This window comes from Phasianus colchicus, chromosome 19 (genome assembly GCF_987193195.1).
Source record: "Phasianus colchicus chromosome 19, bPhaCol1.hap1.1, whole genome shotgun sequence".
In the NCBI taxonomy this organism is placed as follows: domain Eukaryota; kingdom Metazoa; phylum Chordata; class Aves; order Galliformes; family Phasianidae; genus Phasianus; species Phasianus colchicus.
The window spans coordinates 12259517-12403695 of record NC_143454.1 but is presented as its reverse complement, the minus strand read 5'-3'; the positions used below and the strand labels follow the sequence as shown (position 1 = coordinate 12403695).

The 144179-nt window shown below is 44.0% G+C and overlaps 1 protein-coding gene, 2 long non-coding RNA genes and 1 pseudogene across 4 annotated transcripts; 1 reads left to right on the top strand and 3 right to left on the bottom strand.

The window, feature by feature from the left end:
• Nucleotides 1–16271: 16271 nt before the first annotated feature.
• Nucleotides 16272–21846, bottom strand: LOC149915476 (uncharacterized). 2 transcript variants are annotated; one of them, XR_016458844.1, is made up of 4 exons: nucleotides 21781–21846; nucleotides 17055–17982; nucleotides 16837–16902; nucleotides 16272–16746 (listed from the first exon to the last, which is right to left on the bottom strand). It is a non-coding gene; the product is annotated as an uncharacterized LOC149915476 (long non-coding RNA). The 2 variants fall into 2 exon arrangements; XR_016458843.1 differs by having other exon boundaries at nucleotides 16837–17982.
• A 16171-nt stretch (nucleotides 21847–38017) lies between these two features.
• Nucleotides 38018–134779, bottom strand: LMX1B (LIM homeobox transcription factor 1 beta). The gene is made up of 8 exons (XM_090121340.1): nucleotides 134385–134779; nucleotides 133978–134164; nucleotides 46056–46288; nucleotides 42957–43135; nucleotides 41975–42052; nucleotides 41537–41603; nucleotides 40461–40622; nucleotides 38018–38722 (listed from the first exon to the last, which is right to left on the bottom strand). Exons 1-8 carry the CDS (start codon nucleotides 134521–134523, stop codon nucleotides 38565–38567), a joined length of 1203 nt encoding a protein of 400 aa, XP_089977466.1. The 5' UTR covers nucleotides 134524–134779; the 3' UTR covers nucleotides 38018–38564.
• On the bottom strand, nucleotides 111158–114377 carry LOC149915475 (uncharacterized). Its single transcript, XR_016458842.1, has 3 exons — nucleotides 113558–114377; nucleotides 112603–112731; nucleotides 111158–111655 (listed from the first exon to the last, which is right to left on the bottom strand). It is a non-coding gene; the product is annotated as an uncharacterized LOC149915475 (long non-coding RNA).
• A 5272-nt stretch (nucleotides 134780–140051) lies between the features above and the next one.
• Nucleotides 140052–141008, top strand: LOC116234438 (uncharacterized; annotated as a pseudogene).
• Nucleotides 141009–144179: the final 3171 nt, after the last annotated feature.

The following is a 144179-nucleotide window of genomic DNA, read 5'->3' as shown; positions in this document are numbered from 1 at the left end:
ACCATTGCTAGATCTGTTTTTAAAGCTCTAGTCTGAAATGACCAGAAAAAGCCTAGTTTACCCAATAGCTGAAAGCTGTCTTGTCTGGAAATTCTTTTATAAGAGAACAATTGGCAATGATTAATATTGTGATAATCTGATTGATTGCTTAATGAAAGAGGAATACAGGATGAAACATTTCTACCACTTTTTAAAGCAGAACTTAGATCTGTGACTCAGATTTTACTGCTCCCTCTTTGACAGTCTTTCCTTTCTATTTCTGTAACTCATAGACAGAAACAATGTAGGTGCTGGCAAGGCTTAATATAGCATTCAAAACCCATGCCTCTGTGCACCTAGATAGATTTGCGCTGATGGTTTACACTGACACACTGCATCCAGACACAATGCCCGAATCAGATCCCTTAAGAGGACAGCTTTACTGTTGCAACAGCTCAGCTGCTGCGACCCTTTATCACACACTGTGATACCCAAATCTCACCTAATGCACAGACGGAAAGGTGCCAAATTCACTTAATATCTTTTAATGTCATTTCACAGTGTATTTCCATGTATGAATTACTACACAACTATTCTCAACTATTGACTATAGAGATTAATTTTATTCTAAGTGTGAGTGTGTGTGTGTGTGTGGTATTCTAACCATGGTACCACAACAACTACCATTGAAGTGCATGTCTAAATAATCACTGAGACAACTGCACAGAAGTGTTTCCTATTGCTGTTGTATTCAGGCAACATTTGAACATTTGTGGGAAACGGCCTGAAAGGAAGCAAAATGTGTCAGACTTTATATCAGACGATATTCTCTTTAATCTCGTGCAAACTTCACCTTTTCTTTCCTTATATCCCTGCATGAAACTATGCATTTGTGGTTTGTTGTGTAATTAGTTTTGGTGCTGAGAGAGGACAAGAGAACTTCTTGTTAGATGGATTAAAAGGATCTGTGCTCTACAGCATTTGAGTGACAAGAGCCATGTCAGACCAGCCTGTTGTCAAGCTGAGAAAAAGTGACAGAGCAGTCTGTGCTGTCAGAGTGAGACAAGTTCTCTCACTTACTGAGTGGCAACAGGCAGGCAGAAACTAGCCCCTTCATAGAGCAACCACAGGTGGCTGGGTCAAACAGCTGGGGCAGAGCCAATAGAAGTCAGTCCTGTAAGCAAACAGCATTATTCCTCTCTGCCTTACCGGAAACTCTCCTGCTGAATCTTGTACCTACCCATCAGGAGCATCAGAAAATGTTTTCAGATCTAAATGGGAGAAGGGGAGAAGGCAGGTACCAGCTTTGATCAAGTATTTCCTATTTTGTAGGCACTCATTTGGAGTAATGTTTACATTACTACATTCACTAACAGTATTCTTGTATAGTAAAAGAGGATGGAAATTAAAATACGATGAGAAAAACAGAACCCCCCTTGCCTTTGTTATTTAAAACAATGGATTATTTTCTTCCAACTTTTATCCATTGCAGTGTTTGGGACAGGGGGTAAAGGCAAATGATCTGCAGCCTTGCACCTCCTCTGCCTGCTATTCAGTCATAAATTCATGCTTCATTTCAGTGCTATGTTTTCCATGTCAAACACGAACAAATCTACAGTGAGTCCATATACAAGCAGAGAAGATCCAGACACGATCTAGTAGGTGCTGCAGGGTTACAATTAGTAAAGAAAAGAACGGCTACTGCGTCTTCTCCACTCCACCCAGCCACCAGCACGTGGTAGTGCAGAGTGGATCTGGGGCTGCACATGGGTACATGTGAGCTTCCCCCTTCATCCCATGAAGCACGGGCATTTCATCTCCCCCATGGTTTGAGGACTGTACGCAGCTCTCTGTGGGGCAACTGCATTCTCTCCCTATGTACATATGCAATTACAGGCACAGACTACTATGTCAAATATGCGTCTGTAGCTATAAAAGTATCGACAGTACTTAAGCTGCAGATGTGCTGTGACTACATCTGACAAAGCAGGCTGGTATAATCTCATTGTTACCTTATGTTCTACAGGTCTCTTTCCCATCTCTACCTATTGTGAATCTTCTTATACCTTCAGCTTTTCATGGTAGATAATAATGACAGCAGTATCGGTAAAGCTGCAGTTTAGATGGATTAATGTGTGGTAGAAAGATGTTCGTTAAAGCAATGGTGAGACTGCTGTGAAATGTATATGGAGTAATAGGGCAAGCAGGGCAAAGTAAGTGATTTAAATGCTCTAAAGAGGAATGAACAGCTGTGTAATACTGATGTGGGAGATGAAGAAATAAATCATTTGGTGATGATCAGCAAAATGATGGCATGAAAATAACCAGCAGGGTGACCGCAAAACCAGACATGTGCAAAGGATGAGGCTCAACATAGTAGCATCACAGCCATTCAATTTATAGTAAGAGTGTTGAAGTTAGAAATTGCATGCAAAGCTGTTAGGGCACATATAAGCCATAAAATCTGCAGTTTCTGGTTACAAAGTGACAATTGTCTTTGTTGGTGTTTTTTTTTTTGTTTGTTTGTTTGTTTTTGTGTTTTTACTCCTTACTATATGACTCTGAAATGTGGACAAGTTAGTACAAGAACATCAGAGGAACAAGAAATCATTAATCAACAATACCTCCAAGCTATTATGCTTATAAGTGTCAAGACAAAACTCATGAGTAATGATTTTCTGCAACACATTTTCATAAATGGTTTTTAAAAAATATGAGCTTTCTAGACCACAATTTTTACCTAGCTGAAAGACATGAACTTGTTAAAGCACAATATTATTTTAAAGGACAAAATGCAAAATGCAATAAAGAAATGGAAGATCTGGGAAGAAGGTCTTGTCTATAGTGAATTGGAGCTTAGCAGCAAGAAATCCTCAGATTCAGTTGGCTAATTGGGAATGACTTTCACGTGCAGGTTACAAACTGTAGAAAAGGGTTTCTGCACTCACCTGACCTGTTGTGGAATAGCCAAAACTCAATCTGGCTTTTTACTATTATCTTCCAACTCACAGGAGCCTTTGGTTAACTTAAATAACAACTCACCTAAATCTTCAACATTGTCACAGATTCCTACTGCATTGAGTTGTCTTTAATTTAAGACCACATTCCAGTTTTCTGGCTAAGAGCTCTAACAGATGGCAGGTAGGCATCTGATATTTTCCTGTCACTGACTATCTGCAAAAAGCCAAATGAACATTAAATGCTTGAATACATTCTACTTTCACTTCCCCCTTTTTATCACTTGAAAACAAAATTTATCATTGAAATTTTCCACATTAGGAATTTCTTCATTTTATCTGAGATAAACAAACCCTTCATGAGATGCTGTATCATAATTAAGGGTTGAAGTGGTTGTTCTTTAAGACGTTAAAAAAATGAGAACCAAATGTTCAAAACTCTAATAACTAGAAAATCCTCAGCCTTATTTAATTAAACATTCTTACATTATCAGCTACTTGCTTTCTGTAAATTTTAAAGTTTGCATTTTATACTCTTAAAACATTGCAGAGGGAAGGAAAAGGACTATTTAAGAAGCTGTGCCTGGATACTGCCCTTGGTTAAGACCTTACTGCATACGCACATTTGGAGTCGGGGCAGTGGCTGCATGTTGCACTTAGCAATGCTGGGTGCAGGAACTGCTGCTGTGCCACAGACTGTGCCACAGCATCTGAACCCGAACTGACAGTAGCAGTCAGATGTGCTAGTGACAGTGGTGCATAGGAACACCCTTAGAAGCAGATGTGATTTTTTTCTCGGACCAAGAGGCATGTGACACAGCCCTGCCTGTCAGGTAGTGTGAATTCCAACACACAGCAAAGCCACCACCTGTACTGTGACCTAACAGCTCCTTTGGAGCATTTTGCTTTGTGAAATGTCACTCCTTCATGCCCTGCTGCAGTCAAGGATCCTATGTCCTTATCTTGACATTAAAGGAATGGATTTAATTGTCAGTCCTCTTAAACAAGCGTTTAATTCCATTCTGTGGGGAATAAAGACACTCTTAAATAATTGAGCAGCTAAGAGATTGGTTATTTCTGTTTTCATTGCCCATATTGATTTAAGTGTAGTTAATCCTTTCAAATACCCATGTCACACAGGGCCTGATGGCTCTCTTTAGGGCAATATTGTTCCTCTGGCTAGATTATTTGACATCAAGCATTGTAATGTCACAATAAATCCTTCATGTGTGCTGTTCTTTTCAAAGAGAAGTACCAGATGGGGACTTTGCTTCTTACATTAAACTCTTGGTTTTACTAGTCAGAAGTTGGGCTTGTGAATAATTTTCATTAGATTTTGTGCCTCATAAAACTACCTCTGCAACAGTGACATTAAATAATTAGAAACCCAGTTAAACAGGCATGTGGACATAAAACAAATCAAGGTGTTCCCCTCACTACAAATAAAATATAGTTGTGTGTGCAAAATAATTTCATTTGGGATATTGCCAAATGTAGACCTTTGGAATAAATTTTACAGACAGAAGTGGGTATAGAAGAAGCCAAGAACTAACAGACATGTTTTACAAGTCACTGCAACTTTTCTCACTTTTAGCTCAGACCTGCATCTGTCTGTCTACATTGTGTTCAGACCATTTAGTTGAGGGATATCCCACTTGTCACTTACAAATGGATCTGAATGGACCCAATAAACATGTTTTCTTAAACTTGCTTTGTAGATATTGCAGTTTTACCATCGAGTTCACAATGTGTTTTACATGTATGATACTGTGTTTCTGAACAGCAGGTTGCTGGGTGGGTGCTCTTGTAACTGTGTGATGAATGAGATCTAAGGCTGCTTGGTTTCAGACAGCTCAGCCTGCAGGAGTAGCTCTAGGTTTGCCAGCAGGGGCTTTCTGCACGGTGATCAGGTGGCAGGCACACCGTATTCCACCAGGACCTCCTCTCCACTCCCTCTATCTGAAAAGGAAAGCTCTAGTCTGTATGACACCTCTGTTTACACTTGGCTCTTCATAACTTGTTTTTAATGCACTGGCAAATTCTTGCCCTTTACATCAGGAATGTTCAAGACATGGGTGTACCCACCTGCCCCAAATGCTACCACTCTGTGCTGTTCCCACAGATCACAAGCACAGTCTTACACTGCTCAATTGAATGGCTGGTGCCATGCAGGGATGCACTCTGGAAGTGCAGGATCACAACCTGACTTCATGATAGTGCTGTGCAGTGGGAGACAGAGCTAAGAGCAGGATTAACCGGCAATAGTTCTCATCTCACTGACATCAGAGCACAGGCTCATGCCATTTTCATCTGCATGTATTTTCTCAAAATGTCAGATGGCATTTCTATGGAAGTTCTTGATAATCAGCCAATGATTCTAAAGCCCTGACTGGGACATTGCTCTCTCCTCTGCTATTTTAAGCTTTATCATGGCATTGCCTTGGAAGTAGCAATAGCAGGTCCAGGGTTCATGGTATCCATTTCAGTTCTCACTTCACTCTGGGGATTGGGTCACTCTAATATGAAGCATCTTGCTAAGGCATAATGTACTGCCTTCTGCTTGTTCTGTCCCATAAGAAGTACCCTAGGGATTCCCTCCAAGAGAAGCTCCCAGGATATACACATTGTCATAACTATTATCCTTTTTTTCTATGTTAATAAATAGTTCTATCTCAAGCCACAAGTTCTACTTTGTTTTTTTTTTGATTCTCACCCCCATCCCACTGGGAAGGGGGAGGAGTGAGCAAATGACTGTGTGCTGCTGAGCCTCATGCTGGTTTGAACCACAACAGTACTACTGGCAGCAGCTCATTTGTACTAACCTAGGAAAAAAAATATATTTCAATTTATTAATAATGTATTAATAAGAAATTCTGCTTTTATGAATGCACTTTTATTTTTCTTTTAGTAAGCAGGTGTGTTTTTGAATTTCCTGATTTTTACGTGTCGTCTGGATGAAGCATCTGGATTGAGCTCACTGTGTAGCATTTACTGACACAAAATATTTTGGATTGGCTGCTAAAAGGAATCACAGAGAATTAGCTGGTAGCATTCAGCGAGCCTTTTAGTGACTTCACTGGGCTGAGCAGAAGCAGAGGGGAGCAGGAAGCTACTCAAATACTGGGCTTGCTTTCTGACCCCAGACCAAGCAGAGTACTGTTCTCCTACATCCATGTGAGCAGTGAATTCTCACACGGACTCACCCAGGAGACAGAATTTTTTTTCTATATATGGAACTGAAAACCTATTCTCTACTTCAGCTAAGAAAATGAATCTGTCACTGATGAGACCTGGAAGAACGACAAACCCACATTTCAATGGACACCTACCAAAGCAAAACTTTTCTTTTTTCCCCCCAGAGGAGAAAAAGGAATTTTCACAGAAGCAATGCAGCTGCACAGTATTTATAGGTGTGGATGGTTATTCTTTCCCCTTTACCTCACAAGAGTGTGTATCAACCAAAAGGAAAACTGTTACAGAGCTTATTTATTTCCTTGTTTTGGTGTATACGAATCTGTCATCAATGTAAACACTCTGTGGAAAATATCACCTCCTGTTCAGCCATTTGAATGATGTTTCTCTTCAGGGGTATTCTTATCTAAAAAGTCAAACTGTGTGTTCTGTGTGGTGTAGTGTACAATAATGCTGTGAACTCCTCCCCTCAAGCAAGCTGAACAATCCCCACAGACCAGCACAGGCATAACAAACTCATTCTCAATATTCCAGAAGTGACTTTTACAGATGAACTGGTTGCATGGTATGTGATAGCATTCTTCACATGAGAGAAGAATCCACTGCTGAGTGGTCCAACAGCATATGTAGATGAAGTCATAAGTGCTGGTGGAGCACATCATCCTGACTGGACTGTGATGAATTTCCTAGTATCAGAAAACGTATGGAAAAGAGCTGCTAGGTTTGCTCAGTGCCATAAACTAATGCACTGAACTAGGCAATGACAAGAGGCACATCCTGAAGATGATGCAATGGTGTTTTTTGTGGCGAAGATGGACAGTTAGAAGCTCCACCTTGTTGAGAAAACAACACAGATAGTTTCTACAGATTCATCACAACAGATTTCTACATTTTTTCCACCACATTACTAATGCTTGTATGTTTTACCGAATCTAGAGCATAACATGGATAATTCTTTTAGCCCACTGTAGCAGAAATGCTAAGTTGTGGCTCGAAGCAGTAGTTGAGCATCTGGTGGGAAGGCAGGGCCCAGGGGAGCTCAGGTGCATGCAATGTACATGAATGACCAGAAGGGTGGAGCCAGGATCCACCCCTGCCCAGACCTCATTAAAGGGTTGGCAGTGGAGGTGAGGGTGTCTTGCTGGTGATCTTGGTGTCCTTCTGAAGGTAATTAGAAATTTTCTTTGTTTCTGTGTCTGCAGCTGCTGCATTTGAGTACATCCCCACTTGCAGCCTAGGACTTTGCTACTCCCTATTGTTACTGTGATTTCTGTTGTGTTACTGTGTTACACCACCATTTGATTTTTCTTCTCATTTGTACAGGATGGATATGGTTTCTTCTGCAAGCAGGATTAAGCTAGATGATATTTCAGAAGTATACAATTATTTCTAGTGGCATAAGGAGGTCTTCAGGGAACTTGGGATGTGGGAAAGGGAGGCTGCTTCATATAATACTAAGCAATATCTTTTCACTGATTGATTAGAAAATTTGTCTAGCTATTTCACAGCTAAATACTCTTTCATTACATTAAGTCTTCTGCATGGACAGTGGGTATGTGGTCTGAATATGCAGTATGCTACAACTCCAAGTTTTCTAACCTAAACTCAGTGATGAATACATAGAATTATGTTAAAAATAGAAAGGTATAAATTCTTGACACCTATATCAGTACTCAAGTTGGACTGCTAACCTTGGTACTGCCCACTGCTTTGTTCATATGATCCTTTTCCAAGTTACTCCTCTTCAGTTCTCCCTTTCTTATTGCAGCACAGAATGCTGGTTACATTTGCAGGTTGTTCTCAAGCTACCAACTACTTCTCATTCAGAATAGAAGCATCATCATCTTCAGCAGAAGCAGCTTCCACCAGTTAAATAAGGTTAAAATCTGTTCCCTGTAGATCATTTCATGTCTATCATGGCTACTCTTCATTCTAAGTAGAGAGATGATGTTCACGATAAGAAATCTGCTAGAAAACCAGGCAGACAAGGAAGCTCTGTAAACCCAAGTAAATGGATATTTTAGACTGTATGTACAAGGGTGCAGGCATTCACTATACCTGTGGGTTGTAGAAAATCATTTTTGTATCTGTTGAATGAAGAGGTTGCAAAAAGAATTGATGTCTATTACTTGTCTGATCAGCCTATTCACATCACAGTAGCATGCACGACACTTTATCTATTGATTGCTGTTCTTCAATTACTTCATCACAGAGCTGCCCTAATCATCTTCTGGGTGGTCATAACAGACTTAGAATCTGCAATGAGGCACAGGTAAATGTTCAGTTCAGACTATTCTTTCAAATGTATTTCTTAAAGGTAACTGGGAAAAAAAACGTGATTGAATAGACATGTTAGTGTCAAATCCTGCCTTTATTAAGTAAGAGTTTATATATTTGATGCATTTTTAAATGACATTTTAAAGAAGTTTTCTTAAGATTATAATGGAGACAGTCTGTCAAGAATGCAGCGAGCAAAAGCAAAGGGGAACATTCCAATGGCATTACCAAGGCCCTCTGCAACCACACACCCAGCATGCAGGCTTTGCTTCATTACGCCTAGAGGTGTAAGAATAGCTGTGAACAGCTAATAAGAATCAATGCTATTGGAGACATCTGTTTCAGTTTTCATTTTTCAGTGTTATTAGTGCTTATTGGTACAAGGCTCAGGAATGTATCCAATCCCTTTGAAGTTAAGTGTATTGTAAGGCTAGAGGCATTGTAAGCCTTGTTGATGACCCTCTGCGTAACCTTTCAATTAAACATCTACAATGCAAGGAATGAGAAAAGACATCCTTAAAAGAGAAGATTGGTATACTGAAATCATACTGGCCTTTCAATACTCATTTGAGATTTTATAAAGCTACCTCCAAGCAAATACTATGCTGTTTGATTCCTCAAAATGCTTCTTAAAGAATCTGCGACTCTGATCAAGTAAATATGCCAACATTGTTTTTGTTACTGATGTATAATAAAAATCTGTAGTCTGAGCACAGTATAAGTAACCAGAGAAAAGATGCCTGTTTTCTCTGAAACTAGAAAATAAAACAGATACCAGCTGGAGTTGAAGTCACTCTCAATTATGTCCTGTCTTCCTCAAAAGAAATCATTCTTGATCACGTGCACTTAAAAGAAAAGTTGGGATCAGGAGAGTAACCTGAAGTATCTATGAAGTAATCTGCATAACCTTCACAGATTAAAGGAAGGTTGTCTGAGAGAGTCATTCTACTGACCACAAGGAAGTCAGTGCAGCCTTGGGAAACTAAGACCTGTCCTGTTACAGCTCAGGAATGGTTGCACAGTGTTGCCTAATGTCCCTGTGCATACAGTACTCTTCAGAGGCATCTCTCAGTGGAGAAAACTGAGGATCAATATCTTTAACCCCAAAGACAATGGTGATCTGATCTGGAGAATATTGAGAGAGGTGAACTAAGCAGAACAATCATTGTTTTTACTGAGAACCACCATATACAGGAAACCTTTTCAAACTCTTACAGTCTGATAAATCAGTTCTCAACTCTGTGCAGTAACCCTTATGACAGATATTTTTATCAAGACAAAGAGAAAAGTATTATCTGAAATGTGTTTTATTCTGGGGGGACAGCTGGCTGCTGTTCATTTATGGGGAACAGTGCAAAGGTTTGGTGGCTCTCCGTACAGCTCCACCACGAAATGATGCGAGTCCTCCTTTCTGTCTCAGAGAAAACAAGTGGTAGTGTCTGTGGACTTGTCTTGAATTGTGTCTCTGGCCCTTGAAGGAAGCTGAAGTTTAAATGGCATGATGTATAACCCTGGTTACTGGTATGTTTTACTTAATGACACCTGGTGCTGACCCAATGCAATATTGAAAAGTGTAGACAAACAAGTGGAAACGCAGCCTGATGACATAACAAACAGCAGTATGATAGGTGAACAGTGGCAGTAGCACTTTTATCACTGCCCATTGCTTCTCTTTAGTGGTAGAGAGAACCAGTTTGATTTTTCTTGTAATTAGTGTGAAGTTTGACCTCATTAATTTGATTTTTTTTTTTTTTCCATAGTGCAATGTATATAATTATTTAATTATACTTAAGAGGAAAGAGCTAAAATATTAGCAAGGAACAAAGCATAATAAAAATGGGGCGAGAGAGATGAGAAAAGTTACGGAAGATAGTTGGTCTTAGAGAAGATACGTTACAGCTCACAAGTAAGTGGGAGTTATTTAAAATCATGTAAGCAGGAATAATTGGAAGAGTGAATAATGGGAAACCTTGAGCTGGCAATGAACTCTGCAGGGCTGTGAGAAAGTGTCATAAGAGTGGAGTATATCACTAAGGACAGTTGAATCAACTAGATAATGTACAGTATGAAATGTCTTCTGAAAAAAACACCTATCTTACCTCATTAGATAAAGGAGGTTATAGGGGCCTTAAGTTCAACCTGTGCATTAGAACAGGCCACCAGCTTTGCTCTTGAGACGTGCCTTGGCCTTCAGCTTTAGAAATAGCAAAAGAAGTAGCTGCAGCTATCAAATGTTCCGAGGGCATAGTCCTGACAAAGCCTCATCCTGAAGCTTCCTATGGGACTGCAAAGTTCTCCTGTGGTGTAGCTGTACAGTTGTGTGTAGAGGGGTATCACCAAGGTGTAAATATCATATGGCCTTCTCTAAATAAGGCCTTCAGAGAAAAAATTACTGAAGACAGTAGATGACTTCAGTGGTAGCTAAGAAGAAGTACCAGCTGGATCTGACTGTGGTACTCAAAATTTAGCATCTTCAGGTATGTTGCCTGTGGGTGCAGTAATTCATTTTAATCTTCTGTAATGTCTGCCTGCTGTGAGAGCATGTGAGCAGGGCCAGATCTATTTGCTACCCTTAAATTTACCCAAGAAACTTGTATTTTTTGACACCTGATGACATGGCACAATTCCACATCCATTGACTGCCTGCTTAAGTAAGAGTAACACCTGCATTATGCTTCACTCATGTTACTGAAGATGGAGATGGGTGCTGCTATTGTGCTAAATGCCATTTACTGTTTTACCATTATGTGAACAGCCTCCTTCTGAGGTCTCTCTCTTAGTCCCGGTTCCTCTTCTCTCTTTTCTCCTCATCACTCCTGTGTTCTTTCTAATCAGCTGTGGCTTATATTTTGATATTATTTTTCTGTGCTTACTGAGATAGGAATGGAGTGAGTAGCTGGTGATTATTCTACACTGAATGGATAAAACAGCATACAGATTTGGTTAGAGCTATACAACAGCACAGAAAGCATTTCTATTATGCTGCAGAAATACAGATTTATTTAAAAGTTGTCCCCATTCAATACATGTTTCCAGGAATCCTCGAGTTGCAACAATAGCAACAAATCAAGTAAAGCTAACAGGAATTATTCTTCATATTGAAAAGTCACAGATTATTTTATTTTATTTTATTTTACCTTTTAGACATCACTGAATGGCTGTTTCCCAGTACAGATAGCATAGGTATGTTTTAAGTCAGAAACATCTTTTCTTTGATATCCATATAGGAATGCATTTACATTTTTTTTTTCCACTCGACAACTAGTTAAAAAGAAACAAGATGGCACACTGGGATAGTGGATAGAAATGTGGAACAAAGAAAAGTAGCCCACCGTGAAAGTGGAAGTTAAGAGAACTGCACATTCCTATGCCTAGGGCTTCTTCACACCTCAGTATCCTTAATTATGTTCCAGGGTATTTTGGCGTTCCTACTATTTGCATTTAGATCTTTCATCAGGAAGATAATGTTCTCAGAGCAAGTAATATCTCCAACCCCATAAATCCTAATGTTTAATACGTTAACGATATAGAGATAAGTATTTAATTTTACTTTATGCATGACAGAGAAGCCAATGACAAATAGCACCGAGTAGTATTTATGAGTTCCATGCCTGGAGGAATTATAAGCACCTTAAATTACTGTAAATTCTGACAAGACACAAACGTTGAAGACTTTATAAAACTTTATACTTTATGCATGTAAGTACAGAACAGTTCTTCTCCCTGCCACTGTTCAGCTCCTGATTTTTTTGAGCAGATGCAATCACAAAGTGGTATCTTCCCAGGCTGCAATAAACTGTAAGAATGTCTCTTTGTACCCACAGTGCTGAATCAGATGCCCTTGCCAGCTGCCTGAACTGCTCACAGGAGTACCCAGGATGGGTCCCATACCTGCTGTTAGGAAACTCCAGTTTGTTGTTGTTGTTGTTGTTTGTTGTTGTTGTTGTTGTTTTGGTTTTGTGTGTGTGGTTTTTTTTGTTTGTTTGTTTAGGGATTGGAAGGGTCCTCTAGAGATCATTGGGTGTAACTCCCCTGCCAAAGCAAGCTCCCCTACAGCAGGCTGCACAGGTAGGTGTCCAGATGGGTCTTGAATGTCTCCAGAGAAGGAGACTCCCTTCTATGAAGATAATCAAACAAAAACCCAGTAGAGCATTCATGTGCATCTGCTAACTTTCTTGAGTGTCTAAGGTATAACTGCAGTCAGCTGTGGTACTTTGAATGGGACAAAGGTGCTAGTGAATATTTCAGAAGCTCAGAGTGGTTGCTAGCTGAATAACAGCTGGAGGAAGAAAGTTATATGTCTGTAAACACAGCAGCATCTTCTGTGAGTGTCTTAGAACAATTTGGCAATGCAGAATGAGGAGCTACAAGAACAGACGGCTGATGATAACAAGGGAAATTTATAGGAAAGTACTTTAATTATCTGGATTTTCAAGTGAGCCTTGTGGCTGAGTTCAAAAAGGTAGTTGCAAATGTACATAGAAGTACCTGTGCTTCTTAAGTACTGCATTTGGTGGTGGTGGCAAACTGAAACTGCCTTGAAAGACAAGAAAAATATTTACAGGTAAAGAGATGGAGAATAAGAACCTTGTATAAAATGATGGTCACCATCTGCTATTGCTTACAAAGGTCACCCTGCAAGGTGTGCAACTCAGTGTTAACAGAGATTTGACTATTTTACCTCCAACAGCATTCTATTTAAGACATGTTGAGAAAAGAATCAGAGTTTGGATTTAAAAATGTCCATGGCTGTGCGACCAGGATTCATGACATCATGTAGCTAAGCATAATAAAATGAAGGGAAAAGAGGAGGTGGGAATTTTCTTGTCCAGAATTGTGTTAAGCTAAGGAAGAGGTAGTTCCTCCATTCTGGATTAAAGTCACACCACCCATCCTTTTGTACTGCTGCACCGCGTCTCTGTGAATCCTCTGCAACCATGGACTCTGCATGGCAAGATGGACAAGATGCATGCACTGCAACATTCATTTTTGATTTCAGAAAAGCAACGCTGGCAGGAACCTGTGTCACAGACCTGCTTCACAGGGCCTCCTCTTGTCCCTCATAATAAAAACTAATTGTTAAAAAGAGTAGAAGTAACAGCAACAAACAAAACAAAAATAGTTTCTAAATAAGAGTGCTTTTCCCTCTTTTCCTTAAGGGCAAGTTACACAACCTATACCTTGGATGGGACCAATTCCAACAGAAGCCAATAGCTTTGTTTTCACTTTGTTAACCAGGTGTGGCAGGAAACTGTTACCAGTTATGCACAATGCATCTAGTTTCTTCTCTGTTCCAAATGTGCTTGGATTTATTAAAGTGCAGAAGACTTTGAAAAATATAATGTTATGGGCTTGCCAAAATAAACCACCAGCAATAATGAAGCATGTATTTAACAAAATGACATGGAAAAGACTAGCTTCAAAATCTATTTGCTGTGCTGTTATCTGCTTTATTCTCTGCAGCTGCAGGAATCAGAATCCTGTGTATTTTCTGAGTACTGCACACACACAGAAATGCCATGTGAATTTACCCAACTTCATATGCTTCACTCAGATCCTGATCTTGGTCATAATTTTAATTCTGTTATAAATTGTTAAAAATATGTTGGATTGAGAAGTCTCCAGTCACTTCTATCCTTTGATGACAGCAACAAATGATTATTGTCAATACATTTAAAAGAAACTTTGAAGCAATATATGGTCACAGGAAGAAAAAAACAACTTCTTTCAGCTCTCGTTTAGGCACTGGGACATGACTAGACTGTCAGAAGGAGAATCTCTAGCATAGAATAGCAATGTTCCATCCCCACAGGTACAACATTAAGGGCTGACACAGTGATGGATGCTGTAACTGTTTACTGTTAAAGGACAAGAGACAGTGGGCACAAACCAGAACTTCATAACATCAGAAAGCTCTACTTTTTACTGGGCAAGTGACAGAGCACTGGCACAGGTTTCCCAGGCAGACTGTGGAGTCTCCTCTTTGGACTGGTCATGGTGCTGAGCACGATGCTCTGGGTGCTGCTGCTTGAGGAAGGGTTGGGCCAGGTGGACACAGAGATCTCTTCACACCTCAAGCAATCTGTGATTCTGTGATGTGAAAAGGGATCGTTCAATGCTGCAGTGTGTACTGTGGTCAGTGCCACAGCAGCACACCTGGCCTCTCCTCTTTGCTTGCTACTTTGCTCCTGCACTTGACATCTTTCCTTTTGAGACTGGTTCTCTAAACATCAGATATAGATACATTCAACTGCTTTTATTAACATATTTTTGCACCAAGCAGAACAAATTGGCTGTCTCTTTCCAGCTCTTACTCTGCTTTGCATTTTGGGTGAGAAACATGCGTAGTAGGCTTTAAATAAATAGTAGCATTCTGTTGCTCTGAGCACCCATCTGTAGCTCATTTTCAGCTCATTCTAAGGCTTGAACTAATGAATATGCTGTGGACACAAAAAAATAAAACAAAATTCAGAACGTGTGCAAAGTGCTGTTTCCCTTGACAGCAGGAAGATGCACACTGCCTGGCAAACTTGGGAATCTGCCCCCAGCCTCACGGACAGGTGTCAGTGGGTGAGCATGGAGTACACTTCTGCAAACCTGGGAACGCAGAGCCACTCAGAGCAGAAGCTCGATGCTGGAAAACTGAGCACTGGAACAGGCTGCCCAGGGAGGTTGTGGAGTCTCCTTCTCTGGAGATATTCAAGACCCGCCTGGACGCCTACCTGTGCGACCTGGTGTAGGGATCCTGCTTTGGCAGGGGGGTTGGACTCAATGATCTCTGGAGGTCCCTTCCAACCCCTACGATTCTGTGATTCTGCGATTCTGTGAAAACAGCCCCTCAGCTGCCAGCTGGGCAGCAGACTGCCACCCACGTGCCATACAGCTGTGGTGACATGTTGCCCCTGCGCTCCATTTCCTACCTTGTTGGGACAATTATTGTTTTATAATTCATTATTTTGATTATATATTATATATATAATAAGGTATAAATAATACAGATAGCAACAGTAAGTTCTTAAATTTAACAGCTAAACTCTTTACATCAACACGAGGCTCTAATACAGAAACAAAAGCAAATATGAAATGCAATAATTCAATTAGCAATAACAACTCTGAGCTGCTGCAGGAGGATAGCAGAACCACTACTCACAGTGCTGATTTGAAGGGCACCTATGAGGTGAAGAAAAGTTGAATTACAAAAAGTCTCAAAGCATCAGGAGCTCTGAATCTGAATTGCTACTTACTTCTTCATTCTCCACTTCTTTCAAAGCCTATTTTAAAGTTTTGTCTTTTCCTGACAGCCTCAAAAAGTGCCTTACTGAAATTAGGGGCTGACCCAAGCATGCAGGTGTTGAAAGGAAGTCTGGCTTGTCTTGAGCTTGTGAGGTCAGAACCGTGACTGTAATCATCCAAATTGCTCTAAAAATAAGCTCAACTCCTTGCAGCTTCCCCTTCCTCCCCCTTCATCTGCTCCTGTTACTTTCAGTGCTGCTTCTACCCATTATGTGCAAGACAGCAAGTTCAACAGGCAATGAGGATCAGAAATAGGAATAGAGGGAAATCCTGAAGCATCTCACAGGAAACTGGGCTAAGATAGTGTTTAATTGCGAAAAAAAAAAAAAAAAAAGAAAAAAAAAAGAAAAGAAAAGCAGCAGCAGCTGTCTATGCTTAATGAGGAGAAGGGAGAGAAGCCAAGAAAATAAGCTCTGAAAAATACACTCAATACACTCAAATGCAGGATACTTGGGAATTCAACTGAGCTGCAATTAACTTCTATTTTTTTCTAAGGAAAAAAAGTGATAATTTCTTTTGTGGTAGAAACTTTCTTAGCCTCACACTGCTTGCTTTGCTTGCATAATTATTCTGTGTTTATTTTATAGTTAACACTGGCCGGTGCTATTTTGAGTCATTCCTCTGCCGTTCTCCACCTCTCTCTCACTCGGCCAAGCTAGGTTGAGACTCAGGATGCCACCCCCAGGAGAGTCCAGAACAGACACAGGAATTACTTCCAGAAACACAAAATTTACCCTCTATATGATTTGTTCAAAGTCTTTTAAGGAGTTTTGAAAGCATATTTCAAAGCTTTTCTCAATAAAGATGCATGGCTCTCTTACCTTTCTTCACAGCTGTAAGAGGATGAAATGAGGATGATGACTCACTCCAGCCTATGTTTGAGTGACTGAGTTACCTGGGCGTGGAGGGGGTATTTTGAGTGCCTGAAGCAGGGGCAGGTTGGTACCCAAACAGGATTTAAATCTTGCAAGGTTTTACTTCTCTACTCTCCAAACTAGTGAAAACATTTATTTTGTAGAAGAATTTTCCTGCACTCCCAAACAAAGTGCTGCAAAAGAATATTTAAAACATCGCTGTCAGTGCCTTCTAGCACTAAACCTAATTAAGTTGCTTTCATATCTTGGAGGACTGCACATACTTGTTTACAAGAGGATGGCAAAGCATCGGCCCTGCCAGGAGATCCATGTCAATGTGTGAGGTATCTCTGCAGTAAAAAGTAAATGACAGTTAGAAATTGGTAGCTGGTACTTGTAATATAGACCCAAGAAGCTAAGATTGACATTTTCTGGCAGAAGGTTTGTTGTGGTTAAAGATCTTTTTTCGTTAGCCAAGGAAAAACACTCACACAAAAATTACCTGATCCACAGCAGAACAGGATTAGCATCAGGAAAGGGTGTCTGGTAGCAGGCCTCCCCAGTACAAACCTCTGTCCCTGAATGGGATTCATTCTTTCCCAGCTGAGCTGGTGGGAAGTTCTTGCTCTTACAGGAAAGTGCACAGACTGCTGCAGTTGTGTTGTTTTTACTTTCTCCCTTCTACAGGGGTCAAGTGTTCTTCCAGAAAACTCACTCCAGGCTGTAGGTCCTCACATAAGTAGGCCACATTGCTCATTCTCCCCAAAGGGATTTTATAGATGGGGTGTTAGAGGCCTCATAAGCTGCTTGTCAGCCCAGCACTGTTTGCTTATTCCAGGTTCACTGGAAGGAGATCTCGCTTCAATCTTCAGCCTGTCGTGGCCATTTCTTTCACACGTTTTCTCTATCTTTGTTTTCCACAGCCATCTCTCAGTGAGATCTCTCCAGCACTGCCAACCAGTTCTTCCAGGCCACGAAGTCTGGCACAGGGAGAGAGACAAAGAGAGACTGACTCATTTACAAAAACAAGGCGCCGCCCATTATTTTAGCACACTGGAGTGGACTACTGCTGGGAGATCTCGACTGCCAAAAAATAAATGAATCCTCTCCGGTTAATCGTCACCCCTGCCAATGAGATGGAGGTTTGTGCTTTTGCAATAAAGGACAAAGGTCTTTTCTTCTGCTCTTTGTTGCCTGTAACAAAGCTGGTTGGATGCAGCTGGGATCAGGCCCACAGCTGATCCTCCTCTCCCCCGCCCCTGGGCCATTCCACTCAGCTCAGCTGGTGTCACCGGGACAATAGGAAAGCTGTGTTTGTTGCATCTCAGGATGTTAGGTCTATAGTTTGGTCTATAGACAGCCCAAGAATATGCATGCATCCTCTTCATTGATGTTCAGGGGCTTGATACTTCTTTGTTCGGTTTGCTTCACTGAAAGGTAAAACGGAAGAAGGCATAATGCCTCTGCTTAGAAATATAGATGCACGGTGGGATAAAAGGGAGGAGAAAGAAATATTTCAGACATAAGACCTGAATCCACACTCTTGATGAAGTGGGGGGAGCTGGTTATTGTACCAGCTGCGCTGCCCCACAAGATTTCCTCAGGCAGGATCCTTTTCACAGAGTAAAGTCCTGCTCCCTGTTCAGATGACAGATTGCCCTGGTGCAAGACAGCAAGTTCTGCTACCAGTTCCACCTGGCCTCTGGCAGGTAGCTCTCCATGCAAGAGCTAACAAGTAGGACTGACTCAGCAGCAGATGGACAAGCCATCAGAAAATGACGATCAGAAATTAGCTCCCTGTTTTATATTGCTGGAATATTTTTTTCTGACATATTTGATGTAGATACATTGGAAGTAAAGGATATTTTTTCATCACTGTTTTTATATCTTTTTTCCCAGCCTGGGAGAAAATAAGCAGATCCGAGCATGTCCACTTTCTTCCCACTTGTGTCATAGCAAGAGATAGACCATGCAGAAGTATGCATGCTTCATTACAACCTAACCTTCTTGCCTGTTCCCCCACAAACTGCTCAACTGGGCAAATCACTGCATAGCAGCCTTATTTCCATAATGCATACCACTACCAAGAGCTTCCCAACACCTGGCTACCTTTCATGCAGTCTATCATAGGTGTTGGCTAAACTTCATTTATTTTGCATGTAAATTTAAGAAACTGTCCATCTTACCATCTGCACTGAATACCTAAGGTACAGTGCCAACGCTATGGCTAACATAAAAATAAGCTCTTTTACAGACTGCACCGAAGGAACTAGAGAAGGTCCAAGTCGCGGTGTTCTTCCCCCTTCTTTTTGCTGCTGAATAACTGTTTTCATGCCTTCATTGTACAGGTTGATAAACATCTTTAAAGAGCTCATTTGAGTTGTGTTTACCTATACACATAAATAAAACTTGAGATAAGTGTTTTTCTTACCTTACCCAGCACTGGCAATCTCAAATTCTCTTGTGTCTAATGTTAAAGGTATGAATGACTCTTACTCCATTTCCTATTTTGGAATAGCATATTTCCTGATTCTTTTAATGTCATTGGATTATTGATAGTTAGTGTGTTCTATCTGCATATGAATGCTTGTACTCTTGCAAAAGATAGTCACCTAGAAACCTGTGGAGATTGAATACATATTCAGAACTCAACAGTTCTTGCCTTATATATTCTAACATAGCAGCAGAATTTCATCACCTACCTCACCATCAAATTTTTTTCAGATCTTATCTTTTCCAGTCATAAGCTGAAAAAGATGCATGATACAATATCCTACCAGTGCTGCAGGGGATGTGACTCCATAGGTAATTTGTGAGATAGATGTTGGGAGTGTCCCAAACTAAAATTGTTTGAGGATAAAATTACTGAGCACAGTGCTGAAATGGTGGATCACCCACTGGCCTTGTCTAGGATTTCCAGAGGGCTTCTATGTGCCAAAATACTACTGAACATCAATTAAAATAGTGTCTAATTAATTTCACTGAAACTCACAGCTCATCCTTCCCGTAACATTCCTTTCAGTGATTACATTAGCAATCTGATAGACTTCGATGGTAACAGACAACATTTTTATAGCAACCAAAGTGTGAAACACTAAGAGCTGGGCTGACTGGACAGAATGAAACATTCACTGGCATTTCTGATGAACATTGCAGAGGAAAGTCCTGTGCCTCTCTGCTTAATCAGCTCACACTGCGTGAAGGCTCAGGTAAAGAAGAGAAAAAGAACTCAGACCATAATTCAACCTTTTCCTCTTAGGAGTTTTCTGTTATGGTTCTGCTCTGAGAATTCTGTGAAAGAGGTGAAGGGAGGTTTTGTGCTGAAGAATCATAGAATGGCTTGGGTTGGAAGGAACTTCAAGGATCAAGTTTCAGCCCCTAGTAATGTGGTGTGTAATCCCAGTTTTCCATCAAACACTGAGTATGTAATTATTTCAAAAACAAATTCCTTAGTAGTGTGCATTCTCTCACCATCTAAACAGTGCCATCTCTCCCTAGCCTGTGAGTTCACAGATAAGCAGTACTGAAAGTGAAAATCATTGTTTCACCTGAATCCATGGAAGAAAGTTATTTCATAACAGTACTAGAAAAGAAAAGCTTTTCCTGTAGAGGAGTAAAAGTCTGTAGTAGGTTTCATAATGTAATCTAGTAAATTATATATTTTTAAAATGTTTTTTTAAACTTTTTTCAGATTCAATGGAATATTATACTTTTTTAAAATAGAGATGTTCCTGTTGTTTATCTCTTTACCTATCTGTTGTCTCCTCTTTGTCTGCCAGCCACACAGCAAGTGTTTCTTGGTTTCTCGCTTAGTTTCAGCATAAGATCTCACACAAAAGAATGATATGTAATAAATACAGTGATACTGTTCCTTGTTAAAATTCCATACACATGGAAAAAATTCACAGTGATTGATTACTTAGTATATTTCTTTGATTTTTTTTTTGTTGTTGCAACTTAAGTTTTTTCAAAAGACACTTCTGAAATTGAAAAAGATTTCAAATATTGTCTATGCCATCATCTACCAACACTTTTCTACTAGCCTGATACTTAAAATTGAAGTATTGAGGTCACAGGAGGACACTATTGGTAATGTGCAAGACTCAAAGTTCCCAGGCGGTAACAAAGGTAGCATGTGGGAGGTCTGGTACATTCTTGAAAATAGCAATAGATTAAAGTGAGGTATCAACTTATCCAGCTCCATGGAACACCCTGCTCTGTGTGACTGGGAGCACAGTCTCCTTCTGGCCTGAGGGTGCAGGTCCTAAGTGCTTTCCAAAGCACACAGGACTCCTGAGAATCACAGAAATACATAAGTGGGATCTTTGTATAATGAATATGGATACTTAGAAATGGGCCTCCCCCTGAGTTTTACTTGCAGGAGCTAGGTAGAAATACTGAATTCTGCTCATGGTTCTGAGTGATTCAAGAAGTTCAAAGTGAGTAAAATATCCTCCACATGATTAAGTAACAACTGTTTTCATCTGAACTTCCATTCTGTTGAACAAAGCCCAGCCCTCCATTAGTGCTGGCAGGGATGGACCAAAGGGTCATTGAAGACACTGCACTTATCAACAGAGCAAGATTATCCTTTCAGTAGCCACAGCATTTGCACAATAAAGACATGCACAGCTACCTAGGAAAAAAAGAATATTTGTAGTTCATATTTGAGAAATTGTTCAAATCATGAAATGTTTGCTCTAAAATGCATCTAAGAACAGTTGTTTTGGGTAGTAGTCAACTATACAGAGGGCTGCTGGTTGGCAGAATACGTTCTGGGGGTCTTAGTAGATACTAAGCTGAACATGGGGCAAATGTGACCTTGACACTAAAAAGTGTAATAGTATCTTTGGCTGTATTGAGTTAAGTATCACCAACAGGTCAAAGGTGGTGATCCAAGGGATCTTCCCCCTCTACTCAGCATTGATAAAGCAGAACCTGAAGTAATATGTCCAGTTCTGGGACAGACACAGCAGATTCTGCTGCCAATGCTGCCTGATCCCTCAATATGCCAGCCCCTCCTCTATGTTGTGGTTTACCCCAGCAGGTAGCTGAGCACAAGAGAGCTATTCTCTCACTTCCCTCTGTAACACTATAATGTGATGGAAAATACAGCAGTAATAGCAGGGTGACAAAGACTTTGGCTGTAGCATATGAGGAAAAGCCAAAACACAGCAACTGTGAACATAGAAATGAAGGAGGGGAAAAAAAAAAAAAGAACTACTTACCTTTTTAAGACCTCAGATATTCAAGGATCTCCAGCAAAAAGCCCACACCTCCACTGCCAACCCTTAAATGAGGTCTGGGCAGGAGTGGATCCTGGCTCCAGCCCTTTTGGTCATTCAGGTACATTGCACACACCTGAGCTCCCCTGGGTTGGCCCTGCCTTCCCACCAGGTGCTCAATCACTGTTTCAGACCATGACTTAGCATTTCCTCTACACCCTTCCTTTCCAGTGGGATGGGGGAGGGAATTAAAAAAAAAAAAAAAAAAAAAAAAAAAAAGCAGCAAAGTAGAACTCATGGGTTGAGATAGAACTATTTACTAAGACAGAGAAAAGGAAAAGGATAATAATTATGACAAACATGTATGTGTGTATATACATATATATATGAATGTTTATAACAAATGAAGCACAAACAATTGCTCACCACCCCCAAATGATGCCCAGCTAGCCCTCTGAGCAGCAAAAGAGAGCAAGACGAACTCCCACCTCCTTCAAAACTCCTTCTGCATGATATCATATGGTATGAAATATCCCTTTGGCTGGCTTAAGTCAGCTGTCCTGATTCTGTTCCCTCCCAGCTCCTTGGGCCTGTCACTGAGAATGGCCTTGGCTCCAAACAGCACTGCTTAGCAGCAGTGCAATGACATTGTTTTCCTCCTTGAACCAAAACATGGCATTACAGCAGACACTGAAGAAAACAGCTCTGCCCCAGCTGAAACTAAGATGCTCTACCACAGGCATTTTCTTGTGCATACTGAATTAACTGTGGAAATGCTGATTTCATGACATCCTACAGGTGGAGCACATGGGGCACTTTTATCAGTTGTGTCTTACCTGAAAAATGCTTTCCCACTGTATGTCTGTGTGTATACGCCATGCATCTCTTTTATCTCAGGTGAGGTATATCACTCATCTTTTCATTGATCACAGGATGTATCCTAGATTCATAATCAACTGTATTCTCCATCATTCAAAGCCAGGTTCTTCTAAGCTTGCTGTTGTCAGATGGTGTGCTAGTGAACTCTGCACACTCAGCGCCCACTGGCAGTACAGGTGTAACTGCCTAAAAATGCCTACATCTGCATGCCTGGGCCCAAGGGAAAGCCCAAGTATAACTGCCTCCTCGAGATTGTTTCAGGAGCCATCACTGCTGAATCTGGATGTTACTAGCAGGCCCTGAGTACCCAAATGAATAAGGAAAAGCTGCCATTCGCCATTCAGCGAGAAATGATATTTTATTGCTGGCCTCCATTCTGGATCTTGGTCAGATTTTGGTATTGCAGAATAAAAGTTGGGTATCTTTTACTTAGGGGGAAATAAAGTGCACAAAATCCTCAAGCTGTCAGGGCGAAGCAAGAAGACTGTTTTTATATGGCTGTGAGGAAGGAAAGAGACACAAAAGTCAGGACAGGTTTATAGGAGATGCTGTAGCCTTGCAATAATATTTTGGGAAAAAAAAAAAGACCTTACTCAGACGTTCTTGATTTTACTTCAGAAAATAAATAAATAAATAAATAAATTCCAGGTAAATATTTAATTAATTTCAAATTATATGAAAATATTCATTTTGGGAAGGGGTTTGGGATGTATCAAACACAGTGCAGGTCAGCAATTGAGGCGATCCCCCTGCTAGGCTTAGCACTGAGGCAGCCTCACTTGGAATGCTGTGTGCAGTTCTGGGTTCCGCAGTATAGAACCGGTGCCCCACACCTGTCAGTGGTCAGAGACATTTGGCCAGTGCCTTCAATAATAACAGTGCTTTGACTTTCGGTTAGCCTTGAGCAGGTCAGGCAGTGGGACTCAATGAACTATTGTTCATGTTGTCGTATTTCATTAATAAAAGCTTTACTACTCATTTATACAGTTGGTTTGAAAACTAACACTTAGAATTTTTTAGTTATTTTCCACCTCTGTGTAGATGGCTTTTCATTCTAGTTTGCCAGATTTTTCACTGAATTAAAAATTCATTTTTTTCTCCAGTGTTATAAGGAAAAGTTTGGCAAAGCAAATTAATGATGATGGATAAAATATTATTCCATTAATCTGATGAAAACTATTCATTTTTATCTACTTAGTCTGTGGAGTTTTGTTTTTTGTTCTGTGGTGTAACTGTTGATTTTGGTACTGAAATATGAATATTCCAGACTAGAAGATACCAGCTCCAGCTTTTGGAAATTGCTATCTGAAAGGTAATCGAGGCTTCACTGGCATTGCTACTAGGAGCAGCACAGTCTTCCTTACCCCTTTGGTTTCTTTTAGAGTGTGCAGTCTCATTGGTGTTAGTAAAGTAACATGAGGTAGAACAGGGACTAGAGAATCTGGATGGACTTGCCAGAAGGCATAACAACTCTACACAGTTAAGCTCTGGACATCTGGATGTAAGCTTTGATGGCCTGGCTCTCCAGTGTGCCCTTTAAGCACCTGAACACTACTGTGTGTTTTGGGAAGATTAAAAAGAAAAAAGTACACCATTCTGTAATGGCAAGTGAAAAGCAAAAACATCTTTAGTGTGCAAGTTTGAATAATATATGGAACATGGCAGTTAATGTCCAGAAAATTACTACGATGCCCTTGGGTCACATCTTTGAAGTAGCTCTATGTAGAGATAATCAAGGTATTATGAGAATGAAAGTGCTTTCTGTACCTACAGTAATTTGGGCTAATTGGTGCAGGCTCAGCATCAATCTGGTGTAGAGCAGAAAGCTGTACAGAAATTCAAAGCAACTAAGCTATCAACTTCAGTAAGTTCTTCATCCAAAAGTTTCACTTAAAATTGGGTATATAAAGAAGATACTTACACAGACAGGCCATTCTGAAAGGATCTATAGCTATGCATAGCTATAAAAAAATATTTCAGTTTTGAAGAAAGTGAGATTTTTAGAACTTTTCAAGACTCCCTAATGATGCTTGTAGGGTACCCACGCTTCCAATGAGCCCAGAAGCAGAACTGCTATGCAGTGAACTACCCAGAGCCTCAGGAACCCCACTGATGGCAGCCCTGGCTCTGTGGAGGCCAGAGGGAAACTGAGTTCACTTCCGTCTGTTCTGCCTGGCACCCAAACCCGTCAGTGCTTGGCCATGTTTCCAGCAGTACCTAAAAGATTAAAGACTAAGATCTGCTCCTAGTTACAACACTTTCCTCAACCCATCCCAGCACACACATAGGTAATGCCCCCTGAGGCTGCCTGAATCATCACTGTAGCATCAGTATCTGACACTTTGCTTTGCAAAGCGTTTGCTGTTTAATGCCTGTCTCTACTCCAGTTCCCACTTTGTTGAAATGACGAAATGCTGCACAATGTCAGCCTGACACAATTCCCTTCTCCTGGAAAGGAGTCATTTATTGCACTGGCAGAGCTGCCAGGTATGTGGAAGGGGAAGGGCTGTGCTCACATGCTCCAAAGGTGGTTGAGAAATCTGAAAACATCAGATTCACAATCAGATGTAAACAAACAAGTTCTGCATATTCTCCTTTCCCAAATATTCAGAAGTCTTAAAAGAATTGGGTGTGTAATTGAAAGTAGCCAAAGGCAGCTTTATCCTGTGCTACCAGCATTCATGTAGCTGATCACCCAAAGTTTCACTTGGCAGGTTGACAGGGGTTATGCATTTTCACATGGGTGAAACTCTTCAACAAAGTTTTGCAGCCTGAGCAGCACAATAAATAAATAAAAACAAGAATAATGGGAAAAAAAAAAACACCACAAAACAAAACAAAACAAAAAAAACCACATCCTCTTGTTCCAGTGATTTTATTTCAAAAGGCTGAAAAAGAAATGTTCATTCTCTCTTCACCTCAGCTAAGCCCTTTGTCCAATATTGCAGCTTTACAGCACCAGAATCCTGTTTTCTTTTGCCTCTGGAATCTCACCTCCATTTCCTTTGAGAAGCACAAGGAATGATTTTTCCTATATAAAATCCCCGGCGTCCCATGTCCTCTGTAGGCACTTTTGAGGACATTGTTCCTGATGTGACAGAATCCCACTATCTGAAAGTGATCCTGAAGCAGGATTTTGGAAGGCTTTGTCAGAAAACTGTGCACTTGAAGGTGATGCAACGGTTCTGAGAAATGAAGAGTGTTTCCCTGAAAACAAAAGCACTCTCAGAGTGGGCACTCCAGGGAACTACGCTGGCATTAATGCCAGAACATCACATCTGTTTGCTTGCATCTAAATCTGCACTTTTTTCTATTATAGGCCAGAGGAGAAAATAATTGTATGAAAAGAACACTTCACAGACAACTGAACATTACTGAACAAACCACTGAAGAAGAAGGGAATATGAGGTTTTTGTTGCTCTGCACTTGAAGGAATGGGGAAACTTGAAAATCTACTATCTGAGTAGTGATTATGATAGTGATTTTCCCATCTTTTGAGAAAATGGTCACCTCTACCGACTTTGTTCCATGCAAAATGAAAATAATTGAAATACAACATGGTAAACAGAAAAGGATACAACAGAAACTGTATAATGCTAAAACCTGCCACTTTTTTTCCATCGCTGCCACAATTTTAATTCATGTGTATATTGATTCCATCCTACTCTACAGAACATAGAAGTACAAGAAAATAGAAGAGTGAGTGGGCCAACATTCTGAGAGCTCCATCGCAGAGGAGCCATGTGAGGTGCTGAGCTTAGGGAAAAACTCTCCCCACCGTCATTATAACAAACTCTCACCACCAGAGAGAGCCAGGGGGAGGGGAGGGCTGAGAAAAAAAGTTTTTCACGCTTTTTTCAATCATCGCTCTTGTGAGACAGAAAAGTCCACCTACAATACAAACCATATCATTTACCAAAATCACAAGTGAATGCATTTCTGGTTCCTTCTGTGGCAAGTTTTGACGTCCAGTGGCATTCCCAGCATGGAGATAAATTTATTTATTCATTAATTTAATATATTCAATAAACCAACCAGCACATAGACTTATTCTTTACAAGTAATTAGAATGTATTACAAGCATACAAATGTGCCTAAGATTGAGAACTCAGGTTATAATCTAATGAAAATATTGTCGCTGAATTAATTTCCTATGTGGTGCCAGAGCTGTGGAATAAAAAGTACATTGAAAGTCTTCAGAGACCTACTGTCAACAGCCTAGCACTACCTCTACTTCAAGCTGGAGAAGATTAGATTTCAAAAGCCTGTTCTATTTCACGCCTTTTCTTAGTTGTCTTGCAGGAATCTTCCATGCTTTAAAGGTCTCTCCAAAGTTTCAGAGACTAAGAAAGTGAAGAAACAGACAATTTCTGCTACAAGTGTCACTAAAATGCATTAGTCTCACTGAAACATAGATCAAACACAGATTTACTGAAGTTAAGGCCATTGGTCATCTGAGCAAAGCTGTAGTCCATTCTATTCTGCAGATTGCATCACCACAGCAATAGAAAATTATACTGTCTGGCTGCTCTTGGCTGTAGATGCAGTTTCTTTTTATCAGAACTGCAGCAATAGTGTACCATCAGTACATGGAAGGTCACTGCTGCTTCAGTCCTACAAGCAATCGGATTTCATACCTGTCTAGTGTTTTTCACACTCTAAGCATTTTGCAAGCTAACTGATACTGTACCAAGAACAGGAATATCTTTTAAGAATGCCACCTTTGTTTCTCTCAACCTACTGTAGAGATCCCAGGGCTTCTCGCTCATTATACTAATGAAAAGAGGCGATTAGGTTATCCAGGTCTTTGTGGTTAATTCTGCTCCATCACACGTATTTTGCCAGCTTCAGTAAGCAGCAGACAGGCAGTGCTGTGTCCTGCATGAGCACTGTTGCCATCAGGAGTATAATTACTCAGTGCTAAAGCAAAAAGTTTTTGCATTGCACTAAGGTGTGGAGAAAGATAAAAAACTGTACGGGCTTCATAGGGAGCACTTCCGTGTGGGGCTTATCTGGATCCTTACTGATGTTAATCTGACAGCTCAGGTGTGAAGGAACCCACAGCTGATACAGACCAGCTGATGGGCAGTAACTCACTATGCTTTGCTGGACACCAGTTAACTTGTTACAAGTTGAACAAAGAAACAAATTAAGAAAGCATAATTAAGTAGTGTTGGTAATGAGGGAGGGATGGTGGGGAGCTTAGGAGAGAGCTGCCTGTCTTTGCTGTCTGTTGGTGTGGGTAATAACCATTACACAACATCCAAAACACGCTTCCTCCTGCAGAGGTCATGGTAATTAAGGAATGAGTGTGCAAAAAAAAAAAAAAAAAAAAAGAGCATTTCATATCCCGTGTTCCTCATTTTAATAACATAGGCTTCTGTGTTGTGAAACATCCTCCTTAGAAAAGCATTAAACGCGGTGGCACGTCCTCAGCTGCAGCAGCCTGCACTGTGTGTCTGTGGGATGGTCCCCCGCCTGTGAGCAGCTTAGGGAAATTCGTGCCTAGAAGTGTCACAGCTTCTCTCTACAGCTTCCAAAACAATGTTTTTGAATACCGAAATGAAGCAGCAAAAAAGCTAAAAGTATTTTTAGAAAAAGTTGTCTCAAGGCTGCCATAGTCCTGATACTCCCAGAAGGAAGTTGACTTCTTATGCAGGAAATAATATTTCAAGCAGAAAACTATAAAAAAGACTTCAGCCCTTTTTACACTACCCCATATTAAAAAATGGCTCAACTCCACCAAAACTATGAGAATACTGAATAAGTCATTTAAGAAGTAAAATATAACAGGATACAGAGCAATTTTTTTTTGAAAGAGGGAAGGACAGAAAAGCAAGAGATAATGAGGAAAATCTGTGTGTCCCTGACTGAAGACATTCAATTGAGTGCTGGAGTCAGGCTTCTGGGCTCTGTTCACAGCTCCATCGTGTCAGTCTTTGTGTTGCAATTATCTGCCAGTCGTTTGAAGACTTTTTCCTTTGGATATTACTTGACTACGTCAGGGTCTGAGCAAACTCTCACTGTCTCTGCTTCCAAGAATGGATGTGGTATTCACCACCAGTGACTCAGCGACCAGCTGGCACAGCTGGTGGGCAGGCCTGCTTCGCAGTGAGCAGGTCTCTCCTTAGCCCCCCGCATGCTTCCTTGCAGACACACCATCCCAACAGCATAAAAAAAGTATCATCACTCTATTTTCTCTTTTTGACTAACAAAGAGAGAATATGATGCCCTGCTGTTAGCTAAAGGTTAAAAGAATACCTGTGAATGAAAGTCCAGAGGGTAGAGAAGAGCAAAAGGGAAATAAATACTCTATCAGGAGCTAGTGAAGAATGCATGCTCTGGTTTACGTTGTGTTTTATGTCACTCTCCACTCAGTATTACTCTCCTTCCTTTCCAGCTTGGGGTGAAGCTCTGGTCATCAACAGTAAGCAACATGTCTCACTCGTAATGTGATCTGCATAAGCTGTGATGCTGAAATGTTTGGGTGCAGCACGATGCAGTGATGTGTTGACCAGGATGATCCAATCTCAGCTACCACCAGAGGGGACAGCCACATCCCAGTGGAGTCATGGACCATGGAGACGGCTACAAAGGGTCTTTTCTGAACTTAACTTCTTCTACAGCTACAACCAAAGGCAAGCTTTTTCTTCATTCAAGAAATCTATGTTTAATTCTCAAAGTACGAGAAAAAAATATTTTGAGAATGCAAATGGCAGATGTTGCTTTGATAAACATTACAAGTCAAATTCATTAGTGGTCTTTCAAAGAGAATTACTCTGTTTTCCTGTCATAAGCAAACAAAGAAATACCATTCTCTGTCACCTCTCTCATTTTAGAATATGCATTAATGTTCTAGTGCTAATAACCACATTCCTTTGACAGAAAATAGATCCACAGTATCTTAATTGCAAAATATGGTTTTCAGGAAAGAATGGTTTTCTGAGAATACAAAAATATATTTTATTCTTATTGAGTAATTGGTTTATATTTGTATACAAATAAGGGAGAAGCAAGTTTACTATGTATTTAATAGCATTTAATGCATGATCATTTCATACAGTGGGGTCATATTCACAATGTTTCTTTTATGTTATTAAAATATTGATAAAACACAAAACATTCATTAGTTACACCAATTCCAAGTGCACAGAAGGATGAACAAATGTGTTTTCATTATGAGAGGTAATAATAATTAAGAGTGACAGCACCTTATCCTCAGGATCTGCCTCCCAGCAGCAGTTTGGCTGATAAAAAAACAGAAGTTAAGATAAGGCAGCAATTATTAAGACAGATCTTTTGAAGGGCTGTTTGAACTCCTGTGTCCAGCAGATAATCTGATTTTACAAGGTGCTCCAAGGCGGGGTAGGCTGCGGGAAGCAGTACCCAGGTGCAGGCCTTCAGCCCTTTGCACCGGCATTTTTACCTCTAGCCATTTCCACGGTCTCTTCTTCTTTTGTTTGCTACAGCTGTGGCATATAAATCAGTCTTCATTCCGTCTCACTGACACCAAAGAGAAACACAACACAAACAATGCAGAACAGCAAGTCCCAAATGTATTAATCTTTTTTCCTTTTTTTTTCCTTTCTTTTTTTTTTTTTTTTCTGATTCCTTTCACCTGTATTTTTGGGGAGATTCAGAATGGCTGTGAGCAACTCAGTAATTCTTTCTTCATAAATATTACATGCATGCAGAGCATGAATATCTGAGTAGCTAACTCTGACTTAGGTGAAACCAATAGCTAATGGCAAATCATTTTTCCTCAGTGCCATTCCACCAATAACAAGCACAAGGGGGACAAGATGATGCAATTTGGAGGTGGACAGCAAAAGGGAAAGAAGGTTTAGACTGGGAACAAAGACAATTATTGATCAATCCTTTCAGTTGCGTTCTGAGGTGGGAGTTTTAGCAGAAAGACACCTGTGTTCAGCAGTTATGTGGGTATTCTTAGAAATTAGCAAACACTGAAAAAAAAAAATTGATTACTTATGGCCAATTTTTATTATGTCATTGAGCTACTACATCTTGGTGTGCTATGCCCTGTGCAATGATGTACAGTCCATGTGCAAAATGGTAGTAAAGACCAGGCAGCTCTCTAACACCCTTGGGGTGCACCATATCCCCAGTGGTAAAACCGTGGCTCACTGAAGGAAAGGACAGTGTGGTTTCCCTCTGCCCAGTCCTATTTCCCCCATGCATTTCTTTTCTCTCATTGGCTTTTGCAGCCATGTGTTCACAACTCAAGGTGGATTACGCCGCTGTTGCAGTGGAAACCACTTTCATTTTGGTCCTTCGTGGGATCTTTTCAACCCAAACGAACTCACATTGCTGCACATGGGCTGCAGAGGATATGCTGAAAGACTGTGCCTGCAGTCAGTGAGGATGGGTTCAACGCTGCCCCTTTTGGTGACTTCAGGTCAAGTGTAAAAATGTGTCTGCTGACTTTTAATAATGAATAAAAGTTGTGGCTTTATGCTTGAGGCATAAAAAAGAGATGTAGTGTCTCCAGACAACAGGAATAGCAACTGGCAATCAAACTTCAGCTGAATTTTACTGCTTACATTGTCCCAAAGACATCAGCATATACTGGTCTCAGATTTGCCTTTATTGGGTGAATACTTTATAATTCATTGGTAATAGTTATGTACACTTGTCTATTTTAGAATATCTCTCCTCTCACATCTGTTTTGCCTCAAGAAACAATCTTCGCTTTGAAACCACTGCAGTGCACACACTGCATTGCCAGGGCTTCTGCCCTGCCAGCCCAATCCTGGGCACTGCTGCAGCTGCCTGGCTCAGGACCCCTGAGATGGGCTGTGCTCTGCAGATGGTGCCCTCAGAGCTCTGGGGCAGGCCCGGCCATACACAGCATGTGTGTGGCGCTCACAATCCTTGCTCAGCCAAACAAGCAGACAAACTTTCACCTTTGGGATAGGGTCAGCTTCTCATTCCAGATAAATCTGCAGTTATTCACTCACTGAAAATACCAAGTCCCACATTCGCAGGAGACTGTGAAGCAGGTGAAGAGGGAATCACTTCTGAGGAGTTCAAATGCAAATTGTACATCTTTGGACAGTTACGCTGAGCCTCTCCAGGGCCATTGGCTGTGCTTCTGCCATTCTTCCCAATCAATCTCACAGATCACACAGATCTGCTGACTGCGAAGGGCAACCTGGAGCCACCTGGGAGGCTCAGGGACCCACAGGTAGGTGGTATTGGACAGGGCTGTAGTAGTGATTTGGTCCCTGTGTGCTGCCTGCACATACCAGGAACAACTAGCAGCTGAGAGGGCTTTCTGAGTCCAAACATCACGGATACTAACACTCTGTTTTCCAATATGAGCGCTCTGTGGCAGGGACCAACAGAGCAGCACATTTCCTCTGCCAAGGAAGGACAGGAAAATGTTGTTTGAGTTGGCTTTATTTCCCCATGCTCAGCAAGCTTGAGGAGCAGAACCTGCTCAGGAGACAGTCCAAGAATACTGGGCAACAGTGAGCTGTCAGTTGGGTTTTCCTCATTCCCCTGAAGCTCTGTGCATTACTGCCTGTCCAAGTCAGCAGTACTGCTTACTTTTCACTTAAGGATAAATGGCATTGCTTAAGATAGTAAAAAATAACCACATGGCCATTTCTGTGACACATAAGCAGAGCAAAAGAGGTTAAAAAACTTTGGCCCAGGCTCTCCAGCTGGGAGTTCTGGAGCTGATTCACTTTCCATACCTGTGTTTGCTCCACTTCGCTTTACTTCAAAGAATACATCTTTCAGAAAATGTTCTTTTCTCATAGTTTCTGATGAAAATCTAGCAGGTTTGGCCATAAATTTTCAACTTGAGATGTTTTACTTTTATCTCTGGAAAACTGAGCATATTCTTTCTGTAGGTGAGAAACAGCATTTAGTTGGAAACTGTAATTCTCAGCTTAAAAATAGTTTCAACATAAATCTTTGAAGGAAGTCTATTAACAGTGTCTAAGTTGCCTTACAACACAACCAGGCAGACAAGATCGTACGTATCACAGCTCTTTGGGTGATAATCCCATTTCTGGCTGTTGTCAGCAGGGAATATGCTGTGTCAGGTCACAGGCACAGTGGGGTTCTCTGAGTAATCCTTCCCTTGATGGACCTCCAGCACCAGGAAGCAGCAGGACAGCTAGAGGCTGCACCCAGGGCACTGTTAGCAGCACCAAATAGCTCTTACCTCCACAAGCTTATCTGAGTCCTGGACATCCACTCAGACTGCTGGTCTCCCCAGCTGGCAGCAGCAAGAACTAAAGCAGTGTTTCCCTGCAGCGGATCACACAACATCAGAAACTGACAATCCTCTACACCTCTGCTACTCAGTGGATCAAGCAGATGGCTCCACATCACTGAGAAAAAACCAATGCAGTGCCCGGCTGCAATGATCCCCTGGTTTTCTGGCCTGAGAGAACAGCGGTGCCATCCCCCAGGATACATAGAACACTTTCAGTCTGCAAAAGCAAAGAAAGAACTGCACTCTGAAAGAAAATCCTGTTTTGTTTACAGGTTGCTTTTATTTACAAATATACTGAGGTGTAATCTCTCTCTTTTTTTCTTTTTCTGTTTTTGCTTCAGTGTCTTTGTGTGGGTGGGTGTGTGCACATGTTTGAGAAACTCATGTATCGTGGCTGCCAGGCCATGGTGGCAGAAAATAAAATCAGCAAAATGAAATTTAAAAACACTAATAAATAATTTAACAATGACAAGTAATTAAATAATAAAGAAAACAACAACGATCTACATACATTATGGTGGCTTTTTACCGACACAGAAGGAAAGAAGGGGGAAGCTACTGCGAAAGGCAGATGGTTACGTATGAAAGAGCATATTCATATTTTTACAAGTTAAACAAATTTTAACAGACAGCTACAAAATACTACATTTTGATAACATAAATACAGAATATATAAATATACAAGTAATACAGCCAAACACAGCTAAAAAATAGGGTGTTCACTTAAAAAGAGAGTTCCCAATGCAAAATATCTGGCAGTCCCTTCACAGTCACTGCTGAACAGAACAATGGTGGCAGAACCAAGAGGACGTGGGCTGTGTCCTTTAGGAAGGCAAATGACCGCCACTTTATTGGGGAAGGCCTCAAGTGAGTGAGGCTGTGCCTAAGTCCCCCCAAAGCCAACACCTTCCATACTTGCCCAAAGGTAAACACGTGCCTAAGGAGCCCCCTAGTGAGACAGATTGAAACCTGAAGCCATGGCACACTGAAGTGGGTGCAGCTGCTGTCTGCCGAGTGCCACCAGGTGAGAAGGCTGGCACCTAGAGATGGACCAGCACATGCAGGAGCCCCTGCTCTCCATGGATGTGGGAAGTGCTTTGAGCATTGGATTGTGTGCAGCGCTGCCCTGAGCACTTCAGACTTGGAGCACTGTGGCTCCAGATTCTGCAGCTTTGTTGTGCTTTAGTATACTCTCTTTCCTTTCACTTTTGCGACAAAATCTGGGACCTGTAAGAGCTCTTTCCTTCCTCTTTGCTTTTGCTGTTAAATTTTAGCAACTTTTTGGGGTGGCCAGGATTACCGATTTGAAGAAGGCGCTCTCACAAACCCCAGCTCGAAGCACCCTGGCAGCATGGTGGAGAGCTGGGTTCCTGGGGCACCTGGGAGGCTTTGGATGTACCTCTGATCGCTAAGGAAGGGAGTCCTGAGCAGAGTGAGAAGAGGTAAGTGGGTTCACACCATCCCTGGAAGGTATGCCAGCATGAAGACCCTTCCCCATGCAATGATGGCACGGTGAAATGGCTGCCAACAGAAGAGCACTGACCTCCTTTAAGGACATGGGAGTATTCATCAGACACGGGCAGGGTGGGTCTGAAGATGCCACTCAGCAGCCATCGTGAGACTTGAGCGAATCATGCATGAGCATGGTTAGCAGTGACTGAGCCAAGTGGTCCGGATGTTTTTAACGACAGATTTTAAAGAAGAAAATGAGATCAAAATTCTTGGGATGCTGTTTCAATCTCATTGAGTTTAACCACTGTATTTTAATTACAACTATAGTTCATGTTGTGACTGTGAAACATATCTACCACCAGACCCTAAGCGCTTAGAACCCAGGCTTTATTCCATAGTGCCTTGGAAAATAGGGCTGAGAAGAGCACTACATGGTAGGAATTGTTCCCTTGACATTCAGCCATGCAATGAAGCACACTGCCACCCAGCTGAGAGCCACTTGTGTTTGGTGACTGCGCTGCTCAGAAACCATTTATGAATGCAGGAAAATCTGTGTGCTATCACTGCTTTTATAAACAGATCCAGTAATTGCACAATGAAGACCTCTGAGGAAGATGTAATGTAGTGTATTCACTCTGATCTCACTGAGATCCTTTTTAAACATTATTGAGCAAACACTGAAACCTAATTAATCATCTTTTACTTAATTGCATCTTGTCACCACTTTACCTTAACGTCTATTCCTTGCTTAGCCAAAACAACATGATTGAAGCACTGTGAAGAGCTCACTTGATGCATTTATATTAGAGAGAGGTTAATTTCCTAGGGAAAATGATCACTGTAAGGTGCATGTAATAAACTGCTGTCGTGACCTCTAGCCTCCAAGCTCCCATATGTGCAATCATTGTTTGTGGTTTCCGTGGAAGTGCCAGATGCTAAGAATTTTTGGCAAGGGTTTATCAGCTTGATTCAGTATAAGGTATTACTGTGATATGGCCCATTAAACATTTTACTTTTACCTGATCGGTGACATTTCCCTTGCCAATAGAAGAGTAAAAGAAAAATCAAAAAGGTCAGAGGTTGCTATATAATCTTTTACTGCAGGTCCCAGGTTAAAACCACAATGATCACACTCCAGTAGGATAATTCATTCCACAAAAAAAAAAAAAAAAAAAAAAAGTGACATTTATTTTGTTTTAATGAACTTTGGCCTTTGCCAGATATAATGGGTTTGCTGGAAACCTTCGGCTATGCATTCCTTCTCTTGACCAGCAGCACAAAGTGGCAAGAGAAGCATTATGCATGCCAGACGGTATAACTGTGTAGTGCCTGTGACACCATAGGTAGAAGAATAGGGGGAGCAAACAGCTATGACACCATCATACAACACACTGATGGAAAAGAGATGGTAGACACAGGTACACTGCAGTGAAAGAGAAAGAAAGGGTGGCAAACAGCCATCTATAGAACAGCAAAGGATTATGGCTATTTTAGCTATCAAATGGGATATCTAATCCTTTTCTTGGAAATGGATTGTATTTTTAACATCCAGGACAGAAGCAGAGGTAGAGTTGGGACAAAGCAGTTCTGCAGGTCACATTATAGCTCTCATACAAGTCTCTGTTTACATTAAAAATATCATTTCGATTCTGCCAATAATGTGGGACAAAGCAAGATTTACGTCTAGTTTATAAACCCAGTACGTCTGACATGATCAAGATGCTTTTCTATGACTCTAAAGAAGCACAGGAGGAGGATGGGGAAGAAAACATAATGAATCCATTGAGATTGGTGGTTACAAATGTTTATAATGTGCCATACAAAAAGTGCTTGCCTTCTGCCCTGCAAGCAGTACAGCTCACCTGAGTTCTTTATAAATATTTATTACCATGCAGAGAGAAAGGAAATTCTTTATTTTAATACACAAGGAAAGGGAAGGATGGATAAGAAAAGAAAATTCTTCCAATTTCAAAACACATCAGGGCGTTCACACCCTTCAACTAAAAAGCCCTATCAGAAAGTGAGAGAATGGTCACTAACAAAAGCATAGGGGTAAAGGCCCCAACTCCTCAGAGAGACGAGATGAGCAGCTGCAGGGAGGGGAGCATCCTCCAGTACCTGTGTGGGGCCATGGGATCCCTTGGGCACCAGGAATCATGTGGAAAGCAGGTACGGGTTTGGCTGCCGTGCAGCAGCAGAAGGGGTCTATCTCCAGGTCTGTGCTTCACTGCTGTACTGTATGCACGAAGTCTTCTCCCCCAGTGCTTGCCTCACCTCCATAGAGTGAAGCTGCGTTAACTTATCTCAGAGATAAAAGTTTGCTTACTTAATAAACCCCTAACACATGGTCCACATTTCCATTCCGGAGAGAACCGTGAATGTATTTCTTTCCTCAGACCTGGCACCTGATCCTTGCCACCCACCCCTCCCGGGCGCACGGAGAACTGTTCTGCACCAGGAAGAGGTGAGCGGCCGTGGCGGAGCTGCCGGCAGGACGGCGGTGGGCGCAGTGGGCGCTCCCTGCAGGGCATGCTGCCCCTCAGCCAGGGGCCCAGGAGCGACTGTGCTCTTGTGACCATGGTGACCCATGCAGGCTGCAGCTCTGCCACACTGCCAGTCCTTGGCCCAATGTCATCCAGTACTCTGGACTTGGTTTTGGCTGTTATGGTCAATACAGTAAAGGTATTTGTTTCAGAAAGTTCTATCCTGCCAATCTTTCCCCATGAGCTCTATTTTGAACACACCCTGTAATTACTGATATTACCCTGGCAAATTTTCCCCATGAAGTTTTCTCCACTAAGAACCATGACTGTACTTGTCTGCCTCTCCACATTATAATTATCACCAGGCAATATTCATAACTATGCTATTATTATTTATGATATTTTATGCCCTACGAAAACCTATATGACATATGCTCAGACTTCAGAGTCTGAGATGATCAGACTTCAGCTGGGACATTCCCTTCAGCTCAAGCACTTCTTGCTCCTCCATTTGCACTACTGCAAGGTTAGTTGGAGTATTTATTATAAATACAGGAGTCCCATCAGTGTGAAACCTGCAGGCATTCGATTTGACTCCAGTTCAATACATCCAAACCTCCCATTGTGATCTCTTTCCTACTATTTTTTCCCAGTTGGTGCACGTTTCAGGACTTCTGATGGCTCAGGCTAGAATTGTATACCATAGATTCTTGCTGAGGCAAGACAATTAACTAAAGGAGTGCTTAATTATTCCAGATGGACAATGGAGTATAGCACATTTATGCCTCATGCAAAACATAAATAAACAGAACAGAATGAACAACACATCTGCCAATCGTAATCTAGACTTAAAATTTGGCACTGAAATACTTACAAACAAAAGTGTTTTATTCTCACACTTCAGAAAAATTAAATAAAACTCTGTCTTGTAAGCACCTTTAGTTTTAATTATTTAAGATCAATACTAATCTAAACGCCTCTGTCCCTAACATGCATCTCATCTCCAGGGTCATAGACCTTTCTTATTACAAAATCACTGGCTTTCTCCACAAATATTACTGTTAACCAGTTTCCTCAGTACCATATGTATAAGGGCTATAAACTAATGAGCAGATCTAGGTTATGTAGAAAAAGTGTAGAAAGGAAACAAATGTTGAACGTCACATTTACATTAACTTCTCACAGTTCAAATGGCAATTTATCCACAACATAGTATGAATCATGCAGTAAGAAAAGGGAGGAACCTCCAGTTTCTTTGATTTATTTGTCATATGGTTGACTGATGTCAGTATCAGTGGCTTAAAAAAATTTAAACATCCAAAAGAAAGGAAGAGAGAAAAGAGGAAAAGGTCTAGCTTTCCGCAAAATCCATTTCCTTTACAACGAAGAGCTCAAACCAAACCAAAACAAAGGCTGCTGAAGAGCAGAATCTTCTGTTCCTTTCATGCTTCTCTCTTGGTCTGGTGCAAGCTGAGAATCAAGGGTATGTGACTGGTAGATGTGTTTTGTTTATATATGTATGTATGTAGGTAGGTAGGTACAGATATATGCACGTACATACATACATATATGCACACAAATATAGTCTTCCTAAAAATGCTCTTTGCAGTCCAGAGGCAGCAGGAGTCACTGTGAAGGAAGAGCTGGGCAACATATGGCTGTAGAGTCTGCACTGGAAAAAGTCACTGGCTAAATACACGCCGGCTGTTTGTTTTCGTTTATTTTCATGAGGCGAAATACGAGCTCTGCATAGAGTACAGCCTGTCAATGGGGTTTCCTACCCTAGCCTGCATGGAGTTAACTTCAGAAGAGGCAAGAAAACAGTCGCTCAAGCTAGTTAAAGAGGTATCACTGTCGATATCATGAAAAATGGAGTCGTTTCCTGCAAATGAAATGTATACATTAAGCTGTATTCTGTGCAGCCAGAGGACACAGTACACACGGATGCGATGCTTGTATATAGCACACTGCAGCAAAAGGGAATGCTTCTGGTCTTGTTTTTGCATGTTAATGTAATTTGGCTCTAAGGGTCAGACCTATAAAAAGAAAGGCTAGCAACCAATTTGCAGAGTTCAGCTGGCAGCAATATCATTTAGAAATGCAGAAGCCTGCCAGTTTCTAATATACATGTCAGTCAACAGCAAGCCTTGGCTGATGACGTGAACAAACAGTGTCAGGGGAGAAGAGGGCTCCCGGTGCCCCATGAGCTGCCACTGAGCACTTGTGGGGGCTCAGGACAGGAACGCAGGGCCACTGAGCCCACAGTGGGAAACAGCAGCCTGAGCACCATAACCAGAAATGGCTCTTACACAGGAGGCAAAAGGCAGGCCGACAAAGCCAACCGGGCCCAGGAGGAGGCCCAGCTTTCCTGGCCTCAAGTAAGCTGTAGCTGTAAATATGCTTTCTTTTCAGAAAATTCCACTCTTTGTGGGCTGGTTTGGAACACAGCACCATTTATTTCCCTTAGCAACTACGATTTCAGCTTATTTCATATTTTAAGGTACCAGAAAGAGCTCTCGCTCAAGTAATGTGAGCTTTAGGAAAGTGTTACTCTGCTTCTTTTTCCTTACACATTCATTTAAAATGGCTTTGTCTTAATTCCTGCATTGATTTTGGAACACAGGAGCTGCCTCCAGAGGAGTTTTGCTTAGAAATTGCCAAGCACATTGTTAGCAACAAAATCACAAGTCATCTAATGCTCATTTGCACTTCAAATATCCTCAGCTCCCTACAGTATTTACCAAATTGCCTGGCGAGCACTGTGGTCTTGCCTCAGTGGAAAAAGCAGTCATACAGACCCAAGCCAGATTTCTTGTTAGTCTGTGCAATCCATGCTTATGACAGTCACGTGCACGTTTAACTGCAAGGAAGTGCTCCTGGTCAACACAAAAGAGTCTGATGTAAACAGGTCCTCTTTGTCTATGCCAAGGTCAATAGTAACTGTCTGAGAAATCCTCTGAAATTTTATTTAAGTGCCACACTGCAATCGTTCGGAATCAATTATTAGGCAGTTAATATGCTTGTGAAGCATTTGGTGTACCTATTCACTTGATGTTGCATGGTAAGGAAATTGTAAAAGCAAACCATCATCTTGATTTTGGACAGAGAATATAATTATGCAGGAGCAATGTCCTGTGGTGACATATCTCCCAATAGCTCAAAAGCAAATCCATGCATGTGATCTGAGGGATCTTTGAGGGTTGGTTATTTATTTTTGAATAAATTGATCACTTCTCTTTATTAGACCACTTTTCAAGGCACTATCTTCCCAAAGCTTCTAGGAAAAAGGAAAAACTTGTGAGGAAGGTAAGGAAAATTTGTCACTGTTTATTTTTAGTCTTGGACAGTGATTTAAAAAAGTAAAGCTGGAGAGATAATGTTGCTCTTCTTTATCATTTATCAAAACTATACTCTGTAGTAGTGTCCAGAAACTGGGAAGAGCCCTCTTCTACCCTTTTATGTGTACACGAAAATATACACACAAAACTGACCAGTAGAAATTCCTTTGTACAAATCCCAGAAAAATACTATAACAGCAAGAAACTCCGTTGAACCTTTGGAGTGTGAACCAGCATATGAACCCTGCTATTTCTGATGCGGCAGAATGATGCATGCCTTACCATAAGGGTTCATGTGGTCGCCTGGCATTTGTGGAGGGGTCAGACCCTGCTGAAATGGGTCTGTGCCATAACTGCTTTGATCCATTGCTACAATCTGCTGCTGTGGTGGTGCAAGTGGTGTGTAAGATGTCATCATCCCTTCCATTCGGTTAGACATTACTTCTGCAAAAGACACAGAAGGGCACAGTCACTGCTTAGCAACAGAAAGGCTACAGATATCACTGCTGGTGACGTTACTGAGCATAAGAGCACTGTGAATACAAGTAGGTGCCTGTGCCATTCAGAGGTGCCTTCCCAATCTTATTTGAGAGTACAACTATTAAGTGCAAAGACCTGTAATCTCTGGACCTTATCACCCACATCTGGGTGCTGGATAATATCTTTGAAAAGTCTCCTTGTAATTGCTATAGCCCTTACAGTCTCTAATGCCTGTTGGTGCCATCCTAATACTGCAAATGCAGAAACAGTACAGCAATTCTCTACGCAGGACTGGATATCATGTGGAACAAACAATGTATGTTTCCTTAACATACATTGTTGCAGAGTAGCCTCTCATGCAGCTCACAGGTCATGATCCTCAATGTCATGACAGTTTCTCTGCTCTGCGTCAGAAGAATTTGAGGCTGCAAGGTCTTGAGACGCTGCTCTTCAGCAGCAATCCTGAAGCTGCAGGACATGTCCTGGCATCTCTGCCCAGGACCTGGGGCACAGGAGGGGCTCCCTGTGACAATGCTGAGCATGGTACCCTCTCTTCATAAGAAAATAAAGATAACTGGAAGATCTCCATTAAGTGAGCCTCCTGGAGATTTCCTCCAGTGTAAGCTCCTCTGAACTGCAGATTTCTTCCAGGAAGGTACTAGCTTCTGTAAGCACCATGAGGGTCTGAGAAGAATTTGGGATAACATACCACAGTCACTCAGACACAGCAGCTCTTTGTGCTTCCACAGGTAATGCTACACACTTGTGAATACCCTGCATGGCTGTACTGAGACAGTATGTACCCATGTGGGAATGGCACTTTGAGAAAGCTTGTAGATTCTTTCCCCCTTGTTTTGCCTCCATCACAGATCCCCTACCTTGCCCTAGTCGCTGAGAGTTTTGTTGCTCCTGCTGCTGCTGGTGCCTTCGTGCTAGTTTTTTCATCTGAGTAAAAGAGGAAGAACAGAACAATCTCATGGGTCTGAATGGAACAATTTTTTTTTTTCTTCCAAAATTCTCTGTAAACATCAAATCAATTAATACAGACCACTTATATTCATGCATATACCACTTTGGGTTCAGTTTCATTTCTAAGCTTAAACATTTCAGTTCACATTTGCAAGCAAAATTTACTCCCAGTGTTGTGCTTCTAGGGCACGAACTTAATGTTCGTGTTCTCGCATGGATGCAGACAGCAGAGCACGCAAAATGTACTTATCTTTGCGATATGTTCAACATCTAGGGGGTGGGGAGAAGGGAGTCCCTGTTGCAGAACAATTCATGATTTACTTTTGAGAACTTGAGAAACAACCTACCTTTGCTCTTTGGTTTTGAAACCAAACCTGGACAACTCGCACACTGAGTCCTGTTTCAGCTGCTAAAGTTTCTCTGACCTAGAGGAGGAAATGTTTAAAGCTATATTTTTTTTTCCCCACATCTAGTAAGTCACATTCTGAGGAAGATAATTGCATTTACAATAAATACTGCACGCACAGAATTATTTTTTAAAATTCCTCATATTTTTGCACAGTTTGTGCAAGCTCTGCCCTTCACAGCACTAGTTTCATAAATAATAAACAAGTATTCTGAGCAGTATAAAATGTTACTAAATCATTTCATGATTTTTAGTTTACCAATAAACTGGTTTTGCATGAAAAACTACAGACTTAGCTATGAACTATGTTTATGCTTTTGGCAACAAGGCACACTGCACTGTCCCAGGAGATGTACTTTGTACACCTGCAGGACAGCGTCACTTTTTGCAACAAATTTTGTGATACAATTCCACTTTTTTTTTTTTCACCAGACAAACTCAGGATTAAATAATTATCTAGATTAGTTTTCAAAAGATTTCATTTTCAGCAGCTTTATCATATCTTTCCTTAGCTGCTATAAATGAGATAACACCATGGTTCACTTTCTTAAAAAAACAGGACTGGAAGGACAAGTGGTAGGTCCAGGGCTGTGCACCCATCTCCCCAGAAAGTGAATCCCTCTGCGGTGGGAAGGAGAAGGGCATGAAGTCACTTTACCCAGCTTCTGAAAGTCCATGACTTTGTTTTACAAAAAGCAAATAAGTTGCTCCATAGGAATCAGTCACAGAGCTGCTCTACATAACGAATAATAAAAAACGACACAGATATAGAACTGGTCCCAGGATGCTTTCTGGTTTCTGCATTCACCCCCAACCGCCTGCTGCTGGCCCAGGAAGGGGCTGGGGCCTTTGTGACCTGATGCTCTCACCCTGTGCACTGCCTGGTGTCAGAACAGCATGTAGGTCCCTATGGAAGCACCTACCTTCCTACAGGGCTTGGAAGACACTTCAAAGGATGCTTTGAATGCTCGTCTCTGCTGTGTAGTGAGTATTGTTCTTGGTCGTTTAGGTCTCCTTGGGTCCTTCCCATCATCACTTCCTTTTCCTTGTGTTACTTGACCTTTGGTAGGCTTAACATCTCCATCTTCATCATCACTTTTAACTGGTGAAAAATCAGCAAGATATAAAACTGTTTGTGTTCCACCAAGATAATGGGGTGTTTGAGAACTGCTCTTCAGCTACAAACTCATCGACAGGTCAACAACTGTGTTTATCTGCAGACCTATATTTACTATAGGCAGGAGGAGACTATCTTAGATCTGTGTGTATGTCCTAAATCAAATTCCACAAAAGGAGAAGAATATTTTTTTCTGCTTAATATATAATTGAGGGCATGGGACAGATCAGGGTATGTAAATTCAGAATACAATGCAGTATCTCCAGAACATGGGTACAGAAACCCTTGGTACCTTTCTACCATCATCTGATTTCCTCTGTGCTCACCTGCTGAGACTGCTACAACCACACTGGCTAACACACACCTTTGCCTTCAAAGAATAGCTCCATCTTCTCCCTCTGCACTAGTTTCAGAGAGGTGCCACTGTTTCCAAGGCTGAGGCAGCAAAACAATCTAAGTGCAAATATTTCCAAAGTATCTTAAAGTCTGTCCACATAAATATAGTGTAGATTCCATAAATTGTTCTGAAAATTTTCATGCTCTGGAGATAATATTAAATAAAGTCTTTTCCCTGTCATTTCAGTATTCTTTCTCTGTTCATTACAAACTATCAATATGTGTATGCACAAATTTATCTTTCTTGGCAAAAGCACAAACATATATGTATGTGCTTATGTAAATAGATTATTTGTATTTTCTGCTGTTAGATTATGAATGCTAGTATATTGTACTATGAAATTTCATTCTCAGTAGCAAACATTAAAGAGCAAGTCTGAATTCTGATGTGACAAACAACTTTTCAACTCAGTATATTTCATTTCAACAGACTACCAGGGTTTTTTTTCTACCAGAAAACATTAATGTACTATTCCAGGAACCTCAGCCTTAAGAAACTCACTGCAATTTTGATATACTCAGAAATTACATTTGGGGAATTAACAAATTAGACTTTAATTCATTATTGGGTCTGATTATTATGCACCTAGCAATCTAATCACCTTTTACTTTAATAAGCATCTTTTGCCTAATGATTAAAGAGAAGTTCAGTCATTTTAATAACCACGACATTATTAACTTTCCAGCAAGCCATTTCTAAGGAAAGGTTAGTGAAGATTAGTATTGCTCATTGGAGAGCTACTTTTGTGTCCAGTGGATAAATATTTGATTAGAGAAGGACACACACTCAGCCAGGGGTATGGGAGATCATTTGCTCTTACTCAGGCACTTAGGAGATATGCGTTTTCAATGCATTTGAGAATGGGAGACAAAACATCTCATTTAATTTGTCAACTTGTTTTTCAGGTTCATGTCTGGCTAACAGAGAATAATGGAAAAAAAACAAAAAGCACCTCCAGGAGTAAGAAACTATCCCTTGTGCCAGTGGAAAATGAAATTGAAAGCAAGCTTGTTTTGTACTGCTTGGGCAGCTTACTGCCCAGTTGATCACAAAGTACAAAACCCATGAAGGAACGTGCATCCGTGCCAGACATGGCCCTCCGAGGCAGGCAGCTGGCAACAAGCAACCTCCAGTCCTGGTGTGGCAAGCTCACACTCGCTGGTGGAAGGAGCAGGATCACCATGCTCAGCCTGCAGGGCTGGGCACAGCTCCGCAGTGCTCTTTTCAAAGGGTTTGTCTGGATACAGACTGCAGCAGGTTGCTGAAGCTGGGGTGGCAGAACAACATGCTGAAGGGCAAGTAGGAAACTCAGACACCTCATGCAAATTCACAAAGAGCCCAAACCCTGTGATATCGGGATGACAGAGCAAAGCACTCATGCTCCTGCAAATACAGTAAGAAACAAGAAAACGTCTGGTCCTGCACACCCTGCTGACACAGCAGTGACCTTTGTCTTGTTCCTGACACAAAAATATAAATTTGAGCAATGCGATGAATACGACTCTTGGATTTGAGACAATTACAATAAGAACAATTACTGTGCCTATTTTCCCATAAACTACAGGCAAAGATCCAAATTATTTGTCTGCTTAATGGAATGGTAATTGTTGATTTTCTTGGACATTTTCTTGGGAAATAAATGAGCAATTATGATGACTGGCACCATACTGCACACACACTCTCTCTAGTCTTGGACTCAACCAGGGCACACACGCAATGAGAAGTCTCCAGTCTCAGTGAGAACACATGGCACAGATAGGAGGGATGCTGTTCCTCCTGTTAATGCCCGAGCCTGACAGGCAGCCCTCACTGTAACTGTTGCCAGATGCTCTGGGTTTTGGACTGGAGAATCCAGACCCAGTGTGTGATCTTTGTATCATGTACAATATTGCGTTCTCAGCCCCAGCCAGACAGCAAGCAGCTTTGCTCACTCTTTCAAAACTTTCCCTTGGAGGTGGCTGGAGGACAGCAAGTATTCATCCCTCCTATATTGTGGTGATCTTGGGAAGACACCCATCAGCTATCAGCTGGGAGAGCTCCAGGGCCTTCTTTAGGAGAAGCTCTGCTTGCACAGCATGGGGACCTTCCACCCATTTTTCTAGCTCATTACTGAAAGTATATGAGCAGGAGATTCCCTGATATCAGAGCAAAAATATTTTTGGAGGAAAGAATGCTTATGGAAAAGAGTAGGCTTTGAATGAGGTCTCAGGTAATTGAAGTCAGTCTGATTCACATGCTGTGATCTCACAGAAACTCACAGTATTGACCCCTCAAGAACCCTCAACGTTTTTTCAACTTTACTAAGACAGCAGCAAATTAAGGAAAGGAGCAAATTCAGGAAGAACAACTGGTAGTGGGGATTTTTAGCCGTGCCTGTTAAGAGTTGTAACTGTATGGGTGACAAAAGCATATAGAGAATGTGGATGCATAAATGGATGTGTTTTTCTGTAAAAATGCTCTGTAAACTCTTCCAGCTTTTCCAGCTGGGATAGGAGTGGGAATGCTCACCTGAGTCAGAATCATCTGGGCTGACGGAGCTCAACAGGTCCTTCTCTTTCTCATAGTCACTTTTACAGAGCAACTGCCCTTCCTTAAGAACAAACTCATCCCCTTTTCTCAGCTGTCGCTCACAAACGCAGCAACAGAAGCAGCTTAAGTGGTAAACGCACTCCAGGGCTCTCATCACGAATTCTGTTGGGGCAATTTTTTCCATGCAGCCACTGCACTTGGCTGCAAAAAGCCTGCAAGAAAGAGAGGCAAAAAAGTCAAAGGGAACATCAGATCCACACACTGCATGAATTTAAACACATGAAGTTCTTTAATTTAGCTACAGATCAGATTGCCTTGTACTTTTGTAGATGGGGGACTTGCATTCTTAGTCTTGGAAACATCACAATGTATTGAAATCTCAGACACTTTGGACTGCAGATTCCCAAACTGCCTGTACTGGATAAAAATATAAAGATTTGTTCTCATCCCACTCCTTTGTTCCTCTTTAGGACAAGAAACATTAAGGCGTTCTCAGAGTTTGGATAAGTTTCTTCAAAACCAAACTTATTTTAATTCACTTTTTAGAGGAAAGGCTGGGCCAGACTTTTCTTTATGCAGGCGTTTTGATTTCAGAATATATTCCATGACTTTACCTTTCTGGTACTGCCTGTGTCTGAGGATGCTGTAACAAATGAACACAGAAATGAGCATGGAAACACAGTGCTGTTGCTGAGCAGATGACACACACATGTAATCACACACATGCAATTGATAAAGAGAGGAGTGAAATAACGTGGCTTTTCTTTGGACGTTGAGTTATTCCAGAATAACCTGTTTCCAAAGACAGTCCTGTGCATTTTAAATGGTGTGAAACATCCTTTGGCAGAGACAGGCAGTGATACAATCTGCTAAATTACCACTATAATCACAGGCTCTACAATATACACTATATTCCAGACTAGTTCTTATTAAACCTTTATAAACCCCCTCTTTCATACATCATTAATTTTCTAAGATAAAGTTAGAATGATATAGATTAATTTTATTTTTCTTTTCTAATGGCAACTGGGAATCTCCCTAAGTGAGCTTTTAGGAAGACGGCTGCTTCAAATAAAGACGAATAGCTAAGTTACGTCCCTGTACCACATAGTGGATTTGGTAATTTGAAATTCAGTGGCTTTTATGGCAATACATCAAAGCCCAAGGTGCATTAATATTTACATTTTTTCAGTGAAATTAACACAACTGCAGTGATGCGTTCACAGGAAAAAGGAGATTCTACATTGGATGATGGCATATGATGATTTTTTGTTGTTTTTTTTTCATCCTCAGAATTATCACCTTTTTTATAAAAGGCAAATACGATGAATTTTAGAAGGCGCACCCTGTGGCACCTACTGAGTCTTCCAAAGCCTCCATTTTGTCTGAGCTGAGAAAATCCAGCAAAATGGCAGTCACTAGCTCTTCAGCAAAGCAATGAAGTCACAAAATAGGCAAGAGGGAAAAGAAAATGTAAATACATTTGCATACTGCATCCAAAGAAAGGCAGACTGCCCGAGAACTTGTGTGGCTCTTACGCCTGTATCTTTTGATCTGAAAAGAAATCTACTGTAGTAACTTTGCTGATTTGGTGCATATATTTGCACAACCAGAGATACAACACAACAGCTATGCAGCATACAAATCACAGAAGGAACACTGAGCAACTCCTTCTTGGGTACACAGTGGAATAAATTTATTAAAGGACAACTGATGGTGTGCAGGACCAACAGCCACTGCTGATGAAGGGGCCACTTAATTTCATACTGTCTGCTGGGTCTGTCCACAGCTTTTCTTTGCTGTTAGAGGCAAACTTCAGCAGCAAGACGGAAATGTGATTTTATGTTCTGGCTACTAAGCATCACAAGAATATTACAGTGCTTTAGCTAGCAACTTCCTATGCAGGAAATATTTCTATCCATGCACAATAGCATATCTGAAAGGATTAAAACACAATGGGGGAAAAAAAGAGCAAACAGTTTTTAAGCACTTAAAAAAGTTGTTTCTGTTTAACTGCTTAAACCTATTTGACTCAGTTTAATTAAGCTTGTATCTTTTGTCTGAGGACTGTTGTGATGATGGAGCACACTTAAAGAATCTGAAGATTAGCAAATCTGGTGTGAAGGCATCCGGCTCCCCTGACTGGCATCAGTTCATTTATACTGGTGTGACAGTTAACCTGTGCACGCTTCAGTAAAACTCAATGGCTGGCTATCAGGAGGGATGGGACAGACCCTACATGTGGTAGCTGCTCTGCTGGGCTGCAGATGTAACAGCCTGACCAGGAAACATTGCTGCATTTCTGTTTCTACAGTCTCCAGGTTCCTGACTTCATCTGAATTTCAAATCAGTGCTACTAGCCTGAGAAATCTTAGAAAGAAACTCAGGAAAGCGACTGCGATCCTGCAGATACAGGCACTGATCTGTCTAAAACCCCTTGCAATACTGCTGCGATGATGATAAAACCCAGCATTGCAGTCGGGCTGTTAATAAAAGTAGTGCTGAAAGATCGGTGTACTTTGGAGGCTTTCACAGAAAGAGTTAATGCAGGATGTCTGCTCCACCACCCCCCTTTGTAGGCAGACCAGGGAGGCCAGGCTCTGAGAAAATAAGGGCTTTTTCTCTTTGAAAGAAGAATCTAGCAGAGATGCTGGCTCCAAGAGAATGTACATTAAGTCTTCCTGGAGCAAACCATTCCTACTGCAAATCCACTGGATCAGCACCAGCACTACGTGGGCTGCTGCATGCCAGGGCCAGGAGAGCCCAGGCAGAAAGGAGCAGGCAGGAACCTCTCTGCTTCCCCTCTGAGTGGAGCAGTAAGGACAGCAGCTTCCCTCGGAGGGCTGCGGGAGGCCGGACAGGGAAGCCCAATGCAGCACTTCTGCAGAGAGCATCAGCAGCTTGGGGCCACTGAAGCTGGGACTGGACTGACACTGCAATAAATGGTGCACAACATTAGATAAGACAGCAGCTGTCTCCAGTTTTCTCCCAAGCAAACTGCAAAATCTGCCACCGCTCACTGAAAGTGCAAACACAAATGTAGCATTGTTTAGAAATAATTTTAAGGAGGAAAGCATATACTCCCCCTCACATTTCCTAGCTGGAACATAATAATATTCTATTATCTTCTTATCCTTGTGCTACAGAGTGTATTGTTTACGTGACTGGTGTTTTCTATGTCATACTGCTCTACCAAGTGGCTTTTCTTCCTCCTTGTTCTCAAAATAAAAGATATCCAACATGTACACAGAAAACAGTTCACATTATTTATTGGCAATTGACTGTTGCCAGGAAGATGGCTCCTTCACAGTAATGTTTCCAAAGGCAGTCTTTTATTTACAAAGAAATATATTATTGTCAGTGTAGTATTAAATCATTCAAATTAAGGTGCATTTGTCTGACAATACTGTGTTATTTTCATATCCTTAATTGTCCTTGTCAATCTAACAAAATCCCATAAACCTTACTTGGGTACTCTCTGCATTATAGCATGCACTCACCCATCTTACACTGAGTTGGATTTAATTCTGTGATTATAAAATTTTCATTACATTTATCATTTAAAATGTCTATAAATGTTTTTTAGCTTCCAGAAAGTAACCCAGGGTTATGCACTTCTTTTTTTTTTTTTTTTTTTTGCACAAGGCAGTCTCACAACAGGAAACTAATCTTGACAAATGACCAGACTTTGATATCTGTGACCTAAAACACTGCTCATTAGACTGTTCATTTTATAAATGAATGGTAATAAACCTGTTGAGAAGAGTAGGATAGCAAGAATACTTTACAGATCACCCATTTGTAGTTTTTAATCAAGGCAACACATTTGATGAGGAGCATGCAGATATCTATGCAGAGACAAACGCTGTCCTACTCAACCACATTTAAAGAAATATTTCTTTTGCTTTCTATATATTTTGCAAATAATTTGCATAGCTCTGACTTTTTACCCCCATGGCTGATTATCTCCAGCTCTCTTAAGTTAATGTCAAACCTCAAAATCCTTGGACTTGTTAAAGTATGCAGAGAGTGGAAATCAAATGCCTTTATTAGAAGCCCCAGGAAATCTCTGACTCCTAAGCACAACGAAAACATTCCAAAGAAAATTGTTCAAAGCAGACAAAGGAGAAAAGCAGAACAAGAAACCTTGTTTTGAATCAACGACTGCAAGAGTTTTATAAATAAATTATGTTGCATGGACTATTTTGAAAGACAACTCAATAACTTCAGAAGTTTTTAAGTGTGCTTGTCTCCATGACTGAAACACTTAGGAGATTCAGCTGAGCTCAGGTTCGGAACAATGCCCTGTTTGTCTATTCAGGTATTTGTAACAATCCCCGGGAAGTAAATTTACAGTACAAGATAACAAAAAATATTCACAGTTTTAAACTGGGCGAACTTACTAAAATAATTTTGCATTTATTGCAGGGGCAATGAAATACTAAGACATGTGGCCCTGTCTTTAAACAGTAGAGGAAAATGTTCACCAGCGGAAGAGGCCATAAAGATTTTATTTGTTAGGATATCCCTGTGAAGTCAGGCTGAATCAGTAATCCTTAGGAACAACCACAGTTACATGATCTGTTGTGCCTTCCTGCATGGGCACAACCATCTGGTGTTTAATATGTATCACTGATTTATTATCTCTTGCGCAGCTATCTTGCCGTAAGCTTGACCCTGATATGCTCCTGAGAATCACTGTTCTGCTGTTTACTCTTATAATGTCCTGACAACCCACACTTTACCTTTCTATTACTCATCCAGGTTCTTCATTTCCTCCTGTTTGTGGGCAAACATATTTTAATTGTTTTATTATAACTAATTTAATCTGTGCTGAGAGATCTCAATGTGCAGTGTGAAATTTGCTGTACACATTAAGTGTGGTTCAAGAGGTTTGTTGTATAGGACTCAGGTATAAAAATAGACTCATTCAGTCAGGTTGTTTATTTACTGGACCTCTGCTGCAAAGCAGTAAATAGGAAGTTATTAACTGTTATTTGATATATGCGAGAGGACAGATGTTGCTGTCTAACTATCAGAGATGTTGAAACATTTTCTTTCTGCGTTATTCTGACATTATGCGTTGCAGGAAACTACAGCAGATAGCTGCATTTTCTTTATTTAATAACTATGCAAAGATGGTGGACACAAGCTTTTGTTAATAACGTAGGTATAGTTTGAAGCTCTGATACTTTTTCTGATAATAGCTGGTATATGACATCCCTATTGTGCCTATATATCCAGCTGGGAGATCACTTGGCACTCAGAGAACAAAATATGTTAGAGACAAAGTAAAATACATTATGCTTTTCACACAACTGAGTTTTATTAAGGGAAGAAATTAAATTACTAACAAATAACATCTGTTACTTCTTCGTCAGGAGAAATTTTGATGCTTCCGTGATCTTTAGATGGCACAGAATGGGGAAAACACTACGCTTTTTTTCAGCTGTAGGACCTGAATGTTTTTGTAGCACCTTACAGCTTGTGAGTGCACATAAAAAATGAAAACTTTCTCGACTGCACTAAATCCTGAACATTCAAAAAATCTCCCATGCACTAAAGCAGAAATGTAATTTTATGATTTGGAAAAGAAGAAACTCAAAAAAAAAAAAAAATCCATTTAAAATATTTTCCCTGCAGAAAAAGTAATTACATAGTTTATTAAAGCCAATTTCATAGATGAAACTTCAGCAAAATAAAGCTAATTCCCTTTCACTGAGCAGTAATAAAGCATGCACAAAAATTAAAAGTTTCTAGGAAAAAAAAGTAATATACATAGAGAAACTAAAACAAAAAAGCCCACCTTCCTCTAGTGGGAAAGCTGAGGAAAGCATGTATGAGCCCTCTGTGTTAAGAATACTGACAACTAACGAACGCTGCATTTGAAGCTGTGCTGCACAGTGGGGAAGTGGATTTCTACTTTCAAATGCCGTATCATGGCACCAAGGTTTTTCCCCATAAACTCTCTACCCGCATGTCCATGAGGAGGGCTCATGGTACCCAATGTACCTACAGAGACAACACGGTCCCACCGTGCGCTCACACCCTGAAGCCCATGGGAGCTCGCGCTCCTGCTCCCCCAGCTCCACTGCCTGATCCAGACAGGCATCTGCACTACCAAATTAGCACCCTTTGCTTGGGATTTCCTTCCTAACGGAATATCACAGAATCACACAATCGCAGGGGTTGGAAGGGACCTCAAGAGATCGAGTCCAACCCCTCCTGCGAAAGCAGGTATCCTACAATAGGTCGCACAGGTAGGTGTCCAGACGGGTCTTGAGTATCTCCACAGAATATACATGAGGAAGGGCTCCCATGTGCCTGAAAGGGAACGGGACGTCAACCTTCACATGGCTGCTGGGAGCCCCGCGGCTCCTCCTGGGCCCCCAGCACATGGGATGCCAGCCCCAGGCCCTGCTCCATAACAGTGCTGCGCAGCCCCACCACCTTCCCACTGACTGCTCCAGGACTGAGCCCACCATTCTGAGACTAATGAAAAAAAAGAGGCAACTGATTGCGAAGGCAAATCGTCAAAGTGGAGACAGAACGATGGGAGAAGTTACATCTTCCTTTCCTATGAAGTAAAACATAAAATGTAAAGTACAGAGGAGTTTCTCACTTCAAGTAGAATGCGACAAAATGGATTCTTCTCTTTGCTTAATTTTCACCCCTTAATTGACCATTTTGTTTGACTGCCTTCCATCACTGCCACACAGCTCTCTTTTATAGCATGTTTCCTTACAATGCTTTGATGGAAAAATTTATGAAGAATCGAATTATTGCTGTTAGAAGGGAATTAAAACAATTTTTCATTTACAAAGTCACTGATATTGCTCTACTGTGCTCCACCTTTGGGAATCCAATTGCTCTTCCCAGCTACTCCCATTCCTCTTTATAGCGTAGCAATTGCACTGTACAGATTATGGCTGCAATTTTCTCCTAATCTGTTCTGGAGAATAGAAACTGTTATAAAAGTTAAGGGCTCCAATTGAATTGATAAAGTCAGGATTGCAATTAAGAAGCCTAATGGATTAACAAAATACAATGATTTTGTTAGAATAATATTTTTAGGCAGCACAAACATTTGGGGAATAATGTTATTTTGTCTACGAGTTTAAAAAAAAAAGGTGAATGGGCTTCTTTTATGCTTTTTGTATAACTTTAAATTATATCAAAGTGCTATAAAAGCATAATAGGTCTGGGGTGTTTGTATTTCTGCTGGAACTCTGCTAAGCAAGTTCATTACTGGCAAACAACATTTTCCCCATTTTTCTTTATTTGGATTCATATTCAGTTATTTACACATATTACACCAAATCCATCTTTATTCACTACCTGTACAACCTCACTGATTTCCAAGCACACAAGATGGCTGATGCTGTGTATAGTGAGGGCCTCATTTTGTAAACCAGATCTGTGAGAACTGCTTTCTTCAATGCACTGAATATTCACTAGTCTGATAAGAAGTCTTATCTTTCTTGTTCTCTAAGTGGCACGCTGAATTTACAGTTGCCTTTGAATTTACATTGCCAGCAACACAGTGAAATTCTTCTAATGTAATTTTTGTATGAAAATTCACCCTAAAGGCTCCATAAGCAGGGAAATTGTACTGCTGGTGATTCACTGCTTTGGCCTTCACTTTTAAAGAAAAAATAATCGTGTCAAAACAATTCAAATGTAATTTCTAAGTTATTTCTTGGCTGGCAAGAATGACTTAGGGAAAGAATTTATACTGGGGCCTTTCCTCTCAACTGAGAGTATTAAGAGGAAGAAACGTTATTTGCCAGTATAAAACAAAATAACTTCCTGTGCCTGCTGCACTGATGCTGTACAAGAGCTTGTGCCCAAACCCATCAGCACAGCCAATTTAGAAACTGATTTGCAAGGCAAAGATACCTTAGTCCTGTGGTGTTAATGTCTTTACAGTGGGGGGTCTATTGCCAGCTTCTCCAAACTCATCAACACAATCTATTATTAATACCCAGAAAGGCTTTATAGTATCTTTATTGCACAAGGCAATGAAAGCTCTGTGGTGTAATCTGTTATCTATATTGCAAAAACATGTGAAGTAAAACAAAACATAGACACTTCATAAACAAAATGTTTCATCTGTTACATCTCTCTGCCTCTCCTATATATAAAGCAGTAGGGTGCAGGAAAAGCGTTCAGAGAGATTTGCTGTTAGATGTGGGAGTGCCTTTGTTTTAAATTTTATTTGTAATGTGACAAACTTTCGTCTGAATGAAAATTTCTGCTTCTTTTACTGAGACAAAAAAGTTTAGCTCTCTGCACAATTAGACTGTTTTATTTGGAGAGCAAAGGAGTTTAGGAGCAAAATGCAGCATCTAAAAAGCTAAAGGCAAGCTCTTCGAGATGCAGCCACAAGCTGGTAAATGCAACTCCAGCAAACAACGGTGGTGAGATGAAGACAGAAGCCGAGGCCCCCACAGAGGCAGAACCAGGTATTTGTGTCAGGGGCATTGCCATGGCAGGAACTGAAGAATTCGTCTCCAGTAAACAGCAGCAAAAATAAGTGCCCACAGGCATTTCCCTGGAGGCAGTTTTTCCTTTGGGAATCATTCAAGATCAGAATTTGAGTGGAGAGCTGGGTCTTTTCTTCTGCTAGTGATCTAAATATCTGAATTTGATATGAAAAGAGCAGAATTGTCCTACACTTAGACTGTAGGAATATACAGTATTAGAAATATCATTTAACAGCAAATAAGTAAACATACAGTTGAAAATCAGAGATGATTTTGTTTTTAATAGATTGCAGCAAAGGTGGAAGAGGAAAGGGATAGAAGGGGAACAGTTTTGATTAATATTTGATCTACATGTGTTTACAACACAGTAAGAATAAAACAAACCTTTAACACAAGTGCCCATGTCTTATTTCCCAAATGCCCCTTCATTATTTGCCTGTAGAAAATAAACTGTTCTTTTGTAGTGTTTCTCTTTTCAGTCAGACTGTCAGCTATTATTTTTCTATTTCCTCTTTTTGTCACTTTGCATTATTTTTGGTGCTGTAATTCCCATTTGTTCCCACTCCTATCTTCCTGTCTCCTATTGTTCCATTTTTTAATCCCCAGTTTTACTCTTCTTCAGCTCTTTTTTGGCCCGCTCTCAGTAGGGTTTGAGAAAATACCCAGGCGTGACTCCCTGCTATAGCAACCACACCTCCCCAGGAAAGCCACAACAATCTCTTCGGGACGAGGAAAGTCTTTCACAAGCTGGCAGCAAAAGTAAATCCTTCTTCAAGGAACAAGAAGGATTAGCAGAGAGCAGTGGGCTGCAGTCTTAACCCTACCCCTCATTTCTTTAGAGCACCAGTCACTCAGAACCCCGCTGTGATGTACAATTAAACAGAACTAAAAAAAATCCTGAATGACACAAGAGCCGGATTGTGTAAAGATTTAATTCCACTTTAATACCTTTCCAAGTTCAGAACTCAAAGATAGCAATTTAACCCAAAAATCCCCATCTGAGCATGAAAAGTTGCTGTTTGTCTTACAAAAGTCTCTAATATATGCTGCTGCAAATCATGGTCTATTAGCTTGACCTTTAAGGGATGGAAACTTATTTTTCACCCAATCATCTCTACATAGTTTCTCTTTACTGCCATTCTCCAACAAAATTCACTCATCTGATAAGGCAGATCAGCAAAAACATTTTCCTGGAGGCAATAATTTCTTTGATAATAATAATAATAATAACAACAACAACAATAATAATAAAGGACCAGTGGAAAAGGACCACTGGGAAGAAAAAAAGAGAAACTCAGACAGCTGAGGTGTGCCCAGAAATGCCCTAGAAACGATAATTTATTCTAGTAGTATGGACTCCCTCTTATTAACATCACGTCAATTACACATTATTAACATTATGATGCAAAACATATAGCTCTTTTAACACGGGCATTTTTGAAGGCTCCAAATATCTGATTCATACTTTTTAATGTAAATATACAGACTTGCCTAATTATTCTAGTATAAACAATTACTATACTTGCTCTATAAGCTGAATTCTTAGATTAACAGAGAACTGTCAAAATCTGCTAACTTCTGTAAGGTCAAAATATAGTCAGTTGAGTCCTAAAGAGTTAGCTGTCAGCATCTGCGTTTCGATTTGGGATTTGGTTACTGGACTGGCTAAACACATAGATAAAGAAAGAAGCAAGGCCCTGTAGCATGGCCAGACTCTTCTTTTGCCTGGAACATTAGCACAGGTTTTAAGTTATTCCAGCATTTGTATATATCATGCAGGACACTAGCACATGTGTGAAAATAAAATCCCATTAGATACCAACAACATTATTAGGCATGCAAAGAGGATTATTTCCTTAAGCTCACAGGACTGAAAGGCTCGTCTAAACATTTTATTAACTTTTTCAGATTTTTTTTTAATTAAAAGAAAACTTGTAAGTACGTTAAGGCTGGACAATATTGCTTAACTGTTGGTTATGTGTATGAATGTTTATTACACGCACACATTCATCCAGAGTGCAAAAAATTCAGATGCTTTTTTAGAGAGAAATGGTCCAAAATCACCACCACCTTAAACAGCAATACAGCGTTCCTTTCTGTGGTAAGAAAAGTTGTACTGCTTAGCATTTTTCTATAAAAAACACTGAAATATCTCATGATATTCCTGAGTGTTGCATAAATGTTCTCCAGAATTAGGTGCTTTGTTGAATATCTGACTGAGAAAATGCTGCTCTGGTTGTATTGAACTTTTATCTGAAGTTACGAAGCACTTTTAAACAGAATATTTGCTGAAGTAGAATGAAGTTTGCTCACCAGTAATTCTGAGGTTCTTAAGATCATCTGCAAAAGACAAATACACAAGGGCTGCTCCAGAAGTAACGCCTCCTGTTTCATTATGTCGGCCCATGACATCAGAGGTGGATGTTGGTAGGATGGCAGTAGGGGCTGGACCATCCAGCTAATATTTTGTTAAAATTTGTTGTTGTGTGACATTTGGCAGCACAGGAGTAGTCTGACAGAATGGAGTCTGAAATGGAAGTGTGTATGGAGCAAAGGTGTGTTACTGAATTCCTCCATATGGAAACAAACTGCACCCACTGACATCCATTGGCACATTTATGGAGATCAAACAGTGGATGTGAGCACAGTGAGAAGTGGGTGGTGGTATCAGCAGTGGTGACAGCAACAGTGGATCATCTCTGCTGGTGCAGATAGTTAAGAATGTGGCATGCAAGCTCTTGTTCATTGCTGGAGAAAATATTCAGCTGGTGCTTATGACTGCTGAAAAAGAATGTAGCTGAGAATTTGCTTTATCAAATAGGGCTATTGTACTCTTTGTATCCCTTGTAATTTCCATTGAAATAAGGAGGAAGCATTACTTTCAGAGCAATCTACACACAATGAGAAGCTGTGTATCAGTTTTTGCTTCAGGTAGTGAAATGAAGAACCTCTTTGATACCAACAGGAATAGGACTGGGACTTCATTCACAGTTAAGAAGGCTTTAAAAATGTCTAGCTCCATCGAGGGGTCTATCCTAAATCTATTTCCTACTCCATGCTCAAAGAATCAACATCTAAAGTGTTTTCAGCAATTTGTAAGCAGTTTGTTGTGGGAAGGAAAATGTTTACTTTTTTTGATCTCATATCAACACATCACAAGTCACAAAAGAGCTTGCACTGGAAATTTTGCAAATTCTATAGACAGCATTCCAGCTCACGGCTTATATATGTTACCTGCTAATCATTGTGGGCAAGTCAGATGGTCACATGGAAGGGGCATGACTGAATTACACATTTCTTTTGTTTTCATTTCACTGACAATAGCTATTAAAATGTTTAAGATTGCTTCTAGCATTGCGCCAACTAGTCAGGAAACCTAGGAGCCTGGGTGTACAAGTTAATGAAATATGGTTGGGTGAACATAAGCTCTTCATTTAGACAGTAACTGTTAGTGCTGCAGTTTCTTTATGAAAGTCATAAACTCTCCAAAGAAAAGCAGGAGCTACTTTACCCTGATGGTCTTTGACTCTCTCTCACTACCTGCTGGCACAGTTAGAAAGTATGAACTGCCTTTGAACAGATTAGGACCAAGTTAAAGTGTGACAACATCTTAAGCTTTCTCCACATGTTGCCAATGATTTCCAGCTAAAGATGTTACCCTCATCACTTCTGCCACAATGATAAGAATCTATAGCTCACTCACTTGAGGAGATAAAAGAGATTTAGCTGGAAGTATAAAGTACTCTGACCTGCTAAGCTGTGTGGCTAGCTGTCCCAACCCAGCTGATTTTTTTCTTCTACAAAGCACAAAATCCTTATCATTAGGGACTTAAGCTGCTTTTTATTTTGAGACAAAAAGAATACTGTTTATTGGCATCCAACTCAAACCAGCTGTAAACAGTTGCTTTGATGAAGCAGCAGCTACAACTTCAATATGCCCGAAGGCACATACCCACTGAGTGTCAATCATTAAAGGAAGAATGTAAGGTGTATACAAGGGTCAAAAGAAGGCCAAGGGACATTTAAGACCTGGGGGATCCTGGATAGCCAGTTTGTTGTTTAGAACCTAAAGAAATTTTTAAAGTATTCTGCCACAGGACCTTGAGCTCAAGAGGAAATTCTGTGGCTAGGCCCAGCTACAAGCTTACCCACAGAAACAACAGACTTGCAGGCTTGGAGTGTTAGGCTTTTTTCCCTAACATGACTGTGGAAGCAAAAGGAGGATTTGACAGAGGCTAAATGGCGAGATAATGTTATACCCATTGCATACTGAGGATCTACAGTCTACACAGAAGACTCTGATAGCAGAAGTCCTGCTGATTTCTATAGATAACTGAGCCACAGACGTGCAGGTCACTTTAAATAATTTTAACTTTTATATTAACTCTTCCTGTAACTTTGTCTTTCATGAAGAATAATTTTAATGACTGTAATAACTATTTAAGTCAGAGATGCCCAATTAACAATTTTGCTGTGACAAGCATAAGGCTGTTAAATAAATAAATTTAAAAAAATTGAAAATAACTTTCAGAACCAACAGCAATATGTAGACTTTAAAGAGTTTGTCAGTAGAAAGGAAATAGTCCCCATTTTGTCATGTAGCTCACAGTGACAGTTCTTTTGGGCTTCCTGCAGAGGGCTAGTCCAGTTAATCAGACTTGGATAAGGTCTCATGCAAATGAATGCACAAATGGTTTCTTTAATATCCCTGCTTGTTTACCCTACATTTTAAGGTCTTTATTTGTACAACAGTATCTATCAAACACTTTCAAAACACAGAAAATATACAAGTCCTGGCTCCAGAAATGTAAACTGAAGGAAGTGGTTAGTGGATGACAGGTGAAGTGGCTCAGCTGTTGAAAACAGGCCACTTCTGACAGATTCCCCATAGTGAAGTTCACATCAACTCCTAATGCAGATTGCAACATTTACTCCTGCCAACATAAAATTCTCAGTGTCCCTTGCAGTCATGGAAGAGATTTGCCTGAGAATGGGTTAATGGAAGAAGACATGCTCCATTAAAAAGTTCCCTGGTGGTGTCCTTCTTGAAGAACCCTCACAATAGCACCAGCTGAGAGGTTGCTTCCTATTTTTAACCAACAGCCTGAAATATCTATAAATATCTAAGGTGTGGGGGGCAAAGTGGCGAGGCCAGACTGTTTTCAGCAGTGTGCGGAGACAGGACAAGGGGAAATGGCCAGAAGCTGGAGCATAGGAAGTTCCGCACCAATGTGCGCAAGAACTTCTTTACGGTGAGGTGACGGAGCACTGGAACAGGCTGCCCAGGGAGGTGGTGGAGTCTCCTTCTCTGGAGATATTCAAGACCCGCCTGGACGCCTACCTGTGCGACCTGGTGTAGGGATCCTGCTTTGGCAGGGGGGTTGGACTCGATGATCTCTGGAGGTCCCTTCCAACCCCTACGATTCTGTGATTCTGTGATTCTGTGAAGATGAAGCTGACTATAGAAAAGTTATGTGCTGTTGGGGCTACAATGACTGATGAAACATAGAGGACATGCCTGTGTCAGCAGGACACAGAGCAGGTAACAATTTGTAAGCTCTCAGCACAGACCTGCCACGATCCAATGCAGCTATGATTCTTACTGGAAAGAAAAAAATTGCCTGTAACTGGAAAGCCAAGCCATTGGTGACAACAGCAGCACCTGCAGCACCCAGTAGCAGCTATTCAGGAAAAGCTAATGACCCCTTTGTTTACTGAGAAAAAAGCTTTTCAGACACAGATCAAAAGAGGGTGTACAGCTCCAAAGCTCCTCGGGTTTCCTTGAAGAATCTGAAGTTTGTGTGTTGAGGGCCAGGTGATGTGAACAGCTCCAGGGCTGTTTAGTTGTCAAGTGCCTGTTCTCTACGCAGATGTGAGATTTCCAGTGCATTCCTAATTCTAATCAGTGTTTTTGAGCCATCTGAATAACTTCCACCCAAGAAGAGCAATAGAGAAATCAGGCACCCACTCTTTTATGCCAAAATACAGCAGAAGATATTTCTGTGCCAAATGCCCATGTTCATAACAAGGATGAAATAATTCCATCTCTTTTAACAGCTGATTTTTGAAACACAGAATACAAACTTGATACAAGTTCTTAAAAACAGATAAAGAACTTACAGTTACCTCAGTGGTTTGTATTAGTCTCTAATGCCTGGAACTCTGAAATGGTTTAGCATCACTGTGTGATGCTGAGGCTGTGCTCTGTCACCCTGTGACACAGAAAAGCTGTGCAGAAGGGGCTCGTGATGGATGTAGCTCTTAGCAGTGGAGTTCCTGCCTTTGGAGCCACCCCACCTTCAACATCCCACAGGCTGCTATCACCATGAAGGAACACCAATACACAATCACCCCACTTCCCGGCCCCTGTATTAATTATAAAAATAAGCAGCATTACAGTTGCTGTTCTGAAACACTCAGCAGCACAGGGAAGGAAATGCACTGACTGCTCTGGGGGTGGCAGGGCCAGGGCAGCAGACACCCACCATGGAGATCCAGTGCCTGTGGGAACCAGGGAAAATCCCCAGACCTTCACCGCCTTCAGGGCAGAGTGGTGTAGGCCTCACACACCTCTTCTCCCTAAGAGTAAGCTGGATGAAGCCCCACCATGGAAAATCCCGTCCTGCATTCCCAAAGGATCTCTTCATAACATTAAAGTCAAAAGAGGCAGTTCTCTGTCATGCCATGCAAAGCTCAGTGCAGCTCTCCATCACCCAGCATGATGTTTCAGGTTCAGCCTCCTCAGCAAGGCAACGTGTACAGAAGGAATACATCCCAGCCCAGCAGGCAATGATGGTCTACATCTGAGCGAGGCTGAGGAAGGGCCTAAGATGTAATCCCCAGCAGTGGTGACACCCTGGGAGGGATCTGCAAAGGAACAGAGCCCTGGGCTCTCCCGCAGGACTCTGCCTGGCTGCACTCGGGACAAATCCAGCCCAGGCAGCTCCAGGCCTCTGCTCTGCACTGTGCTCCCGGCCCCGCAGCAGCAAACCACTGGCATGGGCGGTTGGTGCCCCAATGCTTTGCTCCTGCAACATTGCCCAGGTCCCCTGATGTGGCTCCATTTGTAACCCTGCTTGTCGTGTGCGGCTGCCTGCAGCCTCCTACTGGTGGTGTAGCTCTCACTTCTGGAACTGCACGACATTTCCAGCCAGCATAGTCACAAATGATCCCCCCCATGGCCCACACCACTAATAGCCAAGGTTCAGCTCCCACAGCTGAGAAAGACAGAGGCCCCAGGCGAGACCAAGGCTCAGCTGCCAGCCCAGAGGCTCTCCTCTGCTGTCCCTCACCCTTCAGGCCTCGTCTGCAGAAACTTTTTGTATTTGCTGTGCTGGTGCTCGCCTGACTTTCAGCTTCTGAACGTTCCTTCAACACATCCGCTCCTCCTGGGTACGCTTTGTACCACAGTAATTGCATATAATATTTTGGGTTTGTATGACAGCAAAAGACAGTAGAAAGTTTGCGGCGCTGCTAGATTATACAGTGAAAAACACTTAAGTACATAGCATAAAAAATACATCTTTGCAATTTATTGTTAAGAAATTTTCATGCATAAAGCCTCAACATTTTTTCCTTTTTAAAGAGACAGTACTTCATCGTTATTGTCACATCGATATTTTTATAAACCTACTCCAGTGATCTATAGGAAAAGCAAACCAGACAGCTCTATATTTATGGGTATATTTTAAAAGTCTCTTATATTTAACAACTGCATTTAGCTGCGTTAACTGCAAGTTGCAGTAATAAAGGCTCTGCACACATTGATGCTAAATTAAAAAAAGTTCTGCTGTTCAATAATACATAGATGCTGTTTTTTCATTACTATTTAATATCATTTCCATTTAGTTTATAAATAATTGTAACTAGCTAATGAAACGAAATAAAACCTGCCTGCAACCCATTCCCTTGAGCAAACTAAACTCCTCTTTTTAAAGCTTCTTAATCACCGCCCAGTTCTTACAAAATTAGCATAGTAATGGGCTTTAAATTGAGCCTCTTTGTTTTTTAATTAAGCTCCCAGCAGGTAAAAATAAAACAGATTATTGAAGAATATGCCAACACTAATAGCCTGAAACTCTTCTGACAATTAAAAAGATCCCATGTTAACCCTTTTGAGGAATCCTACATGCTAATTAGTCATTCTGAAACCCAAATCCATCAATATTCCATCTCGAAACATTGCAGAGTTGAAATGGCAGAGCTGATCTGTACCAGCATCAGCGACCATTTCCAACAGAAAAGTGAGGCGAAGCTGCTCCATGGGACAGCAGTTACATAACCACGAGCGATCGCCTCACGGAGACTTAATGCTGCATCTTCTGTACTGGAAGTGTGTGGGGGAGCACCCACACAGCCTGAGCTGGGGAAAGCCATCGGATGATGACGCTTTGATGTCATCAGCCGAACCCCCACCGTGGGCTGGGTTTGTGCTGGCAGAAGAGCGTGGGGCAGACGGTGGCTGCAGGTGAGGAGAGCGTGGCACAGAGCCTGCCGGCGCTGCTGGGAACCCGCGGCCCCGGGACCCCCGCGGCCCCATCCCCGCACCTGCGGTGCCTCCACCTCACGGCCCTCTCCGCCGCCCCCGTTCGAGCTCCTGGCTCTGCTACAGCTCGCTCTCATGCTCAGACAAAGAGTCCCTCTCTCACTCTTTTAACTCCAGAGCTCAGTGTTTGATAATGCCTCCTTGGAGCCTCTGCTGCATTTTGTACAACAAAATTAACTGAATGCCAGAGTTAGCAGCCCTGGTCAGCATTTCAGCCTCTGACGCTTATTTGAAGTGTCTGCCTAGCAGCCTGAATGCAGCGAGTATCCCAAACATGCCTGAAAGACAACTATTCTTTTCTGCTTAGCAACATCAAACTGCCCCAGAGGCAAAGGTAAATCTTAAGCAGAACCACGCCACGGACAGCAGCGATTCTCTGGGAAAATTTAGCAGATATTGCTGGCAGCCTAGAAATGGGAATGGCGCAGTTTCATTGATTAGTTTTCTGTCAAATATTTGGAAATCACTTTCTGAGTCCCACACTTTATTTTCAGAGTCTGATTCGAGCGCCAGAGTGTCAAGTGCTGGCTGCAATCTGCTTGCATCTAGCCAGGACTATTAATCCCTCACTTTCAGGAGCGCTGTGTCCATCCAGAAAAATGAAATCAACAATATGAAAAGACCATTCACTTCCAAGTGCGTTGATCACTCTGCGTCCTTCAGAGACTAGCAATAAATGGTACCAAATGCTCTTGTGTGCTCTGTAAAAGCCTGCCAGGTCTTAGGCAGCTGCAGTAACTACTGTCAGTTGCTGCTTTATATTTCACCCTACACTGTGAGGATCACAGTGATGGAATTAGGGGCCAGCAGACAATGTGATTGGATTTAAGGGCAGACTCCAGCCATGAGTACATGCTGCCTTCTTTTGCTGAAGCGCTTAGGAGCCTGTGATATGTGTCTTAATGTTTCATTTTCAAAGATAAATGACACTTCTTGTGTCTCTTAACTGATAGCAGATAATTTGGAGAAAAAAGGACATGGTTTGCTTATAATGGAATATAAATTCATTAGGCGAACACCATCGTTTGCCCTCTGCGCAGGGAGAAGTATTACAAACTTCACTGGGAGTCTCTGGACTGTGCCCTGACACAGATAAATATCACCAGCAGAATCACTCAGAACAACGTAAATCCATCACAACTGAATTAACTTCCCCTGCACTACCTGAGAGTAGATCACATACAATTTATATAAGAACTAGAGGGGCCGGTCTGCAAGATGGACAAGAGGACTGTTCAGATTTTCTTAGATGGGATCTTCATTCCTACAAACTTTTCTCATCACCTCTGCTAGACCTGATGGAGACAGCGTATGTGTACAGAAATGGTAATTCCTCTTGAGACTGTTTCAATTACAGGGACCTCTCTGGGAATGCATTTCTCCAAAGCAGAATGCCACAATGTTGAGAATAAGCTTGTAACATTTTCAACACATCTGGCTGAGAATAGCTGGAAAGGCAGCCTTCATGCAAACTTTTTTTTTATCTCTGTGCTTAAGGTTCATCAGTTATTGGTGGGGCTCCAGGGAGCCTGAACTGGACTCCAGCAACTCAATGAGGCGTTCTGCAAATTGCTGTAGAACTGACTTCTGAAAATGCAGAATCCACTCTAAGCAACTCACCTCCATCCATTTCATATTGAAAACTTCCCAGGACACTGAGCATAATAATTCCCTTTGCCTATGAAGTTTACTGTACAGATGTCAGGCTGGAAAGCATGCACAGGTACATTTTGCATTACATGTTGCCTGAAACAAGCTACTCTATAAAACTGCTAGCATAATCATCTTAAAGTTATGCATTCGTTCCAATGCATTGCAATGGCAGAAATATAAGAGGAGCTCAGCACAATGGTGCATTTAAAAAGATTTCTCCCATTTTTGACATTATTTTACTGGGCCCACAAACATACTACATGAACAGTCCCTCTCCTACCACAGAATCACGCAAAATAGAAAAAAAAAAATTCCCACATCTAATCTTGATTGGTTTTCAGCTGTGGCTGCAGATGGAGCTACAATGAGCCTAGCAGCTTTTGCTCTGTGTGTACAGGCTGTTATCTCCACCAGCATCTGACCTTTTCCAAATGTGATCCAAGGTGACCTTTTACTATTATTGCAGCAGTAAATGCATTTTTTTTCAAAGGTATTCTCACTGGAGCATGTTTTACATTAGTAGTTGGTATGCATCTGAAAATCCAACTTCTCTGCTGTGTAAGGTTTATTAACACAGCTATCTCTATAGAGATGCACAATTCCATATGAAACGAGCATTACTATCAATGCACCACTATCAAGCAGAACCTTTCAATGGGCAATGCAGCTGTCCAAACAATGCCTGTTTTACCTGGGTGGCATATAGGTACTTGTTTACTCTCTTCCAGCAGAATACACAGAGGTAATTCTTCTGGATTTCATCACTGTCCCTTGTTTTATGCTTTATATTCAACCTCTCAGGAAATCAGAGAAAGGTATTATTTCCTAACAAAAATATCTGTCATCTGATAGCTGCTGGCAGCTTCCACTATTTTTTTTTCCTCTCAAGTGAGTGCTTTTGTTTAATGTCTTTTTGGTGGGAGTGTATTTTATACTGGCAACATAGAAGAATATCCAACTATCGCTTGTTGAAAGCTCACACCACCCTTTGTCTCACAGTGAAGCTGGACTCAGTGGTTGCTCAACAGAAACACATAAAAGACCACAAGTGGATTTTCTGTTTGAAAAGTAGAGTCTCGACAGATGAAAATGTCAGTCCAGAATAAATGTTGCTGACCAAGGCAAGGGATTCTCCAATAGCTTGAAAGTTAATTCATCAGAAGTTACCAAACCCAAATAACAACAATAACATGAAAAGAGCAATGCTTGGGTCTTAACATCTGAACTCTAAAAAGATCACTAGGAAGAGCATATCTGAAAGCAAATAAGATCAGAAATCAGAAAGCGGTGCCACAGACTTCACTTTTTTCCACCAAATCTTCCTTCCTGAACCTGTAGGGTTCAGCAATAAATAAATAAGTACAGCCCAGACCATGCTAGTCCACAAATTCAAAAATGGGCACAGAATTCATTTCTTCTGTGCACGTTTTTAATCCCATTCAGACACTAGCCATGAAGCCTTTGTACACAACCATCACCTCTCCCTGCACCTGGATAGCACTGGTGGGGATCCACTGCATCTCCTGTTCTGGACTCCTCCCACTCTTTGAGACACATACTTCAATGAGATGATTGATAGGTCAGTCAAACCACTAGTGTTGCAGTGCAGTCTCATTTGGAAAACAGGCGTAATATTTATTTCCAAATCCTGTCAACGTGCAACTGGGAGAAAGACTGCATGGGTTCAATAGTTAATAGCAGAGCAGAAATGAGCATTTCCCAAAGGCTCTGGAAAGATGCTGGAATTCAGACTATGCAAGAATCACCTGTACAAAAGCTCCTGGACTGGTCAAGAAAAGTCCGTATCCTTTTGTAAATAATTACAGGGTTAATAGATTAACAGTGCACCTTTCCAAATGAGCCCTTATTGACAAACAGTACTGAATTTAAGAGAAGAGTATGGTGAAACTACCAGCAATAGCAACGGCAATAAAAGAGAATTGTTCAGTTCTTACAGAGGTGTCCTGGGCTGACAATGACAGAAAACAAAAAGAATGACATTTAAAAAGGGGAGCACCTGATCTGATATTATGAAGTTGCAAATAGCTCAATGCTAGTTTGCAGATTTGCACTCTAGTGCTAGCACACACCAGCTAACAACTTGCCTATCATTTGTACGTTCACGATAAATTATGCAAAAGCTCATCAGTATCTTTCAACAGAATCTTTTCTTGATAAGGCTACACTCCTGTTTAGTTTTGTTTTTTTACATCACATTAAAGAATAGGGTTATAAAGACTAGAAATGCAAAAAAGACACAAAGTGGCTACAGTGACTTCTGTAGTAGCAAAGGGAATCTCACATAGCTGCTGGTATTCTCGTTCCTTATTTAAATGCATGGCCTGGAGCAGGAAGATGATTTCAGTGCCCAATGGCACAGCCTCCACTTGAATGCTGGAACACTTCTGCCATACTATAATTACACTGTACCAAGAAAGGTGAGATCACAAAGTAGAGGAAAAATTATTTTTTCTGCCTCTTTAGGAGATATCAGCACTTTGCCTGCTCTGTCACTGCTCTGTTTGTGTGTGAAGGAACGATGCCCATACTGTCTGTGTTCGGAGGAAAGAGAGAAGGGAAAGAAAGATATCAGTTCTATTTTTCTGTCAGAGAACACCAACACTAATGCAGTATCTGCCTCCAGTTCACTGCACACTGTGTTCCACAGCCTCTGCGTGGCCAGGCCAGGCCAAGTTTTTTGCGACAGCAATTTTCTGCTGTCCTGTGTCACGCAGTGCCTAGCACAGCAAACCAGGGTCGCTCTTGTATCAAACATGATCAATAGTACTGATTTAACCAGCAGTCGGTATGGGAAAACCAAGGCTAAGGAAACAGAATTGCTACACTTGAATTTTAAAGAACTTAGAGCTGACTGATGGAATGGACCAGCAGCTGTGTAAGATCCTGCTCCATTGGTTTCCAGGTGCAGAAATGCCAGCTTCATTTCTGGTGCTCATCTGTAGCTCCGCCCCGCTGACAGTTATACAGAGAGCAGTCCTATGGGTCCTCCTTTTTTCTCATGTATTGTATGATGCATCTTTCATCTTCAGTTGCCAAATGACAGAAATTGTATAGGATAAGTATAGATGGAATAGAACACTCAGTTCAGAGCTGTCATTTAGCCCCAGGGTTTCTTTTGCTCCCACAGACATTTCAGTATTTGACATTTCACAGAGTGTGTCAGTCAAAACTATCACCTAATTGCAGTAATGATCTCTCAGTTAAGAGCAAACTCTTGGCAAAGCTTCAAGCCCTAATCACGTCAACTGACTCCAACCACAAGAAAACAAGTACCTTTAAAGCTGTCATTTCTTATAGCATGAGAATTACTGGCACCCCGTGAAGCACACATGCCACATCTCTAAGTCCATCCTCCAGCTGACCCATACCAGCCCTTGGAATTCTGGTTAAGATGACCATACTGAGGACAGTTTCATGGCTTTCACTTGGCAGCAACTCAGCACAGTTTCAAGTCTGCAAGAACTTTTGTAAATCTGAAATGGATAATTAGAAGTAGTAAAATACCTCCTATCTCAAGACATTTTCTTCACCGTTTCCCTATTTTTGAAGCAGTACTTTCCAATTTGTCTGTCTTAAATTACCTGAAAGGAAAATAAGCTACCATGAATATTTAATGAACTTGGCATTATGCAAATTGGGGAAGTTTGGACTGAACTATAAGTGAGGTCTCAACTCCTGGAGGACTGCTCACATGATTTCCCACCTACTAAACATTGACCCTTGGCATTCTTCTGCTCTGGAGGAGCTAAATGCAATTCTTCACTTGACCCTGTACAGACTGAGCTAGCAAGGTAAGTTAGGGCTTTAGAAGTCAGACTGGAAAGCAGACTTCCTTTGTGTTGATGCAACTGCTATATTTCTTTTTTTTTAATCTTTCATCGTAGGTGACAAAGAAAAAAGGAATGAACAATATATAATTTCCACACTCCGAAGAGTAATTCTGATTGGGCTAACTGTATTGCAGTGATTTACTTTAGCAATTCTGCCTAGTCATCTCACAAAATAATAGGAAAAAATAAATGATTAAAATCATATTCAAACCCCAAACTGAAAGACTTGCCTGTTCCTGCCATGCAATTCAGGAATGTGAGTTAGAGCACCCAAGTGTAAGTACAGCCCTGCAGTAAACATCTAAACACATCTCTTGACCCAAAAGTGAAGCAAACTAAAAAGGTATTTTTAACGAACTCTCAAAAATTATTATTACTTACAGCACTCAGCTTATTTGCAACTAACAAATACTCCAGGCTGGATGAATCTCCAAGCTCTTCTTTCTGTTACCTACTAGAATTAGAAGTATGATACACTTAATTTAAACCATATTTCTTGATGCTGTAAGTGGTTTAAGAGAGCTGAAAGGCTTGTCATCTTGCAGAAAGCAATTTTATATCATTATTCTATCAAAATTCACAAGCTCTAAGAAGCAAACTGAAAAACAAATTACAAATATGTTCTTCCTAACATGTACATTCCTCCTTTAACACATGCTTTCTGGAGCCTGTGGCAGACTTTCTACACAGCATGTTACAGAACAGCAAGATGTGTTCACTACAGGTATGTAACTTAAAACTGTTTGTAAGAAACATCCTAAACTTGTCCCTTTCGGTAAATGTGACATCTTTACAGCATATGCTTAGTAAATGAAAGCCCTGGGAAAGGGAGGAAAGTCAGGATACCTCCCATATAACTGATTGTAAATTCTTGGGCACCAGGTTTATATTCTTAATAACCTACTAGTTAGACTTAGTGTGTCTGTTCCATCTAAGTCAATTTAAATGAGGTGTACCAGATACAGTACATAAAGTGTTTCATACTTGTGGAGATATGTTTAACTATTGTTTCTTTAGGAAAAATCTAATAGCTAGCTCCATTTAATCACTGTCAGATGTTCTACATGCTGCAAGTGGTAACTTCCTTGACACAAACTGCTTTTAATCAGGAACCCCCAACATATCTCGCATGCATTTCAGACTGACTTTTGTGGCACATTAAAAAGTTTTTATAATATTTTTTGTCCTGTTACCATGGTTTACTTTTTGCATTACTGAGTACTGTAGGAAAAGCTCTGCAACATAACTTTTTCTTTGCAAAAGGCCATGAATTCCATGGGGTTTCACAAAAATTAAAAAACAAATGCAACCCCCACCTCCAGTAAAAGCTCTCTCCACACTTACTTGGAGTCTGGGTTAATAAAACCAATTTTGTCCAACTGGTGCAAAACCTAAGCATGAGCCCAATGGAGTGTTACCATTCTCCTTGATCTAAAAGCTTGTTTGTAAACACATCTCAGCAGAGAACACGCAGATGCAGCGCTGACAATACCAGCCTTCAAACTACGTCCTTTAACTTCTCTGACTCTAAAAAGGCAATCAGAGCTACCCCCCAATGCGTGATTAAAAATACGCAGGGGATAATCTAGCCTCCGAAAAGCTGGAGAAAAGGTGGTGTCGAGACTGGTTTGAAGTGGCCTCCTTAATAGAAAAGGACGGTCCCTTTCTGTGTACATCATGATTTGCTTTGGGATTTCTGTTGTGCCCCGTAAGCCTACAGGATATTACAGCAGCTTTTGTGTCGCTGGTGACCCAGCTGTTCATTATTGAAAAATTCCACTGCTTGATGCTGAGGGCAGGAAGGCTGACCCCTCATCTTACGGACGTTACTATCTTTCAAAAGATACAGGATTAAAGGGTTGGGCAAAATCTGGAGGAAAGCTATGTCTGGTTTTCTGTGTTTTTGTTGTCTTTCACTATATTGGCCCAGAGAGGGATGTTTGTACAGGATTTAATTAGTTGGAATCAGGCTGAGATTATTGTTGAGACTATTTACTCAGCAAATCTCCAGTCTGAGCCGGAGCTCGAAATGAGTCTGAATAAGAAAATCGAGGAGTGCTCCGTCTTCCTCCTCATATTCTGTAATGAGCAGCAAGACGGGGTGTGAAGGGTCTGATCATGTGAGATACCAAATGCCCTTCGTTCCCACTCGGATCAATACAGCACGGGGGGAACTATCATTATATCACAATTGAGCCCTAATCAGTTATAAATAGCAAGTGAGAAGATCACAAAAGCCCCTGAGGTTTAAGAACCCTCACTGTATTCTCTTGGGGAGCACGGCTCTAAAGCAAGTGCATGAAAAGGCATTTCTTATCACTGCTGCAGTTGCGGGGATCCAGTCATTCTGTACAGATCAAGTCTTTATAATTAAAAAAGATTATAAGAAGATTATTTTCTTTTTACATATTTCTTTTATAAACTAAAGCATCAGACTTTTGCTCTGGTGGAAAAAGATACATTACACCTTCTAGATATGTGTAAGGTAGCTGGAAGCAGAACCTGGAGGTGCCATCAACATGGGAGAAAGCAGGGAACACAGCTTTGTGGTAGGCCACGAGCATCTTAGAGCACACAGCACCTTCATAGCTGGGCTTTCCTTGGCTCTGGAAGGAAGGAGATGTGGGCATGACTTTCCCTGGGCCTTCATGTCCAACACTCCTCAACAAAGCAAAACACTGAGCTCTGTACTTCAAGAGGAGGTAGTAGCTCTTGGGAAGACCCGCGAAGGTCAATAAGCTGCTGTTCACATTTGTGCAGGGTGATACAGGTGCTTCATCACAATGTGCAAACACAGAGATATCAGTGTATTTTCTGGGGCTCTGAAGTGGTCCCTCCATCAGCCCTTCTCACAGTACTCCTGCAAGCTTCCAGGTACAAAGCCACCTCAGTACACTCAGTTATCAGATGTACTTCCTTGTAGAAAGATCTCTACCAACATCATGACTGGCCACTTGTAAAAACAGGCAGTCATTGCTGTATTAGAGAAGGCACTGAGATTGCTAGAGAGGAGAAAACAGCACAGACCTCACCAATGAACTACTCCTCATGTATTTATTAGGCTTGAAATCCTGATGATGACCCAGGGCCAGCTGCCAGGATCTCATAACTCAATCTGGGTTTATCTAACCCAGCAATATTACTGCAGCTGAGAGTGCACAGAAACCCAAAGATTTCTGCCATGTAGGAAGATTTTTAAGGCGAAGCTGTTGCATCAGTTGCACTCGTTACTATGGCATTAACCTGGCCCTGCCTGAGGGGAGAGAGGAGCGTCCCAGTCCTGCAGATGTTACCAATCCTGAGGCTGCTTGCTGCAGCAGGGGAACAGCCCTTCCTGGAGGCACGAGGCCCCGTGCTGCCTGGCTGCACTCTTCAGTCCAAATAATACTGTTTTAAAGTCACACTCACCAGACTGAAGAGTAACAGCCACAGAGCAAGCAAATATTCGAGTTCCAGCAGATCCTCCCTGGTTGGACCCAGTGACCGCCTGCTCCAGAAGACAAAAGTGCTCTGACCCAAGCACACAGTAAAATGCACCTGGCATACTGAGCATCCCCTCAGCTACTGAAAAATTGAAACAAAGCGAGAAGGGAGAGGAAAATTAAGTGCAGCTCTCAAATTCTAGCTTTGATTTATTTATTTATTTATGCCAGTTTTGAGTGAACTGGCATTGACTAAAAAACTTCTTGTCAACAAGCATGCTATCAGCATTTTTCCTTTAAGGACACACAAAAGTAAAAGAATAAAGACAGACCAAGATTAATGTTGCAGTTTTCATTTGCATGTTTTTGGGTGGGTTTTTTTTTTTGTAATTTACTGGTGATGGTGTATTAATGAGCTCTGCAAGCTGTGAGAGCATGACTTTGTAGGCAGATTTGCCTGGAGATGTGGCAGAGGGACCTCTGCAGTGCCGGAGAGCAGAGGCAGAGAATGCAGCAGAGCAAGGCAGAAGGGTCTCCTATCCACTTGGTAGCTGCTGCGCAGTGCTGGGAACTTCCCCAGACCTTTGCCAACTGTTCTCAACATGTCTGGCGGCTCACAGAGCCGAAGGAAATTAATGCAACGTTTATATTACATGGTTACATTATCTGCTTGATGAAACCATGGCCTCCTTGTGCACTCAGACTCTTCTTCCTAAAGAACGGAAGAGAATTTGAATAGAACAGAGTCTGAATAACAGTGAGATGCAGCAGACAATGAACAGAAAAACCTCTTTCAAATATTTTGATAGCAATCCTACATGAAATAGCAAGTATGAATTCCAGCTGAAATACACTGTAAGCTTTCATAAATATTTTTTTTTAAGTTAGGAGGTTTTGTTGTTGTTGTTTTTTCTTTTTTCAGAAATGCAGAATACGGAGGCAGAGCTGCAGGGCTCAGCTCGCTGACTGACCCACGGAATGCACGGCCCATGCACGGCCCTGCTCTGCTGCCAGCCCTGCTCTGCTGCTGGAGGCAGGCGGCATGCAGCTCCTGCAGCCAGCATTTGGGGAGAAATTGTTTCACCCAATGATTTCCTGCACTATTCAAGAAGTACAGAGTATGTGAAATGCTTTGTGTATGTGAGGAAACTTAATCTCTTCACAGAGAAAAATTGTACATATTCTCCGAAGTATAAGTTAAGAAATTAACCATGAAGGTTTCTTTTTTTGTTCAAGTAGCAGGGGAAAAAAAAATGATGATTTTAAACAAGGTAAAGCTCTGTATGGAATGGCTCATTTAAAATAACCATGCCACAGAGGCTCACCTATGTCCGAGCTGCAGTGAAATTCAAACCTTTCTGTTTCAGGACTCCAAGACACAAAGGAACACGGCAGGAACAAAGCACAGATTGTGAGCTGCTGCTGGGCCATGCTCACAGGTACTGGCGGGATGCAGGACCACAGGAGAGAGTATTAAAGGCAGTTTGGTGCTGGAGTGTGTGTGGGACACGGGGTTAACATGCTTCGGTAGACAAAGGTCAAGCACGGGCACGGCACTTCCCAAGGGAAAATAGTTTGAATCCTTTCCTCTTGATGCAAACAAGACACCACCAAGCATTCTCGCTGCATGATAGCTATGACTGCTGTGATGATGGTACAGTACAGCAGGTGAGAGTCCCCTGTGCTGGACCTTAGCCCTGGGAGCTGCCAACACCACATCCCTGCCAGCACCAGACCTTGTCCCAGCACAGGGGGCCCCGTGACAGAGACAGGCAAAGGAAGAGCCGTGCTGGCAGCCCAGCCTCGCACTGTGGCTCTGGGCTGAGGGGAATCTTCCCCCACACTGGCAGCTGCACAGCGTGTACGTCCCCACGGTGCTGTGTGTGCAGTGCCCGGACACCCTGCGGAGGAGCGCGCAATCCGCCGCTCGGTGCTGGGGCTGCCCGCTTATTCATCAGGTGAGCAGAAAAGCACTGCAGCAAACACTCATTTGTCCTGCTTTGCAGCCACACTTGCTCCTTTGTCGAGGTGACACGTATAGGAACAGGGCGTAAAATGGCAGATAAAGTGCAAACCCTGCGAGTTCCACGCTGTGCTCCGGGAGCTGGGCAGGGCTGCGCTCGGCAGCACGCAGCGCTCATGGCAGCAGGCAGCTAATGAAAGCCCTCCCTACTCTTTTTTCCCCCCTCCTCTGTCTTCTTTCTTTTCACAAATACCAAACAGGCGGTTAAAAAGCCCTGATCTGATAGCATCGTCCAAGCTGTGTTGTACCTTGAGAAAATCAACATCCAAGCTGTTGACAGTGTGATTTCCCTATCGGCTCATCCTGCCATGGAGAGCAAGCAGGGCCAACATTTTCAGTGATTTATAAAGAAAACTGTTTTCACAGACAGAACATGAAAGACGCAAGCTCTAGATTACTACTAAGATTAGCATGCAAAAATGTATTTGAATTTCTGATCAGCAGGAGGCTTCAAAGGGACCAAGTGCAGATTAGCAGGTGTTATGTGAAAAAAGAGAGCTTTTGTGCTACAAAGTTGCACTAGCAAAACAAATATGTCTTTCACTTTGAAGAGCTGGGGAGGAATTTGTGGCCATTGCCATGGAAACTCAACAGGCCTTACTCTGCAAAGCCAGATTTTGGGGACAGAACTGCTGTTATGTCTGTATGCAGCTGAACACAACCTGTCTCTATCAGAAAACTGGTGGGAAAGTTAAGTGGCAATGTCGTGTGATTACAACACCTTTGTTTACTTCTGCTGAACTTCCATTCTCTGAAAAAGTGAAGAGCATAGCAGACATGTGCCTACAGTAATGGCCCCCCCAAAATTACAGAAATTCAAAGAACGAGTTCAGTTTTAGAGGACTTTGGTTGCAGCTAACATTTAGCTAAGTTTTCTAGATGAACAGCCTCAGCCCAAAATTGTGCACAAGTGATCTTCAGTTGTGTATCTTTTTCTGCTTCTTTTTTCAATCACCCAACCTCTGCACCATAACTGAATGGTGCTCACACAAATCACCAGTCCTGATAAGTTAGAAATGTTCACAATAAACTCAAGAGACTGTGCTCAAGCACTTACAAACCTACTTCCTTGCACCATCCAAACCCAGTGCTCTGCTCTGATGTTCACAATAAACATGGGTGAATGCCAGAGCCCCTCAGCTGTCCTCTCCATCTTCGGCTACCTACTTCGGCATGCAGCCTAAATGTTCTCAGAGTGCACAGGAGACAAAGCCTCCTTCCAGGACAAGGAGGAATGGAATGGCAGCTCAGTGGGCCAACAGCGAGAGGTGGTGAAGAAGACCCCTCTTGAGGGACAACAACAATAGGACAAGAGGCTCACAAACTGCAGAGCCTCCCAGATGAGCTCTTGTGAAAGCCTTTCGCTGCCCAGCGTACCCGTTGCAGGCTACAGATATTGTTTTATAAACAGAACATGTCCATGATAATCCAGTTAGTCCACCACCAACTCATCCCTATCGGCCCACTTAAAACACACAGTTAATTAACTGATGCCAAGATATTACACTAAAGGTCATAGTACCTCACATATTTCCTCACAAAGTTCAGCTTTTGCTTACCAAACAGTCTGATGGAATCTATTATGGGATTTATGACTGGGAGCCTGCTTGCAAACTGCTGGTGTTTGGGGCAAGACCAACTGTGAAGGCCACAGAACCCCCAGTGCTGGAGCTGTGTTGCCTCCTTCCCCAGGAGGGCACACAGCTCTAAGCCCACACAACCACTGGGCAGCTCACTTTCTGTGCTCACACCTTCCACTACGCAGGAAAGTATAGGCTGAAGCTGTTGATGTTCCATTCCCGCTCGGGGAGAGCACAAAAAACCTGACGTCTGATTACTGCCTTATACATCCAGTTGGTGAGAGTAGCGAGTGCCTGGTGCTCCCACAGCTGAAATTTCGAGTGCCTCAAATGGGGCACAAAATATAAAAGAAACAAAAGTTTTCAAAGACTTGAAAAGACAGGCTTAAGAAACCCCTTCAGGGCCAAAGGGTCAGCAGGGAACCAAAGCCAGCACTCCTGTCTGCTGTACTTGTGTTTCAAGAGTTAGATGAGGCTGCCTCCAGGCACCCTCTAAAGTGAAGTCAAGATTTTGTGCCATTCTCCTACAGAAGGATTTTACTTTACAGATTCCCTGAGGACTTTCTGGTTTGGGAGTTTTGGTGGTGGGGGTTTGCAAGGACAGCTACTAGATTAGCTCCACTTAAAAGCAGCCTTCCTAGAAAGCCCTGGACAGAAGGGATCCTGGCACCATTTCAGACGAGGCAGAGTTCAGAGTGCTCTCCCAAAACTGAACTGTGCTGGTTTCCTACTGTCTCAGATAAGCAGTGTCAGAAGAGACTCCTTAGACACAGTGGGTTTTTTTCTTTTCTTTTTTTTCCCATTGAAAATCTAAATTGTGTACCAAAAAAATCCACCTACTTGCGTTAGAGTGAGCGAGTCCCATGTAACATACTAAAATGCTCTACTGAATTAAATTAAGAAAATGTTCTGTGGAGGGTGGAAGCAGCAGCAGACATCAGATACCAACTAATACCAACTACCAGTGAAGAACAATAGCATAACAGTCACCTGGTATACTTGCTACAACACACATTCACTGCCTTAGACCTCATTTTTAACTTCCACCACTACTTGTGCAGGAATACTGACTTCCTTTCCAGCTTGACTTACCTTAGCCTACTTCATTCATATTTCAAAGTATGTATTTTGCCCCCAAGAAATCTGGCAAAAAAACGAAAGTGCTGTCCTTTTCTACTTGTTGGATACTTATGAAAAGACTAGCAATATTAAAAGCTAAGGAACTGGTTCCACAGAATTCCACTGAGATGAAGCACAACATTTGCTGCAGATATTGCCTGAATTTCAGTATCATTTGCATTCAGTTCAGAGGAAGCAAAAGCTTTTGTTTTAAAATGCTAACTGGTCATATGCTTGGATACACAAAGTAAAAGGCAAACAGCACCTTGTAAGTTAAAAACAAAAGTATGCTTTCAAATAATCATCCTTGAAGCACACTTCTTATGGGACAAGCAGTTCCAAATTAATTAGTTAGAAGCAAGTTAGCAATCTAATATTTTGATCTTTCTCCACATCACGGATTTCTGAAGATACTCCTTAAAGTGTAAGCGTGAGCCATACAAACACACTGCTTACCTAAGTGAAATCAAAGTGAAATGCAGTCTCTGCATTTATAGCGCATCTACATTTCTAGCATAGAAGTATTTAAATTCACACTTAATTCTAAGATAGATATCACATAAAAAAGATAATCAATTCAAAATCAAAGATTGTAATTTTTAAGTATGGGTTGGAAATGCCTAGTAAAATTATCCTGAACAGATGATGAAGAAAATTTTATGATACAGATCTAGGAGTTGAGGGAACAACTTCCAGTCAAATGCCAAGGGTTTACATTGTTAGTTATGTAAAACAGCAGAAGACAAGGCAGCTGAGTCTGTAATTCACAAAACCCTGACGAGTGTGGTCAACCTCCTGAAAGCTATAATTTATTATCAGAAATGTCACGCCTACACAATAGTCTTATTGTTGATTCATTAGGTAATTTCCCTTGAAGACCAGCTGTTTCTAGTGTGGTAGGATGAATAATGAGGAAGATATTCAATGTTCAGGGTACAAATGACAGACATAAGGAGGTTCTAACACCACCAGCGTCCCACTGCCTACGGCACTAGCTCTGTGCTAGAGGGTAAAGGTCCTACACCTCCCACTTGCATAGAAAACCTCCCAGGTGTCAAATTTGCTCAGAGGGCAGGTTGCTGTGCAATACCTTCAATAGAATCAGGAGACCCATGTGATGTGGCCAAGCAGGCCTTGGGCTCATTGTCACCTTCTATTTCCATTGACGTGCCCTGAGGGCAGACACTTTCTCCTCCCAGCAGACTCCATTTATTCCCAGGTGCTCTGGGGAGCATCTTGCCACCAGTGTAGCTTGCAAAAGACGGCCCTGGTGGCTGTGCTCTAGGCAAGCTTTTATCCTGCTTTCCAGAGGTGCCTCTTTTTTAACCTTAAGCTAAATACGATCTCGGTAATAATTATTAAACTGTAATTTACTACAGCTAGTAGTACAATCTGCTAGTTTTGTCGTTGTTCTTTTTTATTTTAAACAAATACATTATTCCTCCTCAAACGATCCCTGTGAGGACTACATCTTCATCACGTAAGTAGCATTGCAATTAAAGTGAGTTAAATTCACCAATAAGCAGACAAGCACCATGTGCTGTATGGTTGGTGTTCATTATACTCAGTACATTAATGCTACCAGTTTGTCAAGTCTTTTCATGCTACGGCCACTTAAACTGCATTAACCAGAAAAAAAAAGAAAAACTTGTCTGAAGCCGGCGATTTGATCAGCCCTTTTAACTGAATCCCAAACGCAAAAATCAGGTGGAACCGCTTCTTTACTTTTCAGAAAACATTTATTTGCAAACAGAAACGTACACTGTGCAGAAGCACCAACACAGCGCCCGATTAGAATCGCTGCTGCTTTTGTTGTTGCTGAAGGCTGCAGCAGGATGGGCGTCTGGAAGGTGATGGTCCCTGCTCTGGTAGATTCAATATAATACTGTGCTGATACTCACGGGCTGACAAAAGGCACAACACTCTCATTTGAATGTAAAAAATTTGAAAACAGTTTGCCTGGTGATGGCTTAAGCTCTGAGGTGGCAGAAGAATAATTCAGGTAATTTTAATAACCTGTACTTTACAATTGTCCCTATTCCTGCTACACTTCCCCTTGAGTAGCAATTATATTAACGCTTCTAAATAGGCTTGTCTCTTTGAAAAGCAAGAAGAAATCCAGACAGTAAATATTCCTTAAATATTTTTTCCTTAGTAAGGTATGCCTACATAGCACTCTGCTAGCGGTACATAAAACACACAGCTGATTTTCCAGCAAAATTCTAGTCTAAAACAAATAATCTAGTAAATATCTAGTGATGAAATCTTCAGAGTGCTGCAGTTGAGATAAAAATCAAACTATGGCCTTTACCTACTTACAGAGAAAAAGGAGTGTGCTAACAGCCTGGAATTACAGCTGACAGATGAGCCGACTTTGTGGCATCTCAGCACTGCAGTTCAATAACTCCGCATCCTCACACCTCAGCACACACATCCTCCACCCCCACAATAACACCAGCAGTAATTCTGTTGCTTTAAAACTGTACCCTTTTTACACTTCAATTTAAAACAAATCAGAGTATTTTTGTCATCAGAAGTAAAGGAGTGACACGACACTTTTTTTCCCCATGACAAAGAGGAACAGTGGCCCTTAACACAAAACAACACAGCTGACCCTGTGGATCGCCCACCCCTGCGGCTCTGATGGGGATTGTGGGCCCGAGGAAACCTTCCTCCACACCTGAAGCCCCTCAATTTTAAGAACTGTTTGCAAGTGTCATTAAAATATCTGCATAATTCATGGCCTAATCCTGCTTTCCACAGGAGAATTTCAAATGTGAAGCAGCTCCTTGTCTAAATGAAGGTACAGCAGAGGGACCTGTTTTGGATTTATATTGCTGGAACTCCACCTGTACCTTTCCTTCAGTCGGCCTCTTTAAATGTGAATTCCAGTCCGGGTTTCCTGGAGCCACATCAGGAACACCGCAGCTCTGCCACACAGGGAAGCGCAGCCGCTGCGGTGTGGTCTGTGGACTCACATCTGCTGCCTCCCCACACCCAAGGAGGACAAGGAAGGGGCTGTGGACATCGGTCACTCTCTGAAGCTGCTCTCAAACTAAAATCCTGCCATGGCTGCGATTTAATTGTGCGCTTCATTCCGTCAAGAAAGCACAGCTCAGGCATTTGTGATTACGGATAATCCAGCTGTAGGCATCTGCACGCGTCAGAAGTCTCAGAGCTGCAGCACCTCTGCCGTGCCGTTGTAAGCTCCCTCCCATGAGTTACACCATTTGTTCCACAAGATCAGTATCTCCAAAACTGATATTTTTCCCTTGGCCATTTCGCTAAGCAGTCTGCTGACTTCTGGGAGACCGCACTGTGTTTCCAAAGCAGCAGACCCCTTCTTATTTTCTGGCCCATCAGATTTTCAGGTCAAACAATTGGTACAATTCTTCCATAAAGAAAATTTATAAACTGTGCCCTACTACAGAAAAATCAGTCTGCAGAGGTGTTTTTTTTGCAATTAACAAAATCTTGTCCATAGCCCAGTTTTAGAATCTGATTATTGTTCTACATTTATCTTACGCAAAGTGGCTGACAAATAACTGCAAAATAATGTGATAAAAACCATTTATAATGCCAGCTTATTCCAGGTCTTTCTCCCTAACTAGTTATGACAAGGTAATAATGCTGGTTATGCATTTGTCTGACTTTAAATTGGTTACTTATAGCCATGATGGATGAGGGGAAAGATCGCCTTATTCTGAAAAGAAGCTCTTGATTTCTGATCTCATTTTTGCAGATAATGAATTATATCTAATTAGTAGGTTCCAAATCTAATCAGGAGGGTGAAATGTTGACCCAGACAAAGCAGAAGAGGGAGAGAAGGCTTCCTTCTATGGTTTGGTTTGGTTTATCTCAAACACCCCATCAATATGGTGCTGAGTAGAGGTGAGCACGCTGGCTAAAGATGGAACCAAACTGAAAATTCACTGTTACAGTTATCAGTTTAATGAAATTCATCTCCACAGATGTATTTTTTCCACTGAGAATGTAAACTGCTTATTCACCTCTACCGTCACTCTATTTTGTTTTTCTAGGAACAGGACGGGTAATTACTGTCATCAGTGTAAGCAAATGAGACCATGAGTGAGATAAATCAGCCTCGATGAAATTTTGAGACATGGAGTTACAAAAAATTTCCATCTGAATTTTTAATAAACAATTTTTGGAAAACATCCAGGAGCAAAATTTCAAATCATATTTTACTCTTATCCATAAGTGCAGTTTCCTGCAGGTAGTGGGGCCAAAAGGTTAAAGTGAACCCACATGCAGATATGTTGCCCTGGATGTCAGTCAGTCAGCTGGACAATGTGTGACACCAAGCCTTGGGATGCTGCAGCTACTGCCAAAATAAATCCTTTTAAAAAACAAAATCCTAAATAGATTTTAAACATTACAAAATATTCCTAAAATTTTGAGCCATTCTACTTAACTACAGTTTAAACAACCCTTAAATCTAGCAAAATAGCTTAGTCTTAAAAGGACATCACTTCCTAATCCTTATTTACGGCCTGGAGATCCATCCCCAGCCGCAGAACACTCGGGCTGGATGTAATTACGGAGCACCAGCTCCGCACGGCTCTGCCCGCACCTCCCGCCTCTGCAGCCCGGGCACAGGTGGAGCTGTGGTGGGCAACGAAGTCTGCAGCAGCAGCTTTTCCGAAAACGAAACAGCGTTGGGAAAACGTGAGGGAGCGCAGAGCGGAGCCCGGCGCTACAGCGAGGCGGGGCGCGCGGCCCGCGGTGCTGCACCGAACGGCGCCGATCGGCACCGAACGGCCCGGCCGCTCCGCGCTCCGCACGCTCGGGGCCGCGCTCGGAGCCGGGCATTGGGCCGTCTGGGGCCTCACCTGGAACCCACAGCTGTGCCTCCTGGAGATGGGCTTCCCCGCTTCTCCCGGAGCCTTTTGCTGAGTGTATAAAACAATCCCCGGAGGATTCTGAGCATTAACATCCGCGGCTCCCTAAGCCCGAGGAAAGGCGAGCGACAAAAGGCGAGCAAGATGCAGCTCGAGCACACAGCGGGGCTCGCGCTGTGCCTGCAGTAATGCCCCGGGGTAATAAGGCATCGGCTTTCAAAGCTTGCAGGGATCTGAGCATGTGAGAAAATAGAGCCGTGGCAGTGATTTCCCATTCATTATAACCAAACTTTTCTGCTGCAAAACAGAGATGCTATCAGAGGCCCTAAAGCACAGCAGGCTGTTCAACATTCCTGCTCCTGCGTGGTGACACTGTGGATGCAGAGGAGCTCTCTGGACACAAACACTGCGTGCAGCCCGTGAGGATGGCTGAAAGCTGCTGACCAATTTCTGCTTTCCCAGGCGTGAGCAGAATTTTGTGTGGTCTATTAGAAGTTAAATAATCAGCTGTGCTGTGCCAGTCACCGTGTGACTCTTGCTTTGATCATAATTTGAGTCTTTTCAGTGCACGGCATGCTGCATTCAAATCACCATCCTTCTCAAGGAAGTTCTGTCCAGCTAGAAATCAGCTTCATGCAATCAAACTCAATGCAATGAGACACTTAAAAACCCTAATGACTGCAGAGGGAGTGAATGAACAGGAGTCTGTCCAGTGTCCTCCTTAATGTTGCTTTTAACCACCACTTTTAATGGTGGTTGCAAAGGGCAGGACAAGTCTTCTCCAGCCCTACACAGTTTTTCCATAGCCGTATTCTGAGAGCTATCCAAAGTTATTTTCCAAAGCAAGTATGTTAGTACTAAAAGACTGGGTGATTTGCCTGCAAACATCCCACCCTCTGTAAGACTTCCCTATTGTTTCAATGCTAGGTCCCAGATACTCCCACCAGTGACCTGCAGGAGAAATACAGTTTGATTTGTTTCTCTTTGAATTGTGATTTTTTTTTTTTTTTTTTAGAATGTGAACATGGAGCAGAACATGAAAAAAGAACAAAGTACAGTTGTGACTAAAAGGCTAGAGGGGAGGAAGAAAGCCAGCATGAATTGCCTTTTATGCTTTTTCATTTAATGTCACAATTTCTACTGCAAATTTCTGAGAGGTGGAAAAAGAAGAGGCTGCCTCCTGATTAGTGTGTACTGAAATGAGTACTTTATTTTTGGATTGCAGTGCACCCTGAAAACTCCTGGTACTTTGCTTAGATTTGCAAAACGTAAAAAGGGAGAGAAGAAGATACTAACCACTGTTAGAGTCAGACACTGGAGAGACAGACCTTTCGGTTGGCCTTGAACAGCCATACCCACAGCTGCAGCTGGAGCAGAGAAATGAAGTCAGAAGACCTGCTTATAACTCTGAGCTCCAGCACCTCTCCTCAGAAGCGTCCAGTGCTGAACTTCACTTAATCAAAGAATCATTAAGGTTGGAAAAGACAGAATCACAGAATGGCCAGGTTTGGAAGGGACCTCAAGGACCATGAATCTCCAACCCCCCTGCCACATGCAGGGTCAACCTCCCCATTTAATACTAGACCAGTTAATACTAGACCAGTTAATACTAGACCAGGCTGCCCAGGGCCCCATGCAATCTGGCCTTGAACACCTCCACGGACGGGGCATCCACAGCCTCTCTGGGCAGCTGTTCCAGTACCTCACCACTCTGTAAAGAATTTCCCCCTGACATCCAACCCAAATCTCCCTCCCTTAACTTCAAACCATTTCCCCTTGTCCTGCAGTTATCAACCCTTTCAAAGAGTTGATTCCCCTCCTGTTTGTAGGCTCCCTTTAGGTATTGAAATGCTGCAATGAGCTCACCCTGCAGCCTTCTTTTCTCCAGGCTGAACAAGCCCAGCTCCCTCAGCCTGTCCTCATAGGGGAGGACCACTAAGATCATCTAGTCCAACCATCAACCCATCACCATCATGCCGCTTTGTCTTCTCCAGCTTAACACGGGTAAAGGCTTTTCTATTAGCTCTGTAGATACGCCATGGTTTGTCAAGCACTTTAAGTCCCAGCATACAAAACATGACAAAGGAACACTTAACAGTTTACAACACATACTCTACAGCCATAGCAGATAAGGTGTCATTTACTGTAATATGTTAACCAAACAAACAGCTTACAGACCATTGCAGTCTCATGGATAAAGCAACAAAATCTCTCCTGTTAAAAGCCTTAATTTTGTATGATTTATAAGCAGGCTGCAAAAGCTATTGTTGGCTTAAATCTGTCTGTACAAAGTCTCAGCATGGGAACTTTCTCAAGCATATGAGAAATACAGCAAGATAGTCATAACAAGCTTTGTTAGGTTAAAATGGATATTCTGAAAAGAAAAAAAGAAAAGCTCTGACAAAGTCTCTGGCAGATGATGATCTCTGCAGTTCCATCCTTTGCTTTCTACAGTTACTTTGATAATTGCTAGATGAAATGAATATTCTTCCAAGAAAGAGAATTCAAGCAACCTTGGTGTCAGAGCTGAATGGATATTTTCTTTCTAAAGCATAAGTTAAAAATAGGCAAGTCTACTCCCTTCTCTTCTAATGTGTTAAATGCTACTTAATGCCCCTTTGCAAATACAGCATTTTTGTTTCAAAGCTTCTGCAATTTTCATTCAGTTCTCTCAGCAGCTGGCTACTCCAATGCCAGAGATGTCCTGACAGAAGTTTCATAATGCTTAAAACCAACTCCAGGCCTAGGAGTATTTTAGCTGTGCACCCACAGGGGTTCCATCACCACATTCTGAAGCGTTGCTATGCCAGAAGCCATGCAGGGCCCATGCAGTTACCTTGGTATCAGCGAAGGCACCTGATACTGCTGGCCCCAAGCTGCTGAGAGCTCAGGGAGCACTGGGATACACAGGGCTTGGGGTGGTGCTGTGTGGAGCCCTTATGGGTCCCTGGGACTTGGGACATTCTATGGTCTTAATTAAACTGAAGAAATGTCAGGACAAAGGAATTCCAACTACATTGTTAGGATGCTCAGTGTTTTATTTTAAATAAAAATATGTATGCTTTAAAAGTTTATCAAGCTTGTAATGCTTATTTTTGGTAACACTCATAAAATGTCTGGAACCCAACAACGATGGCAAGGCTATCCACGTGCTCCTAGGTATTAGTGCACAGTCCACCCTGTTACAGAGGACCGCAAACATTTAGTGTGCAGTTCCAGTTTAGGAAGAGTAGCATTTGCTTGCCAAGCAGACTAGTAACATGATGGATTAATAGGACTACATCTTTCATCTAATGAGGTTAAGTGACCAGTTGCAACTATGCTTGTTTCTCAGGCAATACCAGTATTATGGAGCTCATTTTTAAAGCCAGACAACTCCGTTTCATGTATTTATCTATTTATTTATGCATTTCCAAAATCACCGCAGTATTTACTCTCTGTTATTAAACTCCGTGTGTCAGACACTAATGGCCTGTAATTATCTTTGAAACTGAATTTGATGTTGTAAAGCTACATAGTGTAGACAAGCATCTTAATGATGAATGTCAGTGCCAGGGCTGCTGGGAAGATTTCATCATGCAAAACAACGTTCAGCCTCTGCAGTTTACTTAGAAAACACACCTGCCATGCAGAGCATAGGAAAACAAGTGTTGCTTCAAAACCAGACCAAACCAACCCCCAAACCTCTCCATTAATCAATTTCAAACTGCCCTGATAGAATAATGTAGAAAAGAAAAATTAGTGTTAACAGTGCTTATCATCGCTACTTGTACTCAGCTGCCTACAAGGACATATTACAACATTTGCTTATTCAACGAAATAATTTACAACACACTTCTACAAAATTAGCATAAATTCAGATGTCTGTGAGTGGTATTTCCTTTGTTCTCCTCAAGTTTGGCCAAAACAGCTTGTTCTATGTCATTCTTTTTGTGAACAAATGGCTGAGAGCTATCGTTGCCAATTCCCCATTATTTCCCTTTGCCCTCACTCATTCTGTCTTCATAGAGAACAGAAACCCCCCTAGCAGCAGGAGTGCGCTGTCATTAATTCAGTTACCCAGGGAATTTCACACCTTTGCCAGGCCCTTTACGGTTCTCATTTCAGTGCAACCTAATCTCAAATGGATGCAGAAAACTGTGAAGAAGGGCAGCTCAAGCTGAAGGCAGCAATTAAATGATAATTAGGGCTTTACTTCATCTTGTGATTGATAGAGGCTTACTGGGCCCAAACTGCATCTTGTCATATACTAATAGGCCAGACAAGATACTCCACTCGAGTCTGAAGGATTTTGTCTTATCTCAAGAGAGATAATCTACTCAACAAGTAATCTCCTGCCTGTGGTAAAGCAATGCTGTATTTACAAGGCCAGTGTTCTTTATGGTTCAGCTCTGAATGTGCCCTAGGACTTCTGCAAGGAGCAAAGGAGGCTGTGGCTTTCCTTTTGCATTTTCAGGCATTCAGGTGTCTCTCCCAGTTCAGCTGGGAAACGTGAATCAGCTGATGTGCCCTGCAGAGTTCCTCCAGCACAGATGAACAAAAGCCACTGCCTCGGAGTCTCAAAGGAAAAATAAATTGAACTGTTTTTAATCTTTGCTATTCCTGAGAAAAATTAACTGCATTAGAAAGATCAAATCCAGCCAAAGACGACGTGGGCAGAAGCTCCACAGCTGAGAAAAACCGTGCAGCATCCGGGGCCGCACCGCATTCTGTGCCATTTCCAAGTCTGCGCACTCAACTGTGTCATTTGGGCCTTTGTAGGCCCAATTACTTATTATAAACAATTCAGTTTATCTTTATCAGAATCATTATCTAAATTGGCTACATGACACATACTGTTTTCCTAACTGCACTCCTGGGAAAATCTGCTATAAAGTCTGTGATTTTGAACTTTGTAATTATCCCTATATGGGCTATAAAACATTACACTTGTGTTTAAAATAGGTATAGCTAGCATTTTCCAATGCTCATAATGGAACATTTATTCTACCTCAGAAAATAAAATACAGCAAAATATTTGGTGCAATCAACTCAAAGAGTCCTTGCAGCAGCCATACTGCAGCTGCTATCAGATTCCAAAAGCAGAGAAGTTTCTTGTGATGCGCTCGATTCTTATTATAACGTTTTGCTCTCGTGCTTGATATTTCTTTTTCTCTGGGTGAGGCAAAGATGACTCAAGTTAGTGTCAAGTGAAACATGGCCTTAGCTGGCTGGCATCGTAGTCTAGAAATGAAGTGTCAACAATAACAGCTAACAGGATCATACTCCCAGTGTCATTAATTTTCTCTTTCCAGTATCCTCCACATTTCCTGTTGTAAAAATGCTGGCCAATTTTTTCCCTGTTGCTGACTTTTGTTTTCCTTACTGTTTTGAGAAATTCCTCCTTCCTCAGAATTTCTAAAGCCACTTCACACTGTGCCAAGCCAGCAGCTCTCTCCATGATTAAAACAAAACACTCTAGTTCTAAAGAGCAAAGACCTAACCTCCCATCTTGCACAACATGAGGTGTCCCTGGCCTCCCTTTTTAGCTGATTCTGCTTGCTTGACGTACTTTCAGAAGTTCAGTAACTAGCAGTGGAGGGGTCATGTTTGCCCTCAAGTTGCTGCTTTTCATGCTTGACATGTTTTTCTACTGTCCAGTCCCTTAGCTGCAGCAGGGTCACAAGGATGGAGAAAAAGGGTGGGGGTTACAGAAAGGGTATTGTATTACACAAACCCCAAAAGGTTTTGGTTACAGAATGTATATTGTCCATGCCTATTGGGCTTGTGGAGAAGTATCAAGTTCACCACATTCTCATTTGGAGACTTTGATCCTTTTTGTTAAAAAGAAGCTGCTTAGAATTACGCTGCAGAGCAAAGAAATGAATCAGTTGTACTCACTCACCCAGCACTAAGGAATGCCAATATTTCTGTTAGCCAGCCCAATCCTAGGGAGATTTACCCAGCTGCACAGAGGCTGGAAGGAGCTTAAGTCTATCAACACAACCACGAGCTTCCCCCCCCTTTCAGAAAGTCCAAGCACCTTTTATGTTGCCTGACTTTCAATGATGCATAACCCCTTTACACCACTCTAGAAATGCATGAAATGTCACACTGTTTTCAAGAATTTTTAGGCTCCTTTTAAACCTCCATCTATAGCTAAGGTAGCAATGGGTACCAGAAGCATGTGCCTTCAAAATCTCCTCTCCCTCGTCTACCAGCCATCACTCAGGCATTCCTGCTTGTGCAGGACACCAGATAAAAATTTATATGGAATCACCACAGCAGCTGTTTCTGCTGCTCTAACTTTTCCAACCCCCTGAGAAGGGCTGGATCTCAATGAACTTTTCTTCTCCAACAAAGTACAGAAATCTTTAATTATCTTCTCCTGTAGAAGCTCCTATATCTTCTGTCTGCAACGTATTTATCCATACATTGAATATACATTTTTTTGTATTTACATATATAGTTCCTTTATTCAGTAATTGCTGTTAACCTAATTTTTATGTCCTGATGAGCTTTGTGACATGCACACTATTACATTATTTCTCATTGCTGAATTAGGAAGTCTTTACATATGTATTTTTGTCTGTAGTTTATTAAAAAGTGGAGAGCCTCAAAGCCATTGGGCTTTTAAGGTTCTTTGTCTGAGTTTTTTATCATCAGGACAGCAGTAGCCATGGTGTAGACAAGGCCCTCAGAAGATGTCATAATACAAATAATGGTAGGAATGACAGAAACTGTTTTTTCTTTTGCTATGTAACACGTGTCATTGCTTAATGACTAGGATACTGGCTCCCAATTAGTCTAATACTGCAGGTCAACTCCTAATTCAAAGGGCAGGGTTTTGCCAATCCAACATAAAACTACATCATCTAATGTAAGATTAAGTATATTAATGCTTCTACTTCTTTCTACTGCTTTAGCTCAGGTGACTCTCTTAGGACCAATTAAATAACCAAAAATTGCCTGCCAAGAGAAAATGCCAATGCCAACATCCACTGGCCACTTTTCTCAACCTGCCATGTATTCTTCCTTTGCCAGCAGCAGCCACAACAGCAGAGCAAGCTAGGGAAACGAAAGGAAAGCTGAAGATCTCTCAGTCTTTTTCCTCTGGGTTCCCCGGGCAGGACACTACCCTGAACTTGTCTGAAGAGTTACTATCAGCTGATAGGGCCTTCTGTTGAGTGACTGTAAAAGAAGCTTTTTTGCATTCTTTTCTACTGCAAAAGCACACAACGCTGGGGAGGGCTCAAGGAAGCAACGGAATCCAAACAGCTCCTCTGTGCCACAACTATTCTGGGGGAAGTGCTGCTCCCTGTGAACGGGGCCAAAAGGGACCCAGGAAGGCAAAATGAAGCGTTAGCTGATTTTTCAAGGGGCTCTGTTTTGTTGCATTAGCAATTTTCTGCAGCGTTAAGCAGTTTCATAGCACACTGTACTATGTTGTCTGAAATGGTGTTCAGACTTTCTTCAGGCCAGATTTGTGAAAAAAAGCAAGTCTTTAAATACAATGTGAGGCAAAGAGAATAGTAAGAAAATACCACAACTCAATGTACATTTCCTAATGCAACAACACAGATTCTCCTTGTCAGGACTGCAGCCTCACAAGGAGCTCTGCTCCAGCCTTTCACTGAGCTGTTGTATTACAGTACCTGAGAAAGAGTCTACATCCGTATTAAGCTCTACCTCTGTCTGCTTAACTCTCATTCTCTCCTTCCTTTTCCCTCCCTCCCTAACACCCTTCGTTCCTTCCAATATTCACTCTTCCCTCTTTTCCTCCATTCCTGACCTCTTCAAACTATCTTACTTCCTTCTTATTCCTTTTCTCTGGGAAAATTTCTAGAGATAACAACAATCAGCATAGTGATCTCAAAACAGCAGAGGGTCAACAAGAATCTCTTCACACAATAAGTGCAGTATATGAATTTCAGTCATTATTTTCAGTCTAATTTAGGTCTCTGTTTTCCCTTCTAGTTACATAATGGAAGCAGCGTGTTTTCTGGGATGCTCACAGTGGGAGGAGCTGTACAGCAGGTGCCATTTGCTCACTCTCCCCAGGTGAGATGGGGAAGAGAGTTGGAAAGGTAGAGTGCATGGCACCCACAGGTTGAGATAAAAACAGTTTCTCAGGTGAAGCTAAAGCTGCACGGAAACAAAGCAAGGATTTCATTCACTACTTCCCATCAGCTGCTTACAGGAATGCAGAGCTCGTGCTGTGGAAGAGCTTATTGGAAAGACAAATGGCATCACTTCAAATGTCCTCCCTTCCTCCTCCTTTCCCTCAACACTTTTGGTTGAGCACAGTGCCATATGCACAGAATATCTCTTTGCTCAGCTGGGGTCAGCCATCCCGGCAGAGTTCCCCTCCGTCTTCTCTCTGGCAGAGCTGCGTAAGAAGTAGAAAAGTCCTTGACCCTGCAACAACCTAAAACATGTCATCACCACAGTTTTCATAAAAATCCAACGCACAGCATCACATAGGCCTCTGCAAAGGATTTTAACCCCATCTCAGCCAAAATGCATGAAAGATAGTCACATTCATTAAAAAAAAAAAAAATACAAAGCATTAAACACAGAGAAAGTGAAAACATTACAAAAGGTGATGTACCACCTGTATGCTACCAGCACTCTTGACTTTTAAGAAACAGACTGTGCAACACACAGCTAGTTAGTGAAATGGTAAATATGCACAATGCATCTGGGTTCCCCTAAATGACAGACAGCATCACCTCAGTACAGAGGAACTCCAGTGCACCTGTCCTAACCTCTTCTTACAGGTCGTGGGTGAGAATGTGGAAGCTTCTACAGCATGAAGGGAAAGGTGAATATTGCTTGAATGTTGGGGATGTACATTCATAACATGTCTAATAGTAATAACAGTAATCATAATTTTATTGCTGTTTGAGTTCCAGTGGTTGAACCAGGCTGGAATAAAGGTCTTTGCAGAACACTTTATGGAGTTTATCCTTGCCAATCTCTCCTTTTTATTTACCAGCATAATCCTAAAATTACAGTCAGCTCATACTGGGAGAGTAGAAAAGCACAATGCCAGAAAAAGCAGTTTAAAAAAAAAATCTATTTCAGAATGTCTGGTCCTGCTTAAAATTTCATGATTATTAGAAACTATAGTTAGATATTTGTCACGAGAATATTTCTCCTTGACTATTAAACCTGACTTTACAGATCAAGCTATATGTAGTTTTACAAGGTATAGCAGAAATGCTAAGCCTGAAGCAGTGATGGAACACCTGGTGGGAAGGCAAGGCCAGCTCAGGTGCATGCAGTGCACTGAGTGACTGGATGGGTTGGAGCCAGGATCCTGAACTCAAACTGATTTCACGTAAGGAGACCTACCTCGTACCTGCAGGATACAGCCCTTTGGACTCAGAGCAGGAAAGAGGAGCAACTCTGTGCTCCAGAGAACTATAGAGTAACACCAGTGCTCCAAAGCACCGTGTCACAGTGACAATAAGCTGCCTGACCTGTGCTCAGGCACAGTATCCAGCACTGTGCTGAGAGCATTACAGCAGAGTGCTGCTCCTGGAAGCTGTGCTGATGGTAAGCTCCACTATGCCTCCCATGGCTCATCCCTGCAGGGTGCCCTGCCTGTGCCCCAGCTGCTTTCTGGGATAAGTCCTGGACGTAAACCATCCTCCTTTGGAAAGGAGCCCAGGCGCAAAGCGGGAGTTGGAGCCATTCAGCAAAGGTGCAGCAGGAACATGCTCCTGGACATACAGAGTGCTCTGTCTCAGCAGTACTCCCAAGTTCTGCATGAGAGCAATCAATGGTGGAAGCCAGCCTAGCACCGAGTTATCAAGTGTACACTGTGCTCAGGATTGAGCTGTATGAGCGTTTTTACTTCATTCAGTGTTTTCTGCTGAAACGTTCAATCAGTCCTCTGGGTGCACTTTCTCAGGCCTCAGCATCCATCCTACAAACCTCTGTTATAACGCTGAGGAAGCAAATGTGCTTATACAGCTGACTGTCTTCTCACAGCAAACTGCTGTGCATTCAATTACATCAGCTAATATCCTCTGTAATCCAAACTATGTGGGTGAAAGCAATCAGAAAGGCTCAGATTAAACAGTAACAAAGCTTGATGTTGCCTCTGGGCTGTCATGTCCTAGATACTGAAAACTGAGCTTTACTTTATGTTTATATTGTTGCTGCTTCTCTCTGACTCTCCATAAGAGGTGCGATTTTTCTGCACTAAAGGTAGTATCTCTATTTCCTATCATCTTATAGATGACTTAAGATTGACTATAAATTGAAAATAATATACACTGAATTAACCAAAGCCAAACTTCTGTTGTAGAGAACTAGAAGACTGTCCTTATTGCAAATCTACGTATATCCTTACTGAAGGGACAATTTTAATAGGTAGCCTACCCTTCCCAGCAAGATAAAATTTGAATAAAAACACATTAAAAGGAATGTAAAGCACAACACAAATAAAGAGCTGTTTGCTGGAAACAGCCACAGATAAAAATCCCTGGAAATGTCATCATGCACTATTTGTAGATACAGCTGTACCCATATCTCTAAATTACAAATGATAATGAGGTGTAAAGATTTTATCAGATACCTAGCCTCCTTGAAAGGCCTTTGTGTGTTGACTGGTGTAGTCTCATATTAGGTGGTAGGAATTTTGTTTTCTTTTCTAAGTGGAACATCAGATTACACAGGTCTTATTTCACTGCTGATTGCAGTCGTCCACTTAACATCTTGACAGATATTCAAGAATGGAGCAAGGCTGGTGGCGCTGCCGAGTGAGGCGTGCATTCATCTATCATCTGCTAACAGAGCACTTGGAGGGCCAGCCCTGATGTCATTAGCCTGCCTCTCCCCAGAACTTGGTGGCAGTTTTTAATTCCTGCTAACTAGGTTTGTCAACCATTTTGTGACAGAATGTGAGCTTTAGATCCTGCAAACAAAAGCATCAAAAACCTTCCACCTGACTTTCTCACAGGCCAGAGCTTGAATAATACAGTAGGTTTATTTTTTTAATATATACTTCTTGGAGAAACAGCTCTGTGATGCTTTCTCCTGCTTCCAGCAACTGCTGCTCCTGTACATGGTACAATGCAGGGTTATTTTCACCACGGGACGCCAGGTGCCCTCCATGCAGCCTCTGATCACCCAAACTCGCTGTGATCCAACAGCACTGCCTATCACTATGGCACAAAATGAGTGCCCTGAGAGATACACGGACCCGAGGGAAGATAATGTGGTAGTTAAGAGTCTTTCCTCTATGTGACCACTATTGCTATTACCATTTAGCATTTTCAGAGAAAATATATTTTAGAGAACACCGCCTTCGCAAAAATCTGTTAATAATAGAAAGAACTGTGAGATGAATTACAAATACAATCAGCGCTTGTTGCTGCTACCAAATACAGTGCAAGCAGCAACATCAATGCAGCCACGTTCCAGAGAGGCACTGAGAACCTGTGGGTGGGAATGAATCACATCCAAAAAGCAAAACAGTCCATCGATCAGTGCAACCACTGAAGGGCTTTGTCAGTCACAGGGCTGGTTACTCTGTACCCATTCATTAGTGCTTTTGGCACCTCATTTCAGTCTCATTTATGACTTCTTATTTTTGTCGGCTTTTCTACTTGATTACATTAGAAGAGGAACCCTCTTGAACCTCTTTAATGTTCTGAAACTCACAAACCACAAGGCATGCTCTATTTCTGGCAGCCGGTAAGATTTATTACACTGACTGGCCTTGTGTTCACACCTCTGCTGAAAGACAGAAACAAACTCTTCAGCATTCAAGATACAGAATCATTGCTTGTCAGCATGTAACTGCATGGTTTGACTTTTACTGGACGTAGTAGGAGAGTAAGGTTTCTCAAACACCACTGTCTGTAAAACAGACCTTAACAAGAAGCAGCACGACTTGAAGCTATCTGTGTAAGTGAAATGGCTATCATTCTGCCTGTGTGTTTTCACGTATTGCTCAGCGGAAAAACACATTTGCTTCTATTTGAAGAACTCTCAGTAAAATCATTAAAAGCCATAGACGAAACCATATAAACCAGATTTGTTTCCTTGTCCCAGTATGCCTGACATAACAAAGGACATATTCTTAATACAAATAGATCACACTTGCACAACACTATTCTAAATAAATCTGGGGCTAATGTAGTTTATGAGATACACTGAGGAGGTTAAATTGTTTCTGACTAGGTGGTTAATTAAAGGATTTATTTTGCAATTGCAGAGGACCCATAACTCATGAGTTACTGCACAATAAAAGTGTTGTAGATGTGTAAAATAACACCGTGATTAACTCCCCCAAGCCACCTCGGCCCTCGTGGTTCTGCGCACCCCTTCTTATCGCCGACAGCCCAAATCCAACAGTCAAGAACTCCCACCAAACTGTGGCTTGGGTGTCTTTCTTTTTATTTTTCAGTTATGCGATTTCCGGCAGAGATGGTGTGGTGTTCAGATGTATGCATCTGAGTAAGCGGTTGGCTTAGGGCTTCTCCCACCCAAAGAAAAAAAAGATGTGTGGAGGATTAATTATGAAGTAAAAGCGACCTGGAGTAGAAAAGAGGAACAGTCCGATCAGACTTCTCAGAGATGGTTCTCATTCTGTTCCTCTGTCAAAGGACTCTTGAGGATCTCTGAGCTGTGCAGCAAAGCCTCCATCAGAAGACACCACATTTGTATTTTGTTTGCTGAAGTCCAGCATTTGTTTCATCATTCCCTCAAAGCCATCTTAGTGTTTAACAGAAAGTGACAAAGAGGAAGTGTTGAAAAAATAGGACACAGGCTTCCTTTTAGTTAAAACTGATTGTTTTGGTCCATATTAAAAAAATAATTTTCCTATATATTTAGTCCTCTAAAATCTATGCCATCCAGCTACCAGCATTAATGATGTTAGGGTGAATTATAAAGAGAAATCAAATTTTCCATAGCATTCAAACGCCATTAAAATGCCAAACAATAAACTACCAGACTGCAAATTAGATCAGTGGAAATATCAAACACATTGCGGTATAAAATCCATAATTGCATTTAGCGCTTTAGCTCCCAGGGGACAGGCTGCTAAAGATCATCACCGTGCCACATATGAGAAGCTATTGACAGAACGATAAAAATCGACAGGCTAACCAAATAAACACTGCAGGCTTCATTAAATATTCAGCAAGTGAAATTTGACTATCATGCGCCTTTTCTCCCCGCTAGACGCGCCCTGCTGCAGCGCTCAGAGTTCTTTCTGTGACAGCAATATGTGGCGCCGTGCCCTGCAGGCCTGAGCAGCGCAGCGCAGGGCGAGGGGACGCGGTCAGCGCCGTCAGGTACAGCGCCATCAATAAGCGCGCCGCGGCTCGACAGGGTTATTATTCTTCGGAATACATTATTAGCCTTGGCCCCGGGAATATCTGGCTCCAAAGACTTTAATTAGAGAAAGTGTAACATCCACCAAAGTTAAACACTTCCTGCAATAGGGACACCTCGTCCCTCATGAGACGCTCCTTTAAGAAGCTCGGCACTACATCTCCTCTTCTCTTCCTCTCTACAGTGACCGTGCGGTCCGGCACAGCCTGAGAAGGACGGGGCCAAGCTGTGGAAGGCTCGGCAACACTCAAAGCAGCACACTTATTTACAGAGCTGCAGAGCATGCTGACTGAGCCAGCCGCTCCAAATCACAGCCCATCGGGACCACAAAGTGCTGCTGGGCCCAGCACTGGGGTGTCTACTCCGCGTGGCTCTGACCTGGGAGAAATGCAGTCTGCTTTATGCAGCTCTGGCTTTTACACTGCATAAAGAGATGCAAAGCAAATGAGCATCCCTGACAGAAGACAGGATGATGTTAATTCTGTATTAACCAATTATTTGTTGTTACTCTCTCGAATTACTTCTGTCAGATGAGAGCAGTTGCAGGTAATGCAGCCATTCTCTCTGGGAGTGATGGGAAAAGTGAAGCTCTAGGAGTCTGGCACAGGTGGAGGGCACAGAACAATACAGTGTACTTTGGAAGAAAAAAAACCTAAGACAGCATAAATCCTGAGGAGTTCTGGCTCCTGCAAGAGGACCATACTTAGGGGACACGATTTGAAAAATATGAGCAACAGAGATTTGGGACAGAGCAGCTGAATCTTTCTATTTAAAATATTTGCGGATGGTGTTTGTTTGTTTTTAATTATAACAAACATTTCAAATTCTGGAAATTGTTCCTGATATCCTCTCAAGACCCATTTCAGTCTGTTCGCGCGATGATGTTTGTGGAGTGGCATGGATACTGCTACAACACGAAAAAACAACAGAAAGAAGGCATGTTTCCTCTCTCTCTTCCTACAGGCCTTGAGACTGAAATTAGAGCAAATAAAATGTATAATGCATGCTCTGGAAGCACCCAATAGGGTTATAAGCAGCCATTCCCTCTTCATGGAGAAAAAGTTTATGTAAATGACTGATGACAGTGTTATTGTGTGAGGAATATCAATGGAGTAATTACAGTTACATAGCTTGCTGCTGCACTGCTGCTCTAAGCCTGTGTTAATTTTTCACACCACTCCCTTGGGAAAGATCTCAGTGTGCTCCTAAGAGCAGAGCTAATAATCGGAGCTCTGAGCCACTGCCGCTGAAACTAGCCCCAAGGTCTTTCTGAGCAGACTGCTAAACACTGACTGTCTCCCCAGAGAGAAGAGAACAGAGATAAAATGATTAAAAACTGCCAAATTGGACTGGCAATCACTTGGCTATACTGTCAGCCCAAGACAAGACAAATCTCAGTTATTTTTTCTTTTGTGAGCTGGAAAACTAGGATAGCACAAAGCAACGTGGCTGCAAACAGAGCAGCAGCCTACCCACATTTTGGGTCCTCACAAGTATTGTGTCAACACCTGCAGACACGAATGATGTGTCAGTGATTGTGTTTAACACCAACACAAATCAAGAATCTGAGAAAACCAATTTCTATTTAGGCCTACTGGGACCTCTATTATTATGAGTCAATTCCACTTGTTTGATCCCAGGAATAATTTTAGGACCGAGCAGATCACAGGTTCAGTAACTGCATCTCACTGCATAGGAGCAGTTCCCCAGAGTTAAATGCTGCCAGTACTGTTTGGCCCAAAATTTTAGACAGCTTACATACTCTGGTCAGCTCTGTAGAGTGAAAGACAGTGCAAGGATTAAGGGACAGGATACATCCTGAACCTCATCCAATCTGAAGCACTGAAAATGTGCTTCTAAAAAGTCAGCAGAGGTATCTGCAATCTCAGCTGTGTGAGCAGCTTGAAAGTATTCTAAAGCCACATCTGATGAGCAGTGAAACAAGGAACCACTTCCTACTAGGCTGAAAGAAATACTCCAAATCAAAACAGAAAAGCATGCCATGATCAGCCTACCAGATAGCAGACGACAACCACAGCAAAGCAGGTGTGCAACACTGCATTAAACCACTTCAGAAAGGAGCATTGACATTTCCTGATGCTGGGACATAGAAATACAACAGCCAGCCCAAAATGCCCATGAACAATCTCACTGACCTGATGCACAGCTTCGGTGTGCAGCCCCTGCACTAGTTGCAACTCCCGTGCACATCTTGCCAAAATCAATGTTGGCATATCTCCATGGAGGTAAATGGACAGAAGGACAGCAACCACAGATCCCTTCTACCTTCTAATGACAGCTTTTTTTAGCTTGAATAAATTACATTAAATCATAGGTGTGGGAATCAGCATTCATGTGACCACCTAACTGAGCCCTAGACTGAACTCTAATTGTAAAGTGGTTCATGTATAGAAATAGAAAAGTAATAAACATTCTCAGTCTGAAGATGGGACTCTCTGATCCCATCCTATTTGTTCACAGGAGGAGATGACCCAGGGACTTCCCTTGTTCCATTGCCCTCCTCCCCAAGTTTTCCCCAATCATTTATCTTTAAGAGAAAATACTTCCAAGCCCGTTACCTTCTGAAGGGAAAGAAATCTGGCAGGATTGAACACTGGCAGCCAGCTGGGACAAAGCTGAGCTGCAGGAGGCAACTTGCTCTGATAAATCCTCCAGTGTTTTCACCAATACATCCACTGCCACGTCTGCTTCCCAAGTATGTCATTCACAGGACAACAACTGGAAGCCTCCAACAGAGTTCCACGGGAAGGAAGATGATAATCTCAGCTCTGACTGCTTCTTTCTAGGACTGATATTAATCTTTCCTGCATAGAATTGCCTGGGCACTGACGCCTGTCTGGGGACTGCAGCATTCACATCTTATGGAATAATGGAGCCCACCCTTTAAGGGATACCCTGCCAACCTGAAGCCCTGCCTGGGAATCATGCACAATACCAGCTATGGGCAAGAGAGAACGGGTTTGGTCCTTCTTATCCTAACAGAGATCTGGATTTGGGAAACAGGCTACTTTGAGAACCTACACTTGAAGAAGAGACTGACAGACAGGAGGAAGCAAAGCAGTCACAAGACAAATTCTACTGTGTTTCCATCTCACAACAGCTTCTGTGTTAATGATTTTGCTTTCAACTCTGCATCACAAATGGAGTGGGTAGAAAGCAGATTAGCAACAAACAAAGGGTTTTGCCAGGGGAAGGTCTGCGGTGACTCCTGCCCCACACCGTCCAGCAAAGGGAGACAGAAAGACACCAGCAGAGCCATGCCCTGGGGCTGCTCTGAGGTCACTCTAGAGCCTATGATGAAACGCCAACCCATGAATTAACAGCCTGCATTGCTAAACTCCAAGTGCAGTCTCTCCTACGTGAAAGCTGGGGCTGGACCTTGAACTAGTGAATGAACTAAATCTGTGTCTAAGGTAGAGTATACTGCAATTATTTAATAAGTTTTAATATATTTCACAGATACCTCATTTTAGCTGACTCTTTCTGATGCATCTCAGCACCCTGTCTGACATGTCCCGCAGGTTTGCCCCAGCTCACCCAGGCTGTGCTGAAAAGCCCTGCCCACCTCTTTAAATACGATGGCTTTTGTTTTTCAACAGAGTAAGGCAACCAGAATCTTTTCCCATTTCAAATCTAGTCTCATATGGAGAAACAGCAGAACCAGGCAAGACCCAGAGCTCTGCCAAGTCCCAGTCATTACTTTCGATTATCTATCAGCTAGAACTGATGTTTCCTGCCTGCAGGAGAACCTGTTAAGGCGCCTGAACAAAATTCAGGAATTATATGACTGTATTCACAACCCCTTTCCAGTCAGCTAGACACACTAGTATACACATACACACAGTAAAGGGCTAACATGGGCATATGCTTGCAGGCTGAGATGAACTCCTAGAGCTTCCTCCACTCTGTGTTTGTGCAGTGGGAACTGTTACAGCAGTTACAGCGTGGGTTCAGCATGGCTGGTCTGTATGGACTCATCACAGCTGCACCACACAGCCCTCACCTCACGTCTTCAGCCACACACGGAGGTCACCTTTCCAGGTGCACCTTTCCTTCTGCAGTGAAAACAACATGGGTTCTGTTCACCATATTTGTTTTCTCATTTCCAATCTAAAAAAAATTCCACCAGGACCTAAACAACTTGCACACAAAATACACCTTTTTCACATACTAAATACCATCTACACATGAGATGTGCACTTACCACACGCTTAAAGGACATTCTTATGAGCAGAAAGTCATATTGTAAACAGAAAAACAACTTTCTACTTCAGCTGCCATAGATCCAGATGCTTTCTCTGTTCTGCAACACTCCAGGCACATATGATTAAAAAGAACATACCAGGTACTACAACTATTAAACTGTTAGATACAATTTACAATGGCAATAATCCACTTGTCGTTGGTCTTTGCTAAAGCTAACCAGAAGTTTGTCAGATATTTAACAGCCTATGAAACAAACTGAGCTTGTGACTTCTCAGCTATTTCTTACACTCGCTTGCTTTTGTTTGCTCAAGTTCATAAAAATGTGAGGCTCGCAGGTATGGAGTGTTTTATTTACAGAACAGTTTCATTCTACAGCAGGGTCTGCATGGCAGCCCCCCATCCATCGTGGGCAGCCCCCCACATGGAGTCACCAGCCTGAACCTTCTGGGCACAGCCACCAGGACCTGGCCCCACACAGCAGAACAGGGAGTTGTATTAACTTTGGTAGAGACACTTGAAAAAGGAGATTTGTGGGTTTGCATTCACGGATAGTAATGAGATCTGAAGGATTTTTCTCAAGGACTACATCAAGTGCAAGGTGCTGCACCTGGGTCAGGGCAATCCAGATGTGTAAGGACTGGGAGACAAGCTCATTAAGAGCAGGGCTGTGGAGGAGGACTTGAGGTTCTGATGGATGAAAAGCTGACATGAGCAGCAGTGTGCAGCCCAAAATGCCAGCAGCATCCTGATCAGTAGCGGGGTGGCAGCTGGTGACAGAAGGGATCATCCCCCTCTGCTCTGCCTTATCTGAAGTCCTGCATCCAGGCCTGGAACCCCCAGCACACGAGGGATGTGGAACTGTTGGATCAGGTCCAGAGGAGGGCCATGGGATGTCCAGAGGGCTGCAGCACCTCTCCTGCAAAGAAAGGCTAAGGGAGCCAACTTTATTTAGCTTGGAGAAGAGAAGGCACTGGGGAGACCTCACTATAGCCTTCCAATGCACAAAAGGAGCTTATAAACATAAAGGAGCGTAACTTTTTACATGGTTTGATAATGACAGAACAAGGGGAGCAGTTTTAAAACTAGAAGAGGCAGGACTTAAGATAGATGTTGAGGAAATTCTTCACCCAAAGCTCTCAGGCCCTGGCACTGCTGCCCAGAGCTGCAGATGCCCCATCACTGGAGGTGCTCAAGGCCATGGATGGGAACCTGGGCAGCCTAAGCTGTTGGGGGACAACCAGCCCACGGTAGGGGTGGGGCTTTGGTTCTCTTTAAACCCAACCATTCTGTGATTCTATGACATAGGCTGCTTCACCCTTCAAGAACAATGTTATCTTGGTGGATATCTATCTTTCCCACAACACTGGAACAGTTCATGCATATGACAGCATGTACAAATAGCCATAAAGTTACTGTTATTTGTGTCCCCAGAGGGGCAAGTACTGGAAAAAGCACACAAGTCAGCCACCCCACCTCACAGCCCCCACAGTAAGACACAGCTTTGGACAGAATCAGCAAGAATCAGCAAGGGGTGAGAACATGACAAAGCCCAGATGTTTTCTCATTGCAGGTCCCTGCACTCAGATTGTTACCTGCCAACTTCGGCTGCATTCGCACAGAGTTTAGTCCAGAACTTCCTGGCAGTTTTAGGTTAACAGAAGATCCTTGGGCTAGTAATTCTATCAGATGAGAAGACTAGTTTACTAAATGCCTCAACTTCCAGAATTTATATCTGGAAAGCTGATAATTTAGGGCCTGACAGCACGTGCAAGTCTTGCCTGAGCAGGAATCCCAGGGCGAGAGTCTGCTTGGTGTAATCATTTCCTGCTGCAAGGGCACGGTGTCTGGATCAAGGCTTGCAGCCGACACGCTTCTGCCTGACGTCAGGCTGCATCAGCTGCTTCTCCATGCCATCAGCATGATCCTTCAGCCATTCCTCATCATCCAACTTTCTCTTTCAGTGCCACAAGCATCACTGTATGATGTTTTGTTTGTTTGTTTGTTTTTTGCTTTGGTTCTCAGAGGAATAAACTGTGAGGTGCAGATTTTATTATGCTAATGAAATAAGAGCACAACAGCCCTTGGAAGCATGCAAGCCAAAGTCTGGGGGCTGTGCTAAAACTTCTCCCACAGGAAAAACAGATACAAGGCTGGCTTTGAGAGTGGGCGTCTTCTACACTAACCACTGCATTGTCAGAAAACCACAGCTGTCCACCACATGAGCAAACTCCAATGCAATTGTGCTGGGGTGTGCTGACAGTACAGTGCCCACAATGCAGGCGTGCTCCCCTGCAGCAGGGAACAGCTCCGCATGCTCTGTGCCCGCAGCCTCTCACTGTGAGCAGAGCAGCACTTCCCAGGACAAACACAGAGTACAACCTGGGCAGCTGTTCCACAGAGAGCTTTCTTGTCTGCCTCCCCAGACTGATTACTGAGAAGCAGAAGCACTTTTCCAGTTCACTCATTTTTTTCTGTTTCTTTCTTTTTTTTTAAAAAAAAAAAAAAAAAAAAAAAGGATTTTTTTTTTTCCCATCCCACTTCTTTTCAACTCTCCTCTGTGCAGCTCTCCATCTCTGCACACCTTGCAGTACACCATAAATACTTCCTTGCAGCCTAAAACTCCAGCCGTGCAGTTCCCTGGGGGATGCCCTGTCCTCAGGGATGCTGTGCCAAGCCTCTCTCTGGATCAGCTGTTTGCCCTGTCATACTCTTACTGTATAAAGGAAACAGCTTCAGTTTTCCAAGGGAAAAAAAAAGTAGAAGGGGGAGTTGGGAGTCCAGAGACCATTATTGAAATTAGTTTAGTAAACAATAATCATAGGAATAGTTAATAAGCACAGCTTTTATGGGTTAAGTAGGAAATTAGATCCACTGCTCCATTACTATTTTGAGTGAGAAAGCAATGATGCCTTTAATTATGCATAGTCTGCTTTATTTGAACTGTGTTGGCTGTTGTGAGGGAAATAATCAATGTAAACGCCTCCTGAGGTCGCTCCTGAGGCAGACGTGAAATGAACTAAGTGAGCAGAGCAGTGTGTATAATCATATCAAGCAAATCCCCAGGTACCAGCTCTAGAATCACACATACATATGATTTATACACTCTAAACAACTCAACACTGACACCCCGAGCCATTCTAACACCAGAGCTTGCATATTGCTTTGAATTTTATCTGCACATGACAAGTCAAATTTTTTGAAGTTGGAATGAATTCTACGCATTTTAAAATGAAGAAAGCCTATATGGAATTTAGCAGAAATCCCGCTTTGCTACAGATCATGACAGAATATTTGTAAAACAGCTTCTATTCGGGGCTTCGAAGCAAAACTCCCACAGTCGATTTTTCAGACTGAAGATAATCTTCAGTAGAACTTCAGCATGAGGAGAAGTTTAGAACCAAACCATTCCCTGGTGAGAGATAAAAGCTAAATGGCATCAGACTGATTCTTACAATGACTATGTTGCTATACTATTTGTCCAATAAACAAGTTTCAACATGAAATTGTTTACATAGCTATCTAACTTTAAGTAAAAGTTTTTGAGAGTTGAAGTGAATATTTTAAGTATGAATCTCTCTTTTTAGGGTGAACTGGCACACGCACATCAGAACCAGGAAGGAGATACCACCCAAACCAGGACCCTCTGACATTATTTAACCTGATCACTTTTCAGTAACTTGGGTACTGTGGCAGAGCTGCAGCCCACCTTTATCTGTGTATTTTACAGCTATTGGAAGACTTCACTGCAAAGCTTGCTTATAAAAAAAATTACAATTCAGGGAATCTCCAAGAAATTGCAATGCACAAAATTCAGTCATGGAATCACTTCACTGGAGTTTCTCCCAGCTCTACTGGGAAGGAATTCGCTCCAGAATTCCTCAAAAACAGACAAATCCTTTCCATGCGCTCCGTACTTGAGCACCAGGGGCTGCTGAACGCACCGCACCCGGCAGCCCATCCGATGGCCGACCTTCCCACGGAGCTGCGGGGACGGCATCAGCGCCGCGCCCTGCAGAGCCCGGAGCCGCTCCGCCACCCCGCGGCGGGCATCGCTCCCGGGGCCGCTGCCCACACCGCCGCGAGTCCGAACCGGCGTCACTGCCGCGGTCCGGGCTGATTTACATCCCTGGGAACCTAATTGCTTCGGTTTGCGCCCTGTAAATCATACCTGCCAGGGAAATAATCCTGCCACTCCCCTGCACGCACCCCGAGCTCATGACAGATTTGGCCACGAGACCCAGGTATCCCAGCTCAACACATCCATCACATATTGAAGATGGCAGTCAAGTCCTCCACAGAACCTTTTTTTTTTTTTTTTTTTTTTTTTTTATAGCCACTTGCTGCAAGAACTCTTTTCATTAACCCTGACAAGCTCGTTTTCTCCCGACACATCTGCTGCAAGCATGAGAAGGTGACATTGCACCTGTGACATCTGCATCACCACGGAGACAGAATATCCTTCAGGCCTTCCTGAAATTCAGATTTCTATAGAGCTGGAAGCATAAAGAAATGCTGCTCTGAACACAGAGGTTGAACACACGAGAGGAAACACAGCAGGATCTATGACTGTGTTTAAGTTCTCCTTCTGAACAGCAAATGTCCATTTTGGAGATAGTCAGCCCAGACCAACCTGCCAGGGGAAGCTGGATGAAGGCACATAGGAGGGTCTGTGCTGTACCACCTGAGACTGGCACCAGGTTCTTACTACTCACAGGAACTTATGTGCTGCCTGACCAACAAGTAGCTGTGCAAAGAGTTTTCTGCCCTGTTAAATATTTTTCTGTGATAATTACACCCCACAGAGTTCAGAAACTCTACTGAACTACAACATTTAAGTATTACTTTTCCAGAATAAAATTCCTAGGCTATCCTTAAAAGGCCTTCTATTCTGAAGCAGAGTGGAAAGGATATCTGCTCACAGCCAAACTACCACTGTTTGCTGAGCAGTTTTCTGACATTTCATCACTGCTAGTGGAGATGCCACACCATAGTTACAAAGTTTTTCAGTACACACTTGGATGTTTGTGCATGGACATCTGTTCCCCACTCCAAATGTAAGATCTCTGCAGGTCCCACATCCATGTGTTAAAGGGAGTTTGATCTTTCACAGAGACATGCACCAGCGTGAACTTTACCCTAAGGAGTTAAATCAGCTTTTGCTATGGAAACTCACATGATAAAAATAGATCCTCCTGCTCCAAAGGATTTGTACTGTGCATGATTTAAGGGGGCTTATTGAGCTATTCCGTGCAGTTTGTTTTGTTGCACAGAAAACATTTATCAAAAATTTCTTTCTTTCACCAAGATTTGCTTGAATAGGTTCTGCTGTACGGCCATGTTAAGGGAAAACATTACCATCCCTTTCAAATGAAAACAGCAAGCTTGTGCTTCTCAGCATTTTGGCTAAAAATAAAAACTCTATTTAGTAATAGTATATGGTGGTCTATAATTATTATACATAATCCTCCAACCTGTCCCTAGGCATTAGTTACCATAAATCTCTAACAGTAAGTCCTGAATCCAGGATGATGATGAGGTATTTCAGGTGACTTCAGGCTGTAATACAAGCAGAACACAGAGAACCAAAATACAGTAAGAAACCCTACCAGAGAAGGTGGGCTATTACTTTTTTCCCCTGCATTTAACTATTCAATGTTCTTCAAATTGAAATGATTTAATGTTAATTCTAAAAAATATATATATATTCAGCACCACAATTCCTGAGAGGTGAGCAGACACTGAATGCGGTATCTTAAAAACAAAACAAAAATGTTTCAGGCATGTGAAAATAAATTGCAAGTACAAAAGCACATTCAGTCAGTACAGGCTTGGCAGGCCTGGAAGAAAGTGACCAGCATCAGTCCTGAGTGGGGCGCAAGGTAGTGACACAGAAGCTACGCCTTACTAGCTGCCTATGCAGCTCTGAGCACTGATCATACAATCTTTCTGAATAAGAATTATAATACTCCCAATCCTAACTTTTCACTTTACCCCTTTATAAAATGTACAATACATAAAACAATACACGAAGTGTGAACACCAGTGAAAACGATGCATCTCCTTGCTGCAATGCTCCAGCATGCCTGCCCGAAGAGCTGTAACAATGGGCTTTGTCAGCGTGAGCAACCACAGAATGTTGAGATGCTCCAGGAGCTTTGAATAGGTTTCTATGCCACACACACGGCTGGAAGGACCTGAAATTCCTGCCCCTTTCTTGAAATAATATGGGCAGAGGAGAACAAGGTTTCCAGCCCCAGGTATTCTCTGAAGCCTGCCCATCTACAGGACTGTGTGTCACGGGCAGTGGCAGCCCTCCACCTGTTTTTCCACACTACCCAATTGCAAAGCAGGCATTCCCACAAATTTATCTGTAGGCAGAACTTGGGGGATCATTCAGCCATACATACAAACATCTGCACACACTCACATTTTCCAGCCCCTTAAAGAAAATAAATTGCATGAACGTCATGCATATTTTAAGCTGAAACCCTGGGGGATTTTCAGACCAAAAATGCCTTAACCCAAAAACTTTGTGTTTTCCTTGCTCTCAGAAACTCAGAAGAATTCATATACAAACGATGACAAATACTTCATTCAAAGAGACAGTTACTCCCCGAGCAGAGGGAATAGGGCCAGCTCAAGTAGTTAGAAGGGCTGCATGCAGCTAGCCCCTTTGCTTCAAGACCACAGGAATTGTTTATCACTGAGACTCTCCCAGGCTAATTGAAACCAGCCTTGACTTTTGAACCTGCCAGCACTAAAGAAATTTTAAGTGTTTTCTCCTACTGAGATTTAGCCTATGGGACTGCTCATTGCTCACCCCACAGTCATTTTCAGTTCATTTTATTTCTACCTTGAATTAATCCTTAGTCTAAAAGATGCTGTAAGCAATTCTCCAGTAAAACACTCCATTTATAGGACAAAAAAATGTTGAGACTATGTTGCATACTTCTAAGGGAACTGATGGTAGATAAATTTATAATGGAAGTCCTTATTGTAGGTGTTCAAGACAGTTCCAGCAGTATCATTATGGTCTACGTTTAGTAAGTGTAACTTAGTGACATTTGCAACGTACAGTGCTCTCACTTAGGATCTTCACAAGCTCTTGGAAGCAGAAATTTGTGCAGGGAATTGGAAAGAGAGGCCAGCTCAATCTCGAGCTCTTTTAACATTTGCAGAAACTAGCCTGAGAAAACATTCATGTCTACAGGCAGATTTCCCTCCACATCAATGTGGAATGATTTTTTCCCCCCTCCAGTGTATGTCTTTATTTGGGTGCTGCAATAACAGGACATAAATGCATGTCATCTGCCTACAACAAAACATGTTGAAAAACACTGCAACCATGACAGACTGCTGCTAACAAGCAATCCACAGCATTATCTCTGATGGAGATACTGATACAGGTCACACCACCAGGTCCTGGCAGGCTGACATCCCAAGCTCTCTTCTAGGTCTCCTAATCCCCCCAGGACACTGCTCAGTGCATCACAGATTAAGTCAGGACAAGCAGGCAGGCAGCAGCACATTTATCTTCTCTGCAAATATCAGCTCCAGAAGAGATTCCACAGATAAGACAAGTTCATTCAAATTCATTCATCTGAGAATAGAAACCTGAGCCAAAACTAACACGCATTTTATGCTTATTTACAGACCACCAGAGACTAAAGGACTCACCAAGAAGTTCACAGGTATCTTCTCTGCAACAGGAGGGAGATGTCACAGATTCATTCTCCAGGGTGGTTTCATTGTACACCAGCCTCAAAGTTAGGCTCCTTCCCAGCATTCATGTTCTTCTCCAGTTCTGCCCACATCCTTAGTCACACTCTGGAACTGACCTTCAGCCATGGAGCAGTGAGGAGGATGCTCTGTGCCTGTTGCTGTTTGGACAGACAATCTGCCCTGTTACAGAAGTAACCAAACTACTACTAGCCTGCAGGTTCTAAGACATGCTAGCACAATCACAAAAAAGGAAAAAAGAAAGAACTTTGAGTTCACTGCAAAAGAAAGGACTGACCCAACCCTCCCCTTCCTGCTATCCACCTTTTTTCAACCTTGCCTCTTCCAAGTACAGAGCCAGTCGTCCAAGAACCTCATGAAAAAAAAGGACACAGAACTGCCATGCCTCTGCTTGTGGGAAGGACATGGTAGAACAGAACGTGGCACACATCAGTCATACTGCTCGCACATAACTAGATGAAGTTTAACTCTAGAGACTCTAAATGTTGAGATGTAACCATGAACATCAGGAGGTTGAGAGGACTGCGTACGTTAGAGCCCTGTATGCCCTGAAACCCAGCAGCGAACGCTGGAGCAGGAGCTGTACTGGACAGAAGACTGACCAGGGATGAGCTGAGGCACACAAGATTGACCACATGGCTATGGGCATGCAGAGGTAAGTGCTACTGGCACACTGGGCCCTGCTCACTGCCCTCACAGACATTAGCACACGTGTTCCAACGTGCTGATGGCTGTTCCCTGGTCACTGCACCAAGACCTCTCCTAACAGGCTGCTGGCTCTGCTGCCCCTTATCAGCAGGAGTACCAACTTCCAAGAGCTCTGCAGGCCACAGTACCAGTATTCTCTACACATGCCAATACTTTCAAACCATGGGCACACCCTCTTGACAGGATGCAGGAATGCTTGGGGGCTTTGGATAAGCTCCTGGAGCTGGAACAGCCATGTCAGCACGGCACTGTGCCCAGGCTGAGAAACACGGGGGCGTAGGAGTCAGGTTCACCTGGAAGTGGGACAGGGGGTGAAACAGCTTGGGAAATGCTGACAGAGGCTAGTTGACACTCAGCCTATCCTGAGGAAGCCTCAGGAATGCCTTCACGCTCAGTATCGTGCAGGATCAGCCTAGCAGGTTCACACGTGCGCACTCATTCTTGCCCTGGGACTAGAACACCCATCACCCCATACGTGGCAGCCATCCCAGTGCCAGCACTGATGCACCTAGAGCTTGCATGAGGCCAACCTGCCCAACCACCTCCTCACAGACTCATGTCTTCAGCCCTTATGAAGGGCAGAGCTTCACACCTTCGGCCGTGCTGTAGAACTCCCTCACTGGCAGCCAGAAGGTGTCCGCAGGCAGTCCTACCTCGACGCTCATGCAGACCCACTCCACCAGGCACAGAAGTCACCAGCGGAGGGCCCGAGCACAGCCGGTGCCACCTGCAGGGACGGCACGCCCAAGGCATGGCGCTGGTGGTGAGCAGGGGGTGTGGAGCTCAGCCAGACACCCGGCGTGCCCGGCTGCCGCAGGAGGGGAGAAGCACAACCAACTCCTTCTCTGGCAGTGCTTTAAGAGAAAGTTTTGGCTGCCTCTGCATTCTGTGAGAAACCCGATCTTGTCAGCGTGCTAGGCGTGCTCAGCAGCCTACCACATCGACCCCGCAGGGGCAGGGGTGGAGGAGAACCCCCCCTTCCAGGACCCCATTGCGGGTGTAAGCAGAGCTCCAGGCAGGACAGGCACCTTAAGCCCCCCCAGGTGGGCCAGGAGAACATGCTGCCCTGCGGCTGCTTCACTCCTCGGGGTCAGCCTAGGCTCTGACCCAAGCTACTGCCTCCATTCGGACCCAGTATGAGGTTTGATCCTCACACACACGCAGGCTGATGAGCCCCATTATTCTCTCCCGCTTCCTCCAGAACAAGCTGTCTTCTTGGTGTGTGCAGAAGGCCCAGGGCCTGCCCAGCACAACGCCCCAGCCTGCATGGCACCACTGCCACCAAAACCAGCCATCCTCTGCCAGATCAGGGGGACTGCGCTGAGCCCCATTTCTGACACTTCTGAAGCAACTCGATGACTCAAGTAAATCCCTACTACAAAATGAGAGACAAAACCAGTTCCTATTTATTTGAAACAACCACATGTGTTAATTATAGTTATTAAAAAAAAAAACAACTCTATTTATACTTAATAGCAGCATCTTTACTGAGGGCCTGAGAGTTCACACTCATCTGATGGCCTTTTCTGGAAGGGCTGTGCTAGATCAAGTCACACGAACTTTGTGCAGTCTTTGCTTTGCTTCAGTGAAACTACTGCAGATGTACACAGCCATGAGAAAAAAATTAGCTGCAAAAATGTGAAGTTATGAATCTAGCTCTACAAAATTCCAGCATAACAAACTGAATTCAAGGATCAGGCAAGAAAATATTTTCTTTTAGAGATTCTTGACTTTTTAAGCACCTTTTCTTCCAGTCTGTGTCCCTCCAGTTGGCAGCCCGCTTTGTACTGCTCCCTACTGTCAGTGCTACAACAGGAATTTGCAGCCTTCCCTGCATTCAAAATCATCACAGAGCAAATTACTAAGACATAATAACCTATCTGTTGAATTGCATCCTTTCTACCAGTCAGAGGGTTCTGTATTCCCCATAGGTAATCACAGCCTGCATACATCTTTTTCACTCCTCTTCCTCAGATTTTTTTTTTTTTTTTTTTTTTTAAATGCCCGCTCTCTGTTTTCTAACCCCAACAGTTGCTCTGTTATCTGCCCTCAGCCACAGCAGGCTGCTTCCACACACTGCCTCAATTACTAAATGCACATAATGAAATTCACTTCAAAGAAAGGAACAAAAGTAAATTCATGTTTTGTTTTTCACCAGCATGTGTACAAGTAAAGCTTATTTGACAGAATGCTTCAGAAAGGATATGCAAAAGCATAATGAGGACAGCAGCTTTAATACAAAAAGCCACGGAGAATGTTTCTCACCCTTCTCTGCACAGAATGCAGCGAGTGCTGCAGAGAGGGAACACTTCTGGGCCTGGAAGAACCACAGCCAAGTGATGTGCTGCAGCATGCTGGCCAAAGCAGTGCATTCACATCTGCCTTCTGGAAGTCTCCATGATACGGGAAGATGTGTACAAACCCCTTCTGAGAGGAAGATTCAGCTATTTCCCCACTTCTTGGCCCAGCAGATGCTTAAATCTCACACTGTCCTCTGCCCACACTGACTTCCACACATCAGCTAATAACAATAATGCATCTTTTAGACAGGAAGGGGAGAATCCAGATTTTTTTTTTCCACAAGCGGGCAGGGCAGTTGAGCAGTGACCCAACCCTCCTCATCGGCCCTGGCAGGAGCACTGCCATGCCTGGCACTGGGTGGCATGGACCCAGGCAGTGAGCAGTGCCTCTGTGGCAGCCCTGGTCTTTTAACAGGACATCCGTTCACACGTGATTCCACAGATCCACCTAAAGCTCTTTCCTCTCCACGCTTCCCCATGATACAATCCATTGAAGTTTTGGGACAGCTTTTATTACAGCGTGTGCTAAGGCCTCAAACGTAAAGCAACGTTTTGAAAAGGCAGCATCTGTCTCTGCAGGCAGGAAAACCCTTCTGTTACCACACTGAACTGTTACACATAGCAAGAGATTCGGCTCAAGCTGTAAACTCTTGATCTTCCCTCTAAGGTCTCTACTTTCACTTATCAGCCTGACATCTCACAGTGGGGCCACCTGAGCAGACCGCAGGGCTGGCTCCAGGGCCTGCAGGCTGCAAGCAGACCTCAGAGGGAACGCGGGCAAACGGAGGTGGCCAGCTCCCTGGGCCCCTCCAGCACAGTTCAAAGTGACATGTTTCAAACAGTCCTTTCCTCCGTACCCCATTGCCTTCAAAGCACAAACAGCTTTATAGCCTAGAGAATGTGAAGCATTCACTTGGGGATGCACTGCAGTTGCTTTTAGCTGAGCACAGAGCACAGCTCTCAGAGCCACTGCTACCCGCACATTTCCAGGGTTTTTTCTGAAGGAGTTTAAAGCTGACGCCTTCACTCTCACCATTCTTTGATTTTTGCCATCCCACTACTGCCAGATCCTTGCAGTTCTGTCTCTTTTTAAGCAAAAATGCAGTAACCCAAAAGCTAAAAAAAAAAATAAAAATAAAAACAAAAAAAAAATAAAAGCTCCCCAGCAATTGGATTCTGAAGACAAAACTTCTCTGAAGTAGAAAATGAGTTAACACATAATTAGGGGTTTTCCCAAAGAGACTGAATAATTTATGGAAAGTTACTGACATGTTTCTGACATGTTTAGTCCAGTTATGCTTTTGTACAATATTAGACTGTGACATCACACCATTAAAAGACAATGTTTTCAAAAGAAAAATCAGTTATTGTGAAGCTAACAGCATAGAAGCTCCAGAAAGTGCTAAACTTAGAGCATTTTCCTAAATCATTATTTTATAAAAGGAAAAGGAAAACATTCCTGGCTGTGTGCAATGTGTGCTGAAGTTACAGGATCCCACTTGTAACAACTTTCCTTCCCCCTGTCACAGCTGAAATTAACTGCGCTCACAAGGAGGCAAATGAACAGAACCAGAGCACTCTGCCTCCGTCACTTAGCAATTTGTTACCAAAATTATTCACTGAGCAAAGACCTGCCTCGCCAATGGTGAAAAAGAGTAACTCCAGCTTGGAATGAGCAAGCTTTCTGTATTGATAAATGGATTAGTGGAGCTCATACTTTGCAGAGAGCTGTAAAAAAAAAAAAAAAAAAAGACAACTGTACTTAGAGAGGGTGCTTCTTTCTATGTGAAGATACAGACACTGTTTATCTAATGGTTGGAAAGTCTACAAGAAAACAGCAAATTTCGTGCTGTGGTTGCTGAACTGAAGCAGTACTTTACTAGAACCAGGTTTTTTCGGTAATTCTGCGGTTGTAACAACTATTTTCTTTACATACTGCTATAGAAAAGGGACTCTTTTCAACTTAATTGAAGACACTATCAAGAGTAAATATACTGGGGCTTTTAATAAAAACAGTATGAGGAGAACATTCAAAGCTAAATAATCAGAAGCAATTTGTGTTCATGAGCAGAATGATGTGTCATTTTTTTTCCCTTGCAACGCTCTGTACTGGATCAGTTTTGAGACTGTGGCAAACTTTAAACCTATCTTAAAATAATGAACAGCAGTGAGGGTTGAAGATAGTTTGAAAAATACTCTGGAAAGAGAAAACATATGCCACAGAGTGTGGTGCAAAAGTCATATTTCATGCATGACTTTAGAGAATGTTAATAAGGATTAGAACCATACTTCAGCAGAACAACAATCAGTCAAAGAAGCGTAATTAATTTTTCTTTAGATCTCTACTAGACAAAAAATACAGGAGAGATAGCATTGTTGCCTATGGATTTCACTACGGCTAAGAAATATAGCCTTTAAATACACGCCGTAATGGTACACTATAACTGGAGTGTAGTACATGACTCATTTACTTTATAGTTGTTGGTTTTATAATATGATGAATCCAAAAATATTTTAAACTTCAATTTTTTCCTTTGGCCAATAAATATGATTAAGATAATACATTCAAAAACATATGTAAGCTGTGTATGCAGGACATATGGAAAGCAGATGTGTTCTTAATTTACATATGACTAAAAAAAAAAAAAAAAGAAAAAAAAAAATCAGCTGATTACCAGAGATGGTACTTATTGAAGCTGCTCCGGCCTCAGAAGCACTGTTGCTAGCTGAGTACCATTCTGAAGTAGGTATCTTGCTTCTCTCCGGTCTGAAACATTGATTTCAATGCTGCAGATACTGTATCCCTGGAACAGCAAGCATTTGGCTTCTCACAAAGCAGTCCAGAAATGGAAAACCAAGATCTTTTGTTTCTAAATAAAAATGTTATTGAAAACGTTAATATTTTAAGCGTATATTCCAGCATATGTTTACAAAACTTGAGCTGTGCCCTTGCTTATGCTCTTTCAACCATAATGACAATAAAGGCCATGCTCATTCTAAGCCCAACAGCAAATGCCAAAATAAAATGGTAAAGCTGTATCAGTCTCACTGGTGCAGAATGATCACTTTTTTCCAAAATCAGAAACAAGCAGGAAAGGATTTTCTTAATTATACCTCTTGGCAATAGCGGATCTCTAGGCACCACAGTTTTGTTTTCATTCTTTTGGCTATACCTGATAAGAAACGGTAACATATAAAAGTAGTAATGAACAGCTTGCTGAAGAGACTCCTGCGTTACATCATAAAACCAGAAAGGTATGTTACCACGTTGGCCAGTGGCACCACAAGAAGTCAAAGCCGGCTGCAAAGAAGTATGGGATTCCTAAGCATTTGTAAAGCAAAAAGCAATTTCTAATCTTTTTTTAAGAGGTAGTTCAAACTGCAGGGGAGACTGCCAGAGGGACAAGACAGCTTTCCCAAAACATAAGGGTAATTGAACACAACGCTTGTAAATGAAGACACTTCCCGGCAGATGACACTTGTCACTGTCAGGGGCTCTGATTTCTGCCAGGCTCCAGAGTGGCAGCACTGCAGGGAGCACAGCAGCCGAGCCCTGAGGTGGCCCTGTGCTGCTGCTGCCCCAAAGCCAGGCTCTGCTCTGGGCAGGAAGCAGCTCCGGCCCCTCCTCACCTCCTTCCCCAGCATGCAGCAGATGTGAAGATCCTTCCTCTTCCCAGCGAGATGCAGGGAGGACCTTGTACAGCCTCTGCATCCCTTCAAGCAGACAGACAGCTTTTTCAGTCAACAATACTCAAAAGTCTTTTCTCCTCCATCCTCTCTGCAACACGTAACCCAGAATTTAGTTGTGCAGCAGTGGCTCCATGGCCCTGCAAAGTGAGCCCACCCACAGTCCACTCCTCAGCCCGTGCTGCTCCTCCAGCCCTGGGGATCCCACAGCCTCAGCACTCAGCCAAGCAGCAAGGCTGCTCCTGCTGCCAGCCAGGCATTCAACCCAGCACCCTCAGGAGCCGTTTCCCCAGCTTGGACTCCACAACCCACACCACTCTCCTGTTACTCATATATATGTTACCTGTATAACGATGATACACTATTTTCACAGCACAGCTGAGGTATAAAGTCCCAAGTAATCTCCAGCACTGAGATCTTGTGAGATGCTCTGCCAGGTCCCAGCCACATGCTGGGGCTGGAGCTCAGCATTCGGTGCTGCCTGTGGTTTCCCTCCACTTCTTCTGCATGCAGAGTCTGCAAAGCAGCAGCACACGGGCAGAGGGGGCCCTATTGCTGAGTTGGGATCCAGAACAATTCCTCCTCCACCATCCCTCTGCCAGTATTTTTTTTTCCTTGTCCCAGAATCTGTCCTTCCAGGAAATCTCTGTTTATATCACACAAGGCAATGGGACACACAGTTATTGTTGAACTCTTGTCCAAAAACTGTTCCTCTGCCAGCTCTCCTCCTGCTGCAGCTCTCCCGCTGCCACAGCCAGGGAGCACAGCACGCACAGCCCAGCTCTGCTGGGGGCACTGGGACACCATGGCAAAGTCCTTCACCGACTCCCAAGGGAGGAACTACAAACCCACCTCACTTCTCAGAGATATCCAACACAGTAAATACACAGATTCTTTTATAACAAATCCTAAAAACACAATCCTGTGGGATGAGACACCACAGAAAAGGAAAAAGAACTACAGAAAAGAACCAGCCTGTAGGCTGTTGGGGGCCTTTCCTTGTCATCATCAGCGACCTCCTGATCTGAAACATCTGCATTGTCTTATGGCGGTCATCAAGACCCACTGTCCCTCTGAACTCCAAATGTTTCCCTTCTCTGCTGTTCATTGCCTCTCTGGGTCACAGGCCCTCGCACACAAATCATTTCAGCCTTTAGAGGGGGCTGAGAGAAAGGCTGGGAGGCTCTGAAATTCAATCCCAGAAAGGATTTTTTTTTGTCCAAAAGTTATTTTTCTTTCGATGAGAATGCTTTAGCATCGAGTGCTTCTAATGCAGCACCACCTCCTCAACCTCCTGCGGATGAGCTGCCATCCCCACTACCTGACCCACTGGCTCAGGGAGCAGAGGACACAGAGTGGATGTGGTGGGTGTTGTGCAGGGCCTGCTGCATCTCTGGTGGTGCAGAAACATTGCACTGTTTGTTTCCTTATAGAGTAGAAATGTTAGTTCTTAGTACACAACATCTAAACTGGAACCTTTGCTGGCTGAGTTACTTGCTTGTATGCACAGATTGGAGCAGCAGAGGCACAACATTTCACATTAAATCCATGAGAAAAATGGGATCTCAGATGGTTTTCTGAAGTCATTGTTTCTGACATATTCACATCTTACTAATGCATTGTTTTGGCTTGCATTTAGCATTTCTGTTAAAATATTCCTGATTATTTGAAAGAGTTAGTCTGCAGAGCAACAATCTCAGTTTTACTAAGCCTTGTCCCTAGGCATGCTGATATCATGCTGGCTGCTGCAATTCAACTGTTTGCTAACCAGCCTTAAAGGTCTGCAGACGTTTTATAGGCACTCCTTCTCACAGATCACCTAGACATTTAAAGTGGTTTTCAGCTCACTGCATCCAGTCCTTTCCTCACTGTAGAGACTGCCACAAAACCAACACAGATTTTGAGATTTGAGGGGAGCTACGCTTAAAGAAAACATTTTGCTGAAGGGAAGCATTGCTGCTTTCCAGATTCCTTCACTTGTTCTTTTTTTAAACAATGCAGTGTGCATTTTCACTTGCTTCCATGTGGAACAACCAAATCTGGAGGAAGCAGCAGTGTACCCTTCCATGCACATCAGACATGGGAATTTTCCCATCCTGATGCCTGGTGCTGCCCAGGTCCTCAGAAGACATGGGAAATGGTGTGCCTCAGCAACGAGAGCACCCTGGACAGGCCCCAGCCTGCAGGAAACCTGGGCAGGTCGCTTTGGAAAGGACTTTGATATCTACTGAAGCAAAGTGCCACGGGAGGTGCAGACATTTCCCATGCATCAGATGTGTGCTCAGGCTGGGGAGCATGAGGTCGCCAGGAGACTGGCTGGGGGGGAAGGGGAATTCCTGAAAGAAAATTTCTTAAAACGCTTAATTAGCACCGACTTCTAACATCTAAACTTATTAAAAAAGTGCATAAAGATGAAGAGTACAGAGGAGCTGGACGCACCTTCTAAAACTAGGAGTGGTGGGTAGTGCTGAGCAAACTACATGGTAACAAACCAGCTGGAGTATCTCTACCAGCAGTTCCAGGCTAGATGAAAATAAAGAAAATCATAAAAATTTATTGTTCCCTTGGTTTTGATTACAGCTTAAAAAATAATAAGAAAAAAATAATTAGTCTATACCTCAGAATACAGCATTCTTTTAAAGTTTCCCTGAGTTCTGTTTCAAAAATTGCAGCAACCAGTATAAACTTCACAAATCCACTGAGGAGGCAACTCTTCAAATACCTGTGGTTTCCCACATTTTCCAAGAAAAACAGAAAGATTTATAGTTTCTCATGTTAAATCTGAGAGGCTAAACTTTGAGAGACATACTTGCCCACCTGCTGCATGTGTATTAGTTCTAGCTGAAGAGAAGTCAATAAAAATGGAGAAAGAAGAATTTGCAGAGGCTGGTTGAAGTAATAAGATTTGTTTCAGAGCATCTGATCTTTAGACTAACAGACTTCCAAACAGTTGGACAAGTAAATAAAGCACCACAGGGAACCACTAGTTGAAATAGGTTACTGCAGAGATACGCACAAAGGAATTCCTACAACTAAGAAAGGGCTGGAGCTATGAAACTTATAACAGCAGCTATTGGGATGCATTGTTGACTTCTACAACACTTAGGAGTGAGTTCTATAGTATCCATGCCCAGAGGACTACACATAATTCTGTTCTCAGCTTTGGACACATATTAAACCCCTTTGCAATTACCACTGAACAACACTATTTTGCACTTCATGTTGATCACACACTTAGAGGTTTGATTTTAGTTTCATTTTCTCCTTTCTCTGAATGGAAAGTGTAAAGAAGTGTGATAGATGTCTCCACATAGTCTTACATATACAAAGAAAAAGGAAATATCTTGAGAGGTTTTTTCTTTCTTTAGAGAAATAAAAAGAAAATTTAAACACAGAATGTTCACCTATGAACGCTCCTACTGTCCTCCTGGGATTTTTCTGCACCATATATCCATCTCCTCCCGGAATTAGGAAGGATGGAAGTATAACAGCAAGTGCAAGTCATTCACAGCAGCGCACAACGCAATACATCAAACCCACGTAATAATCACAGCTTAGAGCAAGCAGGGTAGGACGTGCAATACAGTAGGCAGGAGCTTTCTGCTCTGACTGAGCAAAGCACAGGCAGAGAACAAAGCCAGAGATGTCCCATGTTCATCTAGCTACGAGGGGGTGGAGGTGACACTGTTGTAAGGTGCCATCTGATCAGGACTTCTTTTCTGTGCTTGACATGAATAAGGGGATTAGGATGGCAAGTTTCCGTGAGCTCACTCTATCGGACAAAAGGCCCCGAGGTTTAGTGTCACGCTGCCTGACAAAAGTACAGGAGGCTGTCAATCAAAGGCTGCTAGGTACTTGTGTTGGTGACATAATCTTATTAGAAGATAAACCAGTGAAATCCTTTTCATGATGAAAAGTTACATTTAATTGCTCCTTTCCTTTTCTTCTCTTGCTCTTGTTCATTTGTCCATTTAACTTTGTTAATGTTAGCTATTACAAGAATATAATGGGACAAAGATGCGAGCCATCTACACTACAGCTATACTGACAATAAATGAACAACTGAGGATCTGAAAGGATGGTAGCATCTGCAGAAACAGCATCGGTTGTATCTTTTAAACAGAAGGTTATAAGTTACTGAATTAATTAGCAAGCGTACTCATGCACAAGGATAAAGTTAAATGTTATGTCAGTTGCTTTAATACAAAAGTAAGCTGGCAAAAAGACCGAAAGACTGCAAAGCTTGGATTCTGTGCAACAAAGGGGAACTTTCACTATTCTTCTAAAGGAGCAAAGCCATATTAGCCTTAGACATACATCTGTTTCTCTCAGCCAGTTACAGGTTTGTTTCTTTTTGGTTTTTGAAAGACAACTGATGCTGACAGAGCAAATCACCTTGCACTGCCCTGTAGTGACCATGGAGAAACACAGCAGTGCCTGGAAGAGAGAGCCAGGAGCACAGCTTGATGCCAGGAATGGCAATAGGAGAAGAATGGGCCTGGCCCACACACAGGCTGCATGGAAGCTCTCTCAAACCTGAGAAGAAGCATGTGAAGTTTGCATAGTGCTGCCCTGAGGCAGAGGAGAGAGACAGGTTGCCCAGCATCCAGCCCTTGTGCTGAGGATGTAGCAGTGCTGTTCCTGGGCATCGTGCAGCTGGAACCTATGCAGCCAGCAGCCAGTGTGTGAGCAGCCCACATCTATCTCAGCCACATGAAGCACAGCCCCCAGTCACCATAGCACTGATGTCCTCACCTGTGGCCCCTCAAACATCCCAAGACAGCCTAGACATCACTCTGTGCCTCTGGGGTCACTGCACACAACACAGGTCGTATGGCTGGCAGGGCACTGTGCTGCATGCCCTCCTCTCCCATCATAGGCCCTGCCCACAGGCTGCTTGCCCTGGCTGGAGCTCCCCAGCAGCATCAGAAGCAGCAGAATGGCAGGAAGCTGTGAAAAGTTATAAAGATATTCTCCAAATATTTTGAAATTGAGAAAGAAAGTTTGGACTTGATCTTGTTTTAACAGGAGAGATCCAACAGATTTAAGGTCAACAAGTCTGCCCCGCAGAAATCAAACTGGACTCAAAAATCATCCAAGCTTTTGTCAGCAACAGAGGAAGAGAGCATACAGTAGCTTAGACTGCCCCAGAAAATACCTCTGGGGAGTAAATCAGCAATTGCCTTGTAGTTTAGTTACCCCAAGGTCCCTGGTTTTGCAGCTGGCTGTGTGTGTAAATAGCTGCTGACAAAACTGGGTAAAAGGAACCAGTTATTAATGCAAGATTGCAGCCCAAGCTAGTACCTATGCTTCTCAGAACAATTTTTTAAATCGCCACATGATTTCCACAATTAATGCACTACAAACATATTCTCTGAAAACTGCTGGTGTCATTTTAGTGAGGCTCTGTGCCACTGAAATAAATTTCACACAAGGCACCTGAGTGTGCACACTAGCCAAATAATTTACCACTGCAAACATGAACTGGGCAAAAAATAAATGAATTCCATTCATTTTACACATACTGTTCCTTATTTTATCCAAATGCCCATCCAGTCAAGAACAAACTAGCATTTTAAGCTGAAATGCTTTGAGAAATTAAACATGTAATTCTCTTCCATAACTCAGATCATCTTAAAGAAAACAAAGTCTTTCGAGTTCTTTAAGAAAACCACATTTGTATTTAAGGACTAGCAAAAAATCCTGACAAGTATCCTAATACCTTGCATTTTTAGTGAAAATTTGCATGAAAATCTTAAGGGAGAAAGATCAGAGTGCCAGAATGAAAAAAGTGACTTAGCATTGTTTAAATGGTGGTAGCTGGTCACTTACTGAAAAGACAACTGTTAGATGGCTGCCAAACCATGCCACTGACATTTCACAAACACTCTGCCAGTGTAAAACTCCAGCTTTTGGGAAGACAATTTCAAAACACTGCAAGATATTACAAATCAACTACCTGACTTTTTTCCCCCTCAAAATATGTTTCTATATTAAGCACATTTACAAAATCCTTTTAAATGTTTGAAAACATCATAAAACATTATCAATGTTAAACACTAAAATCTCCATTAACTAAGTTCAGAAAACTTGCCTGAAAATATTTTCTACAAGTTACTTGCTACACACTCAAATTTCTATTGCATTTTCTTCTGAAATCAACAGAAGATGAGGAACCAGATTAGGCTCAAGCTCAGCTCCACCACAGTGGTATTGGTCATTTTCACGGTAAAAGACCACACTTTGTAGGCTAATCAGTGGAACAGAACTAACACAAAGGAACATTTAAAAGATTTCAAGTCAGCCACCAGAATAAGGACAATGGTGACCTAAACACAGAAATTTATTTTTACTGATCAAACTTAAGCAAATCCATGAAAGCATTAGGAAGTGCTGTCAACTATAGCTTGAAACCTAAGAAAGTAGCCATTCAAAGCACAGTAGGCCCTTATAAACAGTTAATCCACGCAGCTGCAGTAGTTAAAGCAAACACACTACCCTTCACTGCACCATCAATTACACCTTCCCAGAAAAAAAATTACACAAACTTTGTAGGATTTTTCAGAGAGAAGATGGATTCTTTTGGAGACTTGAGGTCACGACTGGGCTGTTTAAAGTATATTATTAACAAATAAACATTTATTGCAAAAAAACCCTATAGGCCTTTGGGGAGGAAAATTGTGTTATTTTTGGCATCAAATGACACAAGCCATTTATGACATGAATGGCTATCACCAACAGACTGATGAAATGGCAAATGTCTCCCACTTAACTTCCCCTGGCTTCCTGAATAAACTTTTTCAAACACTTTTTTTCTTCTGAAATGGCAATAAACTCCGTGTAATTTTGGTTTTCTCTCTGTTCTAGTTATTCCAAGATCCGTAGCTGGAAAGGGTTGAAGGTACTTCCAGATGGAAGCTGAAGACTCCCCAAAGACTGGTAAGGCGATGAAAATCACATTGTTAGGGTCTGGGGCTACGCACTGCCCTTGTTTGTATGTACTCCTGCCTGAGTGACAACTTGCAACTGGCTTTCAAATGGCTGGGTGAAAAAGTTGAGGTTTAATTGTGGCGTCCAACAAACTGAATGAATGTTATAGCTCTTGTCATTGAATGTATCCGCTATGCACCCAGACAACCCCTGCCAAAATATGAGTTTATTTTGAAGTTAAAAAAGCCACAATTGGAACAGGCTTCAATTATGCTAGACAACCAATATTCATAGGACGTGCATGAAACAAAGACAGCCCGCATGCCTCGGGCTTGTTTTACACCCCTTCTATAACACCATCACCAGCTTGGTGAGCTCAGCATCATGCAGCTCCCACTGCCCACAGCCCGAGATCAGGCACTGCCACGGCCGTCCGCCTCAAACGGGAGTGGCGGTGGATGGGAGGAAGCTGCTCTGAGCAAAGTTGCTCTCTGTAATTGCCCTGGAATCACTGGGGATTCTCCCACATAAAATTAATGCAGGCGCCATCAAGGCTAATTTACTCCACGCCCACAATGCCATGCTGGGGAACTGGCCCAGGCAGGGAGGCCGAGGACAGAGCTGGCAAGAGCTGCCTGCCACACCAGCACCACCTGCGCTGCTCATCAGGACAGGCTGGGCCCCTCGCAGCAGGCAGAGCCCTGCCACTGGCCAGTGTGTGGCCGGAGCTGGGCAGGCAGGGAACCCATGGCCATGAGACACCCTGCACGCACCCCGCACACACTCTGCACGCATTCTTCTGGGCTGTGGCAGCTGGCAATGTGCTCAGCATCATCCTAGTGACCCCGTTAAGGGCGTAGCTGCTCACTGCAGCCTTCTTCAGTTCCCATGGGCTGACTGTCTGTGTGCTGCAGATGCAACCACAAAGCCTAGCAGGTTCAAACCAACGATACCAAGCAGTGATAACATCGCTGCAGCATTTCACATTCCATTTATTCCCTCAAACATTTCTACTGCTTGTAATTTTGCAACATTTTATATACTGCTCTTAATAATTACCCATCCTTTGTACTACATATACTCCTATCCTTACTCCCCATCTGTACAAAACCCGAACATTGCTTGTCTTTTCACAAACTCATACACAAACTAAAGTGAACATGCAGGACATGGTCCTATCTGGTACAAGCGTGAGTACTCACGCAAATGCCAACACAAGGGTAAGTAGCACATGGAAACACTGCTCATGTCACTCCTTTGTGACTTTTTAAGGAGAGATGTGCAGACAGCTTCCTTGCAGCCCAGGAACATCTTGTGAAATGAAGTGCTGATGTAAGTAGTTTCACTCATATGTGCATAAATACAAGTGGGAAAGCATCCTTGCAAGGCTTCTTCATGCTTTGCTCACAGGAAAGTGACTCCTCAGCACAGAAGCATCACAAGCAGTGCAGTCACATGGAGCAGGGACTGCAGCTGTCTAGAGCCATACCCCAAGGTGACCCTCCCCCATCCAGCCTGACTCAGGGCAGCCTCACCTGGCAAGGAGGGCACAGACAGGGGGCCCAAGCCCCAGAGACTGTTCTGCACCCCAGTGGGACCCTCAGAAAGATGGTGTGGCAGGGCCTGCTGCTCCCGGGCCTGCACCAGTAATGGCTCACAACCCAGGCCCTGCTCCCCCCATTGCCAGCCTGTGCCCCCTCAGGCTGGCAGCTGCAGCAAAGCCCTGGTACCAGGATGGGGCCTCACACCTCTCCCTCCCCAGGTGCAAGCACACATTCTGCAGAAGTCTTTTGGGGACATTCCTCCATATGGCTTTGGCCCACTGAGTCTTCCTTAATCACCTCCAGCTATAAAGCACAGAGTTTAAGCATCACAACCTGAAAGTTAGATAAGACTGTCTGAGAACAGGGGGAGCCACATACATTCTTCTGATGCTGAATCTGTGCGATTTCTCGCAGGTAACAAGAAAACAGACCAACATGTAATACAGCTACTATCAATAGAACCACTCCAGAACTTTTCTGCTGTTTCTTCTTGTTTTTCTTCTCCCTTCCTTCTTTCTCTCTAACTCTGGATTCTAATCATTAACAATTAGAAACTGAGTGAAGCACTAGAAATACACTACTTGAATTTTCCCAGTGAGCTATCCTAACGCCATAATACAAAGTACAGCAACAACAGCATAGCAGCAAAGTCATATGCTGCAGCAAGTGAGGATATGCTCAAATACAACAACCACAGAAATAAGGAAGTAAAAAAACAAAAAACAAACAAACAAAAAACACACTACTTACCTTCAGAAGACCTCACATACACAGGGTTATCCAGCAAGATACCTTTTGTCTCCACTGCCAACCCTTAAATGAGGTATGTGCAGGGGTGGATCCTGGCTCCATCCCTTCTGGTCACTCAGGTACATTGCATGCACCTGAGCTCCCCTGGGCCCTGCCTTCACACCAGGTATTCAACCAGTGCCTTAAGTTGTGACTTAGCATTTCTGCTACAGCTGTAAACACAGACTGTAAACAAAGCTGTAAACAAAGACTACCAGCATACAGAGGAACATGAAGCAAAGAACAGGAGCTTATTTTTGTCAAGATGTTTGGTGAAGGCAGAGATGGGTCCCTAATGCCCTGCTGCCAGTACTGTCACCTAACTCAGGGCTCACCACTGCCCTCACTGGCTACAGCAGGAGCTGAGCTACCGGGTCACTCCACACGCAAACCTTCCACTGTCCATGAAGTCCATGCCAAGACCCACTTGAGAGCCAACTCACAATGTTATGTGACATGCTTAGGGCTGTGTGGGCTTAAAGGAAGCCTGTCCCTAAAACCTGAGCAATAGGTGTGAGCATAATAGTGAGCAGCTATACTGAATTCTCTCCAGACATTTGCTGTCAGGAAACCTGACCCTGCATGACCCTGCAAGCTGCTGCAGGCAGGGCCATTGGCTCCCATGATTCTGCTCACCGAGCCCTGACTGAGGATTTGCCAGCCCAAGCCCTTGCTGGAGCTGAGGGATGGGCAGCAGCCATGGTCCAGCACAGGGAACGGCCCCAGGAGCATCTGCTAGCCACACAGCCTGAGCTGCAGCCCACCAACCCGAGGCACCATGGCTGTTCTTCGAGGGCCACAGATAGATACTGACTTGAGCCCGCGTGTCCAAGCCTTCATGGAGAGGAAATTCAGCCTGCAAGCTAAGACAATTAATACCCACGTAGGGGAGGATGGAGGATCAGTTTCATTTCACAAAATGTCAGATGTCACATCTGAACGGCTGCACAGACACTGGGGGTCACTGACCCACGTTCAGCAGAACAGACCAGGCAACACAGACCTCAACTGCTGGAAGCACACGAGGTGAGGACAAGGCTGCGTGCTTGCCCAGTTGCACCCGCTGCTGAGTGGGACCCCGGGCAGTGGGAGCACCCTTCACTGCCCCCAGCTCTCGGCTCTCTGGCAGTCTCTGCTATCAGCCCTTCTGCAGCTCCTGACCACGTGTTCCTGCAAGGCTTGTGGGGCGGGGAGGTGGGCCTGTTCCTGGCCAAGATCAGCCATAGCACCGAGGGCACAGCACCACTAAGATAAATAAATGGAGAGCTGCTGCAGGAGAGGTTGCTTAATGCTGAACATTAAATACAAAGAAATGTCTATTGAAGATCCTGAAGATTTATGGTGGTGCTGGGGCTATCAAGCTGCCACATACAGCTGTACCCTGCTGGCACCAAAGGTTTCCAGAGGTTGCTTGCAGTCATTTCAGCATTTTGTTTTGAGGGGTTTTTTGTTTGGTTGGTTGGTTGGTTGGGATTTTTTTTCTCCATTTTGTGACTCGCTCCATTTCCTGGTTTTCTAAGTGCTTTCTTGGGATTTTCTAATAAATCTGTTCTGTACAATACAGAACTAAATGGTCATCTCATCTCACATGCATTATCAAAAGAAACCTCAGCAAACAGACAACCCCCCATGAAACTGAGCACCTCCCCTATGAGGACAGGCTGAGGGAGCTGGGCTTGTTCAGCCTGGAGAAAAGAAGGCTGCGGGGTGACCTCATTGCAGCCTTTCAGTACATAAAGGGAGCCTACAAAGAGGAGGGGAATCATCTCTTTGAAAGGGTGAGTGACAGCAGGACAAGGGGAAATGGTTTTAAGCTGAGGGAAGGGAGATATAGGTTGGATGTCAGGGGGAAATTCTTTACGGAGAGAGTGGTGAGGTACTGGAACAGGCTGCCCAGGGAGGTTGTGGATGCCCCGTCCCTGGAGGTGTTCAAAGCCAGATTGGATGGGGCCCTGGGCAGTCTGGTCTAGCATTAGGTGGAATGGTGGTGGCCCTGCATGTGGCAGGGGGGTTGGAGATTCATGATCCTTGAGGTCCCTTCCAACCCTGGCAATTCTGTGATTCTGTGATTCTGTAAAGTTAAGAGAAAATTAGAAATCAGAGATTTCTAATGGGAAGTTGCAATAATAGGTTCTATGAAGTGATAGAAAAATAGCAGCTGTAAGCAAACTGATTATGTCAAAGGATAAGATCCCACAGGCTGAAAACAGCTGTTCTGTGGAGTGGCTGTCAGTGGCACTACAGCCTTTCTCACTGCTGGGTTCTGGTGGGTACCATGCTGCAGCCAAAGCCCCACAAAGCTCCCAGTGACCCTGGCCCCGCTGGAGCAGCAGACACTCCCAGCCACACCTCTCACATCCTCCTTCTGTAGGAAATGTGCTTTCTCACCAATATACAAGGAATGCACTAGTGCTAAATTTGTAAGGAGAAACTACTATGAGCAGCAGTGATGCTTGTCAGTCTGATAGAACAATGTGAGTAATCACTAGCTTTAATAAATGCTTTAAAACACTATTAGTCATTTCTTCTGCAAATCTGCTTACTTCTTGTCATAATAACAACCTACAATAAAAGAAACAAGTGTGGAAAAGAGTATGGGTATAGACAGTTATGTAAAGACCTTTATGTTTTCTGTTTTTAAGCATTGAATGCTGATTCAGGTTACACTGAGAAGCAAACACATGAGAGCAAACTTCCTAACAGCTACCAGGAGGATTTGGTCCTCAGCATGTGCACATAAATTCTATTAGCTCTTACTGGGAGAGTGCATGTGCACGCTTGTACATTATAAATAATACACTGATTGCAGTAAAATCAAGAGCCAAACTCTATCCTTTGATGAGAGAGGATAGCTCTCATTGAAGTCAATAGGAACTGCATGTTCACAAGTTCATGTCAACATTTGCAAAGGAAATTTTTTTGCATATTAAAAATAATATGTCGTATGTTTTGGAAGCAAAGCAATGACCTCTCTTACAAGTGTTCTCTGTAAATGTTGGCTTGTTACAGAAGCACCAGAGTATAAACCCTTATGAAGTTCCTAAGAAATATGCTATTCCTTCCTTGCGGTGATATTAAGTGGCTTTTAATCAATTTGCACTGCAGCAGTTCTGCTGGATCTATAATGAAGATCACTGTAAAATTTCAAAAGCAACAAATTAACACACTGGAATTAACCATTTTAACAATTCCTTTACTTTAACACAATCCTGCAAATGTCTACTTGTTCAGCAGCCCACGTCAAACAGTTTTTGAAAAGAGAGTAAAATTCCCTCTATCCAGCCTGACCATCACAGTAAGAAGCACGCAGGCAGGTTTGAGGTGGACTGGTAGATTTCCATCTCAGTCCTGAAAAGTTGTAACAGATTTTGGATTCCTCTAGTAACAACTTTATCTTCTATAGGCAGGGTATATTTAATGTTGCGTACAAGATGTTTCATTTTAAGGGCTTTCCTCCTACATAAACTCTATTGAAATTGCATAATTTGCCACACGTGGTGTTTTCTACTAATAAGGTGCATTCGGTATCCGGTAAAGGGCAGTGGCAATACATATCTACTGGGTATGTGTCGGCTGTATAAAAGGAGAAAATACTTACTGACAATTTATTTGGTAACAACCAGAGCCTATTTGCTGAGAATTGCCCATTCACTTCCAGGATTCTGTTTCTGTCTCCTCCTCACATCACTGTAGCAATGATGACCTGCCCGGATGTTCATAACATCACTGATGCCATGGGTGGCTCTGATCTCAGAGACTGCATCAGCCAGAGCGATTGCACGAGTTTGCTGAGATACATTCAAAGCAATTGCAGGCATACCAAAGGGTAAAACAAAAGAAAGACAATATTTCATTTGAGGAATATCAGTCTATCCAAAGCAAGTTCAAGAACTTAAAGTAAATGTAAGAGTTGTTTTATATATATATATATATATATACACACTTCAATAGTTATTTTTAATATATATATATATAAACAAGTTGTTTTTTATATATATATATATATATATATATATATATGTGTAAGTATATATATCTATTTAACACAACTATTGAAGATCTGCCTCAATTTTATCTTGAATTTAACAGAGTATCCAGAAACAGTGAATAATTTGCCTGAGCAAGGCAAGCAAGATTCAGATCTGTATCAGCATGTGTGTTACAAACAGCAAAGAAAACCATATTTAAAACCAAAAGTTATCTTGTTCTACCTTAAAGGTTTTGTTCTCTTGTGCTCTGTATTCTTGAACTCAGAAGTCTAATCTGACTTTTTTTCTTTTACACTAGATATTAATTTATTCACGTGCTTTGTTTTACTGTACTTAGTCATTAAAGGAAAAAAAGCATGTTTCCCTAAATGCTACCACTGCTGTTAAAGTTCTCACTGCAACATAATCTTATTCTGTTTTTACAGTGCTTTCATGCAGAAAACACTTCTACTTTCTAAAAAAAAAAGCAAATCTAATATTTTCTATCAAGAGAAAATCATTCCTCAGTGACACACGTGTATGTTCGACAATCATTCCTGGCTCACTTGATATTTTTATTCCAACTCGGTTACAGAAAGGACAATTCTGTTCTTCATAGCACCCATCTAACTGCACTGTAACTCCTCTCGTTTCAGAACCTGGCTGCTCAGCTGGCAGGGTTCACACCACAGTGCTCTGTACACCCAACCAAACTCTTTGTTTCAGAACAAATGTGGGGGTTGGATATTTTTTAGTGAACAAGACACTGTCGTTTCACTATGAGTCAATCTTTGCCTTCTGAGTAATGCAGCCATCCCCACATCATGCCAAAACACCTTTCTGCCACACAAACCATCCAAGAGCAATACATGGTTTGTTTACCTTTACTGGAGATTGCTGCACCACTCACTCCACAGCTTTATTTATTTACTTGCTTGCTGTCTTACTTCACTGAAGCAACAATAAGACTTATCGTATAAGCAAAGGAAATGCAGGCAAAAAGAAGCATTTATCCCAGTTTGTTTGTTTGTTTGTTTTCTGCAAGTTTGTCTTCTGACCTGAAATGTCCTTCTTAAAGAGTACCGTAATGTCCTTTTTCCCTTTCACCAGTGTTTAAAATTCATAGCTGTTGTGAACCTGCGCTCTGTGCAACTCATCAAATACTCACAGTCCATTCAAGCAGTAGAAAACTGCTCTCCAGCATTATCACAAAATATTACCATTATGCACCACACTCTTCCAAAACTGCCAATAATACGACACAGCACAAGAAGCATTGTGCAAAGCAGACACAGCGTGGGCTTGCCTGCTCTTCAGCCTAGCAATGATAAGCAAAAAGCAGCATTTCAGCAGTCCTCTCTTCCCCCAGCTACCTCACTGAGCTGCCAGCAGCAGTCTGTGTGCTCCTCTGCGGCGGGGCGCTGGGCTGTGCCGGCTCTGTGCGTGTGTCTGTGTGCACGACCGCACAGCAAGGGCAGCACGTTTGGTTTTATGGATCTCCTTACACTGAAGGCCCTGTCCTCTTTCGGGTGCACTCCAACCTCCTGCTGACTTGCACTGCGAGCATGCGGGGAGCCTGAGCTCACATCCAATAATTACTTTATCTGCTGAATTCTTCATGCCAGCGGAAGGAGGTACTAAACAAAACGAAATCAATTCTTGTTACAACAAGAACAGCAGTGAAGAAAAGCAGGGTGAGTATAAATCTCACTTTTGTGAATTTTGTCTGGAGTGAAAAACAAGAATTACAGTTGCATTATGAAAAAGCACTCCTTTTTCTTCTGAAAATTTGTTTCCATCTACGTGACTAAGGTAGGCAGCCTCTGCCACCACCTCTCAAGCTCACGAGAGCAGTAAGCATTTCAAGGCATTTCTGCTTGCAGCCTGCTCCACAACAGAGGAAAAGGTGTACATGTTTACTATTAAAATACATTAATAAAATAATTAATCTAAAAAGTTATATTATAATTGAGCTATTTTGTCACAATATATTATTGATAACTGAAAAAGTGTAATGTATGTCTTTGAATCAGCTCAGTAGTTCAGGCCAAAAAATAATGGATGCAATTTCTTAAGAGGATAAAGAGCACTCCTGTTCATTTTATACCAGTGAAGAAATTTCAGTACTGTGTATCATATGTATTGGTTATTTTTTCTAAGCTTGAAAGCTAAGTATTATAAATTATCCTCTTATTAATATAATTGCATATTGCCTGTGTTGTAAAATGATCCTCCCTATCATTTTCTACCACGGATAAAACTATACATTACCGCTGCAATTATTTTGTCTTGTGAGGTTAGCAAGCTTATCGAAGGATACAACATGTCTCCCCAGACTCTTAAGACGTGTTCCACTCCAGATCTCTGTGACACCTCTTCACCTTAACTCCCAACCCAGCCCTGCTCTCTGCTGGTTCTGCCGGTCCGGGGCCAAACCTGCAGTCATCTTCTCTGCAGCCCCTGTCCGTGTCCGCAAGGAGATGGATTCCTGCTGACACCATGGGGACCCGAGGGGGCTCTGCCTGAACTCCTGCAATTCTGCTTACGTCATCTGCACAAACAACAGCTACGCTTCCTCAGCACTCCTGCTTTTGGAATTGCTTGGAGGTGCTACTAAAGCCCATTCTTACAGACAACACTCAACCTGGCCAAAGCGTCCGACAGCGCGGGACTGTTTGCATTTCCAGCAAAAAAAGCCAGAGCATTTCAGACACTTTTAAAAGCATTTTTAGTGGATGACATAACTTTAATCATTACTGTACATCCTGAGCATGTGCCTACGTTATTCCTCATCTGTAAGTTGCAGTTCGTCCCTACGCTGTCGCACAATGACACAAACAGGGAGCACTGCTGGCCCAGCGCAGGAGCTGAGCGGGACAGCACCGCACTGATGAACAGTGAGCCTGCTTGAAAGAAAATAGCAAAGGAAAACTGAAAACAACTAAAATCTTCCCGTTAGCAGACAGAATTGCCCATTATGCACGCAGCAGAACTTGAGAGCTCGAATCACTTCTTGCGCCTTGAATTCTGCCTACATTCCACAGCCTGCTCTCACGGCAGAAATGCTTTCCCTCTCTCTCTCCCTCCCTCTGTCTCTCTCTCTCTGAGAGAAAAATAACCTCCACGATAATTAGAGACATTTATTAATCGGAAGCCTTCGTCTTATTTTGAATATAAAACACAGCTGAATCAGGAAGCATCACTCTCGGTATTAAGCTCGTGTGAAAGAATTTACAAAATCTGGGGGAGTTAACATTTACACAGCAACAAGGTTTCCCAGCACTTTGTTTCCTTCCTGCTAGGTACACGCTGCTCCACGCTGCTCTGACACAGAAAGTACAGACATGAGCAAGAAAGGACTCAAAGATGAAGAATGGTACAAATAGGTACCAGAAATATATTGAAAGTACTCCTTTGATAGCATCCAATAATGATGCTAAAACAATGCCTGCCATATCTTTACAAATCTAACAAAAATCTACATATTCCTCTTTCCCACTCTAAGCAAAACTTAAAATGCATTAATGAAAAATTATGAGATACAAACTGTAAGGCTCGGTACGCTGTTCCCTGAATAAATGACTGCCTTTACAGCCTTCATTTTCAAAACTAGAATAAGAATATGGGTCTTTCTAGAAATTATATTTATTTTGAGTAGATATAAAAACGTAACCTGAGATGGTTATTGTTCATGGCATAGATATATTTAAATATCAGCAGTAACTGGGGCAAATCGTTATGTAACAATGAGTAGTGAGGAGAAAACAAAGCAGAAGAAAAGCAGAATCAGAAAAAAAAACAGAGGAAAAAGGAACACACAAATGGAAAAGAAATATAATATTAATATTAATGTTTTACAGCAGGAAGCACTATTACGAGTGATACAACAAATAAACTCATTTAAGCAAATAACCTGAGTATAACTACGTAAAACAGCTATTTTTGAGAAGTGTTCATTCTATAGGTTTCAATTTATTGGAAAAAAAAAAACTTTTGTAGAAAAAGTTGTGAATGTAAGGTTCCAAATGGGTATCAATCCTGCAGTCTTACAAAGGTCTCATTAAAATCAAAGCGATTTTGTTTGACTCAGGTTTGCAAGAGTCCGCCCTCCTGGTGCCATTGTTCTGCTCCGTATTTTTCCCTAAAAGCCCCACAAGCAAAGGTATTGTGTCCCTCAAAATATTACATCTTAGCAAAGTAAATACTTCACATGAAATCAACAGACCAGCATGTACTTTTCAAGAAAAAAAGTTGAATTGCACTGTTATAAAAACAGCATAGAACACATGCACAGCAAAATGCAGGTTCTACTGATAGACCGATGGTATTTTTGTGATCGATTAGATTTATCAGGCACCTCTGACTGCTTCAAACTGTGCTTGGGCCGCTAAGCCATCTCCCCCAGGATTTACTCTAACATTCCAAGCACAGGGGTAGCATCAGACAGCCAACAGCCAACATTTATATTAAAAAAAAAAAAAAAAAAAAAAAAGACAAATATTTGCAGCCTCCCCCCTAATGCCAAATGCCCTCATCCCAGGATGGGCAGGAATCGTTCCTGACCCAGTGAAAGGTTTAAGGTCTGATATCTGACCCATCAGAAGCTTGCTTTCATTAGAAAGACGAGACAGCAGCTTTCCAAAGATACACACACAACACTTGATTATAGTCCTGGGAGTTCTGGAGAAATCTGACCTTTAAATTACATTACTACATACAGAAAATCTATTTAAAGTACATTTCAGCAACTAAGATATTTCAGTAATCTTTATTCTCCCTCTTCTATTTTTTTCCAGAGATCTCTAAACAGGACTCAAGTAACAGAGAGCACCTGATGTTACTGATACTGCCCTTCTGTACGACACCGCCCCAGCTCTGCACCCCCGGCACAGCGCTCAGCACCGGGCAGCGCGGAGCTGCCGCTCTGGGACGGCTGAGAGCAGGAGGTGGCTGAGAGCAGGAGGTGGCTGAGAGCAGGAGGTGGCTGAGAGCAGGAGGTGGCTGAGCAGCCGCTGCTGCTGCACTCCTCCTCCGCACTGACAAAACCCATCGCCTGCATCGTGCCGCCGTGGAAGCAGCCCGCGTGTCTTTATGGCTCTTTTGTACTTCAGCTATCGCAAAAGACGGTTTCTCCATGTCTAAAACACTGCGGAGAGGAAAAGCACGCAAGCGATGTCAACGTTTGCTCTTTTGGGCTAATAAAATTTCAGAGAAAACAAATTTGGATGTACCGTGTCTCCCCTCCCCTTTCCATGAGCTCCTTCTGCTGTCAGTCCTTGGGGGCACACACAGCAGGCCACCATGTAATGTCACACTAGGTGCTGGGATGCAACAAAGGCCAACATGTTGATATCTTTTTATTGCTCGTCAGCCTGCTTACCCTGCTTCCCCCTAAACAATTGGACCCCTTTGATAACACAGAAATTTCTGAAGAAGTTACATTTCTATTTGCAGTCAAAGAAGTTTCTCTTCCCCCAAAGCAATACTCCTATCACCTTGCTTTTTGACTTACAAAATGTTATCCTTATTTTTATAGAAACTAAAGATAGGGCTGAAGTGATACATTTGTTTATAAGCATAAATATTTATATTGCCAAATAATGCCCTTTGTTTGTTTGTATGTTTTTCAGGTAGACTAACAGCTATTTTAAATTTCTTCTCCATTAAGAAAAGTTCCTAAGGTAATATTGCCTACATGGGCAGAAGTTTCATTGACCTCCCAGTAGAGCCACTACGGTGTGTTTTATTTTGTGTAGAAGTCAAATGCGAAGTATGTGGAGACGCTTCCCTAATAGCAGCCCGAGAAAACACAAATATTGCTAAAGCCTCAGCCCCACAACGGCAGGACTGCGGCAAAGCAGCGGAGAACTCTGGTTTACTTTCATGTGAAGTACCCAGGCCCGTGGAAGATCCTTTAATAGCATGCTGGTAAGGGCTGCAGTATGAAATAACACGTTTTGTTGTAATTCCTAAACAGGGGGACATTTATCTGGGCCATTTATACAAGAGTTATAACCCTAACAATATTTATACTCAGCATGTCATGTTAGCATTTACTACCAGTTTCCATGGAGATGGATTTTCATGCTGTAGCTATGAAATGCACATTGTTGCCACTAAGCCACTTCAGGCCTTTCTGGAAGCCTGCTGAATGCCTGACAAAAGTTGATGCAAACCAATAGTTGTTGTTCTTTGTTTGTTGCCAGACTTCTAGCAGAGCCATATTATGTCCTAGTGATTGAAGTGCCCATGTTCGCCCCCCTCCCGGCACAAAAAGGATCCTCAATTTCGGTGACAAGCATGAAGTGGGCTTCTGCAGGGGAGGACAAACACCACGCAGGGCCGGAGCTCTGTCTCCGCACAAGGACACGGCGCGGCAGGGGGCCGCTTTCCCGACAAAGCCTGACATTTTGGGGACAAAGTGTAAATAAAATAAAGCGCGGGGAGCGCCCGGGCCCGCGAGGAAGGAGGCAGCGCCGGGCTCCTCCTACCCCGCCCGGCCGCGGTGCCACGGTCGGCGCCAGCCCCTGCGGGCACGGCCCCGCTCACCCCCGCACAACCCGCACGGCCCCGCGCCCGCTCCCCGTCCGCCGGGCAGATGCGCCCCGACGGCCCCGCGCGGTCATCCCGGAGCTCGCCGCCCGCACGCGGCTCCTCCGGGCTCCTCCCGGCCGGGTCGGCGCCCGGGCGCGGCGGGAGGGACGCGGCTCCCGGGGCCGTCCTAAGCAGCGCCGGCGCCGCGGGCGGCTACGGGACGGGTCTCGGCCTCGGGCGGACGGAGGAGCCCACCGGCCCGGCTCCCCGCGACGGTGCCCCCGAAGGCCGCGTGCGGACAGCCGGGCGGGCCGCAACGAGCTGCCCCTCCGACGGCACCGCGGAGCGCAGCGGGTCCAACCGCGAGGACGTTTGGACTCCGCGTTATTTCAGCGCAACCCTCATTTCCAGGCGGCCGCTCCGCCCCGGCGCTGGGGTCCCCGCCGCCCTCGGCAGCCCCGGGCGCTGCCCCGTTTCTGCGGCGCTTTGGGCGTCCGCTCGGAGCCTCGCGGCGCTTCTCCGGGCCGGGCCGCGCCGCCGAGCCGCGTCGCGCCGAGCCGAGCCGGTCCGGGCCGCGCCGGGCGCACGGTGCTCTTACTGTTGGTAGTCCTGTTTGCAGTAGAGCTTTCGGTCCCGGAAGTAGCAGCTGGTGGTGAGGGCTTGCTGACACACCGCGCACTGCAAACACTCCTCGTGCCAGGAGGACTCGTTCACCCTCATCAGAAAGCGATCCGAGATGGGCCTCTGGCAGCCTTCGCACACGGCCTGGTGCGGGCACTCCGACCCTGCGAACGGCAAAGCGCGGCGTGAGGCGGCGGGACGGCCCCGGCCCCGGCCCCGAGCTCGGCAGCACCGCGCGGAGCGGCCGCTCCCGGCGCGCGCCCCGAAGTGTCACTCAGTCCCGCGCCTGCAGCCCGCGGTCAGCCCCGCACGGCGCAGCCCGGGACGGCGCGGAGCCGCGGAGCGTCTCCTCTGGGGCACGGCTGAGGAGCGAGCGGGACTCACCCAGTAACACTCCGAGCGTGGCCGGACCCGAGCGCAGCGGGTGATCTTCCATCTTGATGCCGTCCAGCATCTTGGCGCAGTCCGTCGGGCCGCGCGGGAAGCACCTCTCCAAGGACTCGGGGCCCGAGGCGATGTCCATATGGGGCGGCGGAGCGGGGGAGCCGGGGGCTGCGGGGCCGCGCACCCCGCGTCGGGCCGAGTGCGGGGCGCTGCGTTGCCAGGAGGAGGGAGCGCTTTTACTTTTATCTGGGAGACATGAGGCGCGCTTCCTGCCGGCGCTTCCAGAGACGGGGGGCAGAGGAACGAGCCGGCGCCGTGCCCATGGGGCGGCCGCGCTACACGGGCACGCACATTGCCGCGCACACGGCGCGGGGCGGCCGCGGTGTCACCTGCTCCCGGCAGCGCCGAGCCCCACGCCCGCAGGAGGGCCCTCCCGGGGCCGGGCCGGGCGGAGCGGTGGGGCCGGGCGGCGGCGGGGCTTCCCGGCGCTCCGCAGCCCCTGTGCCATGCGGCGTCCCGAGGAGCCGCGCCGTTTAGAGCAGGGGCCGCGGCGGAGGAACACACCCCCCGGCGCCTCACCCCTCCTCAAACTTGCTGACATTTGAACTCCATTGGTGCGCGCAGTATCGCTGCGCCGCGGTGATCCGTCTCCTCGACGTCAAATAGTGCCCTGGCCCCGGCGGGCCCCCGCAGCCCCCGAAGCGCAGCGGCGCCCGAGGCGCGGGGCGGGCGGGCTTCGCGCACCCCGGGGCGGACTGGCCCGGCTCGCCTCTGCTCGGCCGCGGGGCGCAGACCGGGTGCGGAGCCGGAGCACGCCCCGGGCCGGGGACCGGGGACCGGGAGGAGAGAGCGCGGCCGCCGAGGAGCGCGGCGGAGCGGCGTCCGCAGCCCTGAGCCTCAGCTCCGCCGTGCCGTGTCCGGCCGGGCGGCAGCCGAGAGCCGGCGGCGCGGCCCGACGGCGGCTCCTGGCTCCTGCCCAGCGGTACGTAGCTGCGCCGCTTCCCCCGCTTCTGGCGTCCCCCGGCCGGGCGCGGGCAGGTGGCGGCGGGGCCCGACCACGACGGGCAGCCCTCGAGCGGGAGCCGCCGGGGCCGCGCCCGATCCCCGCGCTGGCACCTGGAGGGGCCGGAGTTGCCTCGCCGCTGCCGCCCGGGTCCGCGCCGGCCCGGAGCTGAGAGCCGCTCCCGGCTCGAAACTCCGCGCTGCCCACGGAGGGGTCCGGCCCGAGGGAGCGCCCGGCGGCCCCGCGTCCCCCCGGCGGCACCGCCCGGGGCTGAGGGTGGCGGAGCGGCCCGCGCTGTGCCCGGGGGGGCTCCTTGCGCCCTTCGTACATAATGCTTCGTGCCGAAGGCTTCGGATGTGCTGTGTTTTTTCGTACTCTTAAATGCAAAAGTACTGAAACGCGTAGATGCTCCGTGTTTATATACACAATGCGTACATTTGCACACGATATGCATGTGAAAAAAAAAAAAAAAAAAACAACATATTTTAATATATCGCGCTCTTCTGTTTTCTTGTTCGGAACCGATCCACGAATAGCGAGACGCACCGATCTCCGCACGCGGGACATTGATCTCCCGAGCTCCCGGCGCTCGCGCTTTCCTTTCGTTTTTGTTTCTCTGCTGATACTGTTAAAATTTAAATCTGAGGAAATAAAAATCTGGAAAAGATTCCGCGCGGGAATCTTAATGTGACCCGTGCTATGCTGTGACCCCGCTGAAGGAAGAGAGTTTATTTTGTAATGCTTCTCAAATGTTGATATTTAATAAGCAGGACAAGTGTTAACCTGAATTACTTAATGCGTCTTTTTCTGGGTCTTAAGATAAAGCCTCTTTCTGCTCGTGCAGAAACAGCTCTGAGTGAAATTCGTGATTTAGTCAAATATTTTGGGAAGGATTTTACGTGATAGAGCCTATTTTATTTTTATTTGGGACATTATAAATCTGAAAACCTTTGTAACTAATGCTGAAAAAATAATATACGATTATTCAATTCTGAGATCAAGATAAAAGCTACTTAAATTTCAGACTTCAATCGGAGAAGAGAAAAGCATCTCATGTACACTAATTTTCTGTGTTACCTCCTTATTTTCGTGTAAGGATTCAGTTTCTCCACCACATCGGGCTTCCCCCAGTCTATCTCTTACGATTACGAGGACAATCGGGGTCCTACTTTCTTCTCCGCAATAGTTTTCGTAAATTCTCATTTAAAAAAAAAATAAAATAAAATCAAAAGGGACCAACCAACCGACCAACCAGAAAAAAAAAAAAAAAAAAAACAACCACGAAAATAGCGAAGAGATCGTGCGGCGGGGCCGTGAGGAGCAGAGCGGGAATTCAACATCCTTGTACCCCCGGGATCCATTCCATCTTTGTTCTTCGGCTTTCACTCACAAATATCGCCCTAAAGATGGGTTCCCTCGCACCGGCTGCTCCCATCCCCGCCCGCTGCCCCGAGAGCCATTCGATGAGGTGTTACCTTCGGTTTCCAAAGTGCTTTTAACGAAAAAACAAAATACAATTAAAACACCCACGCGCAAAACCATCACAGAAATAAAACCAAGCCGAGCCCCGCAGCCCCACCTCCCGCGGCTTGCTTCTAATTCGGCATTTATTTGCAAGACAAATCTTTTTGTTTTGAGGTGTTTTGTTTTAATTTGGAGAGCGCAGTGGCCAAACACCGCCAAACACCTCCCAAACGAGGCGGCGGAGCGGAGAGAAGCGGCGCAGAGCTGCGGCCACCACGAGAGCTCCGCGGCCGCCGCAGCCCCGAGCGAAGCGCCGCTCCGGCCCGCGGTCGGACCCCGTGCGGGACCGCTCCGCTCGGCGCTGTGCGCGCGTTCGGGACAACGTGGGGCCCCGCGTTACTCGAAGGGACGGAGACAGAGGAGCTCCGCGATTTTTCCGCCTTAAGCTCGCGGTCCCCGGGCGGCTGTGCGGACGTCCGCGCGTTCTGGAGCGTGCAGCCCGTCCGCGTTCGCGTGTTCTGCTGAGTTCCCGGCTGGGGGCGGGCAGGCGGGCGGCCCCGGGGGCTCGGGGGGATCCCCGCGGGACGGGAGTTGGCTGCGCCGGCAGTGCGGGAGGCCTCGAGAGCGGCGGTCGTGGACCCCGGCTGCGGGTGAGCTTCCCGCGGCCGCTGGAGGCGACGATCGCTCCGCGGCCCGGCCCGGCCCGGCCCGACCCGGCCCGGCCCGGCCCGGCCCCGAGCGCAGCCTGCCCCCTGCCGGCGCGTGGAGGCACGACCCGGAGCGCCGCGGGAGCTGCGGTGCCGGGAGCGGACCGGGGTCAGCCGGGGCGAGGCGAGCTCGGGACTCCCGTGGTCGGCGGACGCGATCCCGGGGCTGCCCGTGCGGAGCTGCCCGCGCCGCCCTTCCCCGTTGCCACGGCCGTGCGACGCGCGGACAGTGATGGGGCTGCGGGGTTCGGCGGCTTTGTTTTTTTCTCCCCTCGCAGCGGCGCTGCGCGCCCCGCACGGCCTCGGCATCGACCATCGCTGCGCGGGGAGCAGCCCGCTGCGGGGCGGTCTCAGCGGGGAAGCTGTGGCCCGGGCACCGACAGCCAGGGAGACCGCGGAGTCCCCGAGCCGCCCCGTCGGGCCCTGAGGCTCTGAGCCGCTCTGCCGTCCGCCCACTTTTTCGCAGCGCACTGAGGGGCCACTCGGAGCGGCTGGCGGGTGCGCCCGGCGCTGACGGATGTAGCCCGCGCTGCCTCCCTCGGAAGGATAAATGTAAGCGAGCCGCAAAGTGTAGTTACTGCTAACAATAACAATAAATTACCGGGCTGCCGCTCGGTGGCACAAACAAATGATCTCTGCGCAGAACGCGGTGCCTCCCCGCGCCTCGAAGCCACCCTTTCCCGGGGCTCGGGCCGCAGCCCCGGCAGCAGGTGGGGGCCGGCGGCGGGGACGCCCGCTGCCCGTGGGGTAGAAGGAGGGGGCCCGGGGCCGGCGCCCCGCGGGATGTCAGAGGGCCCCACCCGGGGGCAGCGAGAACCGTCGGCAGAGCGCGGTCCGGGCCGCGCCGTGGGGAAGACGGAGAGCACCGCGCCGCCGCTTTAATTAAGCGGGATCTCTTTGATATAGGCAGCCCGATGCTATCTCTGTTGTTCCCTTCTCGGCAGCTTTTGGGTAGGAAAATTGCTGAGGAAGCGGCATCGCACGGGGCCGCGCAGCGCCAGATCGCCCCGGGCAGGTCCCGGTGCGTGCGAGTGCGCGGCGCGCTGGGAGTTCCAGCCCCGCCGAGGTGCGGTGCGCGCTGTGTGTATTTTCGGGGGGCCTGGAGGAACGAGAGTCAATTTACCATGATTAAAGGCACAAGCAAGAAGGCGCCACGCATTTGCATGCGCCTTCATCTTTTTAAAGTGGATTTTTGAGGGCAGCGTGGCAGACGGAGCCGGGCCCAGCGTCCTCTCCCCGCCAGCGGAGCGCCTCCCGCATAGCTGAGCGCCGCAGGCCTCGGACCCTACGCCCGCCCGAAGGAGCGGCGGCCCCGGGGCCCGTCGGGGCGGTCCCGGCTCGGCGCGGAGCCGCTCCGCCGCCCTCTCTCCCCGCCGGCACGGGCACGGGTCCGCGGGAGGCGCCAAGTCAGCCCCACGCAATCGGCCCGGTCCGGCGACAGGCGCGGCCCCGCGCTGCTTTCCCCGCGCCGCAGGCAGGAGGCTCGCCCGGCTCCGGAACCTCAGGGACGGGGTTTACCCTCTTACGGGGCTGTGTATGGGGCATCTCGGCCTCTTCCGACCCGGCCTCGAAGTTCCCCAGGCATCCCCGGCGTGTGAGGGTCCGCATCCCGCGCCCCTCTGCCCCGTCCGCCAGCGGCCGCGCTGAGAAGGGGCTGTCGTGTCTGGCTCGGCGCCGGACAGAGGCTGAGCTCGGAGCCCAGAAGCGGCGGCGGCGGAAAACGTGCCCTCGTCCCAACACATTCTCCCAGCTCCGGTTCCCGCTCACCGAGCCGGACCCCGACCTCGTCCCGGCCGATCCTCGCCCCCACCATCAATCTGCACTCGCCCTCCCGGGCACCCCCGAGCGGGGACAGAGTGGGAGCGATGGGGCCCGACGGGACGGGACGGGCTGGGCCCGGCTGGCAGCGGCGTGGCGCGCACATGTGGTCCGGCGGCGGCCGGTGCCAGGTGCAGGGCTGGGGGCAGAGTTTACCGCCGAGTTCTGATGGCTCCGCGCGTTTCCCAGCCCGGGGGAGGGCGGGGGTCCTTTTCCCAGTTCAGAGCAAATACCTTCATTTCACTGGGAAATTTAACCTCTCCTTGGAGTTGGATCCATTATACGGGTTTAATATCCGCTCTTTTACAGCTCAGCGTTGTAAAGGCAGCAGCCAGGTCTGTGAACTCTGACATGTGCACCCGGGGGGGTGGGGGGGGACCTGCGGCGCGGGGCGCGCCTGGAGCGCAGCCTTTCATCTGCTGGGCCGCCGACCGGCAGGGGAGGGGGGGGACGGGGGCGGCCGACCGCTGCCCCGGGGTTGCGGGACGTGTCCGAAGTGCCCACGCTCCCCATCGGGCCCTCGGCCCCAGGAATTCCGCAGCCCAACGAGCTGGTGGTGAGGCGGGGGCCGTGCCGGGCCCGGTGGGCTCCTGCTGGCGGGGCTCGGCAGGTGCCCGTATCGCTGTGTGTGCATCGAGCCCCGAGCTGGGCTGCTGCCGGAGCCGTCGGTCTCGAATGCTCCGCAGCCGTCGGTCACCGACGAGGCACCGCACGCACGGTTACCAGCCACGACACGCTCCGCAGAGCCGCACCTTCCGCACCGGCGGGAACCGCACCAGAAGCCCGGCGGGGCGCGCCGCGCAAGAAGGCCGAGGTGCCCCGCGGCCGCAAGGAAGAACGAGTGTACCCCGAATCTTCCGCTTTTATTTTCCCGGCAGATCGGCAGGTGCGTGGGGCTGCCCGGGAGGGGGCGCGGGACCAGCGCTGCCCGCGGAACCGGGCCGAGACGAGCCGTCGGGGCCTCGGGGGCAGCGCCGGGAACCGCTGAGCCGGGACAGTCCCTGCGGGCAGCCTGCAGCTCGGTACGCGCGGTGCGTTCCGTCCGCACAGCAGTCCTCGCTCCGGCCCGGGCTGCAGGCAGCGCCGGGGGCTCCGACGGCTCGGCTCAGTCGGGACGGGAGGGCAGGCGGCTGATCTGGAAAGGACGGAGCTGCCCGCTCCTCTGCTTTGCAGACGCACTGCAGGGTCACACTTATACGTTTAATCGACAAATCTAATAAAAGCCCATTTTCAGGAGCGAACAAAATCAAACAACGAGAAACCGTTTTCTGGCCAGGCTGGGCAGCCGCTCGCCTACGACCAACGTCTTCTGCCGCCTCGCCGAAGGGAGCGCGGATCCCGACCGCCGTCGGCCACTCTCTTCTCTGCACGACGGCGCCGCCACGGCCCTGCTGCCGTCCCGGGACTTCCTAAGAGCCGCGCACCTTCCGTGGGAAACCGAGAGCGAAGCCGCGGCCGGTGCGTGGCCGAAGCCCTCCGGGGTTCCCGGCTCCGCGCCCGCGGTTCACTGCCGGAGTTCGGCCCGGCGCTGCGCAAGGCTCGACAGGGCACCCGTTTTAAACGGCTGCAGCCGGCGATCTCGCGGTGCTCCTGCTCTGCCTGTTGCTTCCCAAAGGGAGAAATACAGAATAAAGACCGAGAGCAGACAGAAAAAGGAGAGGGATTTGTATGCGAGATAGTTTATCTTTTCACGTAAGGTATTAATAGTTATCAGCAAATACAATCAGTAGGTGGTTTTGTTACGTTACATAGTCAGGGTCTTTTTGCTTTGGGTCTCCCGCACCAGCTCTGTAAATAGAAAACGATCACATTAAATGGGGAGATATCAGAAACAGTGCGAATAAGTAACGCTGTTAACCTCGCCAGCCTGAGAATTCCCTGGAATAGCAGAGCTGAGGGTTCCTTTCTGGTTTATATTAGTGATTACTGCACTGTCATTAAAGAATGCAGTGGTGGAAATATTTGCTTCGGGACTCCAAGCACACGCGGTACGACAAGAGGGAAGGAAATCACTGGAGTGTGTGTGTGCTAAAGCGAATCTCCCAAACCGGGAGAAGTGCTCCGGGAGCCCTGCTCGCTCCGTGCTCCGCACTGCAGCGCTGAGCTCCGCGGAGCCGCTCCCGTCGCTTTCATTTCAGATGCGGTTCACTTACAGGCTCCCGTTCCCAAGATCCGCACCACACAACGCCGGCAGTTTGTCATGAAGAGCAGTTGCGTGATGTAATTCCACAACATGACATGTTCTCACCTGATGCCAACTGATCACTCTAAAGATGCGCACGAAGCTGCAGGCTCTTCTGGCAGCATTTTCTTGTCCTATCTCTTTCCCTTGCATGTCTGCGTTTATCTGACACGCTGCATACTGGCAAGACGAGACTCGGAGCGGCCCTCGGAGGTCTTTATTAGAAGGGCTTCGATCGCCGCGCACCGGCTCGGTAATTTTTGAAAGAGAGCTGCCCGTGCCGAACTGCCGTCCGTCCTCATTCTGTCCCGTGTTGGGAGAATGCGGTGATTTTCAATCCGTTGTCAGTGAGCACAGCGCTTACATTCCCAGATAACGAGAAATAGTAAGTGTGCGTAAAGCCGGCTGTGGCAGCTGATTGAAGAGTGATCTCTTTGAAAGGTGTTTTCCTAAAAGAAATCCTCTGATCCCAGGGCTCAAAGGTTATCGTGAACAATAAACACTTTCACCTTTAGCCTCACTGAGACAATTGCAGATGAACCACTTTGACACGTCCCGCACTACAGATTTGTTCCCCTCGTTATTTTAGCATTCTTATTTTTGGTAAAAATGGAGGAGTGCATTGGGTCTGCTTGCTTTTTTTCTTCCTTTTTTTTTCCCCCCTCTTTCCTTTTTTCTTTTTCTTTCTCTTTCTTTATTTCTCTCTCTCTCTCTCTTTCCTTCCTTCCTTCCTTCCTTCCTTCCTTCCTTCCTTCCTTCCTTCCTTCCTTCCTTCCTTCCTTCCTTCCTTCCTTCCTTCCTTCCTTCCTTCCTTCCTTCCTTCCTTCCTTCCTTCCTTCCTTCCTTCCTTCCTTCCTTTTTTTTTTTTTCTTTCTTTTCTTCTTTTGCTGTAGATGTGGCTTAATCGTACACTTCAGTGCAGCTCTGCATGCAAAAAACCGAGAACGAGCAGAGATCAACGGAAAGGGCGGCTCAGAACCCGACTTTGTCTTTTGTTTCCCCCGGAGATTTCCCGGAACCCCAAATATTGTGTGTAATAGCTGGGGTGTGTCCGAGGGGGGGATCCCGTTGTATGATAACCGTGTAGTAGAACACTCACATTCACCACAAATTTAGAGCACCCTTTTGACCTGCGTTAAAAAGCGGTGAACTGAAACAAGGAACGGAGAACTTCAAGGCGACTTTTCCCTGCGATCCCCGCAGACGCGAACGCGTTGGGTCGCGGTTCGCTTCACCTGCGGGCACGGGCGGCAGTGAGCCGTCCCCGCAGCGCCCATCCACTTCTGAAGCAGTGACTCCATAGGATGAGTTCTGATTTGCTCACGCGTTCGGCCACATGGAGGTAAACGCCTTTTCAACCCTCGGCGTTGTTTCAGGAAAGCTCGAATTAGGAGAGAAAAATCAAAATTAAAAGCTCAGGCTCAAGAAGCTTGTCACATAAGCCAATAGATAAAGGAGTTTACACTTCTAATTTTGGATGCCACGTTGTGCTTAAATGAACGGGATTGTTACCCTCAGGTGGAAAAAAATGTCTCCGAAGAGTCCGGGCGCCTTCGGAACGCTCCGCCCGGCCCGGCAGCCACCGCAGCGGCGCTTCAACGGCCCCGAGAGCGGAGCGCGGAGCCCTCAGAGCGCCGCAGGGCCGGGGGAATGTGGGGGGACGAGAGCTCCGCGCTGCCCCAGCACTGCCCGCCCCGTTCCCGTTCCCGGCACACGCAGCGGCACAGCGAGCAGCAGCCGCGCCGTGCCGCGGGGCTCCGACAGCGGAGCGGGGCTGCGGCTCCCACAAAGCAGCTCACGTGAGCGCCTTTTTACCGGTGTCAGGGAATGAACCCATCGCTTATTAAAAAAATAGGATAAGACTGAGAATATCGCCGTGTTGTTACACTTTTTTTTTCTTTCTTCTTTTTTTTTTTTTTTTTTTAATACGACAGTTATAAGATTACTCAGGAGGCCAATCGAGTGCATTAAAGGCACTCCCATGTCCTGTTTTCCCCAGCTGTGAAGCTGGAGAAGTGGCAGGATCAGGCTCATACTCATTGTATCACTTGGAGTAATTTCACAGCAGAGCACGAGGAAAGCATCAGACGTCAATTAGTAGATTGCAAGCTGGTCATACACTGAGGAGCATGCAACATTTGTACTCAGGAGGTTTTTGTTCCGGTGTTTTCTGTGTTTGGAATTCCACTCCTTGGCTTTGTGTGGAAAGGAGTCGCAATCAAAGATACTAAGAAGTGTGGTGCGTTGGTAAAATCTGATAGTAGGAAGCACTGGAACGGACTGTCCAGGGAGATGCTGGAGTCACTGCCTGTGGAAGTGTTCAAGAAGAGGCGGTGCTGCGGGACATGGTTGAGTACTGCTGGGAGGTGGACAGCTGATCTTAGGGGTCTTTTCCAACTTTAATGATTTTATGATTCTATAAGATATTAATGTTGTTGCTTAAATAGGAAATTGTAAAGCTTGCCTGAGTTTGAACTTTCAATCTTCCTTTGCCAGACAAAATGGAGAAAAGTTGTACGACCAACATCCTGTTGGGAAATCTTTTGTTGCCAATGCAGTCACTGCTCTCTGAAGCAATCGCTGTCATTCCGGATTCATCACCTGAGGGCGGCTGTGAAGAC

What these genes read in the sequence shown, in the direction of transcription:
- LMX1B (XM_090121340.1), bottom strand. Translation starts at nt 134,523, where the DNA reads ATGGACATCGCCTCGGGCCCCGAGTCCTTGGAGAGGTGCTTCCCGCGC. An exon ending in CACGCTCGGAGTGTTACTGG is followed by an intron (nt 134,165 to 134,384) that starts GTGAGTCCCGCT and finishes TGCCGTTCGCAG; the next exon opens with GGTCGGAGTGCCCGCACCAG. An exon ending in CTTCCAAGCCCTGTAGGAAG is followed by an intron (nt 42,053 to 42,956) that starts GTAGGTGCTTCC and finishes TTCCTCCTCTAG; the next exon opens with GTCAGAGAAACTTTAGCAGC.